The sequence below is a fragment of the Myiozetetes cayanensis genome, unplaced genomic scaffold (genome assembly GCF_022539395.1).
Source record: "Myiozetetes cayanensis isolate MyiCay16 unplaced genomic scaffold, myiCay2020 scf6-25, whole genome shotgun sequence".
Lineage (NCBI taxonomy): Eukaryota > Metazoa > Chordata > Aves > Passeriformes > Tyrannidae > Myiozetetes > Myiozetetes cayanensis.
The window spans coordinates 45,545,065-45,655,717 of NW_026087853.1; the positions used below are offsets into that span (position 1 = coordinate 45,545,065).

The following is a 110,653-nucleotide window of genomic DNA, read 5'->3' on the forward strand; positions in this document are numbered from 1 at the left end:
CACAGTTAAATGCCTGGGGTCAACTTTCCAGACTACACTGAGAAGATAAATGCTGTTTATTATGTGAATGTTCTCTGCTCCAAATCTCTTCTTCCCTATCGGTACAGCAAGCTTGTTGGGAAATGGTGATCTGTGTGGCACTGCCAAACCTGATTTTAAGAGCATTATTGAAAAAAAAAATTGGATAAAAGTTGTTATCAAAACTATTCTGCTCTCTAAACATTGCTTTCTGTTGACATGGCTGTTGACGTAGCCATATATGGTGTCTGTTGGAGTAAGCAATGATTGAGAGTCTCTGCCATCATCACCATGATACAGTGAATATGTCTTGATGGAGGTCCTCATAGACCTCCTCATGCCCTGAAGACCCGTTTCTCCAAATGGTACATCTTGTGCAGCTCAGTTCTGTCATAACAGAGATATCCAAAAAAGGAGAAACATTAGCTGTGGGTGACTGACTGAACACAAATAACTGGAGGGTAAAGAGATTTAAAATGCACCTCATTTCTCTCCTTGACCTAGTCCAAGCCTTAACTGTGACATCTTGAAGGTAAATGTTCATAGGGGGCCGATAATTTTCCTGCAGGGTATTTTCATTTTGGACACAGTTTCACGCATTTCTCCTTTTATGATCGTCTTATGCAATGCTGTGAGCCCAGCAGAATGGGCTGTGGCAGGGTGTTTTGGCATTTGAGTCTTGCACTTGGTCCTTCCAATTGAAGGCATGCCTCCAACAGAACAGGTGGGTAGTGGCAGAACAGATCAGCTGATTTCCCACACAAGTCCACTTTCCTTGAAACTGGGTAATTATCTGTAATAATTCTTTGCTAATATTTACTCAAAGAGTTGTACTCTCTGCATGTTGCACTATATCCTGCTTCCACACTTTCTGTTCGTTTTTCCTGTACACTATTACTTGTGTGCCATCCACATACAGCCTGTTTTGCTGTCTGCTGTTTTGTTCTTTGGTTGCAAGACCACTATGGTAGAGAAAAATATTTTGCCCTTTAATTACAAACCTAGCAGAGCAGAGGTTTGGCCTGAAACTGAGATATATGAATATATAAATATAGATAAGGAGGACAACTGTTCATCTTCTTTTTATATATCCATGACTTCATACCACCTTTCACAGCAATATTCTCAAGATTGGCCTTAGGTCACCCAACCCTTCATTTTCTTAGGACATCGTTCCAGGGCCATCTTCCCTCAGTTCCCAGCACTTTGTTTTTACTAGACCTATGATCTGAGCCATGTATTATAAAATAACAGACCCTTGCCCGCCACACATGTGGCACATGTAAAGCCCAGTTTGTGACCAGAGGTAAGAGAAAAGAGTGTGATCTGGGACCAAACTTTCTCAGGCTTTTGGAAGATGTTACCTATGGTTTCAGTGGTAGTGTTCAGGTGTACGTCTGAATCGCCACAGTGCAGGGCAGAGAGTCCTATTTTAGCATCGCTTTTCAAGATTAGCTCAACGGCTGTGTGCTCCTCTCTTACAGTACATCATGGACAAGACTCATCATTAAATCAAGAGAGTTATATTTAAGTAAGTAGGAGAGTGTTGTTTTACAGTACCCAAGAATTCACCTCAATTAATTTTTGGTAACAGAATAGAAATTTTCCAATCAGGTGCATCCGAACAATGTCTTTCTATGATATTTGATGTAAATATTTATTGAAATTAATATTTATTCAAATGTTCAAGGTTTTAGGGAAAATTGGTAACAAAAAGCAAAGAATATATACTCTGCTAGAATATATACTGTGCTAGAATTCCTTCTTTAACTTAAGAATTTAGAGAGCTTAACTGTGAGACTGAAGCATAGCACAACCTTTGCTCTGAAACCTCATTTAAGGGACCAATGTGATGCCCTGTTGAGGGACATCACATACTAGAAGCACAGATCGTTTATAGCTAGATGTTCACAGACACTGAATTTGAGGAAAAAAAAATTCTATCCATCCTAAAGCATTATATCTGTGTTTTAAAATTGTCTATACACTCATATAATTAACATTACCCTCTACAGAGTAGGCCGAATGCAAACCTAATGCTCTGTGCTCATAAATCAAAGTCAGTAGATTTATACCCATTTATAAAAAAACAAATTAACCTGGCTAATAGCTACTCCACCAGGTCTAACTCAAAAGTTTAACCAAACTTTACCTCAAATCTTAGTTTGACTTATTTTCCTTTAAAAGAGACTTTTTCAGACTTCCCAAAGGACTCATCTAAGTTATAAATACCTTTATTTTTAAATTTTACAATATTACACAACTAAAAAAAATATTAAATATTGGCAATAAGATGTCCTCTAAGTTACTCTCTGTAAAAATTCAACAACGATTTTAGAGGCAACAGGTTTGCAAAGGTTACTGTCTGTTGTCTTATTGGCTGCAGAATTAGTGCAGAGGTCAGACATCTCTGGAAGTCTGGTTATCAAAAGGAATATTAAATGAGATCAGCAAATGTCCCAGGAAACAATTTCACAAAGGAGCCAGAGGGTCTGAGCTGGCAGAAAAAGCCAGTATTAGCTGGTTCAGGACACTGCCTTCCTTGCTTAGCTAGTTAAGGGTCAATAATCAAACAACAGGTGAAATCAGAAACCTTAAGAGTTCTGAAAAAATCTACTTCCATACCACCATTCATTTGAAAAATTGCATTTCTATGCCATGTGTTTCTATGCTTTAATATGAAAACAGCATTTATCTAAGTTTTGTGTGTTCCCTTCACCTTATTTGAGAGCAAGGTATTTTTTTTCCTCCTCCAGTAAGAGGAGGCTGCATGGCTGATGTACCTTCAAGCAGTCTTGTTGCCTCCCTTTGGGTGATTAGAGCTCTCCTTCTGATCTTTTGCATTATTTGTTGCTACACAAAGCAAGAGACAGAGATTAATCACCACAAACACTAAGTACTCCAGTATTCATGTCCTTAATCCAGCGGAGAGATGTAGCACTTTCAGGCAATTCACCTTTTGACTTGGAAATCTCTGCTGAACTCCTTTGCTTATTTGGCTGGATCTTGAACTGGTGAATCCTGATTTCCTCTCAAACAGCATTAAACATGGTTATCCATTAAATTCCCAAAATGGTATCATAGTGTGAAAACCACCAATTTCACCCATTTTCCAAATATAAGAACCATGTTAGAAACGTAATCTAAAATTGTTTTCATTACAGGGTAAGTGCCAAAAGCCACTTCCCAGCTGGCACCTTGAACAAATATGGAAAACCAAACAAATAGATTGGACTCAATGATCTCAGAGGTCTTTTCTAACCTAATTGATTCTGTGATTATGTGAAATAAAAGTGGACAAATATTCTATAACTCCCAAATATGGCAGATACAAACAAATCATCTGGAGGTTGTTTACTGAAAAAAATAATTGTCAGAAAAGTACATCTAACCACAACCATTGATCAATAAGTTCATGCAAATACAGAATTTCCTCTTTAACTGGCATTTGCAAAGGAAATTAATTATGATGAAAAGAGTCAAAATCTTCCTGCCTCATTTTCTGACTCAGATAACTAGAAAAATGTCCTTTTCCCCATTTGAGCTCCAAAAAGAAGTCAGTTTCATCCAAACTTCCCAATTCTAACTCCCTCAGCATCATCACATTTACCAATAGTCCTGGCTCTCTGGGGAGGTCCCAGATGACTGGAAGTTGGTGAATGTCACACTGATCCACAAAAAGGGCTGCAAGGAAGACCTGGGAAACTCCAGGCCTGTCAGCCTGACCTCAGTGCCTGGCAAGGTTATGGAGCAAATCTTCCCAAGTGCAATCACACAGCACCTACAGGATGGACAAGGGATCAGACCCAGCCAGCACGGGTTTAGGAGGGGCAGATCCTGTCTGACCAACCTGATCTCCTTTTACGATCAGGTGACCCACCTGGTGGATGAGGGGAAGGCTGTGGATGTGTCTATCTGGACTTCAGCAAAGCCTTTGACACTGTCTCCCATAATATACTCCTGGAAAAGCTGGCAGCCCATGGCTTGGACAGGGGCACTCTGTGCTGGGTTAAGAACTGGCTGGAGGGCCGGGCCCAGAGAGTGCTGGTGAACGGGGCTGCATCCAGCTGGCAGCCGGTCACCAGTGGTGTCCCCCAGGGATCAGTGCTGGGCCCAGTCCTGTTTATCATCTTTATCGATGATTTGGATGAGGGGATTGAGTCCATCATTAGCAAATTTACAGATGACACCAAGTTGGGAGGGAGTGTCGACCTGCTGGAAGGCAGGAGGGCTCTGCAGAGGGACCCGGATAGGCTGGAGAGTTGGGCCGATTCCAATGGGATGAAGTTCAATAAGGCCAAGTGCCGGGTCCTGCACTTTGGCCACAACAACCCCTGCAGCGCTACAGGCTGGGGACAGAGTGGTTGGAGAGCAGCCAGGTGGAAAGGGACCCGGGGGTGCTGATCGACAGGAAGCTGAACATGAGCCAGCAGTGTGCCCAGGTGGCCAAGAAGGCCAATGGCATCCTGGCCTGCATCAGGAACAGTGTGGCCAGCAGGAGCAGGGCAGTGATCCTTCCCCTGTACTCAGCACCGGTGAGGCCACACCTTGAGTATTGTGTTCAGTTCTGGGCCCCTCAGTTCAGGAAAGACATTGAGGTGCTGGAGCAGGCCCAGAGAAGAGCAACGATGTTGCTGAAGAGATTCAAGCACAAGTCCTGTGAGGAGAGGCTGAGGGAGCTGGGGTTGTTTAGCCTGGAGAAGAGGAGACTCAGGAGACCTCATCACTCTCTACAATTATCTGAAAGGAGGTTATAGTCAGATGGGCATCCGTCTCTTCTCCCAGGCAACCAGCTGTAGCACAAGAGGGCACAGTCTTAAACTCTGCCAGGGAACACAGATATTGGAATGGGCTTCCCAGGGAGGTGGTGGATTCCCCATCCCTGGAGGTTTTCAAGATGAGACTGGATGTGGCACTTAGTCTAGCAACCATGGCGGTTTTGGATCAAGGGTTGGACTTGATGATCACGGAGGTCTTTTCCAACCTGGTCGATTCTATGATTCTATGATTGCTGCATTCTCTCATGTTCCTGGAATCCCTACTTCATTACTTGCCAGTACAGAAAAGGAGCTCAAGAGGGGCTCTGCCTTTTCCCACTTGCAGAGTCTTGTTGCCTCCCTGTAGCCCTGCTAAGAGACTAGTCAGGATTCATCAGCCAAACCTCTGCCAAACAAGTGGGAAACGTGACTGGAATGAGGGCTGATTTGGACCGAATTTCATAGGACAGCACCAGAGTATTTTCAGAATTTAAAGTACTACTTTTCCAAGAAATGAAAATGCACGATCTCATCAGAAGGATGTCACACACTGCAGGTATTCATGTTCTCAAACAGCCAAGCAAACAATCATAAGTCACAGGATAATTGCGCAGATGTTTGATATAATTAATTACAAGGATTACAGGGTCAATATATTTCATTACTTCAATCAAAGATTCTACTAAAGATAAAGACAATGCACATCCGGGTTTTAACCTGATCACAGTGTTGTGGTTCAAAATAGAGCTAAATTTCCTGACTGAAATGTGTCAATCTGAGTGAATGCAACCACAGAAAGAATCTGGGGCACACACAGTGGCAAGACAGATTTCTGCGGACTCTGCTTATCCCCTACTGTTGCTGCACCATAGCTATCAATCAGAAGATGCCCTTTCAGGTGTGTTGCTCCCTGTTTAGTCAGCCAAGAATGAAGCTCATGCTGATGTTTGGGGTTGTTTCCAAGGACCTGTAGTATTTGTCCCTTCTGTGGTGTAAAAGATGTCATCTGACATCCCCAGAAGCCATGGAATGCTCAGCACACAGGCTGGTACTCAGCTCAGTATATTTAAACTCCTTAGCTCTCCACAACTCCCACCAGGAATAAATGATTCTTCTACTTCATCTAGATGAGCCAGGAGACCCCTTCGGGTGAAACCGCAATTTTGTTTTTTGCAGTCATTGCAGAAACAAACAGATTTAACCTTGTAGTTCTTGATATGTGACATTTTGGCTGAACAAGAATTCCAGATTTGGGACCTGTATGGTTATGGGCTGTATGGTTACTATCAAGAGAAAGCTTGGTATTTATGTTAGATAAAATGAAGTGGGAGTTCTATACTTTGTTCTTACTGAGCATGCAAATTTCCTTTCACGTACCTACCTGCAGAGCACAGCTCAGCATTAAGCATATATTTCTGGGTGAAAACCAAATAACAAATGGTATTCTTTGCTATTGTTCTTGTTCTGCTAGATAATGGTTTAAACAGGATAGTCTTTGTTTTCACAGATGCTTGGTTTACAGTTGTTGATTTAGTGTTTTGGCACCAGAGAAAACAACTTTTTTGGCAATGTTGTCCATTCACTATTGCTGCATACTTGCTAGATATTTTGCTTAAAATTACTGTCATGATAAAAATCTGTTCTTCTCTACAACAGATAATACTGACATTTTTAAACAGCACAGATTTTGCACTAATATCTAGCAGACTGAGAAATTGCTAAGACAGAAATTCTATAAATTAATAGTTTATTAAACCAAAACAGAAAATTATTACTTTATATTATACTACTATCACAAATCATTCTAGTTCTTTACATGAATATGTAAATTGGCATTGTTCTGGACATAATTCTATTCAGTGATTCTTTCATGATCTGGGTAGTAGCATTTCTTGATGATACCAACCTTGCATGGACAATAAGTACTCTGGAAAAAAAGAATTGGCATCAAAATCATCCAGATAAACTGGAAAAATATCTAAAATTAAAACCAGAACATAAACACTATTTCAGTAGTTGATTTTGGGTTGGCAAAAGGAATTCAGAAATTGCAGAGGGAATTAGATGCCCAAAGCCAGCCAGGCAAATGGCATACAGTTTGCAATAATTTCCAGTTAGCATGTTAGTAAAATTGCATCATTTTACTTCCTGTTTAACATTAGGTAGGCTTGCAAGTCCTAGGCTTCCAGAGCATTGCTGCACAGTCCTATGTATGCAAGCTGCCAGGAATTTTTACTGCAGCTTCACCCTTATGAGAGAGATTCTCAAATCAAACTCCAATTTGTAACTACCAGTGGTTTTTACAATGATTACATTTCCTGCTAGCAATAGGAAAAGACTTAAAGACTACCCTCAAATAAGGCAGTCAAGGATATACTAGTAAGACTCCAAGTGTTGGGGACATAAGGAGAAATTGCCAGTAAGCTAGAGAGCTGCATTAACTCTCTAAATGTATTATTACTTGTAAGGGTAAACCTTCTCTTTAAGCTCAATCATCTTACTTGTAGATTATGGTAGTGACACATGAAGGAAGCAGTCTGTCTGTAGCATTTGTTCCTGAAGGTACTCTTTTAGCTCACCTTAACCAGTGCTGCAATACCTTCAAGAAACAGTGTGATGTAAGCAAATCCGTGTCATCATTGCGGTCAGTTTCAGATGCAACATTACCATTGCACAGGATACTTCCAAGAATTATAATTTCTTCCACTTTCCTCCTTTATCTCCCAACATTCCCATGAGAGGGGAACAAGAATATTTTCTGCACACCTGCCAGGACACACTCTGTGGTGGCACTTCCACCAAGGGTAGTTTTACTATTACTAGCATTACTATTATTGGAATGAAGTGAAAAAGTAATGCTGAGGAGATCCTTAACTGGAGCTGTTTCTCCAATACTGTGTATCACAACATTTCTTCCCTGTTTTGAATAGGCACACATCAAGAAGGCTGCCAACAAAAGCATTGTTTCTGACTTTCGGTGTTTCAATAAATACTGTTCTCACAGTTTGAAATGCGGCTCTGAGTTTTAAATGCCTTGTTTTCAGGGAATGGCAAAGGCAAGAGTGACTGAACTTGTGCACTCAGAGTGTGGGCACTTAAAATCATCACCAATGCCATGGCTCTGGCCTCCACCCTTTCTTACCACTTAACCTGACATCCTGTGTTATTAAATGCTGAGCTTTGTTCTACACTGCCCTAGACGGTGGCTAGGTTTGTTGTGTATTTAAGATTTTAATGGGATTTGTGTGGCTAATCTTATATGTTGCAACTGCACAGTGTAAAAGAGTCATTGCTCTTTATACAGGGAAAGTGTCCTTAGACCCATTTATTTACCTGTTCATTTGCAATTCTGGCTCTGACCAGGTTTCTCAGGTGTTTTTACCCTATTGCTTTATTTTCCAGGGTAGGAACCAGCACAAATCATCATTCCTTCAATTTCTCTGATTTTTAAACTTCTAAGCTAGGAGTCAGCTGTGCATACCCATTTTCACTTTAAACACTCATTAAAAAAAAAAAAAAAAAAAAAAAGAAGAAGAAGAAATCAAACCCTACCTTTTGCAGTTTAGAAGTTAAAAAGCTGCATATTCTAAGCCCATGGAATTTCCCCCTAATTTCTCTAGTGTAAAAGTAGATTGTCAAAATAGATTGCTTATCAAGGTGGATCATCTCCCAGGACCACTGAATTTAGTGGATTGCACAACACAGCAGTAATCATTACTTCCTTTAGAGTAGAGGAGAAGCTGAACAAAGGGTTCGCTTTGAAAACAGCGTAGTAAGTTTTGTGAATATCTGCAAAGGAAACCTTCGGTGGACAAAGTTGAATTGAATATCAATATTTTATGTGTCAGATACACTGAAACCTCTTTCTACTACTTATGAATCTAGGATAATTTATTGTTACATGAGAGAAAATGTACAAAATTTGTATTATGAAGTCTTAGTAATACTTATCAATTCAGCTTGGAAACACTAGATGGGAAAGTGACTGCACTAAGGAAACATCTTGTATTTCCTCAGCTACCACAATCAGTGTTAATACAATGAATTAATGTGAGCTGTCTCAAACAAGGGTCTGGCTTGATGGAGCATCAAGCCATAATGTGCATAAAGAGGTCAATAATTAGTAAGTGATATATAAATCATAAGAGAAAACACAAGATCATTTAAACTGATTAATATGCAGCAATTACAGTAAAGTTGAAATACACCACAAAGCCTAGAGACTGTGCTGAAGTGACTGTTGTACAGCTCCAATGTGGTCAAAACCTCTGGTTACATGCAACCCAAACAATTCCTAATACAGTGAAAGGCTTCTCTCCCTTTTTTTCACCTGCAGTCAATATTGTGTCTTGATCTGATCCACCTTCACTTGGTGTGGGATAAAATTGGACTGAGTTCCTGGGAGCTGAAATTGTCCATGAGAAACAATGCAAAACTAGTTTTAACCAAATTTTGACATTAATCTTTCAGGCAACTGACTTCGTGCTCAGATGGGCAATTCTTCAGCTGCTGATATATGTATGCTGTTCCCCCTTGACTCTTCCCTTAGAAAAATAAGACTGTCCTTTAGCAATGTTAAATATATAACAATTCAAACAGATTACCAACAGATGCAGGCAATGCTTTGTCTTTGGGATTTTCTGAGCCAAGAAGGGATGTTTGTCAAAATGATTTGCCCTAAATGAAAATTAAATTTGTAAATTACATGAAAAGAAGTACAGGATAAAAAGTGTATGAGAGTGTAGTCTGGATTATAGAGGAGGTGTGATTCAACAAAAATGATCACAATGCCCTCTGATGGCTTTAAATTTTTGAGTCAAGAAATGCGGTGTTTGGAATGTCACTGAAAAGCATGGAACTCGCATGAAGGTTTACTTCTGTGCAGCTCAATTAAGTACTTTGAACGTAGACCAGCATAAGAGACTTCAGTTTCCTGGAGTCTTGAATTCAATCCAAAACCTGTAAGAAAAGAAAGCGCTCCCCACCTGTTTGCGAGAATGATTCAGAGAGAACAAATGAGCATACAAAGGAGTTCCAAAACTGCAGGATCCACACCATAAAAGCAAACTTACTTTTCCTGTTTCTCTTCTTGTTGGACAAAAACACAAAATGGAGATGAACAACCTTCTGGATTCTGCTTGTTTCAGAATGCTTAAGAGCTCACACTACCTGCTGTGAAACATATGTCAAATTTTTCTATTCCTTTCTAAGGTTTGTGGTAGACTAATTTATTTATTCATTCTTGTGAAGACAGAAAAAATAGCTCCTCATTTAATGACAATATTTTCTCTATCAAAAACGTTATTGCATTGATAAGGCTAATAACAGAAAACAGCCCTTTGTGTCAATATTAATCTGAGATAAATTGCAATAAGAAAGACTATTTCACTTTCAATTTCAAAAAAAAGTCAGTCCTTTTTGTCACACAAAAGTAATCATAGCTCTTCTTCTATTCTACTCTTTAAGTTACATAAGCAGGTATTAGAACTAACCACACACAGAATAAGCCTTAAGATAACATAATGATGGACGAAAGTATCAGGAAGATTTGTCAAAGAAATCCATGTATTCCATCTTACCATAATGGTCATTGTCTCAAGAGGTAGATGAGATACAGAATAAAATCAAGTGTGTGAAAACTTACAAAAGGTAAATCTATCCCCTAGAAATGAAGTTTGAATACTGTTTGATTACCTTTTTTGTTTTACAAAAACCAAGTGAATTTCACACTGTACCTGTAATCTAGAAATATCATTATTTTGATGTCTAGGATGAATATAAACAGTGCTACTTTCCTAATTAGCAAGATCTGTTTCAGGTCTAAAATCTACATGCAATTCTCTCTTTTCAATTTATTTAATTTATTCAATTTAATTTATTTAATGTATTCAATTTATTACTACTAATAATTCAAACTTTACCTTCATTCCCTCATTTATTGTTAGCACTTGAAGGAGTTGAAGAGTTAGAAGATGTACTCTCAAAATTAGAGAATTCTTACAACAATCACCACCAGCTTATATCATCATACTCCTACTGAAGACTGACTGACAGTCAAATTGCCATGGATGAAGTTTGCCTGATGATGACAATAGAGAAGAGTAGAATAACCTTCTCCTCATTCATAACTCTGTCAGTCATTTCAGGCCAAGGCAGGAAATTTCAGTCAATACAGTTCTTAAGCACAAAGCATGAACATGCAACACCAGTTTTCAGCCATTTGCAGCAACAGACCAAAGCAGATAAGGATTTTCGTAGTTTTCACATCAATAAAACCAAAAACTGACTCTAAAAGAGGTCAACAGACAAGTCATCCACTGACGTATTGAATGTTTAATACAGTACAGGACTAGCTGCTCAAGTTTGACAGCATTCTTGTTTTATATCATACTTTTGCCATTGCAAAATGATAAGAAGGCTGACAGCTCAGCTTAGCAAACCGTGAAAGCTCCATTAGTCACCTCCATGATGCATATTTAGAGAATATATCTAAAACCCATGGTCTATGATAGCTCACACTAGAAGGCCCAGAGAAATGAGAATTTCTTATGAGTAGTTCTCTGCCTACTCAGACCCAAAGAGGAAGGATTACTTACGTGAGCAGAGTTCAGGCTATCAGAAGTCGTAATGTGCCATCTTTGTGCGTATGCAGTATTACACAATATCTAAGTGTATGATTGGATCCTGCTGTTCTCCACTGGACTGTGTGCACATCAAGCACCTGCTGTAGGGAGAGTGAACCCGGATTCAGGGTTGAATGAGAGCATGTTGTAAGCGTGATGTCCGCAGTCCTCTCTCTCACTGCCTGGGTAATTTGGTTGCTACAGAGTGAAAATGGCACACAGATGCCACCATATAGAAATGGATTCAAATTCTCCTTTATTTTTTTATGCTGTGCATATCTGTTTAAAGTAGAATTTTCACACTTGGTGATTGTTTCTTCTTCCAGATACTGTGCTGGACACTTCAACATGTCAGCTGCAGAACTGTGACACCTTCACAGTTCTACCTGAAGACTGCATTCTAAACATGCACACTATCAAAATAAAACTCAGTGATGAAAAAAATCAATCCTAAGAGTGTTAGACAGTTTACCCCTCCAAAAAATCTATGCCTCCTCTAGCAATATGTAAAACAAAAGATAATATACCCCTACTATTGAAAAACATATTTTCAAAAGCAATACATTATTACTATCAATGAACTTCTCAGGTACTCCAGTGACAGACAACACAGAAAAATAACTAAGGAAATTGATGAGTCTATATTCAGAGTGAAGATACTGAATGATGCACAGTAACAAAGTTAGGGCACAAGTGAAAATAATGGAACAAATGACTGAAGAGATAGTCATAACCTAAGCTCTGTCTGAAAAAAGCAAGAACCCTCTAAGAAACATAGTATTTCACTCATGTAATTCAAAACTATCTCATGGAACTGCACTTATGGTCTTAACACCAATAACTCCAGGTGTTTTGACTTTGCAAACTTAATAGAATTTTATGACAGTAAATATAAGCTTTGCATAAAAATTAAACAATGAAGACAATAAAGCCTCATACTAATAATCACATGAGTCATTATCAGGTTTGTCTTCACAGTGCTTATGGCCCTGATCCCTTCTACTGCAATAAGGTCTTGAAGAACTATAGGAGTCTTTTGATGCTTACAAACCATATTCAAAGTTCCAAGTGAAATTAATATGTGGCAAATTTGTAGCTTCCTGTATTTTGTTCCACATCTTCCATTAGTTTAAGTTTTTCTGCTGTACCATTATCCAAGTTTGTAAACTGAAATGCAAAATTCAGAAAAGGAACTTTTAAAAGTTATTTTACAATAGAGATTGAATGCATATACACAGATACCCACATGCAATATGTTCTCCCTTCAAGGAGTATGACATAACAGAAACTTTAATTATTAAAAAGAATGGCAACATTTGAACTGAAATACTAAAGAAGTGTCTGCTAACTTTTATATCACAGGTATAAATTTTATTAATTTCTCTGAGTCTTTAATCACGCATGGACTAAAGGATTTTGTTTTGTTCTCCATGTTTGTCCTTATTTGTATGCATTTTATGATATTTTCCATGCCCTTTTTAGATAAAGAAAGTCTGCTACAGATTTAAGTTAAGGGTATGTATTCAAGGATCCACTAGAGAAAGAACTGTACAGCATTCCTTCATAATAGGACTTCTAACAAAACTTCCTAGTGGTAATAGTATATCTATATCTATATCTATATATCTCCACTTCTATACAGTGTAGTTTACGTTCTTACAAATAAAAAAAGTGTCATCCAGCAGAATTATGTCCATCATAGTATATTAACATGTAGATTTGTTTGAGGGTGTGCATCATTAGGAGATTCCTTTGAGGGCTTATATGCACTGCACAGCTTAGCATTCCATTTCACCCCCTTTTTTACTAGTTGTACCATTTATTTTTCTGAGCCTGCAAATACCAATTGCTTCTAAAGACTGATTTTATATTTGGGGCACTATGGTACTACGTAACAGAGCCTGGCTTTCAGCTGGCATTACACAGCACTACTACGACCCTATGGCATTGTATAGCTGTAGGCAGAGCTCAAATCCCAAACACAGCATTGCAGTGTCAGTGACCCAGAGAAACGCAAATTCTCTTAGCTGCAACTTCATATCAATGTAGTGACACTATTTCCTATTATAAATTTACCTTGGCTGTTGCTAGCAGAGGGATCTCTGCAACACGCACCACTGCACAATGTAAATATGCCTTCAAGTATGTGTGTGTACATCAATTTTTTAGTCTATAATACCAATTGCAAATATTAGCATGCACGGTTGTGGTGTCTGTGTTTACAAACTGTAAAGAGGCTTAAGTGTTTATCCCCTTTATACACAGAGATATCCTGGATGTGTTCAGACAACATGGAAACCTTACTCTGGCCCCCATGTTCATACTTCTCATGGTAGAGGATGCATATTGGTTTTTTCCTTTATTAACTGCACAGTATCTTTGCATAGGTGGAATGTCTTAATACAGTACTCTAAAATGTTCTCTGACTGATTTGATTCCCAAAGGATAAATGTCAAATAAAATGAGAGGTATTATGCTCAATATCTTTTACTTCCTAGTCATATTGGTGTTAACTAGCCTCTCATGTTGCAGCTACACAGTCTCCAATGCCTAATTTAAAATGTTATGCTTTGTTTGGGTTCTTCTGAATGACACATCAACCTTTAAAATGAATAGATAATAGAAATAAAACAAGAAATAGATCCAAATCATATTACATGTTGCTTGTTTTACAGTGAAAAATAGAGACTGCAGTGGAGGTCAATCCATTATATATTGGTTCTCTACAGTGTATACACTAAAAGACTACTCATATTAATGAAAAGGCTTCAAATTCAGTATTAATGTGATTTTATTTTCAATCAATGAGTTTTATGTAAGCATTTGGAAGCAAAGGAATGGATCAATGGCACTATGTTTGACTAAGATCTAGTAAAGAAAATAAAAGGAGTTGTATCCCCATTTTAGTCTTTAACTATAGCTTTACTTTAGATAGACTGTATCCTATCATACTACCAAATACCTACTGCAACCGTTTAAAATGTAATTTGTCTTCCAATAATTATGAGAACACCTATAATGTTAATGGACAATGTTTTCCTTTAGGTAGAAACCGATCAGTTGCCTCCCATTCCAAAGAAACTTTCGGATAAAAATCATGAGTTTGAATTTGCACAGATCAAAATTTAGGGACAATCAGAATGGTACTTTAGGTGAATGGAATGCCAAATGTCCCAGCACTATTCAGAGCTTAAACGCAGCTTCGGAAGTGGCCAAATGACCAGAGAAAAACCAAGCAGACAACTCCTTGTTAACTTGCATTTTAGCCTTAGCACAGAGTAATTCCTATAATTACAGGTATTTTCATCCTTCCCTTGAAATGAATAGTCCCTGCTCCAAGAGGACACCTTTTGCATGGCTCTGAGTCCATCATTCTGTCTTTTTTAACTACAAATAGAGACATCAATTTCAATCATTATTGCACCTGAAAGTTTTTCCAAATTTACCATGACATTTTATTTACATTCTACAGTGAGAATGTATGAAAATAAGATTTGATAGTCTCATTTTTTTCTTATGAAGAATGAGATTCAGAAATCATGAGTAAGATGTGGAACTAATATCATCACCATGTAGCATTTGATCATGTAGGACTAAAAAGAATTGTTCTCAAAATGCCAGCAACTCTTCTACTGAAATTTTTAATTCAATTTAATATTGCAGATGCAGAGATTAGGAATATGATCCCATGAAAAAGGCAGAGAAGATACAGAAAGAATAGTCAGGGTTTTAAGATCAAATGCGATTTCAAAATATTTTATCTTTTCTGTTAAAAAAATTTAAATATAGATACATCAGTAAATTTTTCTAATATATTAATATTTCTGTTTATGCAGTCAATTATACAGATTTGATCATAAACAGTTACATAAATTGGACATGTTACATCCACACCAATCTTAGAAAAATACTCTCCCATGTCACTGGTGTATGTCTATTGAGTGAATGGAGGTGAAATACAATTTGAATAGGAATTATATCTTTGAATAAATAGTAATACTACTAAATTAATTTATCATAAATATTTGGAGATTATTTTTGCAAGACTAGTATATTTTGACAGATTTTATAATAATTTCTTAGAAGAAATAGCACAAGATAAGGAAGTTATCTTCAATTATGGCAAGAGAGTTAATAAATTAATTAACCACTTAGGAGTGAAAGGATAACATGGTTCATGACATATATGAGATTTCAGAAGTAAAACCCACAGATATAGGGAAACAACTTTTGATGATATCTTAAACCTCAGTTAAAGAGGGTAAATTTAATTGTAAACCAGTTTCAGCCTAATTTGTGATGACCAAACTGGGATCTCTCAGAGATCACAGTGCTTCCCTAAACATACAGGAAATGTATACAAAACCACAGCATAGCAACAGTTGATATGAATTGATTTTTCAGTGCTAAGCAATGTAATGATTCATAAAGCATATTTTTCTTCTCACCAACATAATCTCTTAATAAGCTTATGTGTGTTACCCACCTGAGTTTACCATACTGTTTTATAATTACTTTAATTACGCACCATTTATATCCGTTAATTTTTTTTTTTTCCTAGATCATCATCCTGGAACTTGGATAATAACTGTTAATGACAATGATATTTCCTTAAATTTTCACTGCATGTATTTCCATATACACAAGTAACCTGTAGATGTCTTCTTTTCCTTGTTAAATAATGCTAATGTAAATTCTACAGACTTATACGTCAATGAAATTTCCAGAGGTATAACTCATGACTGAAACTGAACAATTCTTTTCCTCAACAGTTCCAACTGCATTTTGTTATGTCACCTTTATTTAAATATTAATAACCAGTTGCACTCTTAAAATGTTCAGGACAACTAGCATATTTTCTTGCTTCTGTTTGCTACTCTGGGAAAAATCATGCCTTTTATTTCTTTCTTAGTCTTGAAGTTACTTCCTCAAATCTAAGTGTTCCAACAGAGGGTAGATTTCAATTAGATATTAGGAAGAAATTCCTTTTTGTGAGAGTGGTAAGACACAGGAACAGATAGCCCAGAGGAGCTGTGGATGCTCCATCCCTGGAAGTATTCAAGACTGGGCTGGATGGGCTGCTTTGAGCAACCTGGCCTAGAGGAAGTTGTCTCTGCCCATGGCAGGGGGATTGGAACTAGATGATTTTTAAGGTCCCTTCAACCCAAACAGCTCCATGATTCTGTGATTCCATGATTATTTTTCAGAAAAAAATAATAAAAAATCATGGAATATGGAAACAATTCCAGTAACCTGTTCCTAGCCAGAAATATTTGAACCCATGTGGGATTATGGGACCTGTTCTCCTACTGAGAGATTGTGTTTCTCTGAACTCCAGGGTAAAACACTATTAATTTATCAGAGTAATATAGCTGTAAATAACTATTTTAACACACTCACAAAACATTGTTCACTCTCTCATTGTTCCTAAGATAAGGAATATTCTTTCAAATCTGTCTTTTTGCATCTCTATTTTTGTACCTCTAGGGTTAGCAATCACCACAGGTTTTTTGTTTTCTTTTGGGGTTTTTTTTGGTTTTTTTCTTTTAGGTAGAATCAATCTAATTTTTAATCGTGAAATCATGTTTACTCAGAAGCAAAACAGCTGAAACAGCACTAAAACTGCCCATGTGAGAAGAGAAGTCTCTTACAGAGAGATCCATATGACTGACCCTCCAATGCTGAAGGATCTTCATTGTGTAGACCTGTGTTGTGCGTGGGCCGTGGGATAAATGCAGACCTTAGATGGCACCTAATTTCTCCATTTTCACAAGCAAACTAGCTACGTAGGCAGGTGCAAACTAATTAAAACCAATTTGTACCAGCTGAAACTTCTTTGGTTTTTTTGAGAAGTTAATTACCATTATTTACCATGAGGAAAATTTAAAAAAAAAAAAAAAAAGTGAAGTAATTCACTCCAAGTTCCTGCTCAAAAGTCACTTAAAAGTTCCTTAAATTGTGTTTATCCCATAATATACAACAATTTGGAAAGGCTAAGCCTAAGCAAAAATTCTTCCTGCTCGCTTCTTGACATTTTGTCAGAAAGACCTGTAGAAAGAAGACTCCTCCTAGAGTGTAAATACCTGAGGGAAAGTCAGAGCATCCTCTATTTACCTGTGCACCTGCAAAGGAAAACTAAAATGTCTGAAGCCCCACCTTTTAAGAACCTTGTGAAACAATCTGGGAACTGAGCCAAAACCTACTCTCTCGGTATATAAGGCTCGGGAACAGAGAGGTATTTCCTCAGAGGCAGGTTGTTCGGTAGCTTCTACCGGACTTCCAGAAGATGGGCAGAGGTGGTGGGACTCGAATACCACTATGGATATCAATACTAGCACTTGTCTTCATACAGATCAAAGGTAGGAAGATTCACTTTCTTGGCATTTTTACTGTTTTAAAGAATTTATAGCTTACTTTGGAGTTTGAAATATTTTTTTTCCTTGGCTTTGTGAGGTTAATGAACCTGTTACATTCATGCAAGATTTTCTTTTCTGTTAAAAATACTTTGCTTCCTAAAAAGAGGAAATTACCTCTCTTCAAACTGCTATCTTGTTTTCTCCAGTTGAAATCTGGAACAGCTCCACTGCATCAGTGGAACTCACTCAGAACTTACATGCTTCAAGATTTAGCTTTTGATGTTTATTTCATGGTACAGCATTTCTAAATGCACAAACCAAAAGGTGCAAAAGTACCTCTAGAAAGGAACAAGTCAGTGGATGAGAGTGTCTGCATGCATTATTAAGGATTTTGTTTATCAGCTGATGACACAGTATTGAAAAAAGGGAGGGTTTTGCTTGAAAATCATTGGACAATAGGTTTTAAAGGTTCTTTTACTCTTGCCCATGAGGTTGCATAAAAGCTTAGAACACACTGGTTTGCAATGGGCTGAAAGCAAATGAAACTACTTTAAATATTCTTAAAGGGCATTAATAGTCACAGATGGATTGAAATCTCTTTTTACATTTTTTCAATTATTTTTTCATCAGATAATTTCCCTTAAAGTTCAAGGTAACAACAATGTTAATTTTCTAGTTTGATCTCAGTTGCAGATTCTACTGTATGATTTTATATTTTTTTCTGCTCCCACACTAACTTATGTTAAAAAGTGGTAGTGTCCAGGAATAGCCCATCAAATGACTAGCTGTGGCATTACCACACCATGCAATGGAAGCAGGGATCTACAATGCATATGGCAGAGTGGGGCCATAGAGTGCATGGAGAGAGAAGCAAAAAGCTCTCAGGCTGGGCAGCGAAGGAGCCCAGAAGCACTGAATGGTTCCTACCTTAAAAAGAGGCATAGCATGTCCTTCTAACACCAGCTGCAGACCCCTGAGTAGTGCTAAAAGGGATTTGCAGAGCTCCCTACAACTCTAGATTCAGCTTAAGCCCCTCTAGTGGTGCTGCCCACAGACTGCCCTTGCAGGGTGCAGCAGGAGGTGAGCCTGCCTTTTTGGTTTTCTCTGGCCAGCAGTAGTCTCCACTGCAACATGCCCTGTGATGAACTCTCACTAAGTGGTGTATTAAAAGCCCCTCTGGTCCTTGCAGATAATGTATGTATTCCTGTTGTGATGCTGCAGTAGAATAGAATGAAAAATTACTTCTTTGCTGGAAAAAAATTTTTGCTTTGGGGCAAAATCAACAGGCACAAATGTATGTATTGGAAAGACCTATTTCTTTGTGTGTGGCGTCTGTGTTTATTTTCCTTCTGCTGCTTTTCACCAAGAATGCCTGAAACTGTAAAACACAGAGTAACTGAGTAAGAGAGGGCAGAGATCAGCCCTCTAATCCTAAAATGAATTCTCCCTGTACAAAAGGAAACTTTAAAGCACTCTGGCTAGAAAAAAGGTTTTACTGATGCTTAAAGCACAGAATGACCATAAAACCTAAGAAAATTAAGTTCTTTATCTGAAATGCTTATAAGGAATTCCATGGGTACATTGTGACAACAGCAGAATAAGAATCTGCTCAAATTACTGCAGGCGTGTTTTTGATGGCTTCCCTGCAATAATTTATTAGTCAAAGAATAATAACATACCAAAAAAAGGGAAAAGCTGAAGGAGTGTGTTTGGCCATCATGGTTGCATGCAGCCCAGATCCTGATTCAAATTTGACCTGTACATGAGCGTATCTTTGGTAATTTTTTTGATATACTGACTGTTGCATGTTTAAACAGATGTAATTGAGAAATTGAGGGAGCTCAGGAAAATTAGACATTAACATTTCTACCATTCTTGATGCAGTTCAAGCCCAAGATGGTGAACAACAAACAAAGTCAAAGTATATTTCTCCATCTATCCTGCAGCGACAAAACTGTAAGTATTTCTACGCTGATCTATTTCTAAGATTTTGTTCCAAATCAAGTTGATAAATAATAAGATTACTAGAATGGTTTTATTCCTAGCTAGAATACACCACACACATGAAAAGAGAAGTCCTCTGTAGAATATACCCAATCTCTGACTGCTCTAAACTTGAGAACTTCCTCTGAGATCTGGTCCAGTGGATCTGCTCTATTGATATGATAGAGTTATCTAATCTTTAACTTCAGGAAAGGTACATACCTTCTATCTAAAAGTGTATTTTCAGAAGAGGTGTGTGTTTACATACGTATCACCAGGGTACTTGATAGCAGGTAATAAAAGACACGTTTTTATTTTTTTTACACTGTGTTAAGAAGACTGCATTACTCACCAGAGAATAAAGAAACTGTATCTATCTAATATATTATGCTAAATATTAGCATAATTAAGCACTGCAAGATCATGCATGACACATAACTGTATAGAGCAAAATAAGGGTGGAAGGATACAAGGCTGACTGGTATATTAGTGATGATAGGCTGAAACAGCTGATCACTGTCTGTCCTGCAAGAAGTGTACCACAAATTATTTAACAATAGCTGAGGATTATATGGTTGCTTTTGAGTTCAGAACCAGGGCCAGGATCAGATGGGAGTCTTGAACAAATAATGAAAAGAAAGCACTACAGCCAAAGGGCATAGTCTTTGGAATTCAGTTGTTAGTGAAATTTATAGAAAGACAGATCACAAAGCATTGTGTAAAAAGCACCAATAAAACCTAGTGGAAACTTCCCTATAGAGTGAAAATAGTAGTAGGAAATATTCATTACTAAAAGGGCTATGATATCTCTATCCATTTTGTAGGATTCTAATATGACTAAACCTGATAATTTTTCTCCTTTTGCTTTTCTACCAGCTTTCAAATCCCAAGAAGTGACAATCATTCCACCTTTTAAAAACACACTGAAAGTAAAGGGTAAGTTAAGCAAATGTCATGGCACAAATATCTGTGTTCTTGTTGATCACACAGGTAGAGCATGGAGTGACTGAAGAGATCAATAGATTGTGTAAGATCCTTTAGCATTGTAAAACAAAAAAATTAACAAAAAAGCAGTCAGTTCATCAGGTAACACAGATAATCTAACTGTGAATCCAGTGCTTGACCTGCATTGCGTTTATATGATGCAGCTGTAAAGAAAAAAATTTAAAATATATTTATATATGTAATAATGGGAAAAATCATGCACAATATTTGCAGTAAAGAGAGAAAAATACCAACATGCTGAAAACACTGTGGGGACATCTTATCTAGGGTATAGGGTACAATTCAAGCAGGGTGAGTGTAAATGTGGAAGAAATGCAGGAAGGGACTGTGAAGATAATCAGGGAGATAGGAGAGCCTGCTTGTAAGGAAATGAAGTCTGAAAAGAGATAAGAGATTTCTATAATTGGTGGAGGGAGTAGTAGGGAGGTGGAACCCCTTCAAGGTGAAGTGTAATTTTGGCACAAGAACAAGCAGGCATACATGAGACAGGAATATGCTTTGGAAGATGCTGGCAAAAGTCTTCTAGCCATTCAAACGTTGCAGATATGAGTGGCCTTCCCTAGTAGGAGTATCAGGTAGTTTTAAACTAACTTTAAACTGGTTTTATGGTGAAACTTCAGAACTTGATGCATTTATGAAAGGATTTACAGGATATGGATGTTGACAGAACCAGAGCATTGTATCTAGTGAACCATGAGGTCTCCTTCCCTATGCAAAACAGATTAAACACAAAATAACTGAACAAAATTAAAAAAAATTATGATAAGCAAATAGCATGAGAAGGAGGAAAAGATGGCCATTTTGGACAAAGGCTACTGAAAGAACTGGGAGAGGAAAGGCAACTAAAGGGAGGGTATCACAGCAAATTACAGAAAATTCATACTGCTTGTTTTGACTCCACAGCTGGCAACCCCTTTCACAATGGCCATGTGTGCAGCACCTGGGGTAACTTCCACTTCAAAACCTTTGATGGGGACATCTTTTACTTCCCTGGAGCTTGCAATTACATCTTTGCATCCAACTGCAAGTCTTCCTATGAGGACTTCAACATCCAGATTAGGCGTACAATGGAGGAAAATGCTACCATGATCACTCACGTCATCATGAAGCTGGAAGGAACAGTGATTGAACTGACCCGTGGCTCCGTCAAGCTAGACAACAAATTGTATGTTCATAACTTGCAACTGCCATCACTGCTGTTGATCCCAGTGAGCTCTTTAAGCAAGCATTCCTTTCCTTTGTCTGATCCCACATTGCTCCCAAGCAGCTGAAAGGCCCAGGTCTTTCCTGAAGTATTAACAAAAGTGAGGGCTTGACAGTGAGCTAAGTGCCACTTCTGCACATTGTCCTGTGTCCATTTTATGCGGATGAACTATATCACATATGGTGCTCCACTTCTGCAATTGTGTATGTATATACACAACTGAGTGCATAAGCTGGATTCAGTCAAAGTGTTAGAAACTTAAAGGGTGCAAAACCTACCTTCCATTAATGTTACTAGAACAGAATTCTTGAGAGGAGTTTTTGACAGCTCTTGTCTTTGCACCAAACAGTGTGCAGTAAAGCAGTGACTGCAGCTCATATCTGAGTTAACTTAAAATTATCTCTTCTGGAAACTTGGAATCTATGTAGCAATTGTAGCACTGACTTTGGCATAGGGTGTGAAACCTGACGAAAAGGACAGGTAAATATTTGGGCAGTTATCCCACTGTGAGTTGTCTGTTATAGCAGCTTTGTACAGTGAGCTAGTGTAAAGCTTATCTTGGGTACAGCTTTCTGAATGTCACTCATGCCACAGAAAGCCTGGAGTCCAACTCTTAATCCTCAGATGCTTAAGGCCTGAAGCATACTGCTTGCAAAACAGAGTCTCCCAGCACTTTTTTAAACCATACAACCAAAAACATAAGCCAACATTTTACCTAGAAAAACACCCTTGGGAGAAAGCCAAAAGGAACAACAGGGCTGATCTATATGCACGAGAAGCAACTGCATAGGAAATGGACTAGATGTTACAAACCTGTGTTGTCTGTATTTGGTTACTGCTCTGATTTCCTCACTGAGTGCATGTTGGAAATTCTCAAAGAGAAGGAGAAAGAATGGCAGTCCGGATATTCAATGCATCCTCTGTCCCTACCCGTGTTGACTTCTGGTGATCTTTCCCCAGGGTTCAGATGCCTTACAGCCATATGGGAGTCTTGATAGAGAGAAGTAACAACTATTTGAAAGTTTCTGCTAAGTTAGGACTGACCTTCCTTTGGAATGAACAGGATGCCCTCCTGGTAAGAAAACATCCAAAACATGGCAGAAAGCCTGTATTTTGAAAATAGTTTGTTTACATCTTTGCAATAGTAATCAGTCATGCAGACATTAGTTGCTTTTGGATTTGTATCCATTTCTAGTGTATTGTTCTGTTTTCCAGTCTTCTCCCAATTTCCCTTTTTTTCCCCCACCAACCTCAGCTCAGAGTCAATAGACCCCCAATTATAATATTCTCACCTCACAGTGAAGTAATCCTCAGACCTGGCAATGTACTGATATTCACAACCCAGGGCTAGAAAAAGAGTAAGTTCTTCTTGGTTGTCACTGACCTTTCCAATGGTGCCTACCTTGTTATCAACACAGTCTGTACAGCAAACATGTGTCAAATTTTGAGTAAACAAGCAATATTGATGTAGGCTGTGCTCCTAACCATCCAGACTGACATTTCTATGAACCTCTTTCCTTATTTCTTTTAGGTGGAACTAGATAAGAAATATGCCAATCAGACTTGTGGACTTTGTGGGGACTTCAATGGAATTCCAGTTAATGATGAATTTATTTCAGGGAGTAAGTAATAAAAAGCAATATTAAGTATTGGTGCTTGATTTTCTTTTACATTATACTGTAACATAGCTTGTGGGTTGTATTAACTGCAAAACTAGTGATACTTTATGTGTTTCTATGATATCAGTTACACATACAGTCAGGGCTTTGAGATGTATTAGACTGCTTCCATCACTGTTAGATATTTTAAGACCTGCCACATAAAACTTCCTACTTGTTTGCAATACTTAGGGTCGAGTTCTTTGTTCTTCTTTTACCTTTCATATTATAGTGATATTATTTGGTAATCAATGTTCATGTGATAGCAGGTAGTATCACAAAAGAAAATAGCTCCATGCAAAAAAACCCAGTAAACATTGTTCTAACATTTGAACTGTTTTTTACAGAGACCAAACTAACTCCCATACAGTTTGGCAATAGGCAGAAGATGGATGGACCCACAGAGCAGTGTGAGGATCCTATTCCTTCTACTGTTCAGATGAACTGCTCAGCAGAATTTGTAAGAACCTCTCTCTCAAAATTTGTTTTCTCAGTGTGAAATATATTCTCCCTATCTTTGGAGAAAATTAGTTAGAAGGAAAAAAAATATGCCAAAGTGAACACTAAAGAGTTCCCCATCTAAGAGAACACTGTATATTTTCCCGAAAGAGAAAGTCACTGAGGATGTCTTAATATAAAGAAAATGTATAATGCTTGGGAAGTCACCTGAGGTGAAAGTAACTCAAGATATGGAAGACACGAGAATTAACCAAAGGAGTTCCTTTATGTTCTTGCCCTATTGATATACTTTTCCCTAAATATCTGCTTATGGCTACTGTTCCACAAGTTTTATTGACTAGATGGATCTTTGATTTGTTGCGCTACGTGCCTTAAATGACTAGTTTCATATTTTCTAAATGTTCTGTTTTCCTTCCCAGGCTTCTATCTGTGAGACAGTATTAACCAGTAAAGCATTTACGAGTTGCAACCTGCTTGTCAATGTTCAGGACTACATCGAAACTTGCATACAGGATCTATGCCACTGTGATAGTTCTATGGCTGACTTCTGCATGTGTAACACTTTTGCCGAATACTCCCGTCAGTGTGCTCATGCAGGAGGACAGCCTCTGAACTGGAGAACCTCAGAACTGTGCCGTAAGTATCTCAGGAAGGCACTTCCACCTGTGCTTATTACCCACATCTATTAAACTTCAAATACATGAGGTTTTTCCTCAAAAAGACAGTTGCTTAAAGGTGCATACAATTATCATGAAATCTCTTTCAACCTGATCATACTCAAGACTTTGGGAATATGGACGTTTAGGGGATTTTCCTTACTAACAGTTTTTAATATATATCAGAAAACCTAAAATGTTTTAGCCTCTACTTGGATCAGGATTCCCCATCATATTTTGACAGAAAACATCCTAAATTGCAAATACTGTTTTCTCAGCCTTTCAAGGGAAAAGTCAGCTATATAATACTCTTTCTACTTTTAGCCAAATCATGTCCATTCAACATGCAATACCACGAGTGTGGCTCTCCCTGCTCTGACACGTGCAGCAACCCGGAACGATCTGCACTTTGTGAAGACCATTGTACTGATGGCTGCGTCTGTCCTCCAGGCAAGCTTATTTCCTGCCCTCTTCTCCCAGCCAAACCCACTAGCATACTTACCTGTACACATTCAACAACTTTCACACTTTGTATCATTCTCATCATGACACCAGTGTTATTGCCATCAAAAGAAAAGCTACATTTCTTCCTTCATACACGTGCTCTATTTCTATTCAGATTATTAAATATACCCTTTTAAACAACAAAGGTGCTGCAGACATGTATATAATGACTGAACTAAGAATAAGATAATTTGTTCCTAACAACAATGGCATTCAGATTCAGTTCCCAGAAAGTATGAAGTCTTTAATCAGATTTTGCACACAATGATAACTCCTACTTTTAGCAAAGCTGCATCTGGTTCACCAAATTACCAACTCCTCCTTGTCAAGTGCTGAGTGTCTAAACAACAAGGAGCTGAGAGAGCACCAGACAGTGCATACAATTTGGTGCTTCAGAGAATTATCCATTAGACCTGAGTATCAGTACAAGACAAACAATGCAAATGCATCATCTTTGTGCACACTTCTGGGACTGAAAATTTTTGTTGCTGTTGTGACTGTATGGGAGATCTTTACCCCTTGCAGCTCTTCTGCCCATTCTCATGATGTGTCAAGAATTCATCATCATTTGTTTGTGTAATGGTATTGACTTCTATTAAACAACCCTCTGCCTCTGGGCACAAAAATATTTACTGCACAAATACATCTCTGGGCAGTCCTACAAATGGTTCATCTATTCCACCTCCTTATCTAGAAATTTTAATCCTAATTCCATCCTAATGAAGTCCATAGCAGAAACGTATTTCCCTAGAGGTCTCTTTTGATCACCCTAGGATTTTAAGTAGGTTTCAATGGCATATAGCCTTTCAACCTCTACATAGCTTGCATCCTGTTATTTTAAAGTACTGTATAATACAGAAGAAATAGGACACATTCTCAAGCATCTGCTAGATGTGTATTCAAAGGCAGGTTGTGCAGTGCACAGAATGAGTAATAGACCATTTCGTTTCCTAGGAATGGTATTTGACGACGTTAATGGTGCTGGCTGCATTCCCCGAAGAGAATGCCACTGTACCTATGAAGGGGAAACTTATGCTCCTGGTGCCTCCTTCTCATCCAAATGCAGATCATGGTAAGACACTTTCACACGCTTCTTTTCTTTTAGGTGCATTATGTGAATACTTATTCGGATATTTTATAGCAACACTGGTTTCTCTGACAGTATGATCAGTGTTTCAAGAGGAAAACTGAGGCATCATCTGCCCTTATTGGTTTTTATTTCATTTACATTTGCATAACCCAAGGTTACTGAATGCCTTCTTCATTTCAGTACCTGTGTTGGAGGTGAATGGTCTTGTGTCACTCAGTCGTGCCCTGGGACTTGCAGTATTGAAGGAGGCTCCCACATTTCAACATTTGATGAGAAATACTACTCTTTCTTTGGAGACTGTAGCTATGTCCTAACCAAGGTAAAAATGAGTCATTCTTGCTAAAGGAAAGTGTTGTTATTATATATAATGTTGTTTGATGAAAACTACTGGCAATCACATCAACTTCATGAAATTTAGAGGATCAACTTGGAGCCTGTCTGTTAGGGTTATACTAAATAATACTGTAGTGATTTTGTGTTCTTTGATCATTGTTTAAGAATTGCACTGAGTTTTTAATAGATAAACTAAATACCTAGATTTTTAGTAGATATACTAAATACCTAGATTTCATAACCTTAGCTATTTTTATAGTTTATTTGTATTGGGAGAGTAATGTAAACTATTTTCATAAGGACTTCATGTTGAATCAAATCTGTTATCAACAACATCAGTCTGAATGTTACCAAGTAAGAGAATGATAAAAACTTAAGGAAGAGATAGAGTAATTTAGAAATGGATTAGACTAAATTGATGAAACTTTTGAATGAAATTCACAAGCACTCTTCTTGATCCACAATGGAAGCACAGATCAGACTTATACTTTAAACTTCTTTTGTCACCAACATATAAAATTAGATTCTCAGGGTCTCTGGAGGTAGAGAAAAATCACTAAATTTGTAATCAAAAGTTCAAAAAGCCCATAAATTGAATACTGAATTTCCAGATGGCTGTAATTCTGCGTATCAGCTATCCTCAATTTAGTCTTCATTATGCCAAAAAGTGATAAGACACCTTCAGAATCACAGCCTTCTTTGAGTGTTGCCCTGTTAAATCTTTGCCGTTAGTCACCCTTTGAAGGTGGCTAACAGAACACAGTTCAGTGAAAATTAGAACCAAGACAAAAACTGAATTTTGCCTTTATTCAGTAATTTAGTGAATAAGGATTTTAGCTTAATTGTCTCCTGTTAGAGAATATTTAAATGCGTTATTTCTTACCGGTTTGAAGAATGTTCAAATCACCAGGGTCCTTGATTAATCTATTCAGTGCAGAAGACTGGAAACAATTTCTTTCCTCTCTCTGGTAAACTTCATAACCACTGGGCAAGAAAGGCATGTGTCCTTCTTCTCTAGCATATTAAACTAAGTATTACCTTAACATTAGGAGCTATTATTACCTAAGCATTAGGGAGTTTAATGTTCAGCTTACTCACCCTTGAATGTCAGGAACAATGGATAGCTTCCAGTGTGCAGACTTCAGGAATGCCAGCTGACTTGGTGTCTGTATACATACATGTAGGACCATATAAGCAAGGAGAAATTAAATAAACAATATTTTGAAAGACTCACTTACTAAGAATTCCACTGAAGTGTGAACCTTTTAAAGATAACAATATTTTAATACAACAAATCCTTTTATCGGTATCTTTTGTTTTCTTCTTCTAGCTCTGTGACAGCAATGAATTTACAGTTCTGGGAGACATCCACAAGTGTGGCCTGACTGACACTGAGACGTGCCTCAAGGGTATAGCCATCAGCCTGAGTGGAGGACAAACTGTGAGTAGCAAATGTAGACTCCTAACATTCTGCAGGGATGTTCTCAAAGCTTAACAGACAAGTAGTTTGCAAATGACATATAACAGCACAGACAGGAAATATGCACTTTCTGTGTAATTTGAACATTATTCAAAGTAAAATCAAGAATAAAGTAAGTACTTTAGAAGACAAGATCCTAGTAGTTTTCTCTTATTTAGGTAACTTCGGGCTTTTTCTTTTTTGGACAGTCAGTGGATAGATAAGATTAAAGAAATAATATAGGAATCAGAACATCATCATAGTCTCCCTCCACTGTTTTTCCCCCCTCCATCTTGAACAGTATTAGAAAATACCTTGAAAGTACTTTACTTTTCCTAAACATGCTTGATAATCATTGCCTTTTCTTGTGGACAGAACATTGTGATTCAACCTTCTGGAAGTGTATTTGTGAATATGATCTACACACAGCTGCCATTCTCAGCAGGTAAGTTCCTTTGGAACACTTCTGTAATATTTCTCATTTTTTACTTAAAAATGTTATTACTTTAATAATATAAAGCCAAATTCTACCTTTGATTACACTTCAGCAAACCCAAAGTACTGCAGTATAGCATAGTCTCCCACTTCTAATGTAATAGGGTTTGCCTATTCAACACTTAAAATTTTGGTAAAATTAAGGTCTTAATATCTAATGAAATGGAGATTCAGTTCAAGGAAATAGTGTCATTGCACACTTCCATATCCAAACATTGACATAAGAGAGGAAAGAAAAAATCTGACATGTAACAGGACTCCAGTATCTCAAGTCATTTAATTCCCTATGTTTTCTCTGGAGCACATTCATCTCTGGAGTTTCTCTCATGACAGTTCTTCTCAGATACTACTGCACCTGAACACAAAGCAAACCATGAAAGGACTGAATAGGACCAGGCTGGAGTCTTCCATTAAATAGTGCTATATCATTTTCATCAAGGAAAGGCGATCTTCTAAATAGCAATAAATGTGTGTGTTCTTCCCCTTATTTTAAAACACCTGATTAAAAAGTGCAGGGTTTGTATACATCTGTTGTTTAGGTGTTTAGATTAGCCTGTTTAGGTGTTGGATTTGAAATCCTGTATGGATCATTTCCCCCCCCCAGTTCTTCAGAAATTAGGTTCATATCAAACACAGCTGTAGAATTCCTCTGCATAATGAACAATTATTTCAAATGCTCATCTCATATGAAATTATAACTCTTTTGTTCTTATATCCCTAGCAAATGTCACCATCTTCAGACCTTCATCTTTCTTCATCATTCTGCAAACAACCTTTGGTCTTCAGCTACAGGTTCAACTTGTGCCTTTCATGCAACTTTTTATAGACTTAGACCCATCACATAAGGGGCAGACCTGTGGTAAGTGACCTTATCATAACAAGTGCCTTCACCAGTATGTGTCATTCTGCAGGGCACTTTCACAGACCATCTTCTTCCTCTTAGGTCTCTGTGGAAACTTCAATGACATGCAGACAGATGATTTCAAAACCACCAGTGGTGTAATAGAGGGTACTTCAGCCGCCTTTGGAAATACTTGGAAAACTCGGGCTGATTGTCCTGATGCCAAAAATACCTTTGAGAACCCCTGTACTGTCAGCATACAAAATGGTAAGCTCAACATATAGTAACTTTTTCTATTCTCTTTTTAAGATGCAAAGACAGTATAAGATGATCAATCACCAAGCATTTAGACAAAATAACAGAACTGTTTGCACATATACTATTTCCCTCAGCTGACACTACAAGTCTTCAATTAATAAACAATAGCTAGGAAAATATTTTGGATCTTTAAAAATATACCTTTGGATCAAGACAGCAACTCTACAGCATATTAAGGATCCATTCCTGGAAAGGGATGATTGGCATATAGGAAAAAAACTGTGCATAGCCCCACTGAATGTTGGACTCAGTGTGGGTCCTTCCATTGTTAAACTGAGAACCAGACTTAAAATTCAGAATTTCAAAGTTTTCAAGCTCCATTTCAGCCAATAAAATACATAATTTTGAGTATTCACAAGCTTACTCTTGTTTTCTCAGACAAAATTAGCATATTTTTAATTTACAATGTGAACCTTCCTTTTCAAAATTCAGTTATGGATGTCTTAGTTTATTCCATGACAATTACCATGAATTAGAGCATTCAGTTTATGAGGAGTTCATATTTCTCTTTACAGGAAAGACTGTTCAGCAAATGTGGGGCTAAATTACATTGTAAAGTTAAGCTTCTGCAATTTCCCTGCAGGAAGTATAGTAAAAGTGAGACAAGAATTTTGAAAATGAAGTACAATAGAAACTCTTACTGTTTTTTCAATTCACAGACCAGTATGCTCAGCACTGGTGTGGACTCCTCTCTGATCCTATGGGACCTTTTGCTGAATGTCACTCAACAGTGAATCCAGAAGTTTACCAGAAGGTATTTGGCTCTTAACTTTAGCCCATTTAAGAGAAAAAGACTCAGATTTCTGATACTAACACCTGAGAGAGTAATGTGCCAATTGAGAGGAGACGCATTCGCGATAGTTCTTTTCAAGCCAAGGGTTCACTCTTATCTACACAACATAAAATTTGCTCATTTGTAAAGGTATCTTTCCATTCCCAGGAGGATAAATTATCCAAGGAGGATCAATTCCTCCTGCATTTTTAGATGCAAACTTAAAGACCAAGCTAGGAGCTTGGACTCCCTGGACTCCTTATGAGGTCAAGGGAATTCTTCCTGAGGTAGAAGGAAAGCTTTAGTCAGAATCTTTATTGGCACTTTAGTTTCTCTGAACTGCTCTCAGATGGCTTTTGCATATATCTAAAGGACAAGGCAAGCAATGTGTGTAAGAAGCAGCAATGAGATTTAGATAATATATGAACAAAAACATGCCAGGAATTCAAGGTGAAGCTCTGTAACAGACCCTGGGTACATTACAAAATCTCTCTGTTATTGCAAATTTATAAGATTATGTTTAGCAAACATTTTCTGGAATTACAATATTATAGTATCCCTGCCTTGCACAGAAACACATTAAATAACTTGTTTTCTTTGCCCCTCTTGTGCAGAGAGCCCAGGCTCTTAAGCCTAAGCTCCAAAAGCTGGGTGGCATCAAATACCCTCTATTTATTCTAAATTTACATGACACAGTGGGGGAAAAACGATGTAGTCGAAAAACCTACCAACACCTGAAAAAGAAAAAAAAAAGTTCAAAGTTGTGGACTGCTAATTATTATTTCTTCAGGCAAAGAATCTTTTTTTGAAAGTGCTCAATGAAAAACAGGTGTATGTTTACTTACACTTGTGGATTACACTCACTTTAACCTCTAATGAATGTAACACTCTAAAAACTATAGAGCACCATGGCTTTGACATGACAATCTGATGATCATATGTCATCCCCTGTTCCTAGAACTGCATGTTTGACACATGTAACTGTGAGAAGAGTGAGGACTGCATGTGTGCTGCCCTTTCCAGCTATGTCAGAGCCTGTGCTGCTAAAGGAGTTCTGCTCCCTGGATGGAGAAGCAAAGCCTGCAGTAAGTTTTACATTCCTTTGCCTTTTGAAAATGATCACCCAGAAGCTCTCACAGAGCAGCTCTCATTATTGCCACAGTAAATTGTGTTAAATTGGGGTTTAAATGTATTGACTTTCAAGAAGTTGAGGAGGAAAGGAATACCATAAAAGACGAGTGATAAACAGTCAGAAAAAAGAGGCTTTGTTAGATTACTTGTTCAGAACCAGCAGAAGTAACATGGAGAGCCATACCTTTGCAATAGGAATAAAATAAATAAGGTGTTTCTCGATTTACTTTCGCAAAAAAAAAAAAGGCAATGAGGAAGAAACATACTATGCATTAATATAGTTAAACTTTGTCCCTTTTCTAATTTGGACAAAACATTTGTATTTGTGACACATTTGTAGGGGAAAATTCTGCCCTAGCAGTAAAAAAATCCAATTTACACTACTGAGGATATCAGTAAAGCATTTGTATGTACATTGCCATGTTTATCATATATATTTTACCTCAAATACTTCATTTATACCTACATTGATTCTTAAATGAGCTACAAATGTAACTCACCTTTTTTTACTTTCAAGCAAAATACACCACCTTGTGTCCGAAATCTTTGAAGTACACTTACAATGTCGATGCCTGTCAACCCACCTGCCGGTCTCTGAGTGAGCCTGATGTCACATGCAGCATCAAGTTTGTCCCAGTTGACGGCTGCACCTGCATAAATGGAACATACATGGATGAAACTGGCAAATGCGTGCCTGCTTCTAGCTGTCCTTGTTACTACAAAGGAATGCCTCTGTCTTCTGGAGAAGTTATTCATGATAATGGTGTTGTCTGGTAAGAGATTTCTAAACAAAAAAATGAGATTGCTTACATCCAATCATGAAACCATATATACACCATGAAATCAAACCAAATGCATTTCTTTCCCTAAGAATTTCAATCGAAAAAATCACGTTCTTGAAAATTGTTAGGGCTACCTGTGTTTGCAAGATTGTAGAGGAATTGAACACAACATATTAGGGTAGGTTAGCCAAACTCCTACCCAGTCCCTCTCTCTCTCCCTCCCTTCCTGTCTTGTTTCCCTCAACACATACTTTTCTTATCTCTGACTGTAAAAGGCTTGTTCTATGGTGAAAGATAATAATGTTACAGATTATTCCCATGATGAATGGAATCTGAATTATTCTGAAGAACAGACAAACAGAGAGTAAACACTTAATATATAGAACATACTTGTATTTTGTTCTGCTCTAATATAAAATATTTCTGAACAAAAAAAATATTTTGGTAAAATACATGTATTATTTGTTTTATCACACAGTAATTTTTCATTATTTCAAATTCACTAGGAAACAGGCTGAAAATTAACCAAAAAAAAGTTAAAACACATCCATTACCTTTTTTTCTTTTTTTAATAGCACTTGCACCTATGGAAAGCTGAGCTGCATTGGAGAGAAACCTGAACCAGGTAACATATCACTTTATCCCTTAAGATTTTCTTTAATTCTCCCTTTCTGTCTTCATCCTTTTCAGTTCTCCCTTTTGTCATAATGATGCAAATTGTAAAAGTGGGAAATCAATCAAGAAAATTAACTGAGGACTTCTGTAATGTAGAGGATGATCACAAAATATAAAGAAATACTGTCTTACCTTTCAGATGGTTGAAATAAGTTATAAACCCCATGGGTTACCCAGTAGAAAAGAGTACCAGGTCGCCTCACTGAAAGTGAGGGGAAAACCATCCAAATTTTAATTGAAAGTAGTAAAAGCAAAAAATAAAACACAAAGTAATCCAGGATCTTTGTTTTCTTGGTTGGTTTTTCTGAAAGATGTTTCATGAAGCTAATTAAACATTAATTTCATGCAGTATTCCAAGCATAAGCACAAAAGCAGATAAATATGATTTCAAAACAATCAGTTTCTCTTTCTGGTCAAACGTATCATTTTAAGGTACACATGTCACAAAGGAGTTTTTCCCATTTTTCTTCAGTCTGTGTTAAGGAAACACAAAGATACAAATGCATGGCTGCTGTCATATTTCTTATGGCTTTTCTCTCTTTCAGTCTGTGTATCTCCCATGGTTTACATTGACTGTGGTAATGCCACTGCAGATGTGGTAGGAGCAGGATGCCAGAAGAGCTGCCAGACTCTAGATATGGAATGTGTAAGTATAGAGTCTTTATAACTAGTTGAAAGCACATTAAACTAGATCTCTTTTACAATAACCAGCTGCCACTGCACTCTTCCAGGAGGGAAGTGTTTCAAGACTTGTTTTCTCTATGGTCCTTACAGTACAGAACTCACTGTGTCTCTGGCTGTGTATGTCCTCATGATCAAGTGTCAGATGGCAAAGGAGGCTGTATAGCTCCAGAAGACTGTCCATGTGTTCACAATGGGAATTTCTACAGTCCAGGAGAATCAATCAGAGTTGGCTGTAACAACTGGTAAGAGCATATTGAAAAATAACATTTCCTTCAAGCTCTAGGGAAATAACATATGAGTGAACAGCATTTCACTCTAACAGCATCAAGATTTATAAAAAGGAATCCTACATAAAATGATCCACTTAGTACCTAAAAAGCAAGCTCTGTTTTTCTTGATGGTATACAGCCTAGAAATTGCAAGTGGTCAGAAGAACACCATGGTTTGGAGGCTGTCATATTCATTCAAGAAATCTTTTTTTTCTTCCCAGGACATCCTTACATTTCAATACATCCAGCAAAATTTAGAAATGTCAAAGAGTTAATGTTTTCTAATCCAAATCATTCACTACATCATTAAGTAACAGTCATTGGCTAAATCCCAAAAGTTCTTGAGCTGTGCTGCATTTCTGAGAATAAGCAAACTTTATTTTTTTCATTAGAGTCTTAACACAATATAAAATGCAGGAATGTACCTATATTGGGTGTATGTATAGCTTTTACATTTGGAGTGCTTTTTTTCTTACATAGCACATGTAGAAACAGAAAATGGCATTGCTCTGAGGAACCCTGCCTGGAAACGTGTTCTGTTTATGGAGATGGGCATTATACCACCTTTGATGGCAAACGCTTTGATTTCGAAGGAGACTGTGAATATGTTCTGGTCCAGGTAACAGAGTCTTTCCCAGATTTTTGCACAAAGTACCTTGCATTTTACCTCTGACCATGTAGCATAGTTAACATTGAATACCATTCCCTTGTTTCAGAACTATTGTGGTCAACAAGCTATGAATCAGGGAACCTTCAGAGTCATCACTGAGAACATTCCATGTGGCACTACAGGAACCACTTGCTCTAAGTCTATTAAAGTTTTCTTGGGGGTGAGTATTTTCTTTAAATTGTGCTAGAGGGATGGAACAAGCTGTCCTAGATAGACTGCGTTGCACAAGTGTCCTCCAAGATAGTGAAAATGTTACTAGACTTCTTTGCTCACTGCTAAAGATTCTGCTCTCTGCTAGAGAAAGCAAAGGAGGGAACTCCAAAATTTCTTAACGTGAGGTTGTTGAATAGAATCCTTTTGATGATAATAGTTGTTATTTCAATAAGTTACTGGCAACAGATAAACCTGAACCAAAATAGATACTTTATTAACTGGCCCTAACTTTTTCTTTTCCTGTCTTAGAACTATGAGCTGGTACTCAGTGATGGACACTCTGATGTCATCCAGAGGACACCTGGAGGAAAAATGCCATTCCAAATACGTTCCATGGGTATCTACCTGGTAGTTGACACTACTGCTGGTCTGATACTCATGTGGGACAAGAAGACCAGTATATTCATCAAACTTAGTCCCAGCTTTCAGGTACAACTTAAAATCAAAAACTTGAATAAAAATAATTCTGAAACATATCCACACTATTTCTCAAAGAAAAAGTGTGGAAATTTAGGCTGTACATGAAAGAGCAGCAATTGCATATTATTATCCTTGCTGTGTTGACTCAGATTGTGTACTATGCATTTCCTTAAATTACATTATTCAGCAATGGCATAACAGCAACTAGATCAGTACCTTTCCTCATGAAAAGACCTCACAGAAGAGACATGTTCAGGATCAGCTGAAACTAAATAGCTCAGTACTTCAGAACAAAACCCTTGAGTCTACTCTTCTTCCTATCTTTGCTTATCCTTCCTAACAAGTTAGAGACAGCTCTTTATGAAAGGCAATTTATGAAAATGTCCAACATCGTTACTTAAGAGGCACAGATAATCTTAAATAAGATGAATTCTGACATCTGTTACTCACAGATATGGGAAACTGACCTTAATTATTTTTGTGATTTTTGTGTATTTATCCTGATGCAGGGACATGTTTGTGGACTTTGTGGAAACTATGATGGCAATGGAAATAATGACTTCACTACTCGCAGTCAGTCTGTGGTAGGAAATGTGCTGGAGTTTGCCAATAGCTGGAAGGTGTCTTCTAGTTGCCCAAATGCCAATCGTACGAAGGATCCATGCACTGCAAACCCATACAGGAAAGCCTGGGCACAGAAGCAATGCAGCATTATTACCAGTGAAGTGTTTGCAAAGTGTCACTCCCAGGTATGACAAAAACTTTAGTTTTAAATTCTCTTGAGACAAAGATTACATCAATTCTTATGTGAGATGAAAAAAAAAAAAAACCACACACAAAAACACCACACAACCCACAAAACACAAATACCTAAATACACTTTGTCATGCTTTACAAAGTGAACTCAGACCAAGTTCCATGGAGACTGCATGGAAAGAATTTTCACGAAAGTATTTTCACTTGCATTTTCTCAGCTTTACCCTTGAACAAGTACACTAAAGAAACTGATAATATGGATTGGTTGTTTTTGTTTGTTTGCTTTTAATAGAAGGAAAAACCATAGATAAATCTCAGGATAGGCTTATTTTCTAATGGCATCATTTTCTACTAATATAAATATCAGCCACCTGATATGTATGACTGTGTGCTAGCTCGTAGTAACTAACAGTATTCTGCAGTTGTATCTTCAATATCGTGCAGTTCTTAGTATTACAGCTTAGTAGCAATAGCTTTAGTCTACATTTTCCTCCTGATTTTTTTTTTTTTTCAAAGCCTTCTCATGGTTTCTTCCTTTCCTTTGCTTTCTCACAGAGAAAACTGTCAGTTTCAGGTATTTTATTTAGCTATTTTAGGACAGTTCAAAGAGGAAAAGGGAATGAAAACTTCAATGTTTTCTCCATCAGGTTGAACCAAATGAATATTATCAAGCATGTGTGGATGATGCTTGTGCCTGCGACACTGGAGGAGACTGTGAATGTTTCTGTACAGCAGTAGCTGCCTATGCTCAAGCATGCAATGAGCTGGACATCTGCATTTCATGGAGAACCCCATCCATATGTCGTAAGTTTCAATCTACTACCTTTGGGAGGGGTCCAGAGGGAGAGAAAACAAAAAAAAAAAAAAAGGAAAAAAACTAGGAAAAAAAGAAGATAAAATTGTATTTGTAAAAGGTACTGTTGTATTCTTTAAAAAAAAGAAAACAAGCAAACAAACAAAAAAAACCACAAAAAAAAAGGGGGGGGAAAAAACAACCGAACAAAAAAGACAACCAACCACCCAAAAAACTCCAACAAAGAAATTTGAGTAAATAACTGGAAGACAATCTCTCTTACTAAAATGAAACCATGGATAGTAACTTTACAAGTGGTGTGATTAATGTCTGATTAACTTTTCAATCATGTAAATAAACACTAGTGCATACTAACTAAAATCAGTGATTCAATCAACTGATTTTTCTTGTTTAATGTGTAATTCTATTGTATGCTTTATAAATTTCTTTATTTCAAAAGGTGGTAAAAATGTAACAATTTTATTAAACTAGCAAAAAGACAATATACTTTTTGCCACCTATGTGATTATGCTGATCCCATGGGATTTTTACTGAGCAAAACTGAGAGACTAGTGAGCTGAAAGATCAAAGGTTATTTTGCTGACATTTCCCTTTCTTCTAGCTCTGTTCTGTGATTACTACAATCCACAAGGGGAGTGTGAATGGCACTACAAACCATGTGGAGCCCCTTGTATGAAGACATGCAATAATCCGAGTGGGAACTGCCTTCATGAGATGAGAGGTTTAGAAGGTAAACATAATAATGCATATCTCATTCCAGTTATAAAAGGTTAAAATGCAGAACGATTAACAAAATTTAGATTACTCAGTGTATGACATGCTTGTAGCAAAAATGGTAAGAAAAGACTTTTTAATTTAGTATCTTACTACCTAATGGAGCGTGCACTTGTTTGGAGTGAAGATGAGAACAAAATGCTCCAAATGTGCAATCAAAATAGTAGTAAGAGGATCTGAAATTCCACTTAGCACATGGAACAATTTGGAGAAAGCAGATATGAGTGTAGAGTTACTTCTACTTGTGAAAGGCCTAGTTTCAACTTGACTCTTCTTATCGCAGGCTGCTATCCACACTGTCCAAAAAATAAGCCTTATTTTGATGAAGAAACCATGACCTGTGTTTCTAATTGTGGTTGTTATGAAAATGGGAAAAATTACAAACCAGGAATGGAGATGCCTCCAAAGCAGAATTGTGAATCATGGTAAGATTAGTAAAGATTTTTTAAAATCGAGTTTAAAGTTGTGGAACACAATTCATCACACATTAAATTTGTTGTTTAGCAACAAGAAGCAGCCTAGTCAGAGGCTGATGAATAATATCTAATTTTCTTCCCTTCCCAGGAACTTAAATGATAACACGGTGAAACATTTTACCATTGAGAGATTAATTTACTACTTAGTCTGCATATTTGAGTGCTTTTAAATTACTATGAACATTATTAAATCATATAAAAAGAAAATAAAATAACAATAGTTAGGGAATAGTCCTAGAATTTGTATTAAGATATCCCTAAACTCATCATATGAAATTCTTTAGAAGTTAGCAGCCAACTCATCTCCATGGTTTTGAGCTTGTTTCTGCTATTTCACTGGTACTTGCATAGTTCCAACTGTCAGCAAGTATTCCCACACTTTACTCTTGACAAGTTGGGACAAGTGCTGCTAAGCCTTCTCTAAAACAGTATAAAGTTAGTGGAATTGGTTGTTAAGCAGTTAACAACTGTCTTAAGACATCTTTAAAGTTGCTATGCTTGACTATGGTAAGTAGTGCAAAGCAAATGGCAAAAAATCTTAAACACAAAACCCATTTGATCTAACCCAAATTCTTGGCATGTTTTGCAGTTCATAGACAGCTTTGTCTACATTATCTAGGCCATCAACAGCCCTAAACCTAAAGCAATAAGTAAATATTTATATTTATTTAAGTTTATTCAGTGTATGGATGCCCTCAGTCATTGTAAATAAGTACATCAAGATTCAGTTCTTAAAAAACAATAGATAAATTCCATTTAAAACCAGAATGCATTCTTGCATCTTTTGGAAGTCTGATGGAAATTTGCTGTGTAGATTACTTCAACATCCATGATACAGTGATCCTTTGTATATATCCTTACAAATGTAAATGATAGATTTACTGCATTTTCCCTTCCAAAAAATAAGTGGACCTATCAAGGTGATGAGAACATTTCAGAGAACCCTTGTTCACACCTTTGCCCAGCTCCCAAAAGCACTGATAAGGCTGCTGCATGTTTCATGGGCTGGCACAGAAGAGTTATTCTTCTTGCCAGAGAACTGCATGAAGACACCTAGCCTGAATTTGTACAGCAGAACTGAATAACTCAGAGAAGGTAGGGGCATTCTACATTTAAACAGACAAAGAATAGATTGATAGAAAAAAAAATGTGAAACAAAAAAATAATGTCATGAACTGATATATTCCCATTCATAATCTCATTTTTTCTTTCTTCCAGTGAATGCACAATTCATGGCAAAGAATGCAGATATAATGAACATGGTATGTTAACAAAGCTGTTTTTATATGATTAGGACGCATTTAAGGTATTCTGTGTTTCAGACAGCAAGGAATAACATCCTATCTTAATTTACAGAATGTGTCTGCTTCTATGAGGGACAGAAGTATAACTACAAAGATGTGGTTTACAACACTACAGATGGAACAGGAGGGTGTATTGTTGCAATCTGTGGTCCCAATGGAACACTTGAAAGGATTATCTATGAATGTCCAATCACAACATCACCCACAACAGCAACAACATTTCATTTCAGCACTACACCACCTGCCAGTACTTCTACAGGTAAATCCTTCATAGCCCATAAGTGTGTTCTGTTTATTAGTGAGTAAAATTTAGCTACAAAACCATGTCCACACTCACAGCATGAATGAATTAATACAACCTCACAATAAATTAGAGCAGTAACAAGGAAATAAACATAGAAAACAAATCCGCTTCTGAAACACCATATTAAATTACAACCTATTAAATTAAGATTGATCATTTTAAAAGTATACTCAACCCTACAGGATCACAATACAAGAAAAATTACACTAGGAAAAATGTCTGCCCATTCAAAATAACAAAAAAAAATTCTATCTACAGGAACTGATTTTAAGTTTCATGGTCTCTTCCTTTTCTCCTTTGCAGTGTCACCAACTACATCAGTATGTGTTCATGAGGTCTGTGAGTGGTCAGAATGGTATGATGGCAGTCTGCAAACCCCTGGCTATGATGGTGGAGATTTTGAGACCTTCAATAACTTAAGAGCTAAAGGCTATGAAGTCTGTGAAGCTCCACGGGATGTTCAATGCAGAGCAGAAAAATTCCCTGATATACCACTGAAAGACCTTGGCCAAAAAGTAGAATGCAGTACAACAGCTGGGCTTATATGTTACAACAAAGACCAAATTTCAACAATGTGCAACAATTATGAGATCAGAGTCCTATGCTGTGTTTTTGTACCATGCTCTACTTCAACATATCCAATTTCTACAACTTCTGAAAGTACAACATCTATACATTCAACATCGGAAGAAACAACAACAAAAACCATAATGACACCACCTGCCACCACCTTTCCTTCAACACCTCCTCTTTGCTTTAAAGAAGAATGTTATTGGTCCAGATGGTATGATGTCAGTTATCCAGGGTCTGGTTATGATGATGGTGACTTTGACACCATTCAGAACATAAAAAAAAAGGGATACAAAGTCTGTGAAAACAGAAGGGAAGTGGAATGCAGAGCAGTGAGGTTCCCTGACACACCATATCCTCTCCTGGAGCAAAAGATCTTGTGCAATACAGAAGAAGGCTTAAAATGTTACAATAAAGACCAATTGCCACCCATTTGCTACAATTATGAACTAAGATTTAAATGCTGTGAAAATATAACAGTACCATGCACAACAACAACTAAAGGTATTACTACTACAAAAACAATAACACCAACTACATTTTGGTCACCACAGTTCAGTACAACAACCGAAGAAACATCAACAACACCGCACTTAATAACAAAACACAAGACTACAATGCAAGAGACAACTCCACCACAAACAGATTATATTCATACAAGAACTACAACAAAACCAACAACACAAACACAAAAAGCAACAACTACTAGAGGTCCCACAACAACCAACATGATGACAACTACAACAACCCCCTGTGAACCCGAAGTGTGCACCTGGAGCGAATGGTTCGACGTCGACTTCCCCTCCGCCGGGCCCAACCAGGGAGACTTTGAAACCTACCAGCACATCCAGGCCGCCGGGAAGCGCATCTGCCGGCGTCCAAAGGAGATTGAGTGCCGGGCGGAGGACTACCCCGACCTTGCCATCCAACAGGTCGGGCAGGTCGTGCAGTGCGACGTCCACTATGGACTGGTGTGCAAGAACGAGGACCAGACTGGAAAATTCAAGATGTGCCTCAACTACAGGATACGCGTCCTCTGCTGCACCCCCAACTACAACTGCGTAAGCCCCTCCACCACCACCAGCCCCACCCCCAGCCCCACCACCACCACCACCACCACCAGGCCCACAACAACCAGCACGGTCCCTGTCACCACCTCCACCTCCACCTTCCACTCTTCCACCACCAGGCCCACCTCCGCAGAAATCATCCTCTCCACCACCACCAGCTCCACGCCGACGACTCACCCATCCACTGTCACCCTCAGCTCCACCACGGCCACCACCCCCTGTGAACCCGAAGTGTGCACCTGGAGCGAATGGTTCGACGTCGACTTCCCCTCCGCCGGGCCCAACCAGGGAGACTTTGAAACCTACCAGCACATCCAGGCCGCTGGAAGCGCATCTGCCGGCGTCCAAAGGAGATCGAGTGCCGGGCGGAGGACTACCCCGACCTTGCCATCCAACAGGTCGGGCAGGTCGTGCAGTGCGACGCCCACTATGGACTGGTGTGCAAGAACGAGGACCAGACTGGAAAATTCAAGATGTGCCTCAACTACAGGATACGCGTCCTCTGCTGCACCCCCAACTACAACTGCGTAAGCCCCTCCACCACCACCAGCCCCACCCCCAGCCCCACCACCACCACCACCACCAGGCCCACAACAACCAGCACGGTCCCTGTCACCACCTCCACCTCCACCTTCCACTCTTCCACCACCAGGCCCACCTCCGCAGAAATCATCCTCTCCACCACCACCAGCTCCACGCCGACGACTCACCCATCCACTGCCACCCTCAGCTCCACCACGGCCACCACCCCCTGTGAACCCGAAGTGTGCACCTGGAGCGAATGGTTCGACGTCGACTTCCCTCCGCCGGGCCCAACCAGGGAGACTTTGAAACCTACCAGCACATCCAGGCCGCCGGGAAGCGCATCTGCCGGCATCCAAAGGAGATCGAGTGCCGGGCGGAGGACTACCCCGACCTTGCCATCCAACAGGTCGGGCAGGTCGTGCAGTGCGACGTCCACTATGGACTGGTGTGCAAGAACGAGGACCAGACTGGAAAATTCAAGATGTGCCTCAACTACAGGATACGCGTCCTCTGCTGCACCCCCAACTACAACTGCGTAAGCCCTCCACCACCACCAGCCCCACCCCCAGCCCCACCACCACCACCACCACCACCAGGCCCACAACAACCAGCACGGTCCCTGTCACCACCTCCACCTCCACCTTCCACTCTTCCACCACCAGGCCCACCTCCGCAGAAATCATCCTCTCCACCACCACCAGCTCCACGCCGACGACTCACCCATCCACTGTCACCCTCAGCTCCACCACGGCCACCACCCCCTGTGAACCCGAAGTGTGCACCTGGAGCGAATGGTTCGACGTCGACTTCCCCTCCGCCGGGCCCAACCAGGGAGACTTTGAAACCTACCAGCACATCCAGGCCGCTGGGAAGCGCATCTGCCGGCGTCCAAAGGAGATCGAGTGCCGGGCGGAGGACTACCCCGACCTTGCCATCCAACAGGTCGGGCAGGTCGTGCAGTGCGACGTCCACTATGGACTGGTGTGCAAGAACGAGGACCAGACTGGAAAATTCAAGATGTGCCTCAACTACAGGATACGCGTCCCTCTGCTGCACCCCCAACTACAACTGCGTAAGCCCCTCCACCACCACCAGCCCCACCCCCAGCCCCACCACCACCACCACCAGGCCCACAACAACCAGCACGGTCCCTGTCACCACCTCCACCTCCACCTTCCACTCTTCCACCACCAGGCCCACCTCCGCAGAAATCATCCTCTCCACCACCACCAGCTCCACGCCGACGACTCACCCATCCACTGTCACCCTCAGCTCCACCACGGCCACCACCCCCTGTGAACCCGAAGTGTGCACCTGGAGCGAATGGTTCGACGTCGACTTCCCCTCCGCCGGGCCCAACCAGGAGACTTTGAAACCTACCAGCACATCCAGGCCGCCGGGAAGCGCATCTGCCGGCATCCAAAGGAGATCGAGTGCCGGGCGGAGGACTACCCCGACCTTGCCATCCAACAGGTCGGGCAGGTCGTGCAGTGCGACGTCCACTATGGACTGGTGTGCAAGAACGAGGACCAGACTGGAAAATTCAAGATGTGCCTCAACTACAGGATACGCGTCCTCTGCTGCACCCCCAACTACAACTGCGTAAGCCCCTCCACCACCACCAGCCCCACCCCCAGCCCCACCACCACCACCACCACCAGGCCCACAACAACCAGCACGGTCCCTGTCACCACCTCCACCTCCACCTTCCACTCTTCCACCACCAGGCCCACCTCCGCAGAAATCATCCTCTCCACCACCACCAGCTCCACGCCGACGACTCACCCATCCACTGCCACCCTCAGCTCCACCACGGCCACCACCCCCTGTGAACCCGAAGTGTGCACCTGGAGCGAATGGTTCGACGTCGACTTCCCCTCCGCCGGGCCCAACCAGGGAGACTTTGAAACCTACCAGCACATCCAGGCCGCCGGGAAGCGCATCTGCCGGCGTCCAAAGGAGATCGAGTGCCGGGCGGAGGACTACCCCGACCTTGCCATCCAACAGGTCGGGCAGGTCGTGCAGTGCGACGTCCACTATGGACTGGTGTGCAAGAACGAGGACCAGACTGGAAAATTCAAGATGTGTCTCAACTACAGGATACGCGTCCTCTGCTGCACCCCTAACTCCAACTGCGTAAGCCCCTCCACCAGCCCTACCACCACTATTACCAGAAGTCAAGCTTTCTCTACCAGCTCTCCATCTCCAGTCTCAACAACTCCATGTTTCTGCAAGATTGGCGATGCTATTTTTTCACCTGGTTAGTTTTCCATTTTTTTGGAGGAATATAATTCGAAATGTCTTCTTTATTTAATTTTTGATTACCTTAATTTTTTTTTTTACTTTTATTATATTTTATTTATAAGTGTTTTTCATTGTTAGTTTTTGTACTTTTTTTTTTTCCTATTTTTTGATTTCTATTTTTTTTTCGGTTTGTACAGGTGATTTGATTTACGACAGAATGGATAGTGATGGATGTAGATTTTATGCCATCTGTAGCCCAACATGTAATATTGAGCGACACACTGTCCCTTGTCATGTCACGACTCCTTTACCCACTACTTCCTCTGAGTGGTCTACCACAACATCATCAGTTCCTCTACCAACCACTACAAAAACTTCCCATTTTCACGGCTGTGTTTCGACTACATACCCTCCCTTAAAGGTATGTAATTTCTGACTTACGATATTTGAAATATTATAGCTTTTTAGGTGACAAGAGTTAAGAGCTTTTAATCCATAAAGCTTACATGTACAGGTTGTTGTAATTGTTTTACCAGTGATGGGCTAAATATGACTTAAAATTTGATTTTTTTTTTTTAATTTCAGGGTTTTATACTGACAAAGCACATTACATTATTCTTTTCTATTTACTTTAGTGCTAGTAAAACACTTATGCATTGCATCAGTAATAAAACCTCTCCGCCATAATAGAATGAGTTTTCTTGTGGATCATCTTGTTTCACTAAATAGAAATATTGAAGCTACTCTGGAGGCTTGTATCTGCTGGTCTTCTCCTATTCTTTTACTTCTATACCCTTTTTTTTTCTTTCATGGTGGTCTGTGCTGATAGTGAAGTGCACTATACATAGTATAAAGGACATCAGTTCCTTTAACATAAGACTTACCTCCCTAAACCCCAGAAGAGCTCCTCATTCAGAAGAAATGGCTCTAATTAAGGCTCCCACCTTCTTTTAGAATTAAAGACATTTATCACGTAGAATATTGGCAATCTTTTACTATCAGTGAAGATTTTCATTTTTGTCATTGCTTCAGATTTAGTAATGATTATACCTATTTGCTATCTTCTGTGACAAGAATTTTTTGTTCCTTTTGCAGCCTGGAGAAAGTTTCAAATTATCCAACTGTACAGAAGTCATCTGTAAAGGAGACAATGATATAGACGTAGTACCAACATATTGCCCACCTGTCAAGGAAATTACCTGTGCAAACAAATATCCTGCAGTCCTAGTACCCGATGAAAATGGCTGCTGTTACCGATACGAGTGTCAATGTAAGCACCAGTAGATAAAGGAATAAGCTTTTTTGAAAAAAAGCAAAGGTTTGCAAGGACTACATGGGCATTTTCTTTTCTTAGGGTTGCTCTTTAAATTACAGTATATTCACTTGAATTTCTCAATCTTTCTTCTTTGTTAGTTCTCATCTTAATCTTCCAAATATTTCCTCCATACCAGGTGTGTGTAGTGGATGGGGTGATCCTCATTACATCACATTCGATGGAATCTATTATACTTTCCTTGAAAACTGCACTTATGTCCTGGTGAAACAGATTGTCCCTAAATACGACAACTTCCGTGTTTACATTGACAATTATTACTGCGATGCAAAAGATGGACTCTCCTGCCCTAAATCCATTATTATCTTCTACAAATCTGCAGAAGTGGTGTTGACTCGGAAACTCATGAATGGTGTGATGACCAATGTGGTAAAATACATTTTTTTCTCTATTTTTACAAAAAAGAAATAAGGTCCAAAAGCCTTACTGATGCTCATTTGAGATACAGTCTATGAGAATACCATGTTGTAGAGGTGATGAGGGCAGAGGGTATTGTTACGGGGGTAAAACATAAGATTGCACTGGATTCTAAGGTCATAAACAGCTTAGCATGCAAATAACACTAGGAAACAGACTAACAGAGCTGATAGAGAAGGCACAAAGAATGCTCACACTGGTGCTTGATTCATATTTTGTGAAAATTGGTGCATTGTGCCATTCACTTATGTAAACAAACAGATGATGAACAATCACAAATGCAAGTCACAAGTGTGATTCTTCTCTTAGAGGGAATATGGGTATGTATCACTTGTCAGCTGGATGACAAGCAACTGCTTTCTCTGTATAGGAAACTTCAGGTGCCAAACAGAGCCCTCCATGCCAAACAACTCCCCCTCCCATATCCTACTGGGAAGAGAGGTATAGCTGAAGAAAGGGGGTGACTTGGAGTGTCACCTTCGTGATCCTGAACTAGTGCTGGCAAGCCAGTGAAAATGAAAAGTCAATCCCACTCTTACACTGAGGAATTTATTAGATAGAGAATGCAAAGACGGGGAGGAAAAGTTTGTCTTAACAGGTACTCTCCCCTTACAAAGCCATGCCAAATTCTCAGTCAGAAAGGCATGCTGGTTCTAGTGATTCCCTGTGAAAGAAAAAAGTAACTGACAGTTTTAACTCTAACTTTATTCCAGTGCACTGAGCAGAGAGTTGCAGAACAACTTCTAAAAAAAGCTATTAGGCAAATATGTTCACCTTCATTAGCTCATATAAGATACTGGCTGCAAACTAAAAAGCTTAGGCTAACAAATAAATATGACTGCAACATAAAACTGGCACTAGGAACACCTGACTTCATTTTGAACTCAGATAACTCCTCCAATGCCAATAATGTGTTGTATAGGGACAGTGTCATTATCCAGCAAAGTTATTACATAATGGTAGAAATATTTCTGTAGCTAAAGAAAACTACTACTCACTTTTATAGGAAAAATATTTGCAATACACAAAATTAGGAGGATAAAAAGAAAATACTTGAATATAGAATACTGTGCATTAGCACACAATCTGTACAAACAGAGTACGTAAAGGCCACTTAGTTTATTATCACATTTTACCAATATAGCAGTTCAAGCTGAGACATCAATGCAAATATATGCTATTACAGAGATGCCTGTGAGTATTGGATGTGATGCAAAACTACATGGAGTTATGCAATAATTATGAAGATTGGAGAATTTAAATATGATTTAAAACAATCAGGCAGAAGCAGTGCTTATTCTGAAGTTGTGTTTTGTTGTTTTTTCTTTTTTTAACCCTGCATTCAGATGTACTTCAACCAGAAGATCGTCAAACCAGGCTTCGAGAAAGATGGCATTTCTTTCTCCACTCTTGGCATCAATATGATTGTTGAAATAAAAGAGATTGGTGCAACTATCACCTTTAGTGGTCTAATCTTCTCTGTGAAACTCCCATATAGCAAATTTGGCAACAACACCGAAGGACAGTGTGGTAAGATAAGAGCACCATCTCCAGTGAGTGCATTTTCCCCACCCTACTGTGGTAGTTCTCACCCACTCTGGCTATGCAGTCTCATGACTGACAGAAATTTTTTTAAGAGCAGTAAAATGAAAATTAAAACAGTTCTGCTCTTCAACTTCTATAGGATATCAAAAGTTCGATATTTTGGCAATCAGGGTTTTTTGGGGGGGGCTGGGGCTTTAGACTCGTTTGTTTTTCTGTAACCTAAATTAAAGTTCATATAACTGTAAAGAAATCACTACCTATGAAGCAAGGCACCATATGCATTTCACAAGCATATCTAGACATATCAGCACAGAAATGTATTGGGCATTTCTGACATGGCTTATGAGACTTACTCAGCTTGTCTCTTCCAGGAACGTGTACAAATAACAAAGCAGATGAATGCCGCTTACCAAGTGGTAAGATCATTTCTTCCTGTCCCCAAATGGCTCATCACTGGATTGTTGACGACAACAAGACGTGTCATGGAGTACCAGTACCACCAATTATAACCACACCTTCACCAAAGCCTCAGTGTGAAACACCTCATCTCTGCAAGCTTATCCTGAGCGAGTAAGAAAAAAACCTGAACAAACTGTTTCTTTCTAGACAAAACGTCCAATATCTCAGAAGAAGAATAAAAACTATAGCCCTAGCATGTGATAACAGCTGAAAATGTTTGCCTAATGATAGAATATATACATATATGTATGTAGATATAGTAAAAAGCCTTTGAAAAGAAACAGCTCTGCCTAAATGATTTGCAAGCCAAAGATAACTGAGCAAGGAGAGGTGAAGTCAGAATATAAGGGATGCAGCAAGCACTAAAATCCATATTCCCTGGTTGCAATACAACCAGGGGATGCTTAATAACTCTTAGTTACAGTATTAAGCAAAGGCTTAACTCTACATTTGAAGTGGGTCTTCAGTACAAATCATAAAGAACCTGGTTATCAAACAGGTTAAGAAAGCAAACATAAACAGCCAAGAAGCATTCTTCATTCTTTATATATTTTATGTAAAACATGGAGCTCCCAAAACACAAATGCTTGTTTCCTGAAGTATTTTCTGTATTTGTGTATGCTGAAAACAGGGGTTTTTTTTTCAGCTGAGTCATTTATAAAGGCCCTCTTACATGTGCTTTCTGTAGTGTCTTGTAAGTTCTGAGCTATTTTCTGTGCAATTTTATTATCTCTAGGCTACCTTTGTCATCTCTTCTTTCTCGACCTGGTGCAGTTGCCTTTTACACTAAATTTGTGGTCTCAGACTGATGAAAAGCTGTGTACACATACAGAAACACTATGACCATTAACCTCTTCAGAAAATAAAAGGAGCTTCAGATTTCCGAATCTTTCCTGAACCTATCTTCCAGCTTATTGGCCATTCCAAGGCTTTGTTTCTTCACACCTTCCTTTCTGAAGCAGAAAGTCATATGCTATTAACTGGAAAGTGTTGTCTCACAGGAACACTTTATATAATGGCTCACTAACCTAGAAGGGGCTTTCTTTACTGTCTGCAGGATTTTTGCAGAATGTCATACTGTGATACCACCAGAACCATTTTTCAAAGGCTGTGTTTTCGATGGATGCCGCATAGATGATGAATCCATGCAGTGTTCCAGTCTGGAGATATATGCTACAGAGTGTGCATCTAGAGGTGTCTGCATTGACTGGAGAGGAAAGACCAACAATACATGCTGTAAGTATTGCAGAACTCAAAATGGGTGTGATGAATGGTAGAAGTTAGTTTTTTATTCAGTAAACATGTCTTCTATCTAACACTTGGCTACTGTTGACAAAAATCCAGTGGGGTCCTTTCTCACAGAAGCTGCAGACGAAGGCAAAGCTGTAGTCATTTTTGTGGCAAAAATACATCTACTGTCAATTTTTAATCTTTTTTTTGTCTTTTCCCATACAGCATTCAACTGTCCAGCAAGCTTGGTATACAAGCCATGTGGGCCCATTAATCCTGATACCTGCGATCAAAGGTATGGAAAGACAAAAAAATCTCATCCTTAAACAACTGCTTATATTTTTCTCTTTTTTCCTATTACTACCTATCTACTTTCCTTAGAAATTTAAGTTATTTCATAACAAAATGTGTTGCAATTTCAAATAATTTATTCAAGATTTATAAATATTAATCAGCCTTATCAAAACGTGCTCCTTGTTGCACGTCAGAAAGTCATAATTTTTTGTCTCTCTTATATCTGACATGACAACCTTCTGTATATGCTGTTCTGTCTCCTGCTTCACCGCAAAGATGTTGTATTCAAATACATATATTCCTCTCGTTCTAGCTCTGTTGAGCATCCTGGCTATGGAATAACTGAAGGCTGCTTCTGTCCTGAAGGAACGACACTACTGCGTACAGAAAGCAACATCTGTGTCCCTGAATGTTGTAAGTAACCTGTAACTAGTTTGGGGAATAAATAGAGATGGGGCTTGTTAGTCATGAGACCTGAGTATTACTGCTGTCTTCTACATGGTCAGATCATCAGCAAATCAGCCTCTTTAAGGTCCTTTAGTCCCCCCCATCTAAAAACTGAATAATAATATTATCTTTTTCTCATCATCCTTCCTTATATGAGACATACGAAGATGCTAGAACTCTACATTTCAGAAGAACTAGTCTGCATATTCTTTTTCTTGTTAGCTTTATCTTCACAGTATTTATATTTGCAACTGCATATATGTACTCCTTTATGTCAATTTTCAGTGGTGTGAATCTCAATTCATTTCATTATCTGGGTTTTTTTCTTTTTCTTTCCAGCTTGCAGGGAACCAAATGGAGTACCCAGATGGGTGAGTATCACAATCAATGTGGCTTAAAGTGCACAGACAAGTGAAACAAGATGATATTTAGTGTTGCACTAAAACAAAGCTTTGCTTAGGTTGGCAAAGACTTTGTCTTTTCAAATGTTTGTTCCGTTTTAGTCTTAAAAATAATCAGTGCTAGAGCAGCCCTCAGAAATGTAACAGTAAGCGATGAAGTATTCTTTCAATAACCTCACATGCAGTTTCTTTTATTTACAGAAATTTGTCTTGCTAAAGTTACTAGAAATGAAGGGAGAGATGGATAACAAGTTTTACCTGTTGCTGATAATGTTCACAGTCTGCATTCTTAGTTCCTCAGTTGCACACACATCTGCAACCTAATGTGGAAACGAGTTTGTCATAGGATCATTTTATATTCAAAAGTGCATGCAAAGCTCAATCACTTCTTTAGAAACCCTGTATCACTCGTGCTGACACCACTAACAAATAGAAAGTCATAGCTTTTCAAACACACTCAGAACCTTGTGTGGCCTCCAGTATCTTCCCCTAAGAAGCTTCAATTTGAGGGTCTCCTATAAAATCTAAGAATATGTAAAGGCTGATGTAATCAGGTATCACTGTATCCATTAATACGTCAATTAGGAGCAAACAGAATTGTTTTGGTTTGAATTTACTTAATTTTTTCTTCTTTTTTTGTGTATTTTTCATTTTTATATAGCCAGGAGAAAAATGGACAAAAGATTGCCAGGAATGTATCTGTGACAAAAATACTCTTAAGGTGCACTGTACAAAACACAAATGTTCCCTGACACAGCAAGTCTTTTGTGATGAGCCAGGTTACATGCCTGTTCAGATACAGATACCAGAAGATCCATGCTGTACTAGGACTGAGTGCTGTAAGTAGTCTTAATTCTTTATCATGGGGAATAGACTATATTCATTTTGGGAAACTACAGCAACCATTTCTCACTTTTTTAATACTTTGCATGAATGTAATAATGCTTTTCTCCCTCAACTCACTTTTTAGGGCCTTCTTGCAGAGCATATACTAAATGCCTGAAGATACCAAATTTAAAGATTAAAAGATTTTATATAGTTAGACACAGAAGTAACTGAAAATTTCTATAATTTAACATTGAAAAACTTTAATGCTGTTATCATCCGAAACAATATTCAAAAACTATTCAAAACATTTTCTGTTTCAAAGACCAGTATTAGAAAGTTATCTTAACTTTTAAAGAACCATAGTCTTGAACATTTAAAAATTGCTCAAGAAAGTTCCTGAACCACTGACAGTAACAAGATTTCCCAACTGGTACAAATTTCTTTTTGGAATTACCTCTTTCCAGCAGTCACCACTCTGTTGTTCTCAGACAATGTTGTATTTTACAAGTGTTATGGAAAAGTCCATTGACTCTGAAAACACCTAGGCATGTAGACTGAAATAGTCATTAAACTGTCTTATGAAAACAACATCATATTTTCCCCACTGGAAAACTTCTGAAGTTCATGTCAAGCAAAACTGCTTTCCTTTAAAAATTCTGAGTTCATTATTTTCTATATTTTCTTCCATGAAACAGACTGCAACACCAGCCTCTGCCCTGAGGTCACACCCCAGTGCTTAGAGGGACAAGAAATAATCACAATAATGCAGCCTGGAAAATGCTGTCCTACCTTTGAATGCAGTAAGTACTGTACACCTTCTTGTGTTATTAACTATTATATCTTTCTAAGTTTGTGAATACAAAAACCTTATTATCTGTGTTATCATACTGGGCCTTGTTGCGAATGAGTGTTTTAAGGTTGCCCCCACAGGCCTACAAAGCAGGAGTCTTTTCACACACTTCTGCCTCTTAAAACTTGCACTTCTGAGACACCATCTTTCTTCCTTCTTTACAGGACATGGCTGTGTAGTCAATGAAACTTACTATGCGGTAAGTACACAGAGTAAATTACCATAAAAATACACCTTCACATTGCTCACAATGCAATGGTTTTGAGATCCCTATCATGGTCCATATTTTGCAGAAAGGCCTGAGATATAATTATATAATATTACTAATTATTTAATCAAGATTAGCATATCAACACCCTCTATAAAAGCAAAAGCATTTTCTGCTCTCCTTTCTGCAAAAGCAGAATTTAATTCCAAAGTCATTATTACCAAACCAGAAACTCTTCTTAAATAAAACAACCAGAATTGTCGTTATGGATAGCTTAGTCTATGCATCTTTTGTATTGTCTGTGACTTACATGCAAAGAGCAATTTGCGTTTACTAACTAATCATGACTTTTTTCCCGACTCTCCCTAGCCTGGAGCTGTCATTCCATCAGGCCCCTGTGAAGAATGCACCTGCTCTGAATCCTCTTACTTAAGGCCTCACCGTGCTACCATCAAGTGTGAGCCTGTTATCTGTGACACATACTGCCCACTGGTGAGTGCTATTTTGCCACTAGAAATTCCTTCCCCACTCAGCTCTAATGACCACTAGTTAAGGTCAGTGACCTGACTCAATGTCATTCCTTTTCCGTTTCTTTCAAAACAGGGTTATAAGTATACAGAGGAACCGGGACAGTGCTGTGGCACGTGCAAGGCAGAGGCTTGTGTGGTGACTGTGGGAGACAACATTACACACGTGGTCTATGTAATTATCACTGGTTTAATTCACTTTTGGGGAACTCTGCTAGTCTCTTCATTCTTTCCGCTCCTTGTATTTGTCCAACTTATTTCCTGCATCTCTTCTCATGTTAGACACATGCTTATTCAGGCAGGGAGTGGACTGCCTCCACACAGTTTAAACAGTCCTCTATGCAGTGAAACTCCAAGTTCTAAGACTTCTGGAAGCAACTTTGATACTGAACAATGGCTTTCAGAAATCAACATAGAAAACTACACGGGTGAAAGCAATGGGCCATTATGTGCCTTCAGCTCTGAAAATGTAGCACCCATTTTGCTCAGAAAATAATTTTATCTGTGGAGGCGGTTTTCATCTCCAAACAGCCTGTCTTAAATTAGCTGAGAGTTTTATGACAGGATGAGTCAGGGAAGCCATCAGAAATTCCTCCATGTATCTGAATGGACATACCCATAAATTCTGATGACAAAACCCTTGAAACACAAATTACTCCTTCCAAATGAGTCCACATACTTATCCTATTCACACAAGAAGTTCATCTATATCAAGATAAAAATAGATCCTCTTCACTTGGTTAATGAAAAACATTTGTGCAGTACGATAATATGACAAATAACTATGAGCTGAAATTCAAGGAAATTGTTTAGAATAATCAAACTGCTGTACACAGCGATGATAAGACACTGGGGTTTGGGTGGGGTTTTTTCAATTTTTTTTATGAAGATTTTTATTGACTTTAATTTTGACTCCTTTCAGGAAGGAGAATACTGGAACCCACCTGGTGATAACTGTACAGTTTACACATGTGAAAAACATGCTGACCAGTTCATTCAAGTCATCAGACAGACAAGCTGCCCCGCCTTTAACCCTGATGAGTGTGATCCGGTAAGCACTGTTCTACCAGTTCTCATATTTAAAAAGATTGCAGTGGCTAATGCCACTGATAAAAGAATTATGGTCTCCAAGGAAAATACCTAGCAGAAGCATCATACAGGAAGTAGCTCTCTTTTTGTCATCTCTGAATCTGAACCCCACGAAATTTTATTTCAGAAAACCAACTCAAAGTTAAAATGGTGATATATCAATCCTCACTGAGCATTGGGCAGTAGAGAAAAGGGTACAGCATTATGGTTTGGATTCCTATAAGTGTCAGGTTAAAAAAAATCATATTGATTTTTTTAAACATACTTGCAGGTTTATTCCTAAATTATTTTTAAGATTATAAGTTATTTGGTTGCTTTTTTTTTTTTTTTTAGAATTCACTAATTGAAAGGAAAGGTGAAAGAAAAATAAGCTAGTTCATTCAAATTAATACTCAGGGTAGATTAGAACCAGCCCCACACTTCTGGCAAGTCAGTTATTTCATTCATTGTGTTACCCTGTCTGACATAATCCTTCACCTGTACTGGCTTTGGTCACTCAATATTTTGACCTACATTTGCTATAAGCTAAAATTTTACTACTGAACTTGGATGACAACAAAGCATTTCTGGTCCTCCTCCGTTTCAGCTTTCAAAGAACTCTTAATAATATTTTAGTAATGTGCCCTTAATATTTAGCCTTGCTTGAAATTAGATTCCATGTCAATATAAAAATAAAAAACCCTCTGGTGCCAGAGAAACTTAGGAAGCTGGGAGAGTCTGCTTCAGTATACAGATACGAAACCTGAGTTATCTTTATATGTTTTCCCACTAAAGAATGACATCAAGTTATCTGACGATGGTTGCTGTGTAGAGTGCCGAAGAATACCGAAACGTAAGTAATGATAATTTTGTTAAGAATAAGTAATAATAATGTCTGCCTTATTAGGTATATTAGCCCATCTCGTATAGACCAAGTTTGGGATCACTGCTTCACAGTGGGGTGGGAAAGGAAACAGGTGGAAAAAGAAAGGAACAGAACATCTCCAGCATGCATTTTAGGGCCTTGGGAAACAAAGATGTGGTGAACTTTCCCATCCTGTACTGTTAAATGTTAGCTTTTTTTGTGAGAGGGTGAGGACTATGAATACTCCCCAATTTCCACAGATACATCCTCTTTAAGGAAGAAAGGGAAGCCAATCTTGGGAGGTGGGTGTGCATTGAACAGTTGCCATTGTACTGCTCTTTATTTCTGCATTCTTCACCAAAGTTGCATAAGAAAAAGGGAAAAATTCATCCATGTGATAACACAAACAGTCTTCATTTGGCCCCTAAGCAATTATTAAAAAAAGTGTACTGTGACTTAATTTCCCATTTCAGCTCCATCCATCTTAGTTTTTGATTACCCACTGTCTATCATACACAGATATCTATTTATATGCACATATATCTTAACCTATTTTCTTTTGGTTTGTGATGACTTCAGTTTGTATGAAGCACAATACTACGGCTGTCATCAAATATAATGGATGTGTATCTCCTGCACCTGTTGAGATGACATACTGTGAAGGCAGCTGTGATGCTTACTCACGGTGAGTGGTTTAAAAGATAATTGTGGTCTCTTGTCTTCTACTCTTTACATCATTTACATAAAGCGAATTGCAAATGATTTTCTGATGTGTCCAGCATCCATCCAGTCATCAACTGTTTGCATTGTGATAATTAACCAGAATTTTTAATATACATGGTGTTGTATTAAATTACCTCAAGATTCCCAATGTTTATCAGCCTGTTCAGTGTCAGTTTAGATTTTGCCCATGTAAAAGCAAGGTTATTTGTTTCTCGTTTTTCTCTCACTGAACTGGCTCACTATGTGATCTGGATTAACTCCTTTATTTTTTTCCGTGCCTTAATGAAGAGTTAGATCCATCAATTTTTACAATTAGGAACAACTTAGCTATATTTCACTACAATACTGTAAGAATGGTAATATTGAGCAATAGTCCCACATGCAAGTAAACAACTTTTGGTTATGTTTTGTAACGGGTGGGAGGGGCAGTGGTATTTCTCACACAAATTCTGAATCTCTCTCTTTGGTTGTTTTTTTCAATCAGATATTCTCAAAAGACAAACACAATGGAACACAAATGCTCGTGTTGTCAGGAAATCAAGACCAGCCAAAGAAAGGTGACTCTGACATGCAGTGACGGAACCTACCTGGATCACTCATACACCTATGTGGAGAAATGCAGCTGTGTGACTGCTCAGTGCATTCCCCAAGACGGCAGCCAACAGCAGACAAACCAGATAAAGACCTCTCAGGAACAGGCAAACGTCAAAAATTAGAACTGCAGAGAAGTTGCCAAACAAGGGCTGGACATAAGACTAAAATAAAAAAACTTTGAAAAAATATGAAAGTGTCAAGAGCAGCTAAAATTTTGGAGGAACAGATTATATTTTCTGCATAAAGCCCAATATGTTTCGTCTACATAATTTCGGTTTCCATTATCAATATATCTCCCATTTTTGCTTTCATGTCTCTTACCTCCTTGAGAAGTACAGCATAAGGTCATCTTGTCATTTTCTGTTTATTTGTCTTCTGAGAAGTGCTGTAACATAAGATTGAGAGATGGATTTTTAATAACATTTTCATTCCAGTTCATTGAGACAAATCAAAAGATAAATCCAGAAAACAAACAAAAACCAAGGAAAACTGTACCTCTCTACTACTATATGTTTCTTTTTGCATTGAGGAAGAACTTAGACTGCAGAAAGCCATACTTTTTTCAAAACTGTAAACGTCAATATTTTGGACAATTTATGATGGACATATTTCCCTATATATTTTTTGTGAGAAAAAGGAAAAAATCCTAATATGAGAAGCTGCTGCACACTACTTTTTGTTTACATAACACCAACAGCATAGTAACTGCATGAAAATATGGGGTTTTTTGTTTTGTTTGTGGTTAACTGTTTACAGAAGAAGTATATATATATATATATATTTGCCAACAGGGGCATATGAAGGATTTTTTTTAAAACAGAAGTTTAATAATAATAATAATAATAATAATAATTGTAAATTCTTAGGAAGCTTGTAAAAGTTGAACTATTGCTATTTATTATTTTTTTAAAAATTGATTTATTGGGTCATTTCTTTCAGAAATAACGTTATCCCATTTCTTTGTCTCAGTCATGTTGTCTGGGTATGGTATATTTTTCTTCTTTTATTTTGTTTTTGAATATTGTTTTATTTTTGTTCCTTATGGGGGGGAAAGCAATGATTATTAATAAATTTTGAGCATTTTACAGCACATCTGCTTTGACTCTTCACTGAATCCCTCACATGAGAGTTGCTGGCCCCCTAAAGCATAGCTGCAGGTCAAAAGTCAATCTAGGCTGTGGTACCGAATCCCCTATAGATGGGGCAAATACTCAGTATTCTAAGCACTTCGCTTCAGATGCTATGAATTAGTGAACTTTCAGTAAGCAATCACATCTCTGAGTCTGTACGTATTTTGTGGCTCCAAATGTTCTTTACCTGACTGACAGAAACTATCCAAAGTGTTTCCAACCAGTTAGTCCCATATTTTAGAGCCCGCTGCAAAATATGGAAATCTCAAACCTGAAATTGTGCTGCTGTCAATCTACACGTTTGCAGCTTTAGTTACAGTATACTTTGAACCAGCCACCACAGATCTGACTGCAGATTGTGTACTACCAAGCAACGTCTTTTAGACAGCTTATGAATAAGTGTTCTAGGATTGCTAAGGGAAACAGCAAAAAACTAAAGGTGATAACCTTTCTCCTACCTTAGAATTGGGACAGCTCAGTAGAGGGAGTAGCAGGGTAACAACATAGGCTTTCTGCTGGTGCCCTGCAGCAGCTTAGGCTGCGTTCACACCTGTTTTTCTTTCACAGAACAACCACCACCCATGTATTTCCCCACTGAGAGGTGAGCACTGAGTTTTCCGTGAGAATTGCTAGTAACATCCTACTTCCTGCTGGCAGAAATCCCTACCTCCCTCCCAGCTTCCTGTTGGCAAACTGTTACTTCGATGTCTGTTTTTTAGTCCTTGGGCTTTTTTGCTTCCCAGTGACGCTCCAGGTGGCGCCCTACTCTGTTCCCTCCTTTCCACCTAACCCACCAGACTTCCCAATGCAGCACAACTACTGCATTCGTGACCGGTTCAACACGTGACAGATTCTCTGACCTTACCAGGCAAGCTAGGAAATTATTATTCTCCTGCTCCTTCTACAGAAGGGGAAAGAGATTGCCTGTTAAATAAAATCAATTATTATGCACTTCGATGGTCCACAACAGCTCCTTGTCCACAGCTAACCTACTGAAATAACAGATTTCCTGCATATTGCTTCAAGATCATTAGTTGTTTTTCCATGCAAAGCCTGTATCTCAGCATCTCAGAAGCTATCCTCTTCCCTGGAAATGTCTGTGTGTAGTAAGTCTGTTCCACCACACACTTCATACAACTCACTGAAAGAGCAAAAACCAATACAGTGAGAAGGAAGAGAGTGGGAGATGTGGCACATGGGAAGACCGAGAGGTGATAATGACAGGGACAGTAGAGGCCAAAACCAGCCCAGAGTTTGGTGGCATGATTAAAAAAAAAAAAAAAAATCAGAAAGAGAAGCAAAAGAACAGATAGGCTTTAGTCCTGGCATGGGGAGACAGGAAGCAAGGGACACATAAGCCAAGGCAAATAATTAAGGCAGAAAGTACTGGAGACCCTGCCTTGGAGAAGGAAGGATCTCTGTCACAGATGCAGTCCCAGTGCTAGGAAAGAGTGAATGGGAACCCTCAATTCTAGAGAAGGACAGGGAACAACAGATGAAAGATTTTGCAGGGACTCCTTGAAACAAGACATGGAGTAAATGAAAACTGCTGCAATAGATTTAGTAGATTTAGTAGAGCAGCCTTACAGGCTTCCTAAATTTTCCTTTATACAGGACCTATCTTTGCTCTGAGCTGTTTCTGACACAGACTGGGTAATAACTCCGAAGTAAACCTTTCTAAAAACTGGATGAGATCAGTTATCTTTCTCAAAACTAAATTACTGGGGTTTTTTTTAAACCATAGATAAATAATAGAGTCAATAAATGATTAGGTGGGAGAAAGTAATTGGCTTGGTAGCTCTTTATTGACACAGGTCACCCTGAATTGTGCTGGTGTAGATGGTTAATGTATGTTACACGGACAGTAACACCAGAGGGCTCCAGGCTCACAGTTTACAGGCCTGGGAGAACAGATTTGCTGTCAAAAGGGTTTCTTTCAAGGCACTTTGAAGTGAGTAACATAACTCTTCCTTACTTTCAGAACAAGAAGATAAATCATGCCCTTAACTAAGCCTTGAATCTACAAGCATCCATTACACATAACAAGACTTGTTTATACATCACATAATTTTTTGTCTTTTCTTATCTAATCATCTTTGAAACACAAATAAGTTGCAACACAGAAATCATTCACTTAGGAAAGAAGTTATGCCAACTGAAGAAAATACCAACATTCAAAGGTTTTGGGTCTAATTTCAGTATTGGCAGTCAGTAACTCTTCCTTGGGCATATTTGCTCCCCCCTCAGGACTCTTGTTATATAGTCCAACTATTGCATCACCAGCTTATTTTTTCCTCTTTTTTAAACAACATATTAAAACTCTGCAGTGTAAATAACAAATTACTAATAATCACTTTCCAATTATGCTTTGTGATTATCAGCAACGTATAAACTATAACCTTAAATTATATGACTATTTAGATTCGGGCTAGCAATCCACTTCAAGTAATTCATTTGCCTCTAAAAGCAGGTCAAAGAGAGCTTAAACCACATCATGTTCTGAAAACAGCTACTTGGGATTGTTTGTGGCACAACTCAGGAGCTGGGCTGATAAAAGACAACTCACAAATGGAAAGCAAATTTTACAATAGTAAAACCCAACTCAAAGAAGGAAACTTTCTTCCTCTTCAATAGGTTTTGTTCTACTATTGCAAAAATGAGCAGCTCTATTGCAACCAGGCAGATTAAGACAGAGTTTTAAAATAGCAAAGACTACTTCTATTCAAACATTATCAATGTAATAATAAAACAAAAATAAATTCACAGAAAGTACATTTTTGCAAATGATGCAGTGCTTGTGAGTATCATATTTTTTCTTTCCACCTTACTGTTTCAAAAATTATCTTCCTTCTTGAGTCTTAGATTTCTTTTGGCATTCACTATAACTCTTATTTATAACTACAGTTTGGTTATGAGTAACCAAATATTAATTTGGTAATTAATAGTGTAAACATATGTTTACACTATTAAAATAATTCTTGTTACTAGCAATTATTCACTTTTTTTTTTTTTCTTTTTAAAATAGACAGAAACTTACCTTGTCTATCTCCAACTTCTGCTGTTACAATCATCCCATTTCTGCTTCCCTCCGTTTTAAGAAAGCAAAGACTGTCCAGGCAGTCAAAAATGGAGCTATTAAATAGGAGCAATTATGAATATCTCATGGACTAAGTCTCACAAAACACTGTAGACAATCGCATGAGTCTTGTGGCCAATCCTGAAACTAAATCATTGCTTCTGTACTTGCACTAGTCTGCCTACAAGGATATGCCTGTGGCTGTTACTGAGATTCACTGGCATTAAAAAAACCCAAACCAGAAATGTTTGAAAGGGGTGTGATTCCAAGGCAAATTTGAAACTGGCCTGAGTTTTGGAGAATACCAGATGTGATACACCTCTGAACAGCTCTGCATCTGTTCTCTCACTCAGCAAGGAGCCACTCAAAAACTCTCCTTGCAATTTAGCTGATCTCTAGAGAAGTTTGGGGCCAAAACTGGGCTTTATCTTGATACTCAGTGTGACACCTACTGAAGCACGTCTGCCAACTGCAACACAGGCACAACATAAGAATCTGCAGAAAAGGCATAATAAACGTCATCAGAGAATGAGCTCTTGTCACAACAGAACTAAATTTCTTATTCACATTAGTTGGTGGTTGCTCTGTATTCTGGAGAATGAGATTATTCTACCTGATGTAGTTTTATCATTTGCTCTACTATGAATGCTTTTGTGCTTTATGACTTTATCCTAATGGGAATTCAGGTCCATTATTCAGATATCTGCTATTTTACAGGAAATGATCATTGTAATTGAACCAAATTTGGTCGACTGAAGATAATACAAAACAATACTGAATCACATACCTCATAACAAGGAGTAGTTTTACAACATTCATAATAAAGAAATTGTCATGTTGCACTCGATCAAACCTTTACACTTAGCAAGAAAACCATGGGATCAATATTATCCATCCCTCAGTAATACTATACAGGATTTTACTGACCAACATTTCAATAAACAGTATTTCAATCCCAGCTGAGATTTCAACATAAGTAAATTTTCAACCTAAACAATTTTAAGATTTCCAATATTATCTGGGCTTTATTAGTCACTGTATGCTGGTTTGGGCTGGGAGAGAGTTAATTTTCCTCAAAAATGCCAGAATGGGCTATGTTGTCCTGTAACACAACTGCACTGTAAAATACATTTAAATCATTGGTCACTTATTTAGCACAAGGAGGACTTCAGCTGATTAAAAGACTATATGATCTACTCCCCTCTGCCCCTTCTCAACTCTCCAGGCTCAGAGTACACCACAGAGACAGGGCAAAGAATAGTTCAAGTCTGCTCAACTCCTGAAAACCTCACAAAACTAGGAGCTCTTCAGTCTGAGTACTAAAGAAGATATCATTGCACTTCTGAAGTAGAATTTCACACAGAACAGTGATACTAAGCCACAGGGCCATCAAAGCAAGCCTGTACTCCAAGACACACAAAAAAATTTATCAGCATTACGCTGATGTAACTACACTGGACATGATACTAGCAGGATCTCAATTTGCCTCAGAGGAAAATACAAATAATTAGTCACAAAATACTGTGACTAATCTCTGAGACGTTCAGGAAACTACAAAAATGGCTTAGAGACTCTTTTTTACAGTTCATCTACCCAACTGAACAAAATCACTGAAATTCAAAATGCCTCAGTAAGCACACCTCACTTACCCAATTGAGGAACATACAAGGGTTAGAAATAAGTGAGTAGGCAAAAGTTACCAGAGAGACAGAGACTTTATCCTACCTTGGTTCACTCATTCTGGTGTGGTCACACTGGTGCTATTGCATGATTTTTTGAGCACATATTCATCAGGCCTTCATATGCTGGAATTTAAACACAAAGCAGACCATAAGGATAACAATCTTTCTTGCATTTGTGAGAGTGAAGAGGGGGCCATTTTTCTAAAGTCAGGTTTATTTTTTCAATTGTCAATTCACTTTAAGCTAGTTAAGATTAGTCTAATCTAGTGATGTGTCCAAGCTAAGCATTCAGAAATAATATACCTGTATAAAGTTGCCCAGCAGCAAATTGTTTCAATTCTGGCAACTGTGGTTTTTAAAAGCTTATATCAAAGATATAATAAATGTAAGACATTACAAATAATTTCTCATGCACGATTCAGTCACAAATGCCATTAAATAATAAAGAATCTAATCACATCCTGTCCCACACAGTTCTTTGAAAACTCCTTTTACAAGGGCTCAGAGTAAACAGCAGGAGATGAAACAAATTTATCTGAATGTATCACAGCCATGTTGTAAGAGCATTTTGGGAGGGAGGAAAGAGAACAACCACCCCAAAACAACTTAGTGGAGCACAAGTTAATCCACCTCAGCAAGGTGACCTGTTAACTCTTGCCCAAGATTACATGTAAAGGGTTGAAAAGTGCTGCTGGCAAACTGCTTCCCAACACCCCTCAATCCCAGCAGTGGTGCCCTGGCTCAGCCCCTGCAGACAGAGCACGCAGTGGTCTTCCATCTTATATCGTCTGTGGCAAAGCACACACCATGCAGTTTTTATACAGGTGGTATATACATAGTATTTATGCACAGGTGAACATAGTCCATTCTCCATAAAGTCCAGTTTCTAACGTCACTGGATTTGGTACAGTTTTATCTTCTTAAGAGGTTAAAAGAGAAGAAAGAGAAAAATTCATCCAGATGGTTTTTGAAGGTATGTCCTTTATCTAACCTCTTTGTTTATATCAGCCAGTTTTTTCTGGCTGACCCTGGTTGCCTGGTTGCATTTTACAGCCACCTGTGCCTTAGCAGATGCTCCCCTGGTCTCTGCTGGGAGCATGTCTCTGCTCTGTTCTCAGGATCTTCAGACAAACCTGACGGTTCTGTTAGTTTGGACACTGGGCTGAATCAGGACAATCAATACAGGAAAGGCTCAAAGCTGTACATAGTCCTCTCCATAAAGTGTGCCATACCTGTGTTCTGGTGCTACTGAGAACCTGATGTGTCAAAGCAATGAACTCAGGTATCCTCACTGCCAAGATCAAATACGTTGCTTACCAGGAAACAAAAGCATGTATGCAAGGACAGCCTGTTTTCCACCTTATTGAAAGAGCAATTCTATCTCAGCTTATATTTCTTGAGGCTATGTCTGTCTTGTTATTTATTCTTTGTTTCATTGTCTTGTTTCATCCTTAATATCCATTGTATCATGTATCTTAATGCGTATTTGCACTTATGATTATATTGCCTTTCTTCTGTTACATGATATAGCCTACTGATTTTCATTCTGACTACTGACATACAACTTCTTAAAGTTTAGAAATACCTATTTTAAACATATTACTTTTTAAATTTACAATGTGGGTTTATATTTTTAGTTAAATTCAAAAGCTCTCACTTTTCGGAAGAAACTTTGTTACTAGTCTCCAGGAAACACCGGGAGCTGCTTTCAGAAGCACATAGGAAGTTTCACAGCTGTGCAATTGATTTATTCACCTATCAGCAGTTGCACAGAAGATCAATGGTCTATCTTGTTAACCTTAAACTGCTATACAATGCAATAGCAAACAGTGTTTTGCCTAAGGCAACAGGTTATTTTGTTCCTTTTGTTTTCCCAAAAGGCTATGTGTCATCTAGGATGTGACTCAGATACTTCAGCTTTGTTAGGCAATCTGCATTGATATGTATATGAACTCTTACATTAAGAGTACCTTCTGCAGTTAGTGCCCAAGGATCCCAAAAGGGAACTGATCTACAGGGAAAGTGCAAATTTTTTTGTCTATTGTTCTTCGCTGTTTCAAACGACTTTTTTTCTCTTATTATCAGTAATCAAACTGGAGATACTTGTACCACTTCTTCTCTGAAGTCTACCCAGCCTTCTTTCTCAAATGAATGTCACAGATGATATAATGTTTGTAGGTAGAGATGATGTTTTATTGGCTCTGCTGGCACAGTTCAAAAAATTAAGTGAGCTTTTTAGCTCAACAGCCCTCCAATGAGCTTCAAAAAAAGGTGACTAAATACTTTGTCATCAGAGAGTTTTTTCTTAGATACATCTGCCTAAGGAAGTGGTGAAATCCAGCCAAATTCTACTCTTGTAGCCCATTCAGCTGAAGCCAGGAGACTGGATTTCCTCAGTCAGGACAAAATTTGGCCCACAGTCAGCTTCAGGAAAGCATTAGCATCATCAACACTTGAAGAAAATTCCCGAGATATTTTAGAATTATTTTCAAAATCTTGCTTTCTCCGTGGATTTCTGTTAAACTATGAACACCCTAAACACTGAGTAGTGCTACTGGGAATTATATGTATAGTTATATGTAAAAGGGGCTCATTGTACTGGTGCAACAGTGTTTCTTTACTTATTGGAGTGTTACATTCACATTTCGCTGTATATAAGACACATGCACATGCAACAAGCATATCAAATTCTAAACAAGCAGTCAGTATTTTACCTGTAAACAACAGGGGTCTTGGGTCTTGAGGGTTTGTTCCCAGTAGAAAAGATTGGTCCCTCTGGAATTAACAATGGCGTGTTCGGGGCTGTGATGGTTGTTTGTTTTACTGAATCAGTTTTCACCGTAGGATTTTTCAGGGTCCTCCACTTTTATCCACGGGTGTGACGCCATTAGTTGCTGGTAGCGGACAAAGTCCTCCTTCTAACTGGAAAAACTGCTTCGCCCTTGACATCTGCAAAGGTTGAGGGTAGTTGTCATGTTATCTCTGATAATAAATCTCCTATTCACTTTGACAAAGGCTTAGATATTTAACAGCGTCACACAAATTGAATCTGTACAGAGCAAACAGTCAGAGACTGCCATTGTGGATGAGTTGTATTACCTACAGCCTGGTGCCTAAAAATGTCCTTGAGGCACGGTCTTGGCTCTACTCCAACACAGTGCACATGCTGACAAATCAGAGCCTTGTAAAATAATTACTGATATATAAAATAAGTCCTCATCAAAAATGTACTACTTGATGAAAAGGTCAATACAAGTAATCAAGTCAGTCTGTTTAGAAGCCACGTGAAGGCTGCAGAAACACAGATTGGGACTTTAAGTTGAAATATTTCTGCAAAAATCATACAGCAGCGTGGGTAACATTCCTTTAGAGGAAGGAATGAGTAACAAGGGAAGGGCAATTCTACTCTGCCTACTCTCTCTCCCTCTTTTTTCTCTTTTACTCCCCTCCATTTACTTTTGGGTTTTTTTTATAGTTTTCTGATTGCATTTCATTAAGAACATTTCCATTTCAGGGCTGTGGGGTACTGCTTAGCTGTCAACTCAGCAACATTCTTAAGAATTTATGAAATTCTAAAGTGATGAATAGCTGCTCTGGAACAACTGGGATTACTGATATCTGTAAAGTCAGATTCCACTTAATACCCAATTCCATTCCACATGCTTGTTCAGAAATGTAGTTTAATAGCATAGGCATTTCAGAACAAACTAAGTGCATGCATTGGCATTAGTTTTACCCCAACAGCCAAGAACTCCACTCACATGAACCAGGATTTTCCTGTGCTAGGCACCATAATATCCTATGGTCTGAATCCCTTCTTTGAAATACGCTCATGCATGCTTTGCCAAACTAGATTAGACTTTAATTATGTTTACGTCTCTGCGAATTTTCCTGTTATTATTTATCCATTTTTTTATTAAGCCGTGGTGGTGCTTGTAGTAGAAGAGCACAGAATTACTCTCTGCTTTGCAGTACAAACGTGAAACGAGAGAATTCCTAAAGATAAAACGTAACAAAAAGACACGGAAGAGAGGAGAGAGAGAGAACAGTAATAAGCATCTAAGACTACTTATGCTGTTATGAAGCTGAAAGGAAACAGACAACTGCTTGAAGCCAGGATTTTGCTGGTTATTTCTGTAGTGTGCTCCCTTCTCTGATAGTTTTCAGACAGTAGTCAGAGTGTTCATGGAGTGAACAGTAGTCACCAAACAGAGGGAGGGATCAAAGCTGACTAGTGACAGAAGCTTTTATTAAACTCCAATAAGCAATGTCATTTAAAGGAGACTGAGATACAAGGATGTCCGTGCACCACCTCCAAGACAAATAAAATTCAGAAGCATGACGCCCTTTTCATGGCTTGCCCAGAACAGAACAGAAAGGAACAACACCAAGTTGTTTAACTCTTTCAGTCACAAAGGCCAGCCAGTATCTTTAGTTGCGTTTGGTTTAGTTTGGCTCCAGGATCTTCAGGTAGAAATAGTTACATATCTCATTAATTTTTGTCACTTGCTGCCTCACACACAATCTCAACTTCCTCACTCATCCATATGTACCCACTTCCTCTGACACATTTCTGCATTCTGTCTCCTCACTCATTCTTTCTAGGTATTCTCTCTGTATGATCCCCAAGTCCCATTTTCTCTCTCTCCCTCTCTCCCAGCCTGTGCTCCATTTTCTGTCTCCCTTTGGCTTCTATAAGAGGATGCTGTCACACTCATAGTCCAGTAGCAGCAACTGCAAAGGCCAAAACAAAAAGGGGCAGTGAAGAGAAAACTCATGTGCTGGCAACAGTTGAGCTGCAACAGAAAGTCATGAAGTCTGTGAAACAGGCTAGTCCTAAAGAACTTTTAAAGAAAGTTAAAGGTCTTTTAGCTTGCATTTTGTTTACTTTTTCTCCATACCGATTACAAGCATAATCCATATGCCTTTTAACTTAATAACAACAGCAAAACCAATGACAAAGCCATAGAGATAGTGGACCCAAAGGAATCACAACAAGATCCCCTGAGCCACATGTTTGTGGAGCATTCAAGGGTATTTGTCAAAATTATCATCACTTTGTGCTTGCTCAGCTCTGTCCTTGACATTATGTTGGCCGCTGCCACAGGTAGGGTTCGGGTTGGGTAGACATTTTCTCTCATCTACTTGTGTTCATTTTTATTCTCAATGCGCAGAGTGGAAGCAATTCTCATCTGGGTAAAAGAAACATCAACTCAGTGGTCTTGTCTTACATTAGTGTTGGGGGGGAAAAAAGCCACAAACTTATTAGCAAAACAAACATGTTTATCAGAAAGTTTTGATTCTGTTTCCCAGTACCTAGTTTACTTTTCTGCTGAATTACAGAAAGGTTAAGAGTTTGATTTGGCATCCATTAAATGCTTTACCATACAATAGAAATACCAGGATCTCTCTGAGCTAAACATAACACCCTGGGATGGCATCAGCACTTGTACGAGTTCTGGTAAATTCTAATGAACAGTGTTTTGGTTTTCAACTGTAGTTGACAAGGCATGATTTTCAAACAGAAGCAAGATCCCACCAAATTCCATCATGCTGCAATATGTTGATTTGTTAAAAGATATATCAAACAATTCATGCTCTTGCCACGTTCTAGACAGCTGGATCATTCTGATAGAAGTATTTCTGCCTCCTCTTTCCAAAAATACTTGGCACAAGTAGATCAAAAGTCTATAAAGTCTCTACTTAAGACATTAGAAGGCATTAAAATCTTGACAAAATCATAGCAATTGAAAAGAGGGTCTTTGCATGGAAAATGTTGTATAATCACATCTGGTAGTGCTATAAAGTAAAGATATAACAAAGATTCAGGAGCAAATCAAAAACTGGAGTCAGTTATGTTCAAGCTAATGTAAAATGGATGATTCAGGCTAATAATTCATATCAGTAGATATGCAGTCATTCAGCTTCTGTGATTCTGCATTATACATTGCCTTGCAATAGGAAGCACTTTGCCCACTTAGTAAGCCCACATGGGAAAGGATACAATTATTATCAAAGTATACATTATTAAAGGATTAATAAAATTTATATGAGCTTCCGTAGAAGTCTTGTCATTGATTTCAATGGGAGGTGAATAATGTTCTACATATATTAAATTCTTATCCAGATGTGAATAACAGAGGATAGAAGAGAGCTAGAAGGCTAATCACTAAAATACAAGTGAAAATTCTTATGTGTTAGCAAATTAGCATAATTCAAGAAAAATATGAATTTGTGAAAATTTGTCATGACTTTAACTATCTGGATTTCTGGACCACAGGAAAAAAAATATCCAAAGACAATTCTTTTCCCAAGGTGATCTTCACTAAAATGATTCAGATAATCTTCCTGCCTGTAAGTCCACAGGGATAACTTTCCCACATTAACATTCAAGGGCCATTGGATAAAAAATGGTCTGAGGAAAATTGTTTTTAAAGTAAGTTTTGGTGTAGAACTGACTAAATCACATGCATAAATATACTTGCATTACTTTCAGTTTATGAGCAAATATTAGCTAGAATAGTGACTAATTAGCAGGTACGCCCAAAAGAACAACCATGCAAGTTTCCTGACGTTCTCTTCTGTTCTCCTTGGTTTCAAAATATAACATGCCAAAGGTTTTGCTCCATTCAGAACTTTCAAATGGTTTTGATCCACAAATATCCTAGTAAATAATTCTAGAGCCAGATGTCTTTTTGGGTACAGCTAATGTCTCTTATGTACAGAGTGAGCTCATTCAGTTCTTTCATGACTGATCAAACTGGAAATTCTTTCTCAAAGTCTCGCTTGTCATCGATCTTGATGATCATTGATATACGTAGGATTTTGCTTCTGTTAGGAAATAAGTAGCATAAAATGGAAAAACACACTGGATTGTCCAGGTGTATATACAGCATGGTCTGTGATTGAGACCACCTTACACTTCATAATTAAGGTGTGTATATGTTAATCCAAAAATATGTTTTATTACATAAAAAAGTCTCCCAGTTGACATGACCATGTTCAAACTGAAGACAATGGAAAACTCCTTATCAACTGGAAAGGGAGCAGAAAAGAAGTCAATTTATCTCTCAGATATTAAAATGTGCCTGGAAAGTCCTTGACTTGACCAAATTTGTGGCTTGAAACTTTAAACATTACTGTGAAATTGTAGTTTGAAATGTCTTGGAACTGCTGTACCAAACACAGGGCTGCTGTGAGCCACAAAGGATAGTAAGGCAATGCCCGTGCCTCCAGGTGAGGGAGGTGAAACACTTCTTCCATGAGTGAAACAAGAGAGGACTAGTTCCTTTGCTCAGATTAGGACAACCTGAAAGGTACTTTATTTGCTCCTAGTGGCAAAGTATAACGAAGGCATTGCAGACAGATGAACCCATTCCTACCCTCAGCACACGAAAATATGGAGAAAAGGGCTTGCATTTAAAATTGGAAACTTTCAAGAAATAAGGTTTTTTACTCCAGGAGCAACAAATATTGATTTCCTATCAGAGTAAGATGTAAATGTAGAATTTGTTTATTCCTTCCTGAGATATTTATAAAAAAATATGTAGCCAGGAATTATGTAGCCAGGGATAGATAGAGAAGTCCGGCACACAAAGAAATTTTGCACATTGACATTCTGCAAGGACATCCTATAGCTGGTAAATCCAATGACTCCTGACTCTAAGCAGACTGCCATAACCACTTCTGTAAGAGATGATAGCCCTACCACGTTCCTGTTAATGATCACACCGCTCCTTGGATTCTGAAGTAGAGAAAATTTATTTTTACACTTTTTCTATGAAAATTTCTTGCATTATACGTCAAGATTCTTACTGTAAACTGTGTCCTACCCATGTCCATACTTAGACATAAACAGAAATGCCCAGTTTTTGTTTCCCAAGTACTTAGAATGACTTGACAGTGGTTTTAAACAGTTCCATTGCTTGACGTACCCCATTAACAGATGGGTTCGGAGAGCTTAACAAGTTGCTTAAATCACTTCATCTTAGTCATAAGCACTGGGTATATGAATTTAAATATTATGCTCTGCATAGACAATGACTTACACTATCTTATTGTGGCTATGGATAGTAGGCAGTATGGATATGGAATACCCTAAGAAAAATGTAATGAACATATTTTTATCTTCTTTTTTTCATTGAGATGGGAAATTTCAAGCACTTCTATATGCAATGTGATTTAATAAGCTACTTTGATATTTACTCATGACTCAGATGCTAACAAAAGAATAGTTAACAGATTTGAGTAATTACTTGAGCTACAATAAACTGTAACTGGGAATTGTTGTTATCAGGGCTGGAAGACATGTCTTTATGGAACACAATTGGACTTCTGCTTCTCCAATTCCTGTCTTGATATTTCCTAATACTTACTTCTTTTATACTCATATTATACCCCTCTTTATTCCCTCTTATTAGAGGAGCAAAACATGTTTCTGCATTCAGAAACAATAATTGAGAAGAGAGGCTGCTTCAGGAGTACACTGCAAGCATCTGTCCAAGGATCTGACTTCCATGAGGGATTGGGAAGCATGAAATGGTGGTATGTGGTGGGGTTTACAAAGCAATAGGGAGGGTAAATACAGAAGCACAAGCAGTGATGTTGCAGGCAGCTCAGGTTGGATTTAAAAAGAAGTTGGAAGGCCGTTTAGTAGGAGTTGCAGAGAAGGCTGTTTGCTGTCTGTGGGTAACAGAGCTCGAAGATTTAGGCACAGGAGTGAGGGCTGCTGTAGAGTATGATGCATGGAAATAAATCAGTGAAGAAAAGGTAGAGCGGTTGGAGAAAAATTCACAGCAGTGAATTCACAGCAGTAGACCTTCACACCCTTGTCTGCTATTTCCTGTCAGATAACCAACAAGCTCAGCAACAGCAATGATATGGCAGCAAGATTTTTATTCCCAGGGATTGGGCTTCATAATAAAGTCTACTCTATCCTACATAGGATCCAAACAGTTTACGCATTAATCCAAAAATGTGAGGAGATCCTGTGTACACTGACATGAACTTCATAAAGAACCTGTGACAGGCAGGTATTTAGGTGATGACCTTCAGGATCTCAGACCACCTCTTCAGCATTGTATAACTTCCTGTTTTCACTGAGTCAGTTTAATACCATACTATCTGCATTTAATCTGATTCTCAAGCTTCTTATTTGTAAGCAGAATACCTCAGTACTTTTGGCTATGACATGCAAGAATCTAAATGAGATCAGAATCTTGATCATTATGTTCAGAAAGCTGCAAAAATAGTTTTTACTGTTCTTTGCAAATTTTCCACAAATTCAATAATTTCATCCATTATTGAATGTGATCCTAAAGTACTGTTGAGTTTGGGTGAAATAAAATTGTTAAACTCCCTTCATTGCAGATGTATGTCAGAAAAATGAGAAGAAAAGAAGCCTGGTTCATTTCAAATTCTCTTTGCAATTTGAAATTAGAAGTGAAAACTCTAACCCCCTTACAGCTATCAGGATCATCTCCTTTGACAGTTCCAATATATTCATTATGGTAAACTAGCAGAGCAGCATGCATATGTCTGCATACACCAATGGTTATGATCAGCAAATAATAAACAAAATGGGTGACTTGTAGCCTCTCCCAGAGCAAAGCCTGATTGCCTGAGATCCATCAACACTCTGCTTTGACTGGCCCTTAAATACCACATGCAGAATGGTAATTAATTTAAACAAAGTGTGAGTTGCTTTGCTTTTTCTTTCTGTTTGTAAAGAACAATACTTAAAACTCACCTCAGCAGTAAAATAATAACAGCAATCAATACAGATCTATTACTCTGAAACCTTTTGCTGCAACTAGAATTAGTCAAGCAGTGCAGTCAAAGACACACGAAGATTCTTACTGTGCTTTGTGTCCTATCCACGTTTATACTCAAACATAGTCAGAAACAACCAGCTTTTGTTTCCTAAGTACTTTAAATGAGTTGCAAGTGGTTTGAAACTCAGTTCGACTGCTTTATCTGCCCCAGCAGTGGCAGGCAGCACTTTGCTGAACCGTAATTCTTGCTTGGTGTGAAAATAAAGGGTGATGCTGTGATCTGTGGGAAGCAGAAGCTTGATTACCCCTATTCCTGCCTATCTTCTTTGTCTTACTAGACTGGGGCAAGAGAAATAGTACCAAATTCACATCTGTTCTTTGCCTCTCTTATTCAGTTTGCTGGCTAAAGGACATACTCAGAGAGCAGGTGGTGTACCCACCACCAGGCTGGACTGTGTTTTCAACATCTAGAAGTTACCAGTGTTTTGACAGATGACATAATGAGCAAGGTAACCAAGCAATGTAGTCACAGCTACAAGGCTCCCAGCCCTTCTGCCTCATGGATATGGCACCTCTTGTGAAGTCTTATGTACAGGACAATGCCTAGGGATTCAGAAAATCCTACTTTTAGGAAGCATTTGATGAAAGGTGACTATATATAAGAAAAGGAATTAAACTAGAACACTGATTCCCTGTCCCTGAACAGACAGATGCACATTTAAGAGCCTTATGGTGAATTTAAGAAGGGCTCTGAATTTGAAATAGGAAACAGTAAGGAAAATTAAGATGGAAACAGAATTAGTAGGGAGGAGAAAAGGCTGACAGGTGGTTCTGAACTATTCAGATGTCTTACAAAAAGATGAGGAGGGCTTGTATGAAGACCTAGAAGCTCCCTCCAAAAAATTTCAAGCCACAAATAGGTTATCACTAAAAAGTATGCTTTCAGTTCATGTACCCAAGAATTTGGAGAAACAACAAACCATCAGCCATATTGATTTCTATATTTTTCAAAACTATAGAAAAGAATCAAACTCATAATTGATAATCTTGCATGAAAAGGTAATGAAATTTTGGAGCCAGGACATTCACTGACCTGGTTCACTGTGGGTTAGAAGAGTGCAAAGGCTGGAGCAAGGGAGGAAATGAACATATGTAGCCTGTGCAGGGAAAAAGGAGACAGCAACAACTCTGCTTTAGGTGGGTTTTAAATTCTTGGGAACCACATTTTAACTTGTGGGGTAGAACAGAGTGTCACAGAGGAGAGCAGCAGAAGGAACTGCTGTGGTTTTTTGCACTGACAATTAGCATTAGCTGTCTCAAAACACTTGGACTCTGCTTCACACTTGGTAGCCCACAAAAAATTGTCTGCATTGAGCTTTTATTTGAAATTGGGCTGTTCCAGGAGTTAATTTGTGTTGAGACTTCTCAACTTGTAGATGTGTCTCATATTCTGTACTGATGAGAGAGAGAGGAAGGGGAAGCAGAAGAACCATGAACTGGAAACTGAATTGCTCAGTTGTTGTTTGTCTGCTCAGGGTGGTAACTTCCATTGATCTGAGGAACAAGGAGACAAGGAGATATGGAATGATAAGCTTGACTCCTTAGGCAGAAGTTTAGCTGAGCCTCTTAACTCAGTCAGCACTGCAAACAGGAATTAAACATAGAGCCTTGATCCCTCATACAATACTCAGACTGAACTAAAAGTCACCTACTAATATGGACATAAACTTAGTGTGTCAACCTTTGAGGAGATGTGCAGCACTAACAAGCATACTCAAATCTGAACAGTTTTTCAAGGAACATATGTAGAAATTATCATTGAGAAATTATCGTTGAGAAATTATCATTGAGAAAGCCTCACAAGGAAAAATACACCAAAATGTGTTCAACAGCAGATTCTGAAGTAGGCAAAGAATGCAAATAAAAACTCAAGGGTGATTTGGAAAAAAAAAAATTAAAAAGAGGGGCTACATACAATTATTTGGACAGAAGAAACAGTTATGCCAAGCTTGTGGAGCAGGAAACAAAATAAAAAAATTAGCTGTATCTAAGTCTCCCATCAAGGATTCAAAAGGTCAGATTTGGCTGATGTGTGTTATTAGTATCCCACAGGATAAGCAATTTATGAAATAAAGAAAAGATACACAGACAAAGGAAATGCACAGTAGTGTCAAACACATAATAAAGTGCCAAAAAGATAGCAAAGCATTGGTACTGATATTAGTCCAGAAAAGTACACTCAGCACTATGCAGTAGAAGAAAACAAGATGAAAATACAGTTAGACAAAACAAACAAGAGCAATAAACATCATCCTAACACTGTGAGAACCAAGCAAGTACTGCAGGTGAAAAATGTACCAGCTGAGTTTTCAGACAGCATATACAATAGAAAAGTTATGCTTTCAGCTGAATTAAGTGCACGATTGTGCTGGATTGATCGTGGCTCAATGCCAGGTCCCCATTTCTCCCCCAGCACGGGCTCCTCTCTACATGGTTCCACAGGTCCTGCTAGGAGCCTCCTCCACCACAGGCTTCCCATGGGGTCACAACCTCTTTCAGGCACCCACCTGCCCTGTCATGGGGTCCTCTGTGGGGTGCAGGTGGATCTCTGCTCCACATGGACCTCGATGGGCTGCAGGGGCACAGCCATCTCACCACTGTCTGCCCCGTGGGCTGCAGGGGAACCTCGTCTCCGGCACCTGGAACACTTGTACCCCTACTTCTTCAGTAACCTTGGTGCTTACAGAGTTGTTTCACATTTTCTCACTCCTCTGGCTGCAATTGCTTCTGTGCACTAACTTCTTTCCCGTTATGTTATCCCAGAAGCACTACCACCATCACTGATGGGTTTAGCCTTGGCCGGTGGTGGGCCTGTCTTGAAGCCAGCTGGCTCTGGCTCTGGATCTGTCAGACATGGGGAAAACTTCCAGCAGCTTCTCACAGAAGTCACCCCTGTAGTCTCCCTGGTATGAAAGCCTTGAGACACAAAACCAATACAACAATGAACCTAAGTACATTAAACAAGGTAAAAATGATTCAGTACATACATATATGAATTTTCCCAACCTTAAAAAATGGCACCCAAACATACTGACAGAAGACAAGACATGGCAGCTTTTCTAGGAGCCTGCTGCAGTGACCGTGAAATGGTGGAGAGCTCGAGATCCTTAGGGCAGAGAGGAGGGTGCACAGCAAGCTTGGACTTCAAGAGAGCAGATTTTGTCTGATTCAGGAACCTGATTGGTAGAGTACCATGGGATAAAGCCCCAGAGGGCCCAAGAAAGCTGGTTGATATTCAAGGATTACCTCATCCAAGCTCAGGGGCAATATATCCCAACAAAGAGGAAATCAGGCAAAAGCACTTGGAGGTCTGCAGAGATGAACAAGGAGCTCCTGAATAAACTCAGACACAAAAAGGAAGTCTACAGAGAGTCAAAGCAAGGACAGGTAGCCTGGGAAGAACACAGAGAGATTGTCAGAGCAATCGGATATCAGGTTAGGAAAGCTGATAGAATTAAACCTGGCCAGGGATTTCAACAGCAACATGAAAACCTTGTAAGGGCATGTGGGTGATAAAAGAAAGACTAGTGAAACTGTGGGCCCTCTCTGGAAGAAAACAGAAGACCTGGTTAACAGGGATATGAAGAAGGCTGAGGTATTCTATTACTTTCTTGCATCAGTCACCTGTAGACTGATGAAAGGAAAGAATGATTGAGGCTATCAGAGAAAGGTGAGAAAAGCTTGAGCAGGACAAGCCAAGGACAGCAACTAAACCTCTACAGAGCTAGGCTGAGAGGGTGTGCCGGATGCCCTGCTTAAGCTAATACCAACTTAGTTTACGTTAATTGTACGCTGTCATTACGTTACTTTCCACACAGCCATAGTCTCTTCTCTGACCAATCCAACTATTTCATTTTGCCAGCTGACATGGCAAGCAAGGACTTCACAGATCTGAGGCACAATGCACAGACACAAACCCAACCCAGGAGCAAAACCCAGGTCCCAGCTATCTCTGGTTTTTCTCAGTTGTGAGGAGGTAGAAGTTCTTAACACTAATGGAGTTGTAGTTTGAACACAGAAAGCCAATGAATTTGACTTTCATTAAGAGCCTTAACACTACCACTACCTAAATTCTGAATGCTTACCTTTGCCACCCTCATATTATATGACCTGCTTTCAGGTTGTAATTACAGTATTTATAGTATATATGATATTCACATTTTATCTGACATTTGAAATTTTACATTAAACTAGTATAATCAATGTCTCAAGTTTAGTCCCTACTTCTTTGCAAGAAACCAAAAGGAAAAGGTAAAATTGGAGATATTACATCCATACTCAGAATTATTTAATTTACTGTTACTGTTTTAGTGATCAATCCATTTGTATGTATTTTTGATACAAGATCAAAATAAGAGTAGAATATTTGTCAGCCACATTCTTGGCTTTTGCAATTAACTTCCAATAACTTCCAGTAACTTTCCAGTAATTGGTGTCTGTCAACTCTACAGATCTGTCCTGAATTAATTTCCACGTCAGTTGATGCTGAGATGTCAAGATAAGCTTCTGGGGTTTCACACATATTAAAACTCAGAAAACCAGCAAGAAACGCAGAAAAGAATCAATAATTCTTTCAACATCTCTCTGAACTTTCCCTCTTGGAACACAAGTCCTTTGTGTTAGTGCTAGGCAATACCAAAAACAGTGGTCCCTTAGTGTATTCCTGGTGTACATCAACAATAAAACCAGCCACTTAAGTTTCTGGTTTTAATCAAAACGTGCTTATGGGATTTCTTTCCCCTCATACAACTGAAGAGGAGAGCTTTATCCTTCCTACCTACTAAGTAGGTAAGGAGGATAACTCTCTAGGAAACACAAAAGTACTTGAATTACTTTTTTTTAATATACAATAACCACTTGGAACAACCATCCATGTGACCAATGAGTATGTTTACTTAAACCTTTCTGGGGTTTGTGATACTTTTATCTACAGATGTGATTCCCCCAGCAATCAGTAAAATGTCATAACCTGATAGTTTTCAAAATTTCATGAGCCAACTAACTTTAGTGACTTGAATTTCTTCAGTACCTGTTAAGCTATTAACAATTTTACCCTCTGCTTGTGGTGGAGAGGGAAGAAGAGAGAGAGGTTGTATGGTTGGATAAGCTGAATATTAGAACATCATGTGACTGTCACTATTCCCTGGAGATCAAAAATTTCAGTCTAAGCAGTAGCAATCATAACAACTCCAGAACATATAAAGATTTGAGAGAGCTATCTGGACAACATCTTTTGAAGAACACCTTTGACTACAACTGGGACAGCCTTCATGACAACCACCGAGAACTGATAAATGCTTAGTGAAAGAGCATATTCAAGTCTGATATGCATTGCTTTAGTCACAAAGAGTTATAATGAGTGAAAACAAAAAACTGTGTTAGAAGAAAATGAAAGTGTTTGATATTAACACTCTGCTTAGCAACAGCTCCAGTAGAAGAAACAGGACAAAGGAAAAAGCAGCCTTGACCCCAGTGACACAGCTAGTCATCCTAGGTATAGATACCTTCCTCACCTTAACAGATAAGTAGAAAAGCACCAATTGCCCCCTCAGAAAGCTCGTTGCTTTATCAGTATTCCCTTTCCCTAATACACCCAATGGAAAATAAGAAACTCCCTCTGTTCCAAAGTAACACAAGAAGATCCTGACTCTCTGTTAAGCCTTTCATGCAGAGGTGGGTGTACCTGACATGGGAAGAAAGCTCTGCTACTTCTAGCCATCACAAGTAGCCTATTGCTAAAGGTATATGCACATTAGTTGCTCAAAGCCTAGTTTGTTGGATGGCTTATTTAATTGTTTAAGTGAGACTAGAGTATATTTATTTAATATTGATAACTGGTAACGTAAACAAGAAATCATTTGCCTTCTCTATGTACAGATGAATTTATATTCATTAGGAGTACTGACACAGAATAAAACAATGTTCTATGGGCAGGAAATGCAGTGTTTTCTTTTCTCCTCGTTTGCTGAAGCATAAAGATACAGATCTAGGGTGTGTAAACAGCTTACTACTGATTATGAAGATGTAACTTCATTAAACATCCTGGACATTCTGACAGAGAAAATGTTTCATGCTGTAGAAGGCCAAAATGTTAAGTACCTCAACATTTCCATAGGAAGCTACCACTGATTTCAGTTCAGAAATCAAATCGAATAAAACTTCATAAAGAAACTAATTTTTTTATTTTATAATATAGTGAGGATCTGATATATTTAGAGCTAAACAAAAGTGGAAATATGGGCTGAACTGAAATAAATTGGAAGAAAATTATACTATTCTGTTCAGTAATACCTGAAAGGAATATTGTATTACACTCTCCTATCCTTTTACGGAAATATTTTAAAATGTATAATTGCAGGAGAGGATTTTGATAAGAAGCCAAGGGAGTTAGGCATTTGGCTGGGATCACATTTTACAATTAGAACACCTTCCAGCCTTAGTCTCTTTCCCCTGCAGAAACAATAAACATCAGTGAGACTGCTGAACTGAATCTTACCAGACACGTGGAAGGTAAAACTGTCCTATTTTACCCAAAGTCCTTTCTACACATCCTCTCTGCACATCTCAGTATATATTTTTTTTTTGGCTCCTTACTCGTGTGGCTCCCCCATCCCAATTATATCTCCCAGGTCCCTCTTCCTATATCCCCCACTGAGCAGCAGCCTTTCTTCCATTTCTTATGATGAAGACTTTTTAATCCAATTAGCTGCCTTCATTCCTGTAAACTGGCAGGAGACTTTAGCTGAAGATGAATTGAGGGAAACTGTTACGTGTATAGCAAGTACTGGACTGTGCTTCATTTTTGCCAAACCTAGCAGTTCTAAAAGAATGGTTTCATTAACTTTGAATACTTTTGTCCATCTTTTACTGTATTAAAGGAAGGTCTATTGACCTTGGAAAGAGACAGAAATCTGCCCAGAGCAAGTCATCCTACCTATCCCCAATGCCAAGCTAAGAAGCATAAAGTGACATGAAGTAGCAATACTGTCCGTGTTTATCGTAGTATGCATTCGTTCCTGCCTTTGAAATGATGATCCAGTCAAACTGCAAAAAGCCAACGCTCAGCAAAAAAGGTCTGTTAAACCTTTACTGGCAAGCCTTATAGGCTTCATTCATTGCCTATTTCTCTAATTTGTAGTTCTCCTAACTCTATGGATGTGAATGGAAATAAACAGGAATGATACTGAAAAAATGCGATAATAATCACAGGCCATAATCAATCTTTTTAGACCTGTGAAGCTGGTATAAGGCTGTCTATCTGTCTGAAATTACTTCTGACATTTTCTATGAGAAGGCAAAATCATATTATACAGAGAATTGAGAAGTAAATTCCCAAGTTAAGCCCACCTCTAACAAATGTAGGTTACAGCACAGGTGAAGTTGGCTCAGTCTTAATGAGATGGATGTCCAATGCCTGTCAGTGCCACTCAAAGGAATTTCATAGCATACACTGAGTGACTATGTGAGAGTGCAGGACCCTTCAGGGTTATTATTCTGTTCTTTTTACAAGATTAGCTGCCCCAATAAGCACACAGCGACTTCTTAATGCTGGGTCCCCACATATGAAATACTCCACACCTCCTAAGACTTCAGAAATCAGTGGGGTTTTGCCAGTGATCCCTGGCATCAATTATAGTGCTGAAAAACTTAGAACAGTTACTTGCATGCCATCTGCGTAACTGTAAAGCAACACCAAATTAAATTTGTTCCAGGACCTGCCATGTGTGGAGGAGGAGTTGTGTTTTATTTGCAATCATGTTATATTTCTTTATTAGAATGAACCTTAACAAAGAATACGCACGTAAATGTATTTACTCCTCCCAAAATGCAAATACCATTGGCCAGTTTCTGAGGAAGGAAGAGCATCCTCTGTTTACCTGTTCATTTGCTAAAATCCCCCAAACCCCACCTTTCTACACTCTCTGAATCAATTTGGGACTGAAGCCAAAGTCACCTACTATATAAGAGTGACAAAGCACCAGGTGAACTACTGGTCCTGATCAACTTTAGACCCAACATCCTTGTGCCAAACTCCACTCAAGATGGGGTTTGGCAGGGGGATAAGGCTACCAGAATGGGCTTTCCTATTAGCAATGTGCTTTGTCCATCAGATAGGTAAGAAGTCACCTTTTTTATTGGGAAAAAAAAAAAAATGCTCTGTTTAGATCTAGTAATATATTTTAAACAACTATGCACATTGATTCATTTAAGAGATGGTGGCATTTAAATAGGATTTCTTTATATATTTTAATAGGACATTTAATGTGTGTCTATTAACTGGACTGAGTTAATTTAATATTGCCTCGAAATTCTGTATATAACTACGTTTGGAAAGTAGCCTTGAAGATCAAATCCAAAAGAACCATTATTCATGTCTTAAAATGTCAGGTTTTCAGTATCGCTTATGCCTTACAAAAGCATTTTATTCCTGTTGCATTTTGTATTAGGATTCATTATTAATGTTATGGGTTTTTTTAAACCTAAAACACTGCATTTTCCAGTTGCTAGATCAGACCACTGGTCAATCTTTTCCCATATTTTATCAACTACCCGGGGCTAATATGAGATTCCTCAAGGTTTCTTGCAACTTCTTTTGCAAAAGAGACTAGGAGTAAATATTCATATGGTAAGGATTTTTAGTAACTAACTGTGCCTTTATATTTATATATAAATTACAGATATTGAGTATGAGCAGGACGGGGAAATTTATCTGACACATACAATCCATCATTTCGTATGGGTTTTTTCCTCTTGTTAATATTATATCCATCAAGACTGGTCTTGGCAGTTTTCACTAACATGAGTAATCCTGTTAAGTCAATAGAATCACTCAAATTGAAAGTACTTGCATGACTACAAGCTTTATAAGAAGTTAGTCCCATTCATGTAATTTCTGCCCTGTCAGCTAACATTTTTAAGTCTGCAGAGTGCCTATGTAAATTTATCTTGCATATAATTTCCAAAACATTGAGAAGTGCAAGTACAATTTTAGGCTGCTTTATAGTTTGTTCAATAAACACTTAATTACTGGTAAGTTGATTTGTATTTTACTTGAAAATACAACAGTCACGTAGAATATAAACTTATGTTTAGAGTTATGCAATGTCAGTCAAAAGCATCTTCAGCCATTCATTGAGCAAGAAAGTTATTTCTCCTTAGCACTGCACTCCCATGCAGTGCTAATCTGCTAAGCTGCTTTGAAAAATGAGTGATGGCTAGACAGTGCCCAGCAAACACCTCTTTATTTGAGTCACACCTGTTGAAAATACTGTCCAGTGTCCTGACTAAAGAATACTGGTCCTATCCCATGCCATCTCCTCAAACATTTTGTGCCTGCCTTTATATTAACTTCTATAAATTGATCATAAAAATAATTGCATATGTGGATTGGTAGCTCAATATAGGGTTAGCAAGATGCATCCAAATATTCTTAATAATTACGTTAGTTTGCAGATTATCAAATAGTAAATTATCTTAACTATTCTTACAACAGAGAGATACTTATTTTTATAATGTGGCATTGTGTAATTGCTGAATAAACCAATGCAGCTAGAATTTCCTTGGGAATTATGTATTTGCTGAGTAAACAGAAGCCTTTCCTTGAGAAAAATTAACAGACCAAAATACATGTATATAGTGTTTTGTTCTGTTACAAAGGTTCCCACGCTAGAATAAACAAACCTTCTATGATTCTATGCCTTCTGAGATTCCTACAGATGTGTTGTGTGAGAGCAAACTTTGTCCTATTATTGAGACTTAAAGAGGTATTTCTCTCACCTGATGAGCATCAATCATAATGCTATGAATGCCTTTATTTACTGTTATTATCTATTATTCACAAAAACGAGAAGAAATGGAAAAAGGTTAAGCTCTGTTCTGCGTTACTTCTCTGTACATCCCTAGGGTCACACATAAAGAGAAAAGAATTAAAAGCCTAGAGCTGAAAGAAACTGCAGACACTGCAGCAACTTCAAGCTATGGTGAGGCTGCCCAGAACCCTCTCTTCCAAAGCCAGAAGTCTCTTGGAGTTCTCTTTTGGAGTGGGGACTTAAATTCCTTCAAGCAGGCATTCTTCTTCAGCTCTGGGATCAAACGCTAAATCTGCTCACGTTGTTGGCAAAGTTATATTAGAAAAATAACTTTTTTTAAAAAAAGGTGTTCCTGATCCAGTTCTTTTAAAGGCAAAGATAATTGTTCAGCTTTCATGGAGGTATGTGGGCTGAGGTTCTTCAGGGAAGAAAATGCTCAGCAAGGAACATAAACACCAAAGGGAACTGGGATTTATGGCACTTCCCCCTCTTCCACCAATTTGGCTTCCAGTTCAGTGATATGGTTCTTATGGATTCAGTTCTTAGTCAGGCAACTCTTCTCACCCGTTGTGTAAGGAGAAAAGAGGCTTAATTTAGGACTAAATTACATAGACAGTTCTGCTTTGACTGAGAAATTGTCTAGAAGCCTACAGTGCTCATTCACATAATCCAGATAAGGATTCAGATTTAGTCATTTCATCACTTAAATCCTGTGAGGATTTAGACTTGGCAGGTTGTAGGTGCATGTTAGTCAATATGTTCCAAGCACAGTTATCGCATGCTGACTGTATTCAGTCCTTCACAAAATAAAGTTGTAGCCCTTCAACTTTTACAGGAAATGCCTGCCATATTTACTCACAAAATACAAGAGCTCAGAGCACCAACCAAGGAGATCAGAGTCAGTCTTTTTCTAGACTTCAAAGCATTCTGGTCAGAGTTTGTCATTTCTCAAAAGTCTTTGCTTCAGGTGGAGTAGCAAGAACTCTTGGTCAAATAGACTTACAGCATGATGCTGTAAGGTTTTCTGCAGAGAACATGTGAGTTTGAACCATCTTTGAGCCTCTTTCATTTTTTCTGATATAATAATTGACTCTCCTCTTCATTTTACAGAGATGTATTTGAGGCCTTTGGTACTATCTAAGTGCTTTAGAAGTTCAGATACAGGACATTATTCTTAATATGCTTTTTACCATTTTTTCACAGGAGGTCAAATTGGAATCCAAATAGGAGGCAAATTCTCTGGGGGTCTTCTACAAAAACAAAATGGTACGTTTATTTATACTGCATATTTGTACTTATTTACTACATCTATACTAAATACTAAAAATGCCTAAAAAAAACTCCTTAGCATATTGCCAGTAGTGTCAAATAAAGAGAAATGTGTATTAACAAGCCTGTCTCTCTCTCTCTAAGAATAGTAATAGATTTATTAGACACCAACTACTGCACAACACAGAGTATGGTTATATTTGTATAATCATAGTTAACTAAGAAAACAGATGTGTGTTTGTAGAGGCTGTATGCATATGTGCATGAACATGTATATATAAAAATCAAAGTGGAATATATGTGCAGGATGTTTGGTTTCTTATAAAGAAGGAAATGAGACCACTTTAGTCTGCTGTAAAGTCAGTGGCTGATGTTGGAAAATCAAAATGTCAGTCTATCATCATTGATTTTCACCATGTAATGATTCGTGACCATCCTGTACAACCAATTTCTGGTCCCCAACAGAAAAATATAAAACAGAGAGCAAATGTGATAATTGAGGTTTTTGTTCCCTCCTTAGAAAGAGGAGGTGTAATAAGGAGGCAGCTACGCTTTTGTACCAGTAAGAGGCTAATTTTGTACAGCTTAGCCCTTTGTATTGTTCAGTGTGTCTGAAGCACTCCAATACGCAGAGCTGTGAATTTCTGCCTTCCTAATGCAACACTGGGTTTCATATAAGGGTCAAAATTAAAATGTAGAAAATGCAGATCATCACAGTTGAAAGCAATATCCTATGATTTAACTATTCTGAGTTTGAATTTTAGTATGCACTTTCAACCTGGCCCATGGCCTGTGGAAAATAAAACAGGCATAAAACATTGTTTCATTGGATCTAATATATTAACTGTCTAGTCCTTTCTAGGTCTGTCCTAGGTGCAAATTTTGGTATTGTACTAGTTTTTGTTTTCTTTCTTTCTTTTTTCCCTAGCTTCTCTCTCAGTTTCAGCAAAGTTGAACATCATCCCATCAATGCTGACAAATCTAATAATAACACGTAAGTAAAGGAAATTAATGTATTCAGTAAGTGTTCAGTTTTGGGGGATGTAGACAGAGGAATCTAATACAAAGGGGGAAAGACTGGTAAAGCAAGTCATTGAAAGTTAAGAGGAGAAACAGGGTGATTAAGAAACATAATACTAAACTGTTGTCTCAGCTGAAATGTGGATAACTAATTAAGATCTAGATGAACATATCTATAACCATTTATGGGGTATATGAGTGACAGATGTAAGATGAGTGATGAAGGAATACAAAGTATTATAATGGAGAGATAGAAAATAACAAATGGAGGTAGGCAGGCAAAAACTGTTCAATATACCAATGAAGCCTTGGAGAAGTTGATTTTCACCATGCTGGGAATTTTAAGTCATTCTTTAACATGTAGTTTTAATTCACAGCCTCAAATCCTGCTCACAATGGCCGTGTATGCAGCACCTGGGGCAACTTCCACTTCAAGACCTTTGATGGAGACATATTCTCCTTCCCTGGGCTCTGTAATTATGTTTTTGCCTCCCATTGCAACGCTCCCTATGAGGACTTCAACATCCAGATTAGGCGTGAAGTGGTGGCAAATGCTCCAACAATCAACCGTATCACCATGAAGCTTGAAGGTGTAGTTGCTGAACTAACAAAGGGTGCTATCACGATCAACGGCAATAGGTAAGCTTATTCATAACTTACCAAGTTTTGGTAAGTTTTTTCAAACTTGCCAAGTACTTTGGTGTATTTGAGGAGAAACATTTATGTGTTCTTCAATAAATCTGACAATTTTACCAACATAATTAACAAATAAAATGCTATTAATTCCTATCACAGAAAATCAATCTTTCCTTGAAATATTACCTGAAAAATAAAATTTGGATGAAAAATCCTGAGAAGTTGGATCCAAATTTAGATCTATATTTGATAATGTTGGACCATCTTATTTTTTAATTGCTTTTCTTAAAAAAAAAAGAATCCCTACAGATGCTGGATACAACAAGCTTATCAAACATCTGGATCAGATATTAACTAGCTTTTTTTCTGCCTTTTCCCAGAGTTCAACTGCCATATAGTCAATCTGGCATTACGATAGAGAAAAGCAGCATTTACGTGAAAGTTGCCAGCAAAATTGGTGTTGTGTTATTATGGAATGAAGATGACAGCATCCTGGTAAGAACTGTTCCTGGACCTCTCTACACCTTCAGAGAGTAGAGCTAATCTTTGATTAGGCCAGTCCCTATCTCTTTAGGGAGTTATTACTGCCTTCTTATCTCATACTGTTGAGCAGTTCTTTCCTAGTAAAGATAGGCTTGCATCCAGGTAGTCCTAAAGAAAATTACGTGGATTTATACCTAGTGGATAGCAGGTGTCTGAGTAAAATAGGATGAAAAATCACTTTCATTATATAATTACTTATTGGTATTATTATATGGCCTAATTACCCCTTCAAATATATATATTTCTAGCAGAATTTCACTTTCCTAGGACTTCATTTTTGCTGTGGATTTGATTTTCTTCATGAAGAATTAATAGAAAGAAGCTGAGAGCAGTATAGATACTGCAGTGAAAACTTAAGTCTGTGTCAGTAGCATCAGTAGCATCAATAGCTACTCTGCCTTGTAGATCAAATCCAGGCCAGCTCTTTATTCTATCCTCCAGGTTTGAATTAAATTGCTAAATAAAATACCACAGATCTGACAAAAAATACTTAGAGGCAGCAGGTGCAAGTCTTTTCTGCGGTCTTGAACGTATTTTAGAATGTTTATATTAACTTCCATCAACTTACTATCCTTCATTTTAGCTGGAACTGAATGAGAAATATGCCAATCAGACTTGTGGACTTTGTGGGGACTTCAATGGCTTTCCAATTTACAATGAATTCTTTTCAAACAGTAAGTGTTTTAAATAAAAAAAATTGGCTGGCAGGGTCTCCAACATCCCTTTTTTGGTATTCTTTAATCTCTGACATCATCAGCATTCCTCTTTCCTATCCTGTTAAATTGTTTACTCAGAACATATGATTTAATCTCTGTTTAAAAACATGTAGTACAGAGATCAGATAATGTGATTTAATACTTAAAGTGTAAATATAGTACTGGTGCTAACAACTGATTCCATATTTCCTGCATGCCATTGTTGTACATCATTTTGCTATATCTAATTAGCTAACTCCATTAAAATTATCCAGATTTTCACTAATAAGATAAATAATATAGAAATATATTCAGTAAAACAAATGGCAATTGAATTTTGTAAACAGTACATTTCTTGTTTCAGTTGTCTTAAAATTGGTATATCCACATTTCCCAGCTGAATTGCACAATCTTTGTAAGACCTCATCTTTATCTTTTTAAACAGTCCCCAATTTGAGCATTTTCCTAAACCTTGTCTTACAGCAGTCTCTGTTTTTCAAATCCCTATTTAGATTTTTTTTTTTCTCTTCCCTACATGGGCTCAATATAATCTGGGAAGAGTTTATTTTTCTAGTAAAAATCTTGGTGTGCATCTAGACATAGTAGGCTGAGAACTGTTTTCTAATGTTTACTTTTTCTAGGGTGCTGTGCAAGGTAAACTGAGTCAGTGCTTCCTTTGTAAGGGGTGATGATCACACTAAAAGACTTAAGGGAACCAACTGCCTTGGTCAGTCTTGAGCCAAATTCTTGAGAGAAGAAAAAAATAGCAGGCAGCTGCACTGAACAAACACCCCCCAACCTTCATTATTAAACTTATTTTCTACAGATATTAGGATGTCTGCCTTGCAATTTGGAAATATGCAGAAAATGGATGGGCCAACAGAACACTGTGAAGACCCCACCTCTACCCTGCCATATAACTGCACTGAAAATCTTGTAAGGATTTTTTTACTATCCTTTTATTTTTCTTTCAAATTTATCTGTTAACTTCTACAGCTTCAGAGAGGTCAACAGGAAAAGCCCTGAGGCGAAACTAACTTAAAGAGGGCTATAAAACTCTATTAAATAATAATTACACAAGGAAAAAAAAAAAAAAGCTTCTTTCTACTTACTGGAAGTTATTTACTTTTTTTTTCTCCAAAGGATGACATATGCCAGAAAACACTGACCAGCTCTGCATTTGCAGAATGTAATGACCTTGTCGATGTTAGAGAGTACATTACAGCTTGCCAAGATGACTTGTGCCGCTCTGAAGAATCTAAAAACTCCTCATGTATCTGCGACACCTTTGCTGAATACTCCCGGCAGTGTGCTCATGCTGGTGGGCATCCCCTGAACTGGAGAACCTCAAACCTGTGCAGTAAGTATCACTGCAGACAGCCTTACTTTATGCTCAGGAAATAACAAACAACAAGCTCTGAAATGATGCTGAGGGTGCCTGAGAAGTTACAGGCTATTTAAGATTGTGTTCTTCAGGGCATTCTGATGTAAAAGTTCCAGCATGAAGACTTAAAAAAAAGCTAAGGATTTTAATGCACACTGGATTAAACACTACAAACACTGACATGGATACTAGTGAGAGTCAAAGTGTAATTTAATTAAGTGGGACAGTAAATGAAGCAAATAAAAGAGAAACAAGAAGAAAAAATGATGCAAGCTAGCTTGCTTGCTTGCTTGTATTCCTGTTTCTCTGCTTTTTGGTGGCTAGAGCATTTCTTGTTCTCAGTTATTAACTGATTGGGTCTTCACAGGTGTTTGGCTAGCTGAGCACTTGTTTATCTCCCCTTGTTTGCACTGATTTAGACACACACTTGCTTATGGCAGGGTAGCTGTTGATACTGTCACCAGTATTTTCTCCAAAACAAAAGCCCATGAGGTACTACTAATTGGCCTTCTGATGGTATCAGAAAATGCAAATACGCTAAAGCTTTAGGAATTTAAGTCTTACATTTCGCTAGCAATACAGGTGTTCATGGGAAGGGAGCCTTCAGTAGAAAGACAGACCTTGCTGAATTTTTGGGGTCGTTACCTTGCTGTCCCTAGAAATCCAGTCACTGAGCCAGTTCTACAGTAGTCATGGAATGCACATCTCAACAGTAAAATACGGATGTAGGTGATTAAATTTGCAAATTTTGAGAGCTGGTAGTCAATCTACTGTTTGGTGCACTTTTTTAATCTAGCTGGAAAACTTAAATAGATCTATATATTTACATGTATAGTAACTAGAAATACTTTTGACTGAAAAAAAAAATCAATCTTTCTTCCTTTTAAATTTCAGCCAAGAAGTGTCCTTTCAACATGCAGTACGAGGAGTGCAACTCCCCCTGTGCTGATACATGCTCGAATCCTGAACGATCTCAGTTTTGTGAAGAACATTGTATTGATGGCTGCTTCTGTCCCCCAGGCAAGTTCTAAAGTACTCACATCTCTGATCTCAAAGAACAATAGCTTACCTGTAGGATTTGGGCAGGTTCCATGTGGGCTTTAAGTCTCGTGTATTTGCATTTTTCACAGCTGCAAGTGAAAAGCATTTGTCATGTCTCAGCTGAGAAAAGATATCTGAATTAATTGCCAACACATGTGCAATATTTAGAAAGCAGGAAAAAAGAACAGCAAACAGATCAAGACCAGTCTTTCAAGCAGCCACCTGTGCTACAATAAGTCCCTCTTTCAGAGCAGGTGGAATTTAAGAATACAAAGGTTGAATCCTTCACTGAGCAAACTGACAGAGTCAGCATTGGTGTGTCCATTCACAACAGCTAAAGATCTGCCTCTAAGATGATATTTAGAATTTCTAAAAAACAAAATGGTATATAGGAAATGCCTCTTTAATTCATCAAGGTTTTATCTTTTTTTCTTTTTTTAATCTAGGGACTGTATTTGATGACATCAACAATTCTGGCTGCATTCCCCAGCAGCAGTGCTCCTGTATTTACAATGGCAACACCTACGCTACAGGAACTTCTTTTTCAGAGCCGTGCCAGACCTGGTAACCTTTGTTGCTTTTCTAACTCACTATTTCCTCTCATAAATTTAATGAGTTTAATGGTTTATTATACGCCATTGCATCATTTGTAATTGACATGTGTATTTAACTGACTGCTGCAGTTCCAAAATACCCCTAAAGAACATTATTTGTTTTATTTAGCAACAGCCGTAACTTGCTTTGCACTCTAACTCATGGTGATCAAAGCAAGGATTTACAATGTTTACATTTCACATCAGTCAATTAAAATGCTTCCTCTTTGTTTATTTTGTTCAAACATTTGGAGTTCTTTAAGAGGAATGAAGTTGCAGTCGTTAATGTATTTGCAAATATTTATTTTCTCTGGAGAAAGCAAGGGATGACATAATATAACCTCCATTTCACAATTATTAATCCTGTACCTGTGCACTATCACAATCACCTTAGAAGACAGACACAACCTGCATCAGGAGTAAGTGTGAAATCACATTTCCTTATTTATTAATTTATTATATAATTATATTTAAAAAAAAAAAAAAAAAGAAAACAAAACCAGAAAACCCACAAAAGATATTTTGTCATTGTGCTTTATGTTAGCTGAAAAAACCCAAACAATTATTTATCCAATACCTGTTTTGGAGAGTTCAACTGTCCAAAGACAGAAAACAATTAAATAAGCAAAGTGAATGGTTACCAGAGTCATTCAATCACAAGTTCACAATGTTTTGGAAAGTCCTAAATCTAGATTCACTATGTCTCAAACTACAGCCTGAAGGGGAAAGCAATAACAAACCAGCTGAGCCTAACATCACTGTTACTCTGGACCACCGTTACTGATTTCAGCTAACTTTATTCTTCCAGTACCTGCAATGGAGGCCAGTGGAGCTGCCAAGACATGTCATGCCCAGGAACATGTTCAGTAGAGGGAGGTTCACACATTTCCACATACGATAAGAAACGTTATGATCACCATGGAGACTGCACCTACGTCCTTTCTAAGGTGGGGCTCAGGCATTACTAGGTCACAAAGCCTTATACATTTATAGAAAGAAATCTCAATCAAAAGACATCTCAATCAACACTTCTGCAACTTAAAAAAAAATTAAAAGATTTTAAACCAAAATTTGTTTCATTTCAGTGAAATTCAAATACAGAAAATTAGTTCAAGTCATCTGATATATTTCACTTTGGTTTTGAACATTTTTAAAGGAAATAGAAAGATTAGAATTTAATGATAAGTAAAATATTTAATTACAGACATGTGTAAGTGAAATGTTTTGATCTTTTAGAGGGCTTTTTCCAGTTGTGTTTTGCTTTCCTTTTTCGTCACCTACACAATTCAGTAAAATGAAATAAAATGTTGTCTGTTACTGTTCACCTGAGGAATGTTTTATCTGAAATTTTTGTCTAGTACAGATAGTGGCTAGAGAAAGATGAGAGTTACAGTAGAATTGAATCAAACATTAGATGTTGGCATGAATAAAAACACCAAATATGAATATGGATAACCATCTTGATACCCATATGGATATAATCAATTAAATACAGATTCCAGTTTTCTTGTTCCTGATCATTACAAGAAGGCAAAATTGAATCTTCAGCCAAAGAAGGTCAGGGATTTGTGAGAGTGTGTATCTTCTTCAGAAATAGAAATATTTTCTCAGAGTTGAGAGAAGATTTTATAGGGAAAGCTTCTGTAGTTAGACTTCCATGAAATAACTGCTGGCATTATTTTTCAGGACTGTAAAGATGAAACATTCACCATCCTGGTAGACCTACGCAAATGTGGCCTAACAGACACTGAGACGTGCTTAAAGACAGTGACCCTCAACATGAATAACGGACAAACTGTAAGCATGCAAAATAAGCATATTAAAAATGTGGAGAGAAAAGTAAATCCGAGAAAAAAAAATCAGTCAGGGAGCTGCATTTCTTTGTCAAATGTTCAATGTATACGATGAGTGCATCGTTAATTTTATCAGTGCATGTTAATTTTAATCAAGTGAAAAGAAACTGATTTTGTTATGAAAATCAGATCAGCCATAAATTTGGCTTTGTGGAATGTCATTAAGAAACACATTGTACTCACATAGCAGAAAAAGGCTATTTTCTCTCCTAATTAGATGAAAAAAACTCCAGAGTTTTAAGGTTAGTAACCACAATTACAACAGTAAGGGATGTAATTCATCACTAAGATGTGTTCAAAGAAAACAAGATGATGCAATCCCCTAAAAAACTGAGAAATTCACTTTAAAAGTAATTCTTTTACAGCAAGGAAAATTAGTAAAGTGTACAAGGTAGAAATATGGAGGAGGTGAAATCACCTTTTTACTGAATATCTGTTTAATTAATATCACCATTGTTACTCTTTGGATTATAGTTATTCTTCATGCATGGTTGACAGCCCAGAAAGCCAGCCTGGGCTGCATTAAAAGCAGTGTGGCCAGCAGGTCAAGGAAGGTGATCTGCCCCTTGACTCCACTTGGAGGAGACCCCATCTGGGGTGCTGCATCCAGCCCTGGGGCTCCCCAGCCTAAGGAGAACATGAAACTTTTGCAACGAGTCCAGAGGAGGGCCACAAAAACAATCAGAGGGCTGGAGTCCATCTCCTGTGAGGACAGGCTGAGAGAGCTGGAGTTGTTCAGCCTGGAGGAGAAGGCTCTGGGGAGACCTTAGAGCACCTTCCCATCCCTAAAGGGGGGCCTACAAGAAAGCTGGAGAGAGACTTCTTACAAGGGCACAAACTGATAGAACAATGACTTTTTGATTTTTTGGGAGTGGCTTCAAACTGAAAGAGGGCAGGTTTAGATGAGATGTAAGGAAGAAATTCCTCACTGGGGTGGTGAAAAACTGGAACAGGTTTCCCAGAAAAGTTGTGGATGTCCCATCCCTGGAAGTATTCAAGACCAGGTTGGATGGGGCTTTGAGCAACCTGGCCCAATAGTAGCTGTCCCTGCCCATAGCAGGGAGGTTAGAACTAGAAGACTTTTAAAGGTCCTTCCCAAACCAAACCATTCTGATTCACACAGTTGCCTTTTGTTCCTCTTCCTTAATAGGTTGTCGAGGTCAGACCTGATGGTAGTGTGTTTGTGAACTCAATCTACACCCAGCTGCCCATGTCAGCAGGTATATTTTTTTTCCCTAACAGTGAACGATACAAGTGCTTTTGAAATAAAGAAAAATGTTTGGTGTCATAAAGTGCAAGCATAGGCAAGAGTTTGAATAGTAGTAAAGAGTACTTACAATATCCTGATTTGATCACTGTCAGGTCTATTTCCTTCTCCTTCTCTCAATTTTCCACACAAAATTGAATGCAGAAGACATCTTTTTACCTCTCTTACCTCTTTTTTTTAGCTACTACTGCTGTGCTCACACTTGCTTAGAAAGAAATTTGAATTTTGCTCTATTTCAGTAACTAATGATTCTATGAGATATCTTTGACCTCCAGATCTCCTTATTTTCCCCCTCCAGCAGATTGAGGGTTCCCATGTATTCTGTACAAGCTTAGAAACAAAAATAGAAATATTCTTTTTAACTCTCAGTGCCATACAGTTTTTCCTACTTATTCTCTTTGAAGTAGTAATCTCTAACTGCTTATGTTCTGTCAGCAAATAAAGCTTGATAGCTGCAAGCAGATTTTGAACCATAAATTTCAATTTATATTTCTGATTAATTTTCATAAAGATTGGCTTTATTTCACTTCAGAATTTGCAACAATTGTGACAGAAATTCAAGAAGAACAGTATCATGTTTTCAGCATCTGACCTCACCCTGAGAGTGATCATTTTGTTTTTCACATGCAGCTAATGTCACCATGTTCAGACCTTCATCATTCTTCATGATCATGCAGACAAACTTTGGGGTCCACCTTGAAATCCAGTTCATACCCATGATGCAAGTGTTTGTGCGACTGGATCCTATTTTCAAAGAACAGACTTGTGGTAAGTAAGTGAAATATAAGAACATCTTGATTAATGCCTTTTGTGTAGTATGAGCAGTATAAACTTTTCACTGCTTTTCAACAGGTCTCTGTGGAAACTTCAATAATATCCAGACTGATGACTTCAAGGTCATAAGTGGAATAGTTGAAGGAACAGCATCAGCATTTGCTAATACGTGGAAAACTCAGGCTTCATGCCCTAATATCCAGCAGAGTTTTGAGAACCCTTGTGCACTCAGCATTGATAATGGTGCGTGCTTCTTAGAATTCTTTCTACTTTGCTTTCTTTCTTCTTTTTTCTCATCCCTAAGGAAAACACATCTGTCGGAAAGCAAAGATAAAAAATAAAGATTTACATATTTGGTAAAAGCATACACCTGAATTCAGAAACAAATATTCAAAAATGAAAGCACTGAAGATAAGTAACAAAATAAAGAAAGAGTCATAGAAACACAGCTGAAGGAAACTGTAAGGTCAAACTGTTTATTCAATCCCTTCAGCAAGTCCTCATCTTTGGTATTAGGAACCTTAGACCACAAGCTGAGTGAAAAGGAAAAAGAAGAGACGGAGAAGGAGAGATTTAATGAAGTGTCAGAACTGGCTTCATAGACCAGGGCGCTGTGGTTTTGTGACTAATGAAATACAAAGAGTATTTGTATTGTTTCTTCTTTTCACAGAAAAATATGCTCAGCATTGGTGTGGACTGCTGACTGACAGCAAAGGACCTTTTGCTGATTGCCACTATGCAGTGAATCCAGCTGTTTACCACACGGTACTTTGTTAGACTGTTTTTCCCTTTAGAAACAATAGAAATGGAATCATTACAACTAGCTACCAGAAAAGGACTGTTCCAGATGTGTCTTATGCAATGCCTATATCTTAATTTCTGTACTGCAGCACTTCCTTCTTTCAACATGTGTTTCTGTTTGTGTTGTAACATTACCTTATTTCAACTGTCAATCTCGGCTTCGAGATCCTGACTTGTTTGCAAATGAAAAGGCAGTTATTTACTCCTGGAAGGTTTTACACATATAGCAGAAAGGGTATGTAAACGCATGTCAAATGCTTGTTTGAGTATCAGTGAACTGTCATCTCATCAGCCTGGTACCTCATTAATAGCCACTTGGCACAGAATGCCCATTACCTAATAATCATCATTCTGCTATCAATGTGTTGCAAATCTCTCTTCCCATTAGTAGTCATGCAGGTACAGACACCAGCGAAAGGATGTGTCTGAACTGCGTGCTGTGAATAGAGCTTTGTATGCTATTGTGCAGCACATCCATTAATGTGTTTCAGAGGACCATGAAGCTGTTAAATGTATACCAGACTTGAAGACCACTATTTCCTAGTGATAGCTGCAGACATCCAATGAATTTTCATTAACTGCATTCTCCCCTGCCAGGAAACTTAGACAAAGACTAGACAGTGAGAAAAGCTGTTACTGGGGTCTATGAATAAGCATATCTGAAGAAGGATTAGGGAATAAGACTAGAAAAATAATGTTCATTGTCTTTTTAGATTGACCATATTACCATTGCTGAGACTTTATTTTTCTCTCCATTCTTAGAACTGCATGTTTGACACATGCAACTGTGAAAACAGTGAGGACTGTCTGTGTGCAGCCTTGTCTTCCTATGTGAGAGCTTGTGCTGCAAAAGGAATCCAGCTGCAGGGATGGAGGACTGATGTCTGCAGTAAGTACTCTTAACTACCCCATTTCCTAGGAACACACATCAATAAAAACTGCTGATCAGAGATTATTTTCTACTCATTTCTAGACAAATTAGTAACTGTTGAGGAAGGAATTTTCTTAAGTGCACTGCTGGAAATAATTCTCTGCTGTCCCCTTAGAATCAATCCATTGCTAGCAAGAGTGAATATGAATAGATGGGAGACATAGCTTGATTGGGAAAGGGACTGCTGTTATGAAAGTGCCTCCACCTGTTTCTGAACTTTGAGTTTCACTACAACTTTGCCACAAGCTATTGTAGAGAAAATGTGACATATTAGAATAACAGTACTAATAATACCACTTGCAAATGAGAGGTCTTTGAAGCTGCATTCAGAGTTCTGCTCATCCAGCATGTCTGTTTTCAGCACACCAGAAGACATTCAGGGAGATATCTTGTCTCATACTTCAAGGAGTTTAGGAGTCTCGGCAATGAATGGCAACATCAAATGGAGGTTTCTGAACTTCCTGAACTTTCATTTGAAAAATTATTTTCTTCTTTGCAGGCATCACTTACTCTACATGTACAGTAGCTTTTCAGATCTAACTCTGGAAGTATTCAGAAATACATTTACATGAAAGATGCAACATAAGCAGATATGCACAGTACTGTTTACATGTTATTTCTACTGCCTATGTTGTTTTTCTTTCCCATGAGAATTTACCATCTAGAATTAACAATCTATTTTATTTTCCTCTCTCAAGCAAAATACACCACCTCATGTCCCAAATCCCTAAACTACAGCTATACCATCTCTTCCTGTCCACCCACTTGTCGGTCTCTGAGTGAGCCTGATGTCACATGCAACATTAAGTTTGTCCCAGTTGACGGCTGCACCTGCGTAAACGGAACCTACATGGATGAGAGTGGCAAATGTGTGCCTGCTAATGAATGCCCCTGCTACTACAGAGGATCCCCCATACCATTTGGAGAAGTTGTCCATGAAAATGGGCAAGTATGGTAAGTGAATCATTTGAAAAACATTCAAGCAATAGCATACCTAGTTTCTCATTTAAATCTGTTACATTTAAGATGGTTTCATCCTGTCTCCTGAATTTCAATGCAGTGCTCTTCTCTTGAACTTCTTCAGCTTTAAGTTCTTTCGTTTTCAACTTTTATGTATGGTGCGTATTCCCCTGAGCTGCAAGATAGGGACAGAAGCAGAATGAAGGCCACTACAATGAAAAGTGAAATTGTCAGTGACCTGTTACATCACTTAAAAACACACAAGCCTATGCCTGTGGGGTCCACCCAAGGGTAATGGAGGGAGCTGGTGGAAGTGCTCACTGAGCCACTTGCAATCATTTGTCAGCAGTCCTGGCTAACCACTGAGGTCCCAGTTCACTGGAGGTTGGCAAATGTGATGCCCACCTACATTGGAGGCCAGATGGAGGATCTGGTGAACTACAGGCCTGTCAGCCTGACCTTGGTGCTAAGGAAGATTATGGAACAGATCACCATGGATGCCATCATGTGATACATATGGGACAACCTGGGGATCAGGCCCCAACATAGGTTTAGGGAAGGTGTGTGCTGTTTGCCCAACCTGATCTCCATCTATGACCAGATGACCCACTTAGTGGATGAGGGAAAGGTTGTGGATGTTGCCTTACCTGTACTTTGATACTAGGGCAGTGACTGTCCATCTGTACTGAGCATTGGTGAGAGTGCACCAAAAATCCTGTGTTCAGTTTTGGACCCCTCACTGCAAGAAAGACATTGAGGTGCTGGAGTAAGCCCAGAGAGGGCAACAGACCTGGTGAAGGGTCTGGAGCACAAGTTTTATGAGGCACAGCTGAGGGAGCTGGAAAGTTTAGCCTGGAGACAAGGAGACTTGGGGCACCTTATCACGCTGCACAGCTGTCTGAAAAGAGGTTGTAGCAAGGTGGGGGTCTGCCTCTTCTCCCAAGTAACAAGTGATAGGGGATGTGAGGAAATGGTCTCAAGTTACACTGGGGAAGCTTGAGATTGGATCTTAAACATTTCTGCACTGAAAGAGTTGTAAAGCACTGGAATAGGCTGCCCAGGAAAGTGGTTGAGTCACCATCCCTGGAGGTATTTAAAAAAAATGCAGATGAGGCACTTAGGGACATGCTTTATGGTGGACTTGGCAGTGCTGGTTGGACTCAATGATCTTAAAGGTCTTTTCCAATCTATGTTTCTATGATTCTATGATATTTCTAGACTGATAGAGCAATTATATTTATGTACATTTTTTATTTAATTCCATGATTTTTCAAGTATAAATTTATGACAATACCAGCAAGGAGAGATCTTACGAGAATGTAAGTAACAAGCAGAGACATATACTCATCACAACCTATGAATTTTCCTGTTAAGCAATAATGGATATCATATGAAAGCAGCACATGTCGTGTTATTGAGGGAAATTTTTCCTGAGACTGCAAAACAGCATTTTGGAATACCTTTCAAAATAATGACTTGACAAGGGATAAGTAGCTCTCCATCTCAATATATGGTTTGAGGGGGAACAAAAAAATATGTTTTTCCCTCTCTCACAGCTCTTGTGTCCAGGGAAGACTGAATTGCATTGGAGCACCGAATCCAACTCCAGGTAAAAATAATCTTCCACTTATTTTTTTTCTGTCAGATTTTGCAGAGAAGAGTTCATAGAATTGATTCTTCTTAATGGATTTTTAAGAGAAGTATTTCTCAGTTAAAGTGCAACAGTTATCATAAAAGGCAGGAGTGTGCCTACATTAATCATAAGACATCTTTTTACATAAAGATTTCTTTTTCTGAAATACTGAGGGTTTTTTTTTTCTGAGAATTCAGTGCTCTAAAGTATATCAAATCAACAGAGATTGAACAGGGACAACAATCTCTGCTAACTGAAATAGGGAATTTCCAAAGAATTTCTAGATGGTTTTAACGGCTACAGCTGTGGAATAAACTCTATGCCATTTCTTTACTAATCTTACTTCTTTCCTTCCTCTAGTCTGCGAATCTCCCATGGTCTACTTTGACTGCAGAAACAACACTGCAGGAAAAAGTGGAGCAGAGTGTCAAAAAAGTTGCCAGACTCTGGATATGCAGTGTGTAAGTATGTCATGGCTGAATGAAATGGTGCTTCCAGGTTGTGTCCGTGCTCTTACTGCTTAAGTAATTGATCCATTGGTTCTACTCAACATCTACAACACAGATACTTTATTCTTTTAGCAAAAGCCTAACACTATGTTCTGAAGCATCAGCAGTGGGACCCTTAGATCAAAGTATAATAAAGTAACATCCAAATTAAATCTTGAGATTAGTGTCTACCTTACTTCAGCTACTGCAGGTAACAAGAACTAGTAGTGAAAACTCTAGGGCTCTATCACACATTTGACTTCTGTAGGAGAAAATTAGTGGCTAAAAACTGGCTAGGAGAAATGATTCTTTCTCGTACCCTGCTGCATTTGTGAACTTCTTGCACAACTAATAATATTACTCCACCTAGGTTCTTGGTGGCCACATGCCATTCCATAAATAAGTATCATACAGATAAACAGATTTCAGTGTAACTCAAACAAACCAGAAAAAGATTTTTACTTATTTTTCTTTTAAAAAGTCCATTTAATCACAAACCACCCACTACAAAGTGCAATATCCAATGCATTTTAAATTTAACATATTCAACCAGAACAATCAGGATTGGTATACATAAAACATTTATCTTTAACAGATTTATATTCTATTAAATCAATGGCTGAGAACTTCCCTTTTGTTCCGTTGTCCTAGAAGTACTTCATAGTTTTCTCCCATTTAACCTGGACAGCAAAAAGAACACATAAAGACATTTTACAAGAATTTAATCTTCCTTTTCTTAATGTGATTATTTCATTCTGAAATTTTGTCTTTCTCTTGTCTTTTCCAGTATAGCTCACAATGTACATCTGGCTGCATTTGCCCAAATGGGCTTGTGTTAGATGGAAATGGTGGTTGTATTCCTGAAGATGAATGTCCCTGTATTCACAATGAAGTCATGTATCAGCCTGGGGAAAAGATCAACTCTGGCTGTAACACCTGGTAAATACATCTGTGGAAGTAACAGTCCTGGTTCCCACATTTGTCTTTCTAAAGACCTTAAAATAGTACAGCAGTGATGAAAGACTTGGATTGCACCTTTAATCAGTTGATGGATCTTTTAGTTTTGGATTACACAGTATGACCAGGTTGCCTTTTGATCTATATCAGATGGCCAAAGCACAGAATGGGAAGAAACATTTAGGACTATAAGGTTCATTAAGTATGTTGCTTTGCAGTTAATGCATTCAGAGTAGCAGAACAGAACTCTGCTTTAATTCCTTACATGAAAAACGTAAAAGACTATTTTAACTCCAGAATCAATATAACATATACCAGGATGAGTTGCCAAACAAACACCAATTGCTGGGATATGACTACTCAAAACAGTGAGTTGTTCTGTTATTCATATATTTTATTCTCTTTTCTAGTGTATGCAAGAATAGGAAGTGGGAATGTACCAAAAATCAATGTCTGGGCACTTGTGCTGTTTATGGAGATGGTCATTATAACACCTTTGATGACAAAACATTCAGCTTCAATGGAAATTGTGAATACACACTAGTCCAGGTACTGATAGTTAGCAATAACAAGTGTGAGGTAATCTTGATTGTGTCTGTAAAAATAATATATTTTTAAATGTTATTCTCTACCCAGGACCATTGTGGGAAGAGTGGCCCAGCCAACGGGACTTTCAGGGTTGTCACTGAAAATATTCCTTGTGGCAACACTGGGACAACTTGCTCAAAATCCATCAAAGTCTTCTTAGAGGTAAGAAGGTTGGGCATATAGACCAGTTTTGTTCTGCATCTGTTAGGGTTTAGGAGAAGCCTAGGTATCCACTGCTTCAAGGAAGTTGGAAAATATTTTAAAAAGCAATTCAACTCTTAAGTTAGGTTTACGTTAGATGCAAGTGAAATATTTGGTAGAGCTTCCTAGCTTTCTATATTTTCCATTTCCCACACTATCTTATACCACTCTTGGTAAAACCACAGAAAAATAGTCTTTAGCAGAAAGTTAGCCCATTGTGTCAGAATATTCTTTTATTCTATGCAATGTAGTTCCTTCATGATGTTCAAAAGACCCTTTTTTTGGCAATGCCATTTAAAATATCTTTTACCACACTTCCAGGAACCTGGGAGCTGAGCAATATGGTTTTGAGCTATATATTTTTGCTGATTTGTTGTCATTATATAAACTATTCATAGTACTCTTAAAAGCAGAAAAACATGTTTGAGAGCACAGCTGCAGCTACGAAGCTCATTTCTAATTACCTTTTCCTCCTGTTTCAGAGCTATGAACTGATACTTGGTGAAGAACATGTCAGTGTAGTAAAGAGAGGACAAAATGATGAGGTGCCCTACACAATCCGCTATATGGGTATGTACCTGGTAATTGAGACCACGAGCGGACTGATCCTCATGTGGGACAAGAAAACCAGCATCTTCATCAAGCTCAGCCCTGATTTTAAGGTGTGGAACTAGCACTTAAATGGCAATATACATTCCAGATTTGACTGGGTATGAATTTTGTTGTGACCCTGCCAAGATCTCGAACAGGTGATGTCTTTAGCATTCCTGCAGGACATCCCATGTTGTTTTTCATTCCTTTGGTACCTCAGAAATCTATGATGTCCTTCTGCTGTTCTGAGCTCTGAAGACAGCTTTTAGTGCCTATTTGGCCTGACAGAACTTGAGTTGGCAAAGTGCTATTTCAGACTTTGTTAAAATTACCCACTGATCCTCAGTAAAGGTTATCAGACACTGTTAAAGTTACATAACTACATGTGTATAAGTCAACTGAGTAGTCTTCATCTTGAAAGTAATCCATTATTTCCTATTTTCATTGACTCAAAAGTCAAATTGTCATGTTTTAGGAACAAGGAAGGGTATTATGAGCGAGTATTTTGAGTGAAAGCCTCTTGTGTGCTACCACATATTTTTAAAGCTTCTAACTACACAAGCGATAAAGAAAATGCATTCCCATTGTCATACTTCTTTTCCTGGCTTATGATATATAAGTACTAAAAACTGTAGTAAATAAGGATTTTACTATCTTATTGTATACCACAGTGACATTTAAATTAGGTATATAAATAAAGTGTAATTTAGATCTAGATATACCAACTTGCTTCAATACCATAGGTTCTTTTGCTGCCTCACACACTGGCATGTAATAAAAATAGTAGTTGTACAGAAAGAATGCACCTTAGATTCATAGAGAAAGCATAGCATCTATTGCAGCCTATCACAGTTGTACAGATCCATACATTTAGAATGAGGGATATTTCTGGATGTGCAAGGAAAATGTTATTTCTTTTTATACCTGTAAGCAGTCTTAGTGGTAAAGACACAATGAGTAGATTATGTGGCTGAACTGGTAATACTTAAGACAGCTTTATAAAGCTGGTTTCTTATAAGTACATCTATTGTATAAAACAAGGTTTAAGTGTAAATCTTAATCAGCTAACTGAGTCCTTATTTCCTTGTCAAAGCAGAAGGTTAAAATGGCAAAGATGGTTTTATTGTTCAGATGTAAAAGAAGAAAAGTCAAGAGCAGTATCCTTTCAGCCTTAGTGGTCATGGTCTGTTGCTGAGGAAACAGAGCATGAAGATGTTCAGAACGACAGAATGGAATGGCACCATTCCAAGAGCTGAATTTCAAGTATTCTTTCAGTCTCAGGTGTTGTTTCAAGTTTTCTCACATCCATTATTATTTTATTTACTTCCTTTTGCAGGGCCAGATCTGTGGCCTCTGTGGAAATTATGATGGCAACAACATCAATGACTTTACTACAAGGAGTCAATCTGTAGTAGAGAATGTCCTAGAGTTTGGAAACAGCTGGAAAGTATCCTCTACATGTCCTGATGCTAACAGCATCAAGGACCCATGTTCTACCAACCCTTATCGAAAGTCCTGGTCAGAGAAGCAGTGTAGCATCATCAACAGCAACGTCTTTGCTGCCTGTCACTCTCAGGTATGACCAGGGAAGAAGTTTATTGTGTGAAAACTAAGTCTGTGTGTCACTGAAGGTGCTATCCTCATATGTTTTAACATGCATGCCTCACTTATTAGCATGTTTCACTTCAGATAGTGTCAGGAAAACTTCAATCTGAATCCCATGTGGTGGAACAGATTTATAGTCCCTACCTGTAAGAAATAAAGGCATTAAGTTCATAAGAATTATCCATGTATTACAAAAGAATAATAATTTCATAATTACTGTGTATTTCCTTATAGCCTGAGTTGAATAAAAATTCTCTTATACCAGGTACAGAACACAAGCTCAACTTAGTAATAGCTTAGTAATGAAGTATCAGCATAGCCTTTATCTGACACTGAGTACACACCAAACATTGCCAGATAACTGTGCAATTGCCTAATATTTCTTGGGCAAATTAATATAATCTTCCCCCAGGCCCATGTCTGGGTGTCTAAAAAATCTGCCAGTATGTGTTTTGAATGTATCATTTGGCATCACCTCTAGCATTCAACAGTGTCTTACAAAAGAAAAAGAAATTACGGGTGTAGGCCTTTCTTCTCAGATACTACAATTGTAAGAAAATTACTCTAGCAAAGCTAGAATTTAGAAGGCAAGATGTGTAGTATTACATTTCTGTTTAATAACAGGTTGAACCAGCAAAATATTACCAAGCATGTGTGACAGATGCTTGTGCCTGCGACACTGGAGGAGACTGTGATTGCTTCTGCACAGCAGTAGCTGCCTATGCCCAAGCGTGCAGTGAAGTTGGTGTATGCATAGCCTGGAGAAGCCCATCAATTTGCCGTGAGTTTTATGTCATAAACACTTCTGAAAGTGTAGTTGAATGTACAGTGTCTTGCTGGTGTCCTTGAAACGTGCTCTGGGTATCTTACATATGTGGGTTAGAATCTCACTGTGTAGATTTTTCACACTTAAACTATTTGCGTGGGCTTTTTTTTTCTGAACATGTCCAACTTTCTGTTTCTCCTTAGCACTGTTTTGTGATTACTACAATCAACAAGGAGAATGTGAATGGCACTATAAGCCTTGTGGAGCCTCCTGTATGAAGACCTGCAGGAACCCAAGTGGAAAATGCCTCAATGACCTGCCAGGTTTAGAAGGTAAAAAGAGCTGCAAGTACCTTTCAGAGGTTACATATTATTATATTTTTAATTGTCTTTAATGGAGTGTATTTCCCCCATTAGCTGCATTTGCACAATTCAGCTCTCTTCAATATCATTACATCCACATGAACGGAGGCGGAGTATGGAAATTGGAGTCAAAAAGATCTCTAAGACTAAGTCCTTGAGGATGGGCTCTGCTGATGCTAGTACTCCGCATTACTTACTAGAGTTACTGGAAAAAAAAAAAGTAAAAATGTTGTGACAATTAAAAACAAGACCTACAAATGCATCCTGCACAAATAAAACTTCTGCTGACTGTATCTCATTCTTATCTTTTCTATCTTGTACATGCCCCCTTTCTTCCTCCAGGCTGCTATCCTAACTGCCCACCAGACAAGCCATATTTCCATGAGGATCAGATGCAGTGTGTTAGTCTCTGTGACTGTTATGATGATGAAGATGGAAAGATATATAAACGAGATGAATGTAATATATGGTAAGACTTAACATACCAGCCTCATCATATACAAGGAAAAACGGTCAAAAGAGAGTGGGGAATTGCATGTTCCTTTTATAAGACAGGATTAGGCTTTGCTGCCTGTGTAAAAATAATGCCTCACTGTCTAATGACGGTTTTCTTACTACATTAGTAAGAAGGTTTTATATGATTTTATGTTCTATTGATTTTGTTCCTGATTATATTGCAAATCCTCAGCATAAAGATACATCAAGAACAAGAAGTCCTTTATGACCAGGCTTTCTCTATTTCACATTCCTGTGGCAGGAAAAACATCGCGCTGGGGCTAAAGATATCTAATAGTGACCTACTTCCAAGGATTTTATTACATACTTAAATCGCTTGAGTATTTAGACTCTCCCTTTTTAGCCTTCTTTTCAGTACAGAAATATAGTAAGTGCAAGGAAAGTGATATGGAGGAAATAAGGAAAGTTTTCCTTAAGATTTCTACCTGTAGCTTTGTGTAAAATTTAAGTTCTATATATAAGTTTGGGTTTGATATAAAGAAAGATTTGGGAAAATAATGACCAAAAAGAAGCCAAAACCAACTGGACACTAAAGGAATAAGCACAAATGAAGTGCCTTGCCTTTTGATGCCAGTATTTGTCAGAAAGATGACTAAACAAAGTAAATCAGAATCAAAAAATATATGGATTTTTATGCTTTCTATTTCAGTGAGTGCACATCAGAAGGTTTACAGTGCAAGTTCGATGATAAAGGTAAGACAGCTAAGAAAAATTATTAGGAAAATGAAATATTGGCTATTACTTTTTCATAGATTCCTGACAATAAACTTCTTCTGAATTACAGCCTGCCACTGCATTTATGAAGGAAATAGCTATAAATACGGTGAACTCATCTATAACACCACAGATGGAACTGGATGGTGTTTCAGTGCAACATGCGATGTCAACGGAACAATAAGCAGAAACATCTTTAAATGCGGCATTTTTACAACCACCCCGTTTACATTTTCTACAAGTCAGCCCACAACTACTACTTCAGGTATGCATGAATAATCTTTAAAATAACTTAAAGTTTCTGTGAGTGACTGAAAGGGAGGACCTTTTCATCAGTTAATGGCATATAATTTTACTTGAAAATGTTGACTTCTGCTGGAGCCACTAATTCACGTGGCAGCTTCAGTTGCCAAAGAAGACCATAATCAAGGATGTAGAAATGAGTACAGCATTTCTTACAAACCCAGTCTCCACTGTTTCACCATGGTTTTTCCAGGGGGGAAAAAATAATAGAGCTTATTAATAATTGCATCCTGGAGAATCTTCTCGTCTCCTTGCAAACAAAAACCAGCAGTTCTAGACCAACTTCTGAAAACATGATAGACAATTGCTGCCATTTCTTAAATTACTGAGCACATTGCTACCAACTGAAGATAAGAAATTTAGTTTGAGGAAATGCTCAAATTATTTATAACCATTGTTTAGAACCTTTCTTAATTGTATTTAACAACCAAATCAACAGTTTCCTTCTACTCCTGCAGTACACTTCTACTTTATTCCTGCAGTTAATTCATTATAGAGACCAAATGCTCAGTAATTTTGAGAAATATTCACACAAAATTATACTACAGGAAGAACTAAATATGCAAATTTAAGTCTTCTTAATGTTAATGAATGTTGTTAAGCAACATCTATATGAAGAAAGTGGTATCTATTCCACATGGTCATCTTCATAATGCTAAGAATATGAAAAAAATATTATTAAAATAAGTAGAAAATACTTATTAGATTATATATTTCATATATACTATATGTATTCTCTATTATAATGCACTATATGCAAAATACATATATTAAATATATATAATATTTTAGATTAGGTTTATAAATATGTTACATAATATTAAAATAAGTAGAAAAGTCATTATTCTGTAAAAATATTTTAAAGTCTTATGCAGTCTCATGCAGTTAAGAGTAAATAAATACAGAGATAATAGCAAGGAGAATAAACCTTCTCTACTTGTACCATAGAAATCATGAGATTATATTATCTAAGTGCTAACGTACCATGCAAAGGATGTCAGATTAGCTTTATTTAGCTACAATTTTTAATAGATGTCACAGAAAGTACCACTATAATAATAATAATAATAGAGACAAAAGATGAAAAACTACTTTCGAAACTAGGTTCAAGATTGCCTAAGCAAGTTATTGCTCTAAAATTAAAATACTTCATTTTATAAAAATTTATATACAACAAAAAATACATGGAAGACAAATAATTTTTTTCTGGGACTTCCTTTAATAAGAGCAGACAAGACTTATTGTTCCTCCTTTGAATTACAGAAATGACAACTGCAGCACCAGTGACAACTGTATGTGTGAAAAATGTGTGTACCTGGTCAGAATGGTATGATTCTACTCAGCCTGAAAACAAAGAGGACAGTGGAGATTATGAAACATTTGAAAGTCTCAAGGAAAAAGGATACAGTGTGTGTACAAACCCCAATGGTATTCAGTGCAGAGCTAAAGAACACCCAGATACAGAAATCGACCACCTTAACCAAACAGTACAGTGTAGTCAGAGCAGAGGATTAATATGCAATAACCAGGACCAAGAATCTAAGCAGTGCTATAATTATGAAATCAGAATATCATGCTGCAGATATGTACCATGTTCTGAAATACAATCTACAACACCAACAACCACAAAAGAATTCACAACAACTACTGCTGTAGAATCAACACAATTCACAGTACAGACAAAGATAAAACCAACAACACAAAAACAAGAAACTGAAGTGCAAACAAGCAAAGTAACTACAAAATCACCCAGTGACAGCGAAAGAACAACTACTCTGACTGAAACTTCAGTTACAGCAAGGACATCTCAAGTCTCAACAACAGGTTACCAAACTACATCTCCTACAGCAGAAACCTCCACTGTGACAACTCAGGCTCCAACACCACCCAATACCATCTCCACTCTCCCTGAACAAAAAACAAAAGTCACTGCTGGCACCACAGCAGTTTCCAGTACTACTGCCCTGCCAACACAAGGCACGACTGTCCCGACATCCACAGCAACAGTGCCCACCCCAGCCACTAGCACTGCCACCACCTCTACAACCACCACTGGCACCAGCATGGAAACCCCTACAGCAGCAACTCTTCCCAATGTATTATCCCCTATTGCTATTCAAACAACAGTATCACCCACTACTGTTTCCACTACTCCTGAAGCAAAAATAGGAAGCACCGCTGGCACCACGGCTGTCCCCACTACCACACACCCGATGAAAGAAGGAACAACCTTTCATTGCGACCACCACCAGGACCTCTCCCCCTCAAACTGAAGGCACCACTGTCATCACAACACCCACACCAACACTTCCCATGTCAGCAACCACCACTATTGCCAGCACCTCCAAGACCACAGACAACTGCGAGGAGCGCTGTGCCTGGACGCAGTGGTTTAATGTGGACTCCCCTACACCTGGTAGCCAAAATGGAGACTCAGAGACATATGAAAATATCCGAGCTGCTGGTTATCCACTGTGTGACAAGCCACAAGACATCAAGTGCCGTGCTAAAGATTACCCTGACAGAATCGTGCAAATAATGGGACAAAAATTTCAGTGCAGCCTTGACACTGGGCTCGTGTGCAGAAATAAGGACCAGACCGTCAAGTATCCGATGTGCTTTGACTATGAGGTCTCAGTGCTGTGCTGTGACCGTAAACATTGCCAGACAACATCAGCAATTCCAGGGACCACAGTAAGGGCCTCCACCACATACTACCCTCCAGAAACCACCACAGTAGCAACCCAAACTGCACCATTAACAAATACTGTCTCAGCCCTTCCCCAAAGAGAAATGACAACCACTGAAAGCACAACAGGTACACTGAGGACCAGTGCCCAGCAAACTGAAGGCACAACCATCATCATCACACCCACACCAACAGTGCCGACACCAGCCACTAGCGCCACCAGCACCTCCAGGACAACAGAGGGAAGCACCACAACACCCTCAGCAACTACTGCTCCAGGAGAAGCCTCCAGTGCAACAACCCAGGCTACAACTTCTGCCACTCCTGCTTCCACTACTCCCGAAGCAAAAATAGGAACCACCGCTGGCACCACGGCTGTCCCCACTACCACACGCCCGACGAAAGAAGGAACAACTGTCATCGTGACCACCACCAGGACCTCTCCCCCTCAGACTGAAGGAACAACCACCATCATCATCACACCCACACCAACAGTGCCCACACCAGCCACCAGCACAGCCAGTACCTTCAGGACTACAGAAGGAAGCACCACAACTCCCTCAGCCAAAACTGCTCCAGGAGAAACCTCCACTGCAGGAACACAGCCTCAAACTTCAGGTTCTACCATTTCCACAACTCCTGAAGCAAAAATAGGAAGCACTGCTGGCACCACGGCTGTCCCCACTACCACGCGCCCAACAAAAGAAGGAACAACCATCATTGCGACCACCACCAGGACCTCTCCTCCTCAGACTGAAGGCACCACAGTCATCATCACACCCACACCAACAGTGCCCACACCAGCCACCAGCACCGCCAGCACATCCAGGACGACAGAGGGAAGCACTGCAACACCTTCAGCCAAAACTGCTCCAGGAGAAACCTCCACTGCAGCAACGCAGGCCCCAACTTCTGCTACTATTGCTTCCACAACTCCTGAAGCAAAAATAGGAAGCACCGCTGGCACCACGGCTGTCCCCACTACCACACGCCCAGACAAAGGAAGGCACGACCATCATTGCAACCACCACCAGGACCTCTCCCCCTCAGACTGAAGGCACAACCACCAGTCATCATCACACCCACACCAACAGTGCCCACACCAGCCACCAGCAGAGTCAGCACTTCCAGGACAACAGCAGGAACCACCACAACACCCTCAGCCAAAACTGCTCCAGAAGCCTCCACTGCAACAACCCAGGCTCCAACTTCTGCCACTCCTGCTTCTGCTACTCCCGAAGCAAAAATAGGAAGCACCGCTGGCACCACGGCTGTCCCCACTACCACACGCCAGACAAAGGAAGGAACAACTGTCATCGTGACCACCACCAAAACATCTCCCCCTCAGACAGAAGGAACAACCACCATCATCATCACACCCACACCAACAGTGCCAACACCAGCCACTAGCACCGCCAGCACCTCCAGGACCACAGCAAGAAGCACCACAACACCTTCAGCCAAAACTGCTCCAGGAGAAACCTCCACTGCAGGAACACAGCCTCCAACTTCAGGTTCTATTATTTCCACAACTCCTGAAGCAAAAATAGGAAGCACCGCTGGCACCACGGCTGTCCCCACTACCACGCGCCCAGACAAAGGAAGGCACGACCATCATTGCGACCACCACCAGGACCTCTCCCCCTCAGACTGAAGGCACCACAGTCATCATCACACCCACACCAGCAGTGCCCACACCAGCCACCAGCACAGCCAGTACCTTCAGCACTACAGAAGGAAGCACCACAACACCCTCAGCCAAAACTGCTCCAGGAGAAACCTCCACTGCAGGAACACAGCCTCCAACTTCTGCCACTATTGCTTCCACAACTCCCGAAGCAAAAATAGGAACCACCGCTGGCACCACGGCTGTCCCCACTACCACACGCCCAAAGAAAGAAGGAACAACCTTCATTGCAACCACCACCAGGACCTCTCCCCCTCAGACTGAAGGCACCACAGTCATCATCACACCCACACCAGCAGTGTCCACACCAGCCACCAGCACCGCCAGCACCTCCAGGACAACAGAGGGAAGCACCACAACACCCTCAGCAACTACTGCTCCAGGAGAGGCCTCCAATGCAACAACCCAGGCTACAACTTCAACCTCTACCATTTTCACAACTCCCGAAGCAAAAATAGGAAGCACCGCTGGCACCACGGCTGTCCCCACTACCACACGCCAGACAAAGGAAGGCACAACCATCATTGCGACCACCACCAGGACCTCTCCCCCTCAGACTGAAGGCACAACCACCATCATCATCACATCCAAACCAACAGTGCCCACACCAGCCACCAGCACTGCCAGCACTTCCAGGACAACAGCAGGAACCACCACAACACCCTCAGCCAAAACTGCTCCAGAAGCCTCCACTGCAACAACCCAGGCTCCAACTTCTGCCACTCCTGCTTCCACTACTCCCGAAGCAAAAATAGGAACCACCGCTGGCACCACGGCTGTCCCCACTACCACACGCCCGACGAAAGAAGGAACGACTGTCATCGTGACCACCACCAGGACCTCTCCCCCTCAGACTGAAGGCACCACTGTCATCATCACACCCACACCAACAGTGCCCACACCAGCCACCAGCATGGCCAGCACATTCAGGACTACAGAAGGAAGCACCACAACACCCTCAGCCAAAACTGCTCCAGGAGAAACCTCCACTGCAGGAACACAGCCTCCAACTTCAGGTTCTACCATTTCCACAACTCCTGAAGCAAAAATAGGAAGCACCGCTGGCACCACGGCTGTCCCCACTACCACACGCCCAACAAAGGAAGGCACAACCATCATTGCGACCACCACCAGGACCTCTCCTCCTCAGACTGAAGGCACCACAGTCATCATCACACCCACACCAGCAGTGCCCACACCAGCCACCAGCACTGCCAGCACATCTAGGACGACAGAGGGAAGCACTGCAACACTTTCAGCCAAAACTGCTCCAGGAGAAACCTCCACTGCAGCAACGCAGGCCCCAACTTCTGCTACTATTGCTTCCACAACTCCTGAAGCAAAAATAGGAAGCACTGCTGGCACCACGGCTGTCCCCACTACCACACGCCCAACAAAGGAAGGCACAACCATCATTGCGACCACCACCAGGACCTCTCCCCCTCAGACTGAAGGAACAACGACCATCATCATCACACCCACACCAACAGTGCCCACACCAGCCACCAGCACTGCCAGCACCTCCAGGACAACAGCAGGAACCACCACAACACCTTCAGCCAAAACTGCTCCAGGAGAAACCTCCACTGTTGCAACTCAGGCTCCAACTTCTACCACTCCTGCTTCTGCTACTCCCGAAGCAAAAATAGGAAGCACTGCTGGCACCACGGCTGTCCCCACTACCACACGCCCGACGAAAGAAGGAACAACCTTCATCGCAACCACCACCAGGACCTCTCCCCCTCAGACTGAAGGAACAACGACCATCATCATCACACCCACACCAACAGTGCCCACACCAGCCACCAGCACTGCCAGCACCTCCAGGACCACAGCAAGAAGCACCACAACACCCTCAGCCAAAACTGCTCCAGGTGAAACCTCCACTGCAGGAACACAGCCTCAAACTTCAGGTTCTATTATTTCCACAACTCCTGAAGCAAAAATAGGAAGCACTGCTGGCACCACGGCTGTCCCCACTACCACACGCCAGACAAAGGAAGGCACAACCATCATCGCAACCACCACCAGGACCTCTCCTCCTCAGACTGAAGGCACCACAGTCATTATTACACCGACACCAACAGTATCCACACCAGCCACGAGCACGGCGAGTACCTTCAGGACTACAGAAGGAAGTACCACAACACCCTCAGCCAAAACTGCCCCAGGAGAAACCTCCACTGCAGGAACACAGGCCTCCAACTTCTGCTACTATTGCTTCCACAACTCCTGAAGCAAAAATAGGAAGCACC

At 38.9% G+C, this 110,653-nt stretch overlaps 1 protein-coding gene across 1 annotated transcript; it reads left to right on the top strand.

Moving 5' to 3' along the window:
- Window positions 1-19,650: 19,650 nt before the first annotated feature.
- MUC5AC (mucin 5AC, oligomeric mucus/gel-forming) lies at window positions 19,651-103,998 on the top strand. The gene is given in 75 exon segments (XM_050336703.1): window positions 19,651-19,675; window positions 20,614-20,673; window positions 21,646-21,907; window positions 22,907-23,021; window positions 23,478-23,568; window positions 23,952-24,064; window positions 24,483-24,699; window positions 25,044-25,169; window positions 26,178-26,295; window positions 26,494-26,632; window positions 27,977-28,087; window positions 28,481-28,550; window positions 29,322-29,459; window positions 29,544-29,708; window positions 30,419-30,513; window positions 31,490-31,616; window positions 32,180-32,435; window positions 33,020-33,069; window positions 33,665-33,765; window positions 33,894-34,045; window positions 34,553-34,691; window positions 34,789-34,902; window positions 35,205-35,384; window positions 35,885-36,124; window positions 36,779-36,935; window positions 37,547-37,675; window positions 38,003-38,144; window positions 39,414-39,457; window positions 39,552-39,758; window positions 40,107-41,382; window positions 41,563-41,970; window positions 42,096-42,503; window positions 42,631-43,040; window positions 43,177-43,570; window positions 43,696-44,104; window positions 45,308-45,482; window positions 45,664-45,914; window positions 47,309-47,492; window positions 47,879-48,077; window positions 49,024-49,202; window positions 49,422-49,491; window positions 50,277-50,308; window positions 52,181-52,215; window positions 52,594-52,716; window positions 53,674-53,802; window positions 54,615-54,672; window positions 82,735-82,797; window positions 83,729-83,794; window positions 84,198-84,459; window positions 84,837-84,951; window positions 85,583-85,673; window positions 86,521-86,630; window positions 86,838-87,054; window positions 87,973-88,110; window positions 88,566-88,683; window positions 89,521-89,659; window positions 90,399-90,509; window positions 91,716-91,785; window positions 92,463-92,600; window positions 92,685-92,849; window positions 93,277-93,371; window positions 94,170-94,296; window positions 95,037-95,292; window positions 96,855-96,907; window positions 97,292-97,392; window positions 98,207-98,358; window positions 98,787-98,925; window positions 99,013-99,126; window positions 99,648-99,827; window positions 101,093-101,332; window positions 101,986-102,142; window positions 102,331-102,459; window positions 102,832-102,958; window positions 103,655-103,698; window positions 103,790-103,998. Coding segments are annotated over 75 exon segments (12,549 nt in total).
- Window positions 103,999-110,653: the final 6,655 nt, after the last annotated feature.